This window comes from Pinus tabuliformis, chromosome 9 (genome assembly GCF_031772625.1).
Source record: "Pinus tabuliformis cultivar Carrire ecotype Pingquan chromosome 9, CPIR1, whole genome shotgun sequence".
In the NCBI taxonomy this organism is placed as follows: domain Eukaryota; kingdom Viridiplantae; phylum Streptophyta; class Pinopsida; order Pinales; family Pinaceae; genus Pinus; species Pinus tabuliformis.
In genome coordinates this window covers 1,022,654,251-1,022,798,429 of record NC_142307.1, presented here as the reverse complement: position 1 = coordinate 1,022,798,429, position 144,179 = coordinate 1,022,654,251, and the positions used below count along the sequence as shown (strand labels likewise).

The following is a 144,179-nucleotide window of genomic DNA, read 5'->3' as shown; positions in this document are numbered from 1 at the left end:
TGTTCAAGATGATCTGGTGAGCCTAGCACTTCTAGGCCTTCCCAAGAGCTCGCACAACTACCAAGACTCAATTAATGGGAGGGAGAAGCTACCATAGTGGGAGTGATTGTGGTTTGACTTGGTACAATAACATATTTGACGGAACATTAGAGATGGATCCTAATCCAAGAATGATGATGAGGATAATTGTGCCTTACCTGGAAAAGAAAAGAAAGGGAAGGGGAAGTCATCCCATTCCAAATCAAATTCCAGTTAGGGTGGAAAGAAGAAGGACATGTCAAACATTAAATGTTTCACTGTCATGAGCTCGGACATTATGCTACAAAGTGTCCGCACAAGAAGGCCTGTAAGAAGCCCTCAGGAGGAGAGACAGGTGAAGCTCTTGCTTCACAATTAAAACTAGATTTCATCCTCATCGCTTGCATGGTGACATCGGTGATGGGTAGTGTGTGGTACTTAGAGAGTGGAGGCTCATTCCATATGACCGACAACAAAGAGTTCAATGACTTGGAGGAGAAGGAACTCTAGATGCACATCGATATGGGAGATGATGGGAGGTATAGCGTGACTGACATGGATACTTGTTATGAAACCAGCTCACAAAAAGATAGAAAAGAGAGATCCACGCCTTAGAATTCAGCCTCTTCGAGGGGACAACCTCCTTTACATTACATAAATGAACAATTCTTGGATGATTCAAATGACAAAACCTCCTTTCTATATATAGGAGTCTATGGAGTCACAATATAATCCAGCCGACCTAACAATAATAATATAAAGCCACAAAAATAACAATAGAGGGATTTTATGGGCACATTAATAACAATATGGGGGTAATGGGGGCACAACAATATAAATAAGGGGTATAACTACAATAGTAATGGGGTAATCACTAGTATTATAGGGACCCAACATGCCCCTCTCCTTCAAAAAAGTGTTTTCCTCAACGCTTGAGTAGTTCAGGATACTTCTGCATCAAATTCTCATCCTCCCATGTGGAATCTTCAGCGGATAAGTTCTTCCACTTGATAAGGTACTCTGAAATTGATCGAATTCGTAGCCGTCGAGTTCTTGTTTCTATAACTGCTTCCGGTTCCAATATAATTTTTCCTTCCTCGTCAAGTTCTGGCAATATTGTTTGAACTCGGAGCTTGTCGCCTATAACCTTCTTTAAGCATGAACCATGGAAAAATGGGTGCAATCGAGAAGCTGCAGGAAGCTCCAATTTGTATGCCATAGTACCAATCTTTTGCAACACCTTGTACGGACCATAATACTTTGGTGATAATTTATTATCCTTCTTAGCTTGCTTGAGGGACATTTGCTTATATGGTTGTAGCCGTAGGAATACCCAATCACCTACATCAAAACTTCTTTCACTGCGATGTTGATCTGCCTGTTGTTTCATTCTATTATGTGCCAACACGAGGTTATCCTTTAAGAGTTGGAGGACTTGTTGTTGATGTTCGATGTGATGTTCCACCGCCTGAACCTTAGAATTTTCTCTTAAATATGATGTGATGGATGGTGGTTGATACCCATAAAGTGCCATAAATGGGGTCATTTTTGTCGTTGTATGAAAGGAAGTGTTATACCACCATTCAGCCAAAGGCAACCATTTGACCCATTGTGTCTATTTATCAGATACAAAGCAACGAAGATATCCTTCCAAACATTTGTTTACTATCTCAGTTTGCCCATCAGATTGAGGATGATAAGATGGGCTATGAGCTAACTGAGTACCAAGACAAGAAAATAATTGTGTCCAAAAATTTCCAATGAAAATGGGATCTCTGTCACTTACAATAATCTTTGGGTTTCCATGTAGCTTTTGAATTGTTTCCATAAATGCAGTAGAAACTGTACTGGCTTTAAATGGATGTGATAATGCAAAAAAGTGTGCATACTTGGTAAGTCTGTCAACTACCACCATGATGACACTCTTTCCCTCAGACTTGGGTAAACCTGTGATAAAATCCATTGATACCTCCTCCCAACGTTGGCTTGGAATGGATAAAGGTTGTAATAGACTCGGTATCTTAATTGTTTCAACTTTATTTTGTTGGCAAACCAAACGTTCTGCCACAAACTTTTGAATATCTGATTTAAGGCCATCCCAAAAAAATTCCTTCTTAACCCTGTGGTAAGTTTTTAAAAATCCTGAGTGCCCTCCTAAGGGAGAAGTGTGCAATTCCATAAGAATCTTTTTTTTTAGCTGGGAATTCTTACAGAGGTATAAGCGATCTTTGTACCACAACGAATCATTTTTCCAGCTAAATGTATCAGATGTACTGGAATCTTGTTGTAGCTTTCGAATAAGTGCCCACACTTCTTCGTCATTCTTCCATTCCTCCCTTGCTTCATTTATCCAATCTGGTTGGATGATAGAAATAGCGCACAACAATGCTTCCACATCCTCATCCTTCCTTGAGAGTGCATCTGCCACCACATTTTGCTTCCCTTTTTTGTAGATGATTTCAAAGTCATAACCCAACATCTTTTTGACCCACTTTTGTTGCTCTTCAGAGGATAATCTTTGTTCTAAAAAGTATTTAAGGCTATCATGATCTGTTTTTACCTTGAAGTGTCTTCCCATTAGGTAGGGTCGCCATTTCTTAAGTGCATGGAGTATTGCCAACATTTCCTTCTCATAAATAGCTTTTCTTAGAAACTTTCCCTTGATTGGACGACTTTCAAAAGCAATGGGTCTTTCATCTTGCATTAGAACAACACCAATTCCATTTCCTGAAGCATCACATTCCACAATAAAGGTTTTTGTGAAGTTCGGTGTAGCTAAGACCGGTGCTTGGCACATTGACTCTTTAAGATGTTCAAAGGGCTTTGTTGCTTCCGGAGTCCATGAAAATGTATCTTTCTTCAATAATGTCGTTAGAGGTGCTGCTATTCTCCCATAATTCTTAACAAACTTGCGATAATACCCTGTCAACCCAAGAAATTCACGCAAATGCTTTATGGATGTGGGGATTTTCCATTCCTTAATGGCTTTAATTTTGGTAGGGTCTACCTTAACTCCTTCATGAGATTACAATATGACCCAAATATTCCACCTCCTGGACTCCAAAGAAACATTTGGATCTTTTGGCATATAATTGTTTCTCTTCCATTAGTTGTAGCACCTTGTCAACATGTTCAACATGATCCTTCCAAGACTTGATGTAGATAAGTATATCATCAAAAAATACTAACACAAATTTTCTAAGGAATGGTTTGAAAATTGAATTCATCAAACCTTGAAATGTTGAAGGTGCATTGGTAAGGCCAAAAGGAATGACCAAAAATTCATAATGACCCTCATGAGTTCTAAATGCCGTTTTCGGAATGTCTTCAATCTTCATTCTAATTTGATGATATCCTGAACGAAGATCCAACTTGGTGAAGTAAATTGATCCATGCAATTCATCCAGTAATTCATCAATGGCAGGAATGGGGAACTTATCTTTAATAGTGAGCTTGTTGAGCTCCCTATAATCCGGACACATGCACCATGATCCATCCTTCTTGTGCACCAATACTACAATTTTTGGACATAGGGATATCTGTACGGCCTGATGTTTGGAGGAACACTTCCTGGAATCAAATGAATAGCATGATCATGATCACGCATAGGTGGGAGACTTTTGGGAGTCTCAAATACCTTGGAATGATTGTCCAAGACTTTTTGGAGATCTGGAGAAATAGATGATTCTAATGTGGAAACATCTAGCGAACATAATTGTGCAATTACACCCCTTTGCTCCTTTTTTAGAAGCTTTGTCATACCATTAGAGCTGATTATCTTTCCTGGTTTCCCTGCAATACCCCTTAATTCAACTTCCTTTCCTTCCACAGAAAATTTGATGAAAAGTTCTTGAAAATTAAAAGCTATTGTACCCAAGGATTGTAGCCATTGGACTCCTAGTACAACATCAACACCTCCCATTGGAATGGAAAGCATTAGGCTAGTCAATACATATTCTCCCATGGATAGCTTGATATTATGGCACTTTCCAGAGCAATTTATTGTTCCTCCATTTGCAATCATCACTTGACACTCTAGTGCTGGATATAGGAAGCAATTCAATTCTTTTGCTACCCTACAATGAATAAAATTGTGGGTGCTTCCTGAATCAATCAACACTATCACCTTTTTCTTCTTGATTTGTCCTTCTATCTTGATGGTTTGAGGAGTGGTAATTCCCACCAATGCATTACAAGATATGGTTGGATTTATTTGTTATTTATCTAGGCTTTGTTCCTGGAGTATATCTTCTTCTTTTGACCTTTCTTGCTCCTTTTCTTCTTCCTCTTCACAATCTATGTAGAATAATTTCTTCTCAGCACACTTATGACCTTTAGTGTATTTGCTATCACAACTATAACAAAGCCCTTTTGCTCTTTTTTCTTCCAATTGTTGTGGTGTCAACCTTATAGGTTGTGGAAGACTAGGGGCAACTGCACTTCCGTCTTTATAGTTGTGAGTGGTATGCTTCCTGGTTGCCATAATTTTGCTTTCCATTTTTCTTGCTAACCTGAATGCCTTCTCTAATGAATCAGGTTCCCAAAGTCGAACATCATGTTGGATATTATCCTTTAAAGACCCTATGAACACATCAATCCTATGCTGTTCTGGAATATCTTTTACCCTTATGTTCAATTTTTGGAACTCCTCAATGTGCTCCATTATTGAACCCTTTTGTTTGAGACTTATCAATTGGCTAAAAAAAGTGTTGCTTTTTGTATCCTCATAATGTGCTATCAATTCTTCCGTAAAAATTGCGCAAGTGATAAATTATTTACGAGAGCAAAGCCATTGATACCATACAAATTGATTTGGTTCCAAATATAAAGTTTCCATACGTACCTTTTGTGTGTTTTCACATTATTGAGATCGAAGAACTGCTCCATCTGTAATATCCATGTGGCGGGATCCTTGCCATCAAACTTCCTCATATCGATTTTTGGAATATGGTGGGTCTTCGATCCAACATTAGAATCTATGGAATCACGATTAACATTACTTTTGTTCACATCATGAGTTTCCTTTACAACCTTTTCACCATTAGTAAGTATCTCTTGTAGAAAATTTGTCAAATCTGTCTTCAAATCTGCCATGTCTGTCTTCAAATCTGTCTTCAAATTTTCCATGTCTTTCTTCAAATCTGTCTTCGAATCTATCTTCAAATCGTCCATCTTAGCTTCCATGCCCTTTATCTTAGATTCCACGCCATTTATCTTAGCATCTGTTAATTTTTGTGAGCGTGACATTTGTTGCACTTGTTCTTGTAATTTTGATATATCATGTAGCATTTCTTCCTCTTCTTCATGAGTCATGATAGAGCTTTCAGGTTCCTTACTAGGTGTTTGCATTTTCTTTCCTCGGGGCATCAGTTACCGATAATAATGCTTTACTAGGCCCTTTGAATTCCTTCAAACCAAGCTTATGCAAAAATAAAAAATAAAAACTACACACCTTTTTTTTACTTTGTAGAAGCCTGATATTGAATATGATGTATCTCTGTAATTTCGAATCATCCAGTTCTGAAATTGTGACCTGTAGTATCCTTCTATGTCCTCTTTCCAATGCCACTAGTCTGAACCAAATTGGATTCTCCAAGAAAGAGTTATGCACAATCTCCCGCAGTGACCGGATTATAGACTAGTTCAGTAGAGCGAACTTGTATGAAGTGCCACGTGTCACTGTTTCAACCTTTGACTCTGAAAAATATATAAAAGAAAACTACACTCCGTCCTCTTTCTGTACCTTCTTACGAAATTTCAATCCGATGCTCAGAAAGAAAGTTATGACGATTTTCCCCAGGTCACCTGTTTTGAGTGTAATTCAGGAGTCTGCAAAAATACCAACTTCCTGAGATCATATCTCCGCAAATATTGCGCGAAAAGCTCTGAAATTCGGACCCAAGGTTCAGCGCGATTTATTCTCAAATGGGTTTTTTTTGTGACTTTTGAAACGTCACAGAAAAAAAGTTATAGCGAAAATGCCACGATGACCTGTTTGGAGTAGCGAAACCCTAGAATCCAAAGCTCTGATACCAAATGTTATGAAACCATCTCACAAAAAGATAGAAAAGAGAGATCCACGCCTTAGAATTCAGCCTCTTCGAGGGGGCAACCTCCTTTACATTACATAAATGAACAATTCTTGGATGATTCAAATGACAAAACCTCCTTTCTATATATGGGAGTCTATGGAGTCATAATATAATCCAGCCGACCTAACAATAATAATATAAAGCCACAAAAATAACAATAGAGGGATTCTATGGGCACATTAATAACAATATGGGGGTAATGGGGGCACAACAATATAAATAAGGGGTATAACTGCAATAGTAATGGGGTAATCACTAGTATTATAGGGACCCAACAATACTATTACCTTTCAAAGGGAGTTTGGTTCTCCTTTCACATTAAAAGATGTCATGTATGTTCTGGGTTTGAAGAAGAATTCCATTTCAGTTTCCATGTTGGAGGACGGTGGCTACGATGTGATATTTAGCAAGGGAAATGCTTTCCTTCGTCACATAGCCTCAGTACAAGTGAAGCCGATCGAGGTTCGAGTGAAGAACCTCTACAAATTGGATGTAGAATACTGCGTTTCTTTGAGCACAAAAGCAAAGAAGGTGCAGAGCTAAAACATCAGTGCGTTGTGGAATAGAATATTGGGTCACTTGCACCACGAAGCTTTGAAGATCATGCAACAAAATTCTAGAGGACTTCACAAGGATACATTAGAGCAGAGAGACACATGCAAAGGGTGTACATTGGTGAAGTACACCAAAGATTCCTTTCATGATAAAGACAGTCAAGCGATCCTTGATAGAGTTCACTCAGATGTGTGTGGGTTGTTCTCGAAAGCATTCACAGCCAAGCAAAGGTATTATGTAATATTTGTTGATGGTTTTTCTCGTAAGTGTTGGATTTTCTTCATGCAAAACAAAGATTAGACGTTTGCTAATTTTTTTAAATATAAAACACTTGTTGAGAAAGATACTAGTAGGAAAGTTAAAGCTCTCAGAAGTGATAATGATGGAGAATATGTGTTGAATGAATTCAATAACTTTTGCACAACAGAAGAAATTCAACAGGAGTTAATAGCACCTCATAACCCACATCAAAATGGGGTGGATGAAAGGAAGAACACAAGTATTGTGGAAGCTTCACGGGCAATGTTACATGATCAAGACCTACTGTTGCACTTGTGGGATGAAGCATGCAACACAATTGTTTATTTGCAGAACATAAGCCCTCATCGAATTCTTGGGATGAGTACAACAAAATAAGTTTTTTCAGGTAAGAAACCAGATGTGGAACACTTCAGGATCTTTAGTTCATCAGTCAACTGTCATGTTACCAAGGATGCACAGAAAAAGCTGGAGCCAACAACTGAGTTGGGCATATTTGTGGGATACATTGATACACCTCACAACTATTGGGTGTGCTTGCCATCCAACAGGATGACAATGGTTCGTAGAGATGTGAAGTTCGATGAACAAAAGGCCATGAGATGTTCCCTTGAGAGGGAGCTTAAGTTACATGTAGATGAGGAACTTTTAGCTCCAAAGGAGAAACCTCAGGATGATGTGGAGCAACCACAAGTAGAGGAGAAAAAATTGGAAGCACCCACTCATGCAGATATTTCTGGAGATGCAAGGAAGCGCACCAAAGAGGCTGACAGATTGATACATGATGCTAGAGAGAGTGTGGGAGCACCCACATCACAACGTAGGCAGAGGAGGTCACCATATCGGTACACTGGCTACATGGCTCTGATGAGCGAGAGTGTAGAGATTGAGCCATCCTCATTTGAGGAAGTAGTGCAACAACCAGTATGGGTTGATGCCATGGTTGAGGAGTATGACTCCATTATTAGAAACAATGTTTTGGAAGTGGTCCCAAGACCAACAGACAAGTCAGTGGTGAGTTCCAGATGGCTTTATAAGGTAAAGCAAGCAGCAGATGGGAGTGTGGAGAAACACAAGGCCATATTTGTGGCCAGAGGGTTCTCTCAGGTGGAGGGAATTGATTACGATGAGACCTTTGCTCCAGTAGCAAGGTACTCTTCAATCATATCTATTCTAGAATTTTCAGCACAAATGGGATGGAAGATACATTAGATGGATGTGAAGACATGGTATGATTGAGGAGGAGGTGTATATTGAGCATCCAGAAGGATTTGAGACCTTCAACAAAGAGTCACATGTGTGCAGAATCAAGCGAGCGTTGTATGGACTAAAACAAGCACTCGTGCTTGGTACACCCAAATTGGCAGCTATTTCACTGAGTTGGGCTTCACCAAAAGCGAAACAGATGCGAACCTTTACCATATTGTGGCTGAAGGTAAATTGTTGATTATAGTATTATATGTCGATGATTTGATTCTAACAGGTGATGAGAAGCTGATAAAATCTTGCAAAGAGGATCTTGCAAGAGAATTCGAGATGAAGGACCTAGGGCTCATGCATTACTTTCTTGTTAGAGAAGTATCGCAAGGAGACGAGGAACTGTTTGTCTCTGAGGGCAAGTATGCCAATGAGATACTGAAGAAGTTCCACATGGAGAGCAACAAACCCATGACGACTCCTCTAGTAAGTAATTGGAGGAAGGAAGATGCTACTTCAAGTGAAGTAGTGGAGGCTACTATTTATAAACAACTTGTGGGTTCACTTATGTATTTGGTGAACACACGACCAAACATGTGTTTTGCAGTTAACCAACTTAGTCAAGTCATGGTTAAGCCAACCAAACTCTATTAGAAGGTAGCTAAACATGTGTTAAGATACCTTAGAGACTCCACTCAATTTAGCCTTTGGTACAAACAAACAGAGGGAGTGAAGCTTCAAGGCTTCACAAGTACAGATTGGGCAGGGAATCCATCCGACATAAAGAGCACATTAACGGGAATCTTTAGTATTGGGTCAGCAACAATTTATTGGTACAACAAAAAGTAGAGATCAGTTGCACTTAGTTCAACAGAAGCATAGTACATGGCTACTAATCAAGGAACTTGTGAGGCTATCTAGATGAGGAAGTTCCTTGTTGGGTTATTTGGTTAGCAGATGGATCCTACAGTGATTTACTGTGACAATCAGATTTGTATCAAACTATTTGAGAATCCATTTTTTCATGATCGGCCCAAGCATATTGACATCCAGTATCATCATCTACAAGATTGTGTGCAAAGGAGAATCATGTTGTCGGAATAAATTCCTACACTGGATCGGGATGCAGATATTTTGACAAAGGCATTATCAAGATGCAAATTCGAGTTTCACAGAGGTAAGATCGGGGTAGTAGATAATCCCTTTCTTGTTGAGAGGGAGTGTTGAAAATGCAACAAGAAAATCCTAATTTAATTTTGTCCTTGAATTAAATTAGGAATTAAAATATAATTCCACATCTTATGACAAATTGTAATAGTTAACTAAGTTAATTTGACTTAGTTGGCTTAGTTAATTCAAGTTGGGGGTCTAACTAGAGTCATGTACAGTGTCTCCTACCTTTTAGGAGTCATGGTTGAGTTTATTTTGAGTTGTAATTGTTTAATTCAGTCTAGCTGAGTTAAAGTCAGTTAAACTAGTTCCAACTGATGGAGGAATTAGCGGGAGATCTAGTAGTGGGGTGTAACCAACAGCGATCAACCAGTAAATTGAAGATTCACTCATAATTAACTCATGCATGTCAGATCAGAGAAAGACCCAGTTGAGATTGGAGTTCAGGGATAGTGTACTATCAGTTGTATAATCATCTGAATTGTACGAGTTGTGCATGCAATTAGGGAAGGCCTATGAGGATTGCACAATTCATATTTGTGGAATTTCCTAATTAATTATGGGCTAATTCCCAAGGACAATGTGCAAGAAAATATGAGCTTGGTAGACAACAAAATTTGCTTAGTATTGGCTTGAGCTTGTCTGGGAAGCAATGAGATAGATAGAGATAGTGCAGAGGTTGCTCAGGCTTGAGAAAATTATTGTAATATTCTCATATTTTCTGATTAATGCAATATAAAGATAGCAGGGGTTTTTAGCTATGGATTTCCCAAAAAAATTTGTGTTATGTGTGATTGAATTCTTTCTCTTTTATGCTTTGTGATCTCAGCGATCGTTTATTGTCTCCGTTGATGAGTAGAGTATATTCAAGTCAATTGTTTTAGTATATTACAATCTGTAGTTTGAATCTACAAGAAGCTCCCTTCGAGCCAACTGCCATTGGTAATTAGTTAGGGTTTCACATATTGTTGGAGAGCGGCCAAGCGATCAAAAAATCCAAAAACTCTACTTTTATTATTATGTGTAACTACTCTTTGAATAAATGGTATTAAAAAAAGTTAGATTAAACATTTGAATTTCAAAAATTAAAAATTATTATATATATATATATATATATATATATATATATATATATATATATATATATATATATATATATATATATTCGTTAATTTGGTTTGAATTTGAGTAAAATAATGTTGAAATTGTAGTTTTAAGATTTGAATCTATAATATGATTCCCTCATTTCTTTTAGAGTATTGAATCCATTTTTACATTAGAAATTATAATTAAAATGACAAAATAATATTTTCTCACCAGGAATCATATCATGTAATTTGAATAAAAAGGCAAAACAATTGAATGTTTAGATCACCACCTAAATTATAAAATCTCTTATAATGATGGAATTTTCAAATCACCCTATCATTTATTTGAATATTTCAATGAAGTCTAACTGTTCTATGGTTTTTCCTTTTCCATTTCAATTCGATAACGCTATTCTTAGTGATACTAATGCTTTTGAGTACTTTGAAATATATAAATGAATTTAAAACCATTAAAAACGCTTGAAATATTTAACCTATACAAATTTGTTATTCCAACAACATTAAACCCGTTGTCAAAATCCTTCAGAAATAAATTGTGTAGATGTTTACCTCGTTTGATGTTTCGGGTGGACACTCCATCCATCATAAAAAACTAGAAAGCAAACAAATGATAGGGATGAATGCTAATTAGACATTAAATAGAGAGATTAGCCAACAGAGTAGAGTAGCATTCAAAAAATATAACTATTAAAATAAAATGAACGGTCAAAAACCAAAATAATATTAAGTATTAAATGAATTAATAAGCGCTCAAAATGATTATTAAATTATTAATTGAATTAAAATTGTCAAAAAAAGAAGAAGAAGAAGAAGAAGAAAGAAAGAAAGAAAAAAGAGGGAAGAAAATTAATAAGAAAAGGGGTGGTGGTTAGATAAATAAAGAAATTTGATTAATTGTTATATCATATATATATATTATATTATTAATTGATATATGCATATGTATGGTATGTTATATTATATATGAATTATTATATAATTTATAATATATTATATTATATATTAAATGAATTAATGATAAATGATTTATAATTGTTTTTAATATTGCAATATATTATATTATATATTAAATAAAATAATATATGAAAATATTATTGTAGAGTGCATTAAAATGAGGAAGAAAGAAAACTATAAGAGAAAACTCACGATTGAAAATAAGAAAAATGGAACCAGGAGGGTGGAAGGATACATAAGGTTAAGGGATGATAAAAGGTAAAGAAAATGAATAAAAACAAGGGGGCTAGTAGAAGAACAAAATTATAGAGTAAGTTGATGGATTATTGGTTTCTATGAGTGGTTAAGTTTATAGCCATCTTCCCTGCTGAAGTTATTGGGGTGTTTTTTGATCTCTAAAGCTTACTCGATGATTCGAGTATTATGAAAAGGGATACAAGCTAGGATTCAGGTTTGATAAAAATAGATAAGGTTCTTGGTATTATCTATGAGCAGACTGAAGCGACAAGCATGGGTTCTTCCCTATCTCTGATTGTGGCTAATATCCTCATGGAATTTTTTTAAACTAAAGCCCTTAAATCGCGACATCACAAGACTGATTGTTGGTATAGATTTGTTGATGACACTTTTGTTGTCTAGTAGCATGGCTTGTTAGCGCTCATTGCCTTTCTCGCCCATCTCAATAACATTTTGCCTCATATTCAATTCACTATGATATTCAAATCTAATCATTCCCTCCCTTTCCTTGACGTCCTTATCACCCGACTTCCTAATGACTCTCTTTCCCACCAAGTTTAGAGAAAAAACACCCACATTGACTGTTATCTTCACACCAATTCCCACCACCAACCTTCACAAAAATATGATGTCCTAAAAACTATTATCTCCCATGCCCTTAAGATCTTTTCTCCCTAGTTCTTTTCCTCGGAAAAAACCCACTTGATCCAAGATTTCAAAGCCAATGGCTACTCTGCCTCTCAAATTCATAAAGCATTCTAGGCAGTCTCTCAACCCAAACCCAACCTCTCTAATCCTTCCCCTCCCATAGGCTAGATATCTCTTCCTTATATAAAAGGAACCATTGATATCATTGCCAGTATTTTGACAAAAAATAACATAGAACATCAAGACCATATTGGAACCCCATGAAACTCTCAGACAAGTATTCCTGTCAACCAAAGATATGTCTGATCCGAAGCAAGGATCAAGTGTCTCCCAAATTCCTCGTTCACGCAGAAAGTCTTACATTGGCCAGGTTGGCTGGTCGCAACCCGCCTTAAGGAGCACATTGCAGTTAATAACCATCACCAGGTGACTAAGTGATCGGAATCTCGATTTAGGGCAAAAATTTGCTCAAAAATAAAAGTGCTTAGAATCGCTCAAAAACTGAACGACCACGTCCATCTCGACGATACGATCCCAACTCAACTCGTTTCACTCAAAACAGAGTTCATATGCAAAAGATAGAGACTTATGTCCGCTTTGTCAAACATGCAAAATTTTGGGTATAGGGTTGACTGGGATGCTGACTAGGCATCTGTACAGCCCAATCAGAAAAAAGAGTATTCCAAGGAATATTCCTTGGAATATTCTCAAAATATTTCGACAGGTGGCTTAATCAGATTGTGACAAGTGTTGGCATGTTATTGGTCAAGGGCATTTTAGGTGGACACATGGTTAGACCAGAGGCCACCATATGCCCTCTCAAAGGTCATGTAAAATATTATTTGGTAGACTGATGGAGTTGAACCTATGACCTCGCCCACATAAGCCCGACACTTTACCACTATACCGCCACCATTTGACTTTATCATAAACATTTTCGTCAATAAACTAAATGTTAATGTTGACGAGTTTGGAAGTAAGGGGCGAGCCCAAGGGGACCAACCTCGGTTCCATGGGTGCCATACAACCTTGTGCTGAATGCGGAGGGTGCTAAACGAAAGTTGGCGGCAGTTTTAGTAGGTCCAACAAATCTGGCGCTACTCTAATTTTGGCAAGGCTAACTGGAGTTTCTCTAGATTTGGTGGAGTTTTCCTAGGAAAAACTGAAGAGACCATAACTTTTGCTAAATTTGACCAATTTTGGCTCAGAAAGAATCATTCCTAGATGATTTGGATGCTCTAAACACAATGGAATAGGTTGCAGAGGAACAAAGTCATTTCTGTATGTGATTTTTCTACGTTGAAGTTTAAGGAAGCCTAGGGCCACTAGGAGAGGAGGTCAAGCCTAGATCAGCTGAAGTCCAAATTGCAGAGATTGGATAATCATTTTTTGGGTTTTTGGGTCTTCTAAAGCCAACGGAGTAGGTTGCAAAGCCATTGGAGCATTGCAAGTGCATGCAATCAAAGAACTGACCCTTAATCCAAAGAGGGCCTAGCCATTGAAGCAGGTCCAAGGAGATGTAGCCCAAGAGGGGTGAACTCCTTTATCAGCTTTGTGTTATGAGTTGTTGTGTTTTACTTCTCTGCAATTTACTCGTTGTATATGTGTTTTGAACAGCTAATTAACCTTATAAATTGCTAATAAAAGACACTCAACACTTGACACATAATTCCTCACATTTTGGTTAATTTGAGACGATCCTAGACACATTTTTTTTATACTGATGAGGGTGCTTACATAGAATTAACAAGTTTGCCCATCATTTAGATCAAGTTGGTATCAAAGCAGGTTAGCTCATTTTAACCCTGAGATGGTTTGTCAAGGTTAGCTAGAAAATTAGTTATTGGTTTTGTATTTGTGCAAGGAGAATTTAACTGTGTTCAAGTTTATGTGTGTAAGCCGAGGAAGGGAGATGGTCTGAGATGCTTCTTTGTTGAGAAACTTTTTGAAGCTTTGTGAAGATTTTTGATGCATTACAAGTGTGATGGAAACTTCAATAACTGATGTTTCTAATCCACCTTCCTTAACAAGACTCTTTGATGAAGAGATGTTGCAAGAGCTTATCATCATGAGAGATATGGTGCAAGAGATGAATGAAGATAGGAAGGAAAACACTATACTTACTTCAAGAGGAGTTGATGGCCATGAAGGAGGAGAAGCAAGAGCTTCTTAAAAAGATGCATGAGATGGAGATTCAACTCCATGATGCCAAGGAAACCTAAGCCAGGTATGTGCATGAAAATGAGGTATGCAATTCAAATTTATCTTCAATTTCCTCTCAAAATGAATGTTTTGGTGCTTTTGAAAGACACACTACAGGAATAGGGTCCAAATTATTGATGAAGATCGGTTGTGAAGGTAAAGGATTAGGCAAACATGCACATGGCATAGTTGAGCTAATTTTTGTTGAGGAAAGGCCTAGGTATTTGGGTCTTGGTTATGGACAACATGATGGAGAATGCTCCAAAGCTAAGGAGGCACATGAAGGTGTTCCAAGAATGACTTTCATTACATGTTCATTACCTCAAGCTTGTGAAATTTGTGTTCATCAGGAATGCATAAGTTTTATACCCACTTTGCAAAGATGCTCATAAGCATGCAACTAGTGGAAATGGCAAACAAGAGGATGTTGAAAGCTCTAAGGTGATTGAAACCATTGTTGCTATTCCAAAGAGAGCCACTACCTCATCAAATTCACCTCTTCAAGAAGGAGACAAAGGTGAACGTGCAAGGTATAAATCTTCCTTTAATCAAGTTTTTTTTTAATTATGATAAACATAGTAAATCTTCACATAAGATTTGGATAAAATTTACATGTTCCTTTTGTGGTTTGAATAACCATACTGTTTCGAGGTGTTGGAAGAGGATAGCCATACATGGGAAACTTTCAAAACAAAAGAGACAAAAAGCCAAAGGTTCATTGGATAATGGAAACCATGTTGAAAAGAAGATGCAATTATTTTTCACTCATTTCCATAAGCAGGGTCATGTTGTAGAAAAGTGTTGGACTTTGCATCCAACAAATCATCCACGACATTGAAGAAGGTGGAGAGAGATTTTGGCAAGAAAGGAAAAGATGATTCCATAATTGATGTGGGTTAGGATGATACACATGATGAAGTGCAGCTGAAAGAAGCACCATTGAAATGGTTTGGAAAGAGATGGTTAGATTTCTTAACTAATTAAGGCCTTGCATTTCTTTTGATAATTGATGCAAATCTTGCCTTATTAATGCATTTCCTTGTTATTTGGATGCATTTCTTTTCTCCTGAAAGTATGCTGCATATTACATGAGGCAAGATGTTGGAAAAGTAGAGTCATTTTGACTCTCTTAGATGCAACAAAGATAGCAATTTGCAACTACAAATTTGCATGCATGTTGCATTCTTGAACTTGTATGTTTACGCCAAGAAGGTGTTCGAAAGGGGAGTATGTTGACTCACTTTATTGTAGAAAATTTGGTCATTTCAGCTCTTTAAGTACTTGTACATACCAATGGGATTCTTGTACTTGTGAGAGAGTTGAGAATTGTTATACATGCATGAGAGTTTGTGTTTGTGAATAGTGGAATTTTTAATAGTTTCATTGTTCTTGAACATGCATGAGTGATTGGCTTGTGTTGGTTGATTGCTTTGTTAACATGTATGTTGTTGATGCAGGAGCATCTAATCCCCCTTAATCAAAATGCAAATTTTAAAGCGGAGAAGGAGGAGACGTGGACCATTGGAGACGTGGACCATCAGAGACGTGGACCATTGTTGAGTGATTTGTGAGAGGAAATCAAGGAGAGGATTGATCGGATCCTTTCAATGATCCGATCCAATATTTCTGTAACGATGAACCTACATGTTCTATATATATATATATATATATATATATATATATATATATATATATCGTGAGACAGACAGGGAGAGGAATACAGAGTGACAGATAGAAATTTGTGAGAACAGAGTGATCAAAATGTAATCGAAGGAGAACTGTTCCTAAGGCTAAAACGCCTTAGATTGTAATAGAAGTCTGTAGATGTATAATATAAAAATGTGTTTCAGTGTTGATATTGTACGCCTGTGTGTGTATTTCATAAATGAGTTAAATCTCGTGTTGCGAGATCGGTAATAAACCATTGATCACTGTAGGATCGATGGCGATCTAAAGATATAGAATTAACTGTTATGTTGCATGCTTAAATGAATGTGGCAGATTTGTGTTTTAACAAAGAGATCCATCAAAGGCGAACGAGACCAAGCCAAAGAGGAATGGATGGGTCAATACACATGATCCGTCGGATCGATATGATCAATGGACATGATCATATCGCTAAGGACAGAGTCGCATCAATATCGCATCGACAAATATGGTTTACAAAGGGACGAGCCTCAGGCTTCAAGAAATGCTGATGAGCAATCGTCGATATATCGCATCGAAGAAAACCCATTGGAACGATATCGGAAGCGGCTGAAGAGATGATGTGATAGCGGTTTTGCGATTGAACGAGGATCGTCAGGTCGGAGATAGGATCGACGGTCCTGATTTGATCGGTGATCGGATTTCAGGGAATACGATGTGTTGATGGCCGATAAGCGATATCGCCGATATAGCGTCGATCAGAGATTGAAGATAACAAACGATCGAAATTGCAGAAAAGTTTTGGACCTGGATAGATCCGATGGAGTTCTGAACGCGGGTGTATAATTGTGAAGTCCGGCCTTAAGTGTTTCGTGTCGGGTTTTTCGTGTATTTCTTGTGCATCCATGTATTCTGATATGTTGTATGGTCCCGAGTTTTGAGGCTGAGTGCAATGTTTAACGCTTCCGATAAAGAGTGGGCTCATAACCCACAAGCCTTAGGATCAAAATTTGTAAATGAAAGGGGATTTTGCCTTACCCCAAAATCTCCTTTCATCAAGGAGAAAACCACCTTTCATCAAGTGGTATCAGAGCAGGGAAAGGGAAGAAGATTTCCTGCGAGAAGGAGGAAGAGTTTGCAAGCAGAAGGAGAAGAGGTATAGTTGTTGAAGTATGGTGAGTTTATGATCTTTACTATCGTGCAGATAGAGACAATAGAAGGTGAGAAGACTTGCAACAACCTAGAGTAAGGAGTGCTCAATTGGTTCCAGAGGAGAGAACTAGAAGGATGCCAAAAGACTAAAGCTCAGAGGAGAAAGCTTGGTGAGGTATCGTGTAGCAGAGAAGACTGTTACTACAGAGGTTGGTTGCAGCTCACAGAAGATCATGAAGGCAGTTCCACTGAGAAGTGGGTAGAATTGCTAAGGGATAAGGAGAAGCATATGACTAGGAGGTCATAAATTTTTGTGCCTCGGGAGTCTGATGCAGGAGCATCTGACCCCCCTTAATAAAAATGCAAATTTTAAAGCGGAGAAGGAGGAGACGTGGACCATTGGAGTAAACCGGGGAAAATTTATTTAAAATAGAGCTAATTTGATGGAATTAATAGAGTCTCTAGAAGACTTTTCATCTGTAATTATCTGCCATGTATGCATTGTTGAGTGATTTGTGAGAGGAAATCAAGGATAGGATTGATCGGATCCTTTTAGTGATCTGATCTAATATTTTTGTAACGATGAACCTGTGTGTTCTATATATATATATCGTGAGACAGACAGGGAGAGGAATACAGAGTGACAACTAGAAATTTGTGAGAACATAGTGATCAAAATGTAATCGAAGGAGAACTGTTCTTAAGGCTGAAATGCCTTAGGCTGAAATAAAAGCCTGTAGATGTATTATATAAAAGTGTGTTTCAGTGTTGATATTGTACGCCTATGTGTTTATTTCACAAATGAGTTAAATCCTGTGTTGTGAGATTGTTGGTCGACCATCGATCACTGTAGGATCGATTGTGAATCTAAAGATATAGAATTAACTGTTGTGTCGCATGCTTAAATGAATGTGGCAGATCCATGTTTTAACGCAGAGATCCATCAAAGGCAAACGATACCAAGCCAAAGAGGAATGGATGGGTCAATACACAAGATCCGTTGGATCGATATGGTCAACGGACGGGATCATATCGCTGAGGACAGAGTCGGATCAATATTGCATCGCAAATATGGTTTACAAAGGGACGGGCCTCACGCTTCAAGAAATGCTGATGAGCGATCGTCGATATATCGCATCGGAGAAAACCCATTGGAACGATATCAGAACCGACCGAAGAGATGATGTGATAGCGGTTTTGTGATTAAACGAGGACCGTTGGATCGGAGACAGGATCGACGATCCTAATTTGATCAGTGATCGGATTTCGGGGAATGTGATGTGTCGATGGCCGATAAGCGATAGGCCGATATAGCGCCAATTGGAGATTAGAGATAATGAACGATTGGAGCAGTAGAAAAGCTTTGGACTTTGACGGATCCGATGGAGTTTTGAATGTGGGTGTATAATTTTGAAGTCCGACCTTAAGTGTTTCGGGTCGGGTTTTCCATGTATTTCCTGTGCATCCATGTATTCTGATATGTTGTATGGTCCCGGGTTTTGAGGCTAAGAGCAATGTTTAATGCTTCCGATAAAGAGTGGGCTCATAACCCACAGGCCTCAGGATCGAAATTTGTAAATGAAAGGGGATTTTGCCTTGCCCCAAAATCTCCTTTCATCAAGGGGAAAACCACCTTTCATCAGTTGTCAACTTGAGAATGTTGATCATTTGCACATACATGAGTGTCAGCTTGTGTGGTCAATTGATTATTACATGTATGTTATATTGACTTGGAAGAGTTGATTTTGTCTCCAAAGATGAAAGGGAGATGTGACGAATTGTTTCATGAGAATGTGGAATTCTTGTTGTAAATCGTCAAGTTGTTGTACATGCTTTTTCTTGACTTGAAAGTTAGTTGTTTGAAGAAGCATGTTTTGTCGACTTGTGTTTAGTCGATGGTTTATACACCAAGATGTAAGAGTACATGGCGATGTTCACATGATGTGACATTTGTTGCTTTGAAGAAGCAAAAGGAAGAGGTCGTCAAGTTATATTCTTGCATGAGTGTTTTTCAAGGTTAATGGTGTTTCTTGTGACAAGATGTCGCGGGATTTTGGAAAGTCCGTGCTTGAGCAAAAGGCTCATGATTAGCCTTCATTCTCAAATCATGGCATGAGCATCATGTTAATACTGGAGAATGATGGAATCAAGAAGAGAAAGTAGACAAAAATGCCAAAAAAAATTGCAACCATTGTAGACCATTTGATGTGTTGACTCCAAGAAGCGAAAGAGATGGCAAATGCATTCTTTCAGATGTGGAATTTGGAACCATGGAGGTAAAAGAATGGTCATTTATTTTCTTGTTATTACTGATATTGGAACTCATTGCTGTAGTTCACTCAGAGGGACATAAGTTGGAAAAGTGCTTTCTAAGGACAAGCTTGCATCAAATGCATGTGTTTCAAATGAGGAACATGATTCTCAGTGGGAAGGCCATCAATTAACTTTCCAAGCACCGAGGGATCGCTTTGGTACAACAGGGTGTTTAATCGGTAAGCAGCCAACAAGTGTTGGATTGGGTGAGTAATAAAAGGAGAACATTGGTTGAAGTACGAAGCCATTTGCAAGGCAAGGCATGTCAGTGAACCCAAGTGGTTGTCATGGAGATTTTTCCAAGTAGAAACAATTGATAAACTTAGGAAGGAGAAGAGTATTCATCTCTCATCAGATAACCAACTTTTGTGGGTCCAAAAACCTATTAGTGGGAAGGAGTGATCGGAATCTAGATTAGGGGCAAAAATTTGCTCAAAAATCAAAGTGCTCAGAATCACTCAAAACTTGAATGACTGCGTCCTTCTCGGCGATATGATCCCAATGCAACTTGTTTCACTCAAAACGGAGCTCGTATGAGAAAGATAGAGACTTTTGTCCGCTTTGTCAAACAAGCAAAATTTTGGGTACATGGCTGACTGGGATGCTGACTAGGCATTCGTACAGCCCAGTCAGCAAAAATAATATTCCAAGGAATATTCCTTGGAATATTTCGACAGGTGGCTCAATCAGATTGTGACAAGTGTCGACATGTTATTGGTCAAGGGCATTTTAGGTGGACCAATGAGAGGCTGACACGTGGCAAGCCCAGGGGCCGCCACGTGCCCTCTCAAAGGTCATGTAAAATGTTATTTGGCAGGATGGCAGAGTTGAACCCCACAACCTCACCCACACAAGCCCCATGCTTTACCACTATGCCGCCACCATTTGACTTAACCATAAACATTTTCGTTAATATTTAAATGTTAATGTTGATGAGTTTGGAGGTAAGGGGCCAGCCCAAGGGGACCAGCCCCGGTTCCATGGGTGCCATACGACCCAGTGTTGAACACGGAGGGTGCTAGCTGGCAGCTGGCGATGATTTTATCAGGTCTGACAAATCCGGCGTTGCTCCAATTTTGGCGGGGCTAATTGGAGTTTCTTTAGATTTGGTGGAGTTTTCCCAGGGAAAACTGAAGAGACCATAACTTTTTCTAAATTCAACCAATTTTGTCTCAAAAAGAGTCATTCCTAAATGATTTGGATGCTCTGAACACAATGGAATAGGTTGCAGAGGCATAAAAGCATTTATGTACGTGGTTTTTCTACTTTGAAGTTTAAGGAAGCCTAGGACCACCAGGAGAGAAGGTCAAGCCTAGATCAATTGAAGTCCAAATTACAGAGCTTGGATAGTCATTTTTGGGGGTTTTGGGTCTTCTGAATCCAATGGAGCAGGCTGAAAAGCTATTGGAGCACTGCAGGTGCATGTAATCAAAGAATTGACCATTAATCCAAAGAGGGCCTAGCCATTGAAGCAGGTCTAAGGAGATGTAGCCGAGGAGGGGTGAACTCCTTTATCAACTTTGTGTTATGAGTTGTTGTGTTTTATTTCTCTGCAATTTACTTGTTGTATATGTGTTTTAAACAACTAATTAACCTCATAAATGCTCATAAAAGACACTCAACACTTAACACATAATTCCTCACATTTTGGTTAATTTGAGATGATCCTAAACACATTTTTTGTTATACCAATGAGGGAGCTTGCATAGCATTAACAAGTTTTCCCAACATTCAGATCACTAAGTCTGCCATTGCTGAGCACTCCTTCAACACCAGGCACCTTGTTTGTTTTGACCAAGCACGGATCCTTGATTGCATCTCTTTTCATAATACTTGAATCACCGGGGAAGCTTTAGAGATCGAAAAACACCCTAATAACTTCAACAGGGAAGATGACTATAAACTCAAACACTCGTGGAAACCAATAATCCATCAACTTACTCTATAATCTTGTTCTTCTACTAACCCCTCATATTATTCATTTTCTTTATCTTTTATCCTCCCTTTATCTTATGTATCCTTCTCCATCCTTCTCCTTCTTCTTGTCATTCTTCTCTAAATGTTTTCTTTCTTCCCCTTTTAATACACTCTATAATAATATTTACATATATTATTTTATTTAATATATAATATAATATTTTTTTTATAAAACATATATAATTAATTCATTTAATATATAATATAAATATTATAAATTATAAATCATACAATAATTCATGTATAATATAACATATACATATATATAACAATTAATCAAATTTCTCTATTTATCTAACAATCCCTCCTTCTCTTATTAATTTTCTTCTCCTTTTAAAGTTTATTTATTTTTATTGTTTTAATTCAATAGATAGTTTTTTATGACTTTTAAATTAATTTAATACTTAATAATATTCTGATTTTTGACCATTTATTTTATTTTAATAGTTATATTCTATTTGAATGGAGGTTTTTATGAGTAGAGTTATTTAAAGGGATTTGTCTCCCTAATCCATAACATACATATTTTAAATTACAGATTCAATTCGAATAATGTGGTTCATCTTCAAGACTATTAGATAAAAAAAATTAATCCAAAATAAAAAAAAAAAAAATCTACAAGATCAAAAATCACATTAAAAATGACAATTACTCTAATCCAATCTCTTTATTTAAAATATGATGAATACTCACTATAATACACTATTATCATGTATTTATTTTCTAATCGCTCAAAATAAATGAATAAAGTGTCCACTAGATAAAATAAACAATGTATTTCAAAAAGATTTTAACAATATGAATCTCCACTCACAAATTTAAAATCAAATTCATAAAAAAAATATTAAATAAAATACAAACATACAGAAATTTTGACTACGTTCACTATTTCAGCAGAATGTGTGCACATTACTCCAATAGTGTGGCCCGTAGTTTGCGTTGGTTGATCCGTTATGAGACACTATAATGAGAATGTAGAAAAAAATAAAGAAGAAAGAAATCATTTTAATGTCCACAAGGCTAAAGATAGCCGATGGGACATATTGCTTCTTCATCTGCTTGATGTATTCGACCCTTTTTCTGTGAAGCTTCACAATAAATGCTCCAAGCTTCTCGACAAACCCCTCGCTAAATAGATTATCCCAAGAGTTAGCTGCTAGTATATATGCATAACTTTGCTTGTTGTCTTTGAAGGCCTCACATTCTAAAATGAAATGTTTTTTCTGTTTCCACTTTTCCGAAAGAACAAAATATGCATACCCTTTCCTCCCACACTTCTTTTGGCCTTTTCCAGCGCTCTGTTTCACAACGGAGTTGATGAGAATTAGTCCTTAACTGAGCAATAAGAATTTTGGCCCTCCAAGAGATATTGACCTCTATGTGTGCTTTTGGTTGATGATTATGAGTGGGATTAAACACTTCAATATAATAATTTTTCTTTTCTCCTGGCTCCTTATCCCAAGTATGTTTGTGGAACTTTTCCATAACAAAAGCTTTTATCTCTTTGTTGTTTATGGGACACGCGTTCAAGCAAATACCCCATTTACTAAACCATGTGTTATTTTGCTACGTCCAAGTTTTTTTGCTCTTGCACAATCTATCATTAAAGATAACCTTAGGCCATTTACCCTCTTCCATTTGCTCAATTTTTTTTAAATACCTTGTGACTCGCACCATAGCAATTGCTTCAATAGGAGCAGTCCCTGTTTCACTTAACAAGATATCATAAGGAACTGCACTTTTAATCTTAAATTTGTTTGTAGTCAAACGCTTCTGAATTTTCTCAAATTGTCTCCACTGCATGTCGGAGGTACTGCTAGCCCACAGTTCACAACCATAGAGAATCACCGGAATCGCTAGAGCCCAAAAAGAGTTTGAGTGGTCTTCTAGTCCCATAACTCTGCCTCTGTTAGGGTCCCACCCTAACCCCCTTATTCATGTAGTAGGATCGAGTCATAGTTATAGTTAAGTAAGGAATTAATAAAGCCCATATTAATAATTGTAAGTGGTTAACCCGCAATTAATGACGGGACCACAGTTAGTTGCAAATGGGCCATGGTATTAGATAGATGGTATTAATAAGAACCATGGTATTGATCCATGGTATTGCATGTATGAGTCATATATAAAGGATAGAGACTCCCTGCGAGGAACATCGTGTCTTATTTTGTAATCGAGCTCTGCTTTATTGGAGGTTGCCCCCTCGAAGAGGCAAGTGAACGTTGCTTTCTGAATAATAAAATACCTGCTGTTGTTTCTCACTATTCTAAGTTCTGGGTATATTTCTTCGCATATTCTGTATTCCGATATCGTCTTGAAAGTTAAGAGCATAACAAGTGGTATCAGAGCTCTTTCCAGGGCCGGTGGGATCTCTATTTCTTAGCAAACTTTTTTTTGGCTAGAGACGTGTTCCGGCATCTTTAAACCACGGGATCTGTCGTTGAGCGCATAAACCTACGGATTTGGGGAGGCATGCACGCAGGAAATATAAGAGGTGGTCACGCTTGTTGGACTCCCTTGTAACCCCTGTGGGTACCCCTTCGAGTAGTAGCGCATTAGATAGAATCGTGCACAGACTGTCTTCCAAGTACCCTCTGAGTATATCGAAAGCCCCCTAGCTCCTTTGAAACCTCACCATAGATAAACCGTCGGTCGTCTTGCTGCTACAGTACACCGAGAACAGCACTCGGAGAGATTACTTGCCCGTACGATAGGGTAGTCGAGTTGTACGGCTAAGGGTACGGTTGATCCTCCTTAGTTAGAGCCCTGAAACATTGGGCCGAGTACTACTGTCAGACCCTTATGTATATTGCGATCTGTAGCACCTGACACTCCTCGAGACCATAGTTCCCTTTTCTATCTCGGGATCACGCATAATCTCTGCCAGATCAGATCTCACAAGTGGGGTTGCAGCAGCAGCAGACATCAGTCCCGCAGTTCCGAGTTAGCAGACCAGCCTTTCCAATCCATCAGATCCACAACAGCAGTCGGTGCCGCCGCTCAGAGCTATCCGATCAACCATTCAGATCTCTTAGATCCACCAGATCTGAGTAGTTGTGTGGGGTTCCTATACCGGGGCGTGATTTTCGCAGGACTTTTGGCAGCATTGACATTTTGGGGATTCGGCTACTGCAGTATTCCTAAGAAAGGAGTAAAACTTCATCAGGACCGGGGCGCTTATTGATGATCTAGCCCATAAGAATCAGGACGATGAGCTAAGCAAGGTGGTACCATTCAATTGTCAGTGAAAAAAAATCGGGCGGTCCCAAATTTCAAGTACATAAGATCGGTGCATGGTAGAAACTAGAGCTCAAACTATGGCCAATGAGAAGATTGAAAAACTTGAACAATCCTTGCAAGCCATCCAATCTCAGCTTGACAGATTAACTGACGCACTAAATTTGTTTGTAATCAAACGCTTCTGAATTTTCTCAATTTGTCTCCACTGCATGTCGGAGGTACTGCTAACCCACAGTTCACAACCATAGAGAGTCACCGGAATCACTAGAAGCCCAAAAAGAGTTTGAGTGGTCTTCTAGTCCCATAACTCTGCCTCTCTACACCTATTTTGAAAAGCATAAAATGCTTTCCAACCCCCCAAAGTTTTTTTCTTTCTACAACCATTCCAGCTTAGATTTTTGTTGAAGTCAATTCCGAGGTATTTGTAATCTGCAACTTCTTCCAGAATGTTGCCTTCAAAGTAGAACTTATGTTGGTTATGTTTTCTTTTCTTAGAGAAGACCACTACATTCGTTTTGCTGATATTGACTTGCATCCCCACACTTCTACAAAAATGCTCAAGGGATAGTAAGTGCTCTTGCAAACCAAGAGTCGTTTTAGCAATCAGAATAAGGTCATCTGCATATAAAATAAGCCTTATAACAAACTTGCACAAATAGATACCATCACCCCCTTGCGAATTTAACCACTCCTCAATATTGTCGATATATAAACCAAAAAGCGTAGGAGACAGTGGGCAACCTTGCTTGACCCCGATATCGCTTCTAAAACTTTCAAAAATGCCTGCTAAAATTCTAATTTTGACTTTCACCTCTTCATACAGCCTATGCATAGCTGCTCTCAAATGTTTAGGAACCCCAAGTTCCTCCATTCTCTGCCAAAGTTTATCCCTAGGAACCGAGTCAAACGTTTTCTGAAATCAACAAAGCAACAAAATACTTCTTCCTTTTTCTCCCAAACTTTTTCAATGATGTGCCTTTAAGTTATGCAATGATTAGCTGTGGAATGCTTAGGTCTAAAACCTGCTTGCCCTTTAGCACGCTTATCTCTTTCTTCTACCCACATGCTAATTTTGTTTTCTAGCATGATTCCAAATAGCTTTGAAAACAAAGGGTTTATCATGATGGTCCTATAATTGGAGGGATTATTGACGTCACCGCTCTTGAAAAGAGGTATTGCCAGACTAGTTGTCCAATCTGTGGGGAGCCCTTGTTGTATGATGTTGTTGAAGATTTTTGTAATGTGAGGTGGAAGAATCTTTGAGCCCCACTTTAGATATTTTGCTTGGAGTTCAACTAAGTCTTTTGCTTTTCCAACACCCAACTTCTCGATACCCATCTACCTCTTGTACCGTGAAGAGTTCAATATCAGTGTTGACCAAGGGGGGAGGGTCAACCTTGGGAACCTGCTCATAGAGTTGTCTTGCATAGTCAAACCATTTAGAAGCTGTAATATTATTTCCAATTTGTATCTTTTTTGGTTGGAGCTCCTTCCAAAATAATCTGGGATTATTTTTCCCAAGGAAGATTAGTTCTTCCCTGCTTGAAACCATGAAATCAACCTTTTTCTTGCTTAATAACTGCTTGTAAGATTTGAGCTCTATGTTATCCTTGTTTGACTCTTTCACATTCTCCTTGCCTTTTTGCTTTCCTCGTCAAACCAAACATTAACCGGAAAGCATTCTGTTTCAGACTTCTTAATTTTGGTTCTTTTGCGCTTTGCAAGTGCGCATTGAATTAAATGTGTTAATTCATGACTATGAATTGTATTTTTCTCCTTCTCAAAGAGCCTCTCTAGCGTCATTTTGAAGGTATTACAATTTTATGGGGTCAAAAGAATTCTGCCCTGTGGGAGATTTTGTTGGACACACTGAATTTTTGACTCTAATTGTTTCTTTCCAATCCAAGAGAAACATAAATAAATTGGCTTGTGATCTGATTTCAAATCCCACAGCAGATCTCCAACCAAAACTTCTGAATACAGAGTGACAGATAGAAATTTGTGAGAACAGAGTGATCAAAATGTAATCGAAGGAGAACTGTTCCTAAGGCTAAAACGCCTTAGATTGTAATAGAAGTCTGTAGATGTATAATATAAAAATGTGTTTCAGTGTTGATATTGTACGCCTGTGTGTGTATTTCATAAATGAGTTAAATCTCGTGTTGCGAGATCGGTAATAAACCATTGATCACTGTAGGATCGATGGCGATCTAAAGATATAGAATTAACTGTTATGTTGCATGCTTAAATGAATGTGGCAGATTTGTGTTTTAACAAAGAGATCCATCAAAGGCGAACGAGACCAAGCCAAAGAGGAATGGATGGGTCAATACACATGATCCGTCGGATCGATATGATCAATGGACATGATCATATCGCTAAGGACAGAGTCGCATCAATATCGCATCGACAAATATGGTTTACAAAGGGACGAGCCTCAGGCTTCAAGAAATGCTGATGAGCAATCGTCGATATATCGCATCGAAGAAAACCCATTGGAACGATATCGGAAGCGGCTGAAGAGATGATGTGATAGCGGTTTTGCGATTGAACGAGGATCGTCAGGTCGGAGATAGGATCGACGGTCCTGATTTGATCGGTGATCGGATTTCAGGGAATACGATGTGTTGATGGCCGATAAGCGATATCGCCGATATAGCGTCGATCAGAGATTGAAGATAACAAACGATCGAAATTGCAGAAAAGTTTTGGACCTGGATAGATCCGATGGAGTTCTGAACGCGGGTGTATAATTGTGAAGTCCGGCCTTAAGTGTTTCGTGTCGGGTTTTTCGTGTATTTCTTATGCATCCATGTATTCTGATATGTTGTATGGTCCCGAGTTTTGAGGCTGAGTGCAATGTTTAACGCTTCCGATAAAGAGTGGGCTCATAACCCACAAGCCTTAGGATCAAAATTTGTAAATGAAAGGGGATTTTGCCTTACCCCAAAATCTCCTTTCATCAAGGAGAAAACCACCTTTCATCAAGTGGTATCAGAGCAGGGAAAGGGAAGAAGATTTCCTGCGAGAAGGAGGAAGAGTTTGCAAGCAGAAGGAGAAGAGGTATAGTTGTTGAAGTATGGTGAGTTTATGGTCTTTACTATCGTGCAGATAGCGACAATAGAAGGTGAGAAGACTTGCAACAACCTAGAGTAAGGAGTGCTCAATTGGTTCCAGAGGAGAGAACTAGAAGGATGCCAAAAGACTAAAGCTCAGAGGAGAAAGCTTGGTGAGGTATCGTGTAGCAGAGAAGACTGTTACTACAGAGGTTGGTTGCAGCTCACAGAAGATCATGAAGGCAGTTCCACTGAGAAGTGGGTAGAATTGCTAAGGGATAAGGAGAAGCATATGACTAGGAGGTCATAAATTTTTGTGCCTCGGGAGTCTGATGCAGGAGCATCTGACCCCTCTTAATAAAAATGCAAATTTTAAAGCGGAGAAGGAGGAGACGTGGACCATTGGAGTAAACCGGGAAAAATTTATTTAAAATAGAGCTAATTTGATGGAATTAATAGAGTCTCTAGAAGACTTTTCATCTGTAATTATCTGCCATGTATGCATTGTTGAGTGATTTGTGAGAGGAAATCAAGGATAGGATTGATCGGATCCTTTTAGTGATCTGATCTAATATTTTTGTAACGATGAACCTGTGTGTTCTATATATATATATCGTGAGACAGACAGGGAGAGGAATACAGAGTGACAACTAGAAATTTGTGAGAACATAGTGATCAAAATGTAATCGAAGGAGAACTGTTCTTAAGGCTGAAATGCCTTAGGCTGAAATAAAAGCCTGTAGATGTATTATATAAAAGTGTGTTTCAGTGTTGATATTGTACGCCTATGTGTTTATTTCACAAATGAGTTAAATCCTGTGTTGTGAGATTGTTGGTCGACCATCGATCACTGTAGGATCGATTGTGAATCTAAAGATATAGAATTAACTGTTGTGTCGCATGCTTAAATGAATGTGGCAGATCCATGTTTTAACGCAGAGATCCATCAAAGGCAAACGATACCAAGCCAAAGAGGAATGGATGGGTCAATACACAAGATCCGTTGGATCGATATGGTCAACGGACGGGATCATATCGCTGAGGACAGAGTCGGATCAATATTGCATCGCAAATATGGTTTACAAAGGGACGGGCCTCACGCTTCAAGAAATGCTGATGAGCGATCGTCGATATATCGCATCGGAGAAAACCCATTGGAACGATATCAGAACCGACCGAAGAGATGATGTGATAGCGGTTTTGTGATTAAACGAGGACCGTTGGATCGGAGACAGGATCGACGATCCTAATTTGATCAGTGATCGGATTTCGGGGAATGTGATGTGTCGATGGCCGATAAGCGATAGGCCGATATAGCGCCAATTGGAGATTAGAGATAATGAACGATTGGAGCAGTAGAAAAGCTTTGGACTTTGACGGATCCGATGGAGTTTTGAATGTGGGTGTATAATTTTGAAGTCCGACCTTAAGTGTTTCGGGTCGGGTTTTCCATGTATTTCCTGTGCATCCATGTATTCTGATATGTTGTATGGTCCCGGGTTTTGAGGCTAAGAGCAATGTTTAATGCTTCCGATAAAGAGTGGGCTCATAACCCACAGGCCTCAGGATCGAAATTTGTAAATGAAAGGGGATTTTGCCTTGCCCCAAAATCTCCTTTCATCAAGGGGAAAACCACCTTTCATCAGTTGTCAACTTGAGAATGTTGATCATTTGCACATACATGAGTGTCAGCTTGTGTGGTCAATTGATTATTACATGTATGTTATATTGACTTGGAAGAGTTGATTTTGTCTCCAAAGATGAAAGGGAGATGTGACGAATTGTTTCATGAGAATGTGGAATTCTTGTTGTAAATCGTCAAGTTGTTGTACATGCTTTTTCTTGACTTGAAAGTTAGTTGTTTGAAGAAGCATGTTTTGTCGACTTGTGTTTAGTCGATGGTTTATACACCAAGATGTAAGAGTACATGGCGATGTTCACATGATGTGACATTTGTTGCTTTGAAGAAGCAAAAGGAAGAGGTCGTCAAGTTATATTCTTGCATGAGTGTTTTTCAAGGTTAATGGTGTTTCTTGTGACAAGATGTCGCGGGATTTTGGAAAGTCCGTGCTTGAGCAAAAGGCTCATGATTAGCCTTCATTCTCAAATCATGGCATGAGCATCATGTTAATACTGGAGAATGATGGAATCAAGAAGAGAAAGTAGACAAAAATGCCAAAAAAAATTGCAACCATTGTAGACCATTTGATGTGTTGACTCCAAGAAGCGAAAGAGATGGCAAATGCATTCTTTCAGATGTGGAATTTGGAACCATGGAGGTAAAAGAATGGTCATTTATTTTCTTGTTATTACTGATATTGGAACTCATTGCTGTAGTTCACTCAGAGGGACATAAGTTGGAAAAGTGCTTTCTAAGGACAAGCTTGCATCAAATGCATGTGTTTCAAATGAGGAACATGATTCTCAGTGGGAAGGCCATCAATTAACTTTCCAAGCACCGAGGGATCGCTTTGGTACAACAGGGTGTTTAATCGGTAAGCAGCCAACAAGTGTTGGATTGGGTGAGTAATAAAAGGAGAACATTGGTTGAAGTACGAAGCCATTTGCAAGGCAAGGCATGTCAGTGAACCCAAGTGGTTGTCATGGAGATTTTTCCAAGTAGAAACAATTGATAAACTTAGGAAGGAGAAGAGTATTCATCTCTCATCAGATAACCAACTTTTGTGGGTCCAAAAACCTATTAGTGGGAAGGAGTGATCGGAATCTAGATTAGGGGCAAAAAGTTTGCTCAAAAATCAAAGAGATCAGAATCACTAAAAAATTGAACGACTGCGTCCTTCTCGGCGATATGATCCCAATGCAACTTGTTTCACTCAAAACGGAGCTCGTATGAGAAAGATAGAGACTTTTGTCCGCTTTGTCAAACAAGCAAAATTTTGGGTACATCACTGACTGGGATGCTGACTAAGCATTCGTACAGCCCAGTCAGTAAAAATAATATTACAAGGGATATTCCTTGGAATATTTCGACAGGTGGCTCAATCAGATTGTGACAAGTGTCGACATGTTATTGGTCAAGGGCATTTTAGGTGGACCAATGAGAGGCTGACACGTGGTAAGCCCAGGGGCCGCCACGTGCCCTCTCAAAAGTCATGTAAAATGTTATTTGGCAGGATGGCAGAGTTGAACCCCACAACCTCACCCACATAAGCCCCATGCTTTACCACTATGCCGCCACCATTTGACTTAACCATAAACATTTTCGTTAATATTTAAATGTTAATGTTGATGAGTTTGGAGGTAAGGGGCCAGCCCAAGGGGACCAGCCCCGGTTCCATGGGTGCCATACGACCCAGTGTTGAACACGGAGGGTGCTAGCTGGCAGCTGGCGATGATTTTATCAGGTCTGACAAATCCGGCGTTGCTCCAATTTTGGCGGGGCTAATTGGAGTTTCTTTAGATTTGGTGGAGTTTTCCCAGGGAAAACTGAAGAGACCATAACTTTTTCTAAATTCAACCAATTTTGTCTCAAAAAGAGTCATTCCTAAATGATTTGGATGCTCTGAACACAATGGAATAGGTTGCAGAGGCATAAAGGCACTTATGTACGTGATTTTTCTACTTTGAAGTTTAAGGAAGCCTAGGGCCACCAGGAGAGAAGGTCAAGCCTAGATCAATTGAAGTCCAATTACAGAGCTTGGATAGTCATTTTTGGGGTTTTGGGTCTTCTGAATCCAATGGAGCAGGTTGAAAAGCCATTGGAGCACTGCAGGTGCATGTAATCAAAGAATTGACCATTAATCCAAAGAGGGCCTAGCCATTGAAGCAGGTCTAAGGAGATGTAGCCCAGGAGGGGTGAACTCCTTTATCAACTTTGTGTTATGAGTTGTTGTGTTTTATTTCTCTGCAATTTACTTGTTGTATATGTGTTTTAAACAACTAATTAACCTCATAAATTGCTCATAAAAGACACTCAACACTTAACACATAATTCCTCACATTTTGGTTAATTTGAGATGATCCTAAACACATTTTTTTTTATACCAATGAGGGAGCTTGCATAGCATTAACAAGTTTTCCCAACATTCAGATCACTAAGTCTGCCATTGCTGAGCACTCCTTCAACACCAGGCACCTTGTTTGTTTTGACCAAGCACGGATCCTTGATTGCATCTCTTTTCATAATACTTGAATCACCGGGGAAGCTTTAGAGATCGAAAAACACCCTAATAACTTCAACAGGGAAGATGACTATAAACTCAAACACTCGTGGAAACCAATAATCCATCAACTTACTCTATAATCTTGTTCTTCTACTAACCCCTCATATTATTCATTTTCTTTATCTTTTATCCTCCCTTTATCTTATGTATCCTTCTCCATCCTTCTCCTTCTTCTTGTCATTCTTCTCTAAATGTTTTCTTTCTTCCCCTTTTAATACACTCTATAATAATATTTACATATATTATTTTATTTAATATATAATATAATATTTTTTTTATAAAACATATATAATTAATTCATTTAATATATAATATAAATATTATAAATTATAAATCATACAATAATTCATGTATAATATAACATATACATATATATAACAATTAATCAAATTTCTCTATTTATCTAACAATCCCTCCTTCTCTTATTAATTTTCTTCTCCTTTTAAAGTTTATTTATTTTTATTGTTTTAATTCAATAGATAGTTTTTTATGACTTTTAAATTAATTTAATACTTAATAATATTCTGATTTTTGACCATTTATTTTATTTTAATAGTTATATTCTATTTGAATGGAGGTTTTTATGAGTAGAGTTATTTAAAGGGATTTGTCTCCCTAATCCATAACATACATATTTTAAATTACAGATTCAATTCGAATAATGTGGTTCATCTTCAAGACTATTAGATAAAAAAAATTAATCCAAAATAAAAAAAAAAAAAATCTACAAGATCAAAAATCACATTAAAAATGACAATTACTCTAATCCAATCTCTTTATTTAAAATATGATGAATACTCACTATAATACACTATTATCATGTATTTATTTTCTAATCGCTCAAAATAAATGAATAAAGTGTCCACTAGATAAAATAAACAATGTATTTCAAAAAGATTTTAACAATATGAATCTCCACTCACAAATTTAAAATCAAATTCATAAAAAAAATATTAAATAAAATACAAACATACAGAAATTTTGACTACGTTCACTATTTCAGCAGAATGTGTGCACATTACTCCAATAGTGTGGCCCGTAGTTTGCGTTGGTTGATCCGTTATGAGACACTATAATGAGAATGTAGAAAAAAATAAAGAAGAAAGAAATCATTTTAATGTCCACAAGGCTAAAGATAGCCGATGGGACATATTGCTTCTTCATCTGCTTGATGTATTCGACCCTTTTTCTGTGAAGCTTCACAATAAATGCTCCAAGCTTCTCGACAAACCCCTCGCTAAATAGATTATCCCAAGAGTTAGCTGCTAGTATATATGCATAACTTTGCTTGTTGTCTTTGAAGGCCTCACATTCTAAAATGAAATGTTTTTTCTGTTTCCACTTTTCCGAAAGAACAAAATATGCATACCCTTTCCTCCCACACTTCTTTTGGCCTTTTCCAGCGCTCTGTTTCACAACGGAGTTGATGAGAATTAGTCCTTAACTGAGCAATAAGAATTTTGGCCCTCCAAGAGATATTGACCTCTATGTGTGCTTTTGGTTGATGATTATGAGTGGGATTAAACACTTCAATATAATAATTTTTCTTTTCTCCTGGCTCCTTATCCCAAGTATGTTTGTGGAACTTTTCCATAACAAAAGCTTTTATCTCTTTGTTGTTTATGGGACACGCGTTCAAGCAAATACCCCATTTACTAAACCATGTGTTATTTTGCTACGTCCAAGTTTTTTTGCTCTTGCACAATCTATCATTAAAGATAACCTTAGGCCATTTACCCTCTTCCATTTGCTCAATTTTTTTTAAATACCTTGTGACTCGCACCATAGCAATTGCTTCAATAGGAGCAGTCCCTGTTTCACTTAACAAGATATCATAAGGAACTGCACTTTTAATCTTAAATTTGTTTGTAGTCAAACGCTTCTGAATTTTCTCAAATTGTCTCCACTGCATGTCGGAGGTACTGCTAGCCCACAGTTCACAACCATAGAGAATCACCGGAATCGCTAGAGCCCAAAAAGAGTTTGAGTGGTCTTCTAGTCCCATAACTCTGCCTCTGTTAGGGTCCCACCCTAACCCCCTTATTCATGTAGTAGGATCGAGTCATAGTTATAGTTAAGTAAGGAATTAATAAAGCCCATATTAATAATTGTAAGTGGTTAACCCGCAATTAATGACGGGACCACAGTTAGTTGCAAATGGGCCATGGTATTAGATAGATGGTATTAATAAGAACCATGGTATTGATCCATGGTATTGCATGTATGAGTCATATATAAAGGATAGAGACTCCCTGCGAGGAACATCGTGTCTTATTTTGTAATCGAGCTCTGCTTTATTGGAGGTTGCCCCCTCGAAGAGGCAAGTGAACGTTGCTTTCTGAATAATAAAATACCTGCTGTTGTTTCTCACTATTCTAAGTTCTGGGTATATTTCTTCGCATATTCTGTATTCCGATATCGTCTTGAAAGTTAAGAGCATAACAAGTGGTATCAGAGCTCTTTCCAGGGCCGGTGGGATCTCCATTTCTTAGCAAACTTTTTTTTGGCTAGAGACGTGTTCCGGCATCTTTAAACCACGGGATCTGTCGTTGAGCGCATAAACCTACGGATTTGGGGAGGCATGCACGCAGGAAATATAAGAGGTGGTCACGCTTGTTGGACTCCCTTGTAACCCCTGTGGGTACCCCTTCGAGTAGTAGCGCATTAGATAGAATCGTGCACAGACTGTCTTCCAAGTACCCTCTGGGTATATCGAAAGCCCCCTAGCTCCTTTGAAACCTCACCATAGATAAACCGTCGGTCGTCTTGCTGCTACAGTACACCGAGAACAGCACTCGGAGAGATTACTTGCCCGTACGATAGGGTAGTCGAGTTGTACGGCTAAGGGTACGGTTGATCCTCCTTAGTTAGAGCCCTGAAACATTGGGCCGAGTACTACTGTCAGACCCTTATGTATATTGCGATCTGTAGCACCTGACACTCCTCGAGACCATAGTTCCCTTTTCTATCTCGGGATCACGCATAATCTCTGCCAGATCAGATCTCACAAGTGGGGTTGCAGCAGCAGCAGACATCAGTCCCGCAGTTCCGAGTTAGCAGACCAGCCTTTCCAATCCATCAGATCCACAACAGCAGTCGGTGCCGCCGCTCAGAGCTATCCGATCAACCATTCAGATCTCTCAGATCCACCAGATCTGAGTAGTTGTGTGGGGTTCCTATACCGGGGCGTGATTTTCGCAGGACTTTTGGCAGCATTGACATTTTGGGGATTCGGCTACTGCAGTATTCCTAAGAAAGGAGTAAAACTTCCCGGGGCGCTTATTGGTGATCTAGCCCATAAGAATCAGGACGATGAGCTAAGCAAGGTGGTACCATTCAATTGTCAGTGAAAAAAAATCGGGCGGTCCCAAATTTCAAGTACATAAGATCGGTGCATGGTAGAAACTAGAGCTCAAACTATGGCCAATGAGAAGATTGAAAAACTTGAACAATCCTTGCAAGCCATCCAATCTCAGCTTGACAGATTAACTGACGCACTAAATTTGTTTGTAATCAAACGCTTCTGAATTTTCTCAATTTGTCTCCACTGCATGTCGGAGGTACTGCTAACCCACAGTTCACAACCATAGAGAGTCACCGGAATCACTAGAAGCCCAAAAAGAGTTTGAGTGGTCTTCTAGTCCCATAACTCTGCCTCTCTACACCTATTTTGAAAAGCATAAAATGCTTTCCAACCCCCCAAAGTTTTTTTCTTTCTACAACCATTCCAGCTTAGATTTTTGTTGAAGTCAATTCCGAGGTATTTGTAATCTGCAACTTCTTCCAGAATGTTGCCTTCAAAGTAGAACTTATGTTGGTTATGTTTTCTTTTCTTAGAGAAGACCACTACATTCGTTTTGCTGATATTGACTTGCATCCCCACACTTCTACAAAAATGCTCAAGGGATAGTAAGTGCTCTTGCAAACCAAGAGCCGTTTTAGCAATCAGAATAAGGTCATCTGCATATAAAATAAGCCTTATAACAAACTTGCACAAATAGATACCATCACCCCCTTGCGAATTTAACCACTCCTCAATATTGTCGATATATAAACCAAAAAGCGTAGGAGACAGTGGGCAACCTTGCTTGACCCCGATATCGCTTCTAAAACTTTCAAAAATGCCTGCTAAAATTCTAATTTTGACTTTCACCTCTTCATACAGCCTATGCATAGCTGCTCTCAAATGTTTAGGAACCCCAAGTTCCTCCATTCTCTGCCAAAGTTTATCCCTAGGAACCGAGTCAAACGTTTTCTGAAATCAACAAAGCAACAAAATACTTCTTCCTTTTTCTCCCAAACTTTTTCAATGATGTGCCTTTAAGTTATGCAATGATTAGCTGTGGAATGCTTAGGTCTAAAACCTGCTTGCCCTTTAGCACGCTTATCTCTTTCTTCTACCCACATGCTAATTTTGTTTTCTAGCATGATTCCAAATAGCTTTGAAAACAAAGGGTTTATCATGATGGTCCTATAATTGGAGGGATTATTGACGTCACCGCTCTTGAAAAGAGGTATTGCCAGACTAGTTGTCCAATCTGTGGGGAGCCCTTGTTGTATGATGTTGTTGAAGATTTTTGTAATGTGAGGTGGAAGAATCTTTGAGCCCCACTTTAGATATTTTGCTTGGAGTTCAACTAAGTCTTTTGCTTTTCCAACACCCAACTTCTCGATACCCATCTACCTCTTGTACCGTGAAGAGTTCAATATCAGTGTTGACCAAGGGGGGAGGGTCAACCTTGGGAACCTGCTCATAGAGTTGTCTTGCATAGTCAAACCATTTAGAAGCTGTAATATTATTTCCAATTTGTATCTTTTTTGGTTGGAGCTCCTTCCAAAATAATCTGGGATTATTTTTCCCAAGGAAGATTAGTTCTTCCCTGCTTGAAACCATGAAATCAACCTTTTTCTTGCTTAATAACTGCTTGTAAGATTTGAGCTCTATGTTATCCTTGTTTGACTCTTTCACATTCTCCTTGCCTTTTTGCTTTCCTCGTCAAACCAAACATTAACCGGAAAGCATTCTGTTTCAGACTTCTTAATTTTGGTTCTTTTGCGCTTTGCAAGTGCGCATTGAATTAAATGTGTTAATTCATGACTATGAATTGTATTTTTCTCCTTCTCAAAGAGCCTCTCTAGCGTCATTTTGAAGGTATTACAATTTTATGGGGTCAAAAGAATTCTGCCCTGTGGGAGATTTTGTTGGACACACTGAATTTTTGACTCTAATTGTTTCTTTCCAATCCAAGAGAAACATAAATAAATTGGCTTGTGATCTGATTTCAAATCCCACAGCAGATCTCCAACCAAAACTTCTTCCATTTTCTCACACAAACCATGCGAGCATATTACATAATCTACCACACTTGCTCCATTGTAAGTATTGCTAGTGAAATAACCGGACTTTGCCCATCTAGTCAAGCCATTACAAATGACTAAGTCAAAGGCCCCACATAGAGTAAGCAATTGTTCACCAAAGAGATTGTAGCCCTTGTCCTCTAAAATCCTTTCCCACTGATGATTACTTTCTTTTGTAAGCCAAATAAGGTCACAATCATCTTTACAACAAAGAATGCTAGCTTACTCACTCACAGTCCTAGCATTGAAATCACCCACTATAATGACTTCACCTAGCTGCGAATATGTTGCAATATCCCCTTTTAAAACTGCAAATGGATCTTTGTGGTCAAACCCTCTACCTTTGTAGATTTTTGAAACCTGTGGCGCAAAAAAGCATGCTGCAATTCTGATGTGGTTTCCATTTTCTGATATTTTAAACCAAATGAATTGCTTATTCGAGTCTTCTTTTTCTAACTGAATGAGACGACCTTCTTTCTCCCTTACTAAAACCATGATACCCCCGTGCCCTTTGCCATTCCCTACTGCCTTGTTCCACACTGCCATCTTCCAGTATCCTTCAAACAAAGGTGTCTTGCACCCTTCATGTTCATGTGTTTCTACGAGGCAAATTATGTCTCTATTTTCCGCAATAGGCCCCAACCCAGGTCCTCGTCTCCATGGGTAACCTCTACAGTTCCAACAAACTAATCTTAAGGAAACCTGGGTATGACTTGATTGCTCTTTATTTTGACATGCAAGACTCACATTTGAGTCTTTGTCCTTGTTTTTCCATATCGACCTTGCTTTCTGATTTCCTGTTGAAGAGTTTGTTGCCTCTTCTTTATTACCATCTTGATGCTCTATTCTGGAAGGAGGTCCAAATTGCGCTATCACAACTTTGCCTTTATAAATCCATGCTCTCTTTCCTTCATCTCCTGCTACCCTAACCTTTAAAATTTCCTCCCTTCTTTCCTCCCGTTGTTTTACAGTTAAATCTTCTTATAAGAAAAAACGAGAACCCCTCAGGAGATGTTTCTTGCTTAGAATAATATATTTATCACGCAAGCTAGGCATAATGACTTTTATGGGCTTAGCTCTCTCCCCGTTAAACTTACCTGCCCTCCATGCTTGGAATATTTGTCATTGCCATAACAACTTGTCTTTCAAGAAGTCTCTTGCAAGGTCAAGAGTACATTCATTTTTCCCATAGTCTTTCACCCCTTTAATAATTATGTTTGCTGCCCTATTTTGTCTTTCCTTGCCTTCACTATCTTGCATGTTGTCAACCTGAATATTTGTTCCTCCTTCCTTATTAGCAGAATTGCTAATAACTTGAGCCCAAGTTTTGGAAACTTCGGTGGAATCGTCTTTCGTTTCTTCTCTTGCATTCTCTTCATGGTTGTTTATTTGAGCAATCATTTTCCCTTTATCTTGGGATGATTTCACATTCACCACCTCTGTACTTTCCACTACAGATTTCTTTATGTTTTGCACATCTGCCTTCATGCGTTGCCATTTTGTCTTCCCTATCAGGAGAGCTTCTCGTAGCAATGCCACTTGTTCTTTTAAAATTTCATTACTTTCTGCTAACGCCTTGTTCTCAGCCGTTATTATACGAATTTTATGATTCGTGATTTTGTGAACTTTTTTAAGTCCGTTACTAGATTTCTATTCCAAAAAAAACTGGAGGTAAGCTTTTGTTATATTAATGTAAAATGGAGAGAGATGATTCAGAATTTTTTTTAGAGGGCAAACATTTTCTATTTTTCATTTTTTTTTTAAACTCTAAAAGTACCCATTGCACTATCCATATAAATACCTTTAAATTAATTGAAAAAAAATATACATTTACATAACCTAAAGAAAAATATACATTTACATAACCTAATAAACTATTGGAAGAAAGTACAAATTAATTCAACAAAAATATACATTTACATAACCTATTAAAGTATTGGAAGAAGAGCAGAAATGAGGAGAATATTTTTTATTGACTGAAAATTCATAATAAAACGAAAATCGATTTAGTTAGAGTTCTCTCATTTACGTAATTAATAAACAATTCAAATAGTTGATCGTTGCTTCCATATTCTGTGAAGTTGTGAACTTTTTAGTGGCAATTAACTTAGGCACTTGTTCACTAGAGCGATAGGCACATTAATCCAAGCAATCGAGGTGGCACATGAGAAAAGAATTATATAATTATTCCAAAGACCTTCGGTCTTAACCTAAGCAAATAACACAGCTTTCCTTAACAGGAGAAGCCATAGATATGTTTTTGAGGTTCTGGGTTTTGTGTAAAGCATAACATTGCGATAATCGAGAAGAGAGAGAGCAATGTCTGTACAAAGAGCGTTATCAAACGTAGCTGCGCTAGCCATCAGCGTTGGAACGGGGGTCGGCCTCCTAAACGCGTCGCTGTATACCGTGGATGGGGGGCACAAAGCGGTCCTTTTCGACAGATTCAGAGGCGTCCTGGACACCACCGTGGGGGAAGGCACCCACTTCCTCATTCCATGGCTTCAGAAGCCCTACATATTCGAGATCAGAACGAAACCCCGCTCCATCAGCACCATCACGGGCACCAAGGACCTCCAGATGGTGAACATCTCCCTGAGGATACTTGCCAGGCCCAAAGAGGACTCGTTACCCGACATATTCCAGAGGCTCGGCCTCGATTACGACGAGAGAGTGTTGCCCTCCATTGGGAATGAGGTCTTGAAGGCCGTCGTGGCGCAGTTCAACGCTGACCAGCTCTTGACCGAGAGGCCAACGGTTTCTGCTCTGGTCAGGGAGGCTCTGCTGCATCGCGCCAAAGATTTTAACATTTTGTTGGACGACGTGGCCATCACCCATCTGTCCTATGGCCCCGAGTTCTCAAAAGCAGTGGAGCAGAAGCAGGTGGCGCAGCAAGAAGCCGAGAGGTCGAAGTTTGTGGTTGCCAAAGCTGAGCAGGAGAGGAGAGCTGCCGTGGTGAGAGCAGAGGGGGAGAGTGAGGCTGCTAAGCTTATTTCCCTGGCCACGTCTGCTGCGGGACTAGGGCTAATTGAGCTCAGGCGTATCGAGGCTGCCAAGGAGATTGCTTCCACCCTTTCTCGGAGCCCTAATGTGGTCTACTTGCCCTCTGGCAACAACATGCTCTTGGGCTTGAACCCTTCGCATTGAACACGAGGTACTATACGATACACGAAACATAAATATAAACATTGTTTATTATCGTTTTGTTGATTCTGTTAATGTGGTTAAAAATGAACCTTCCATTGAATCCACGGGCATGATAATTTCTTTCCCACAAAGAATGCCCCAAGCCTTCTTCCAGGGGCAGCTGCGTTCGTCTCTCAGCCTTTCAACAGTCTCCTCTCCACTCTGCCTGGCCACCGTAATGCATATCTTACCATGTAGATGGACCCTAATATCCTCTGGCGCAGGGGCTGCAAGGGTGAGAGTGTGAGGCAGGTACTTTCCCTCTTGTTGCCTTCTTTTCAAAAACATGGAACTCTCGATTAAGATTTCATTAATAAATTTAACTACGGTGAAAATAAGATTACTCCTGGAGGGATGGAATTTTGGCCGTAAGGTCTCTTACTGTTACATTTATAACTTTATTTATTTGTTTTACGTTTTTTCACCTTTATGCTCCATTTTGGTTCCAGTGTCTGAAATGAAACAACAGATTCATTATTACCGCCAGCATATTGTTTTGAGTTCAAAGTTCATGCCTGTGAATCTGCATTATATGTTTTATGTTGCATTGTTTAATTATGTAACCCTAATTACTTTCAATAAGCTTTTTAGTCTAAGCCATCCACTTAAAAAAGCAGTTGTCTCTGCATCGTGTTCAAGTTTCATACTTTGAGTCACTGCATATTTTTATTTTGACAGGTATTGTGGTTTATGACTCATGGAATTTTCCCTCGTTCCAAACAAAACCATTAATGTTGATGGAATTGTCAATAGTCATGGATAATAAAATTGCAGTGTCAGTCTTCAATGTATGTTACTTCTAGGTAAAAGTTTGTTGTGGAGTATTCAATGTATGTTAGTTTTAGATAAAAGTTTGTTGTGTTTCACGACTGATGGAATTTCTATGTTGCACTACCTTTGGAGATGGGAGGATGGCAGGGATGGGGGGATGAGTTTTCAGTACGGCTAGAGCATCCCCCCAAATTTTCCAAGGGACGACAAGTTGGGCACGGAAATAATATCTATCTATCTCTCTATATATATATATTGTAAAATATTATTATTATTATTATTTTAAATTCACCATGTGCATAAACATAAATCATAAATTATAAATACATCATTGCAATAAAATTATAAACATTGAACTAGCTAAGAAATCTGAAATTCATGTTAATAATTACAAAACCAAATACATAATCTCAAATCGCTAATTCAAGTTGAAGTTTTTAATTGAAGGATGATGAGTCAAAAGCGGTTTTGAGCAAGTGAACTATTCTCCTAGTGTGACACATGGTAGTTAGTTGGAGGGTACCCATCTATATGACGGTCCAAATGGCCTTGTGCTATAACACTAACTCTTGCTTGTTTGACCTTTCAAAAACCTAATTTGTCTTGCCATAAGTGTCAAATAAAAACCCTGGGTTGAATTACTATAGCTAGTTGTCTTGCTTGCTATTTTTGGTCAAGTCCAAAAGCAGATTCAATTTTACTATTCTTGGTTGACATTCTTGCATGTAAACTAATTCGCCTTATTATCCCAGTTGGCAAGCATGCTAATTTTGTCAAAATCAAACCTTGGCTCAAATTCCTAATATTGCCAATCTCAACACCTAAATTAACTTCTTTGTTGTTATTTTTGTCAAATAAAGCCAAGTTTGACTGGTCAATCACACTTGATATTTTCCTAATCCTGCGGAAGTAAAATGGGTCTTTCTTACAATCATCGCAACTAATATGGCCAAGTTAAAGAAATTCAACTTCCTTGGCATAGTTAACAAAGTTGCAAAGTGTGTTAGAGCCTTAAACATAGTGTGGCTTCTTTACACTTGTCTGAGATGTAAATCAATCTTGAAGCCTGGTTTATTATTCTTGGACAAAGTAAGTGTAAAGAATAGTTTTGGAAACATCAGTCTTAAGAGGAAATGCACTAGAATGAGTCATTGCTGGAAACCTTTACTTCACACAAGAGGTTGCATTAAAAAATAAATATCCATACAACCTTCACTATTTGAGGGGTAAAATATGTGGCTGCTAGGACATCACATGTGACACGACAAAGCAACAACCCAATAATTCCTTGCAAACAGTGCTAAACATAGTTCAACAACTTTCTTGTAGGATAGGAGTGGCTTTAGAAACTTGTCAAATGTGCCACATAGGAACAGTCTCAAAGATAGTCTACTACTTCACCTCTAGTACAACACTATAAGGTTTTCAACCACAATAAATGTGTCCCTGATTCATGCCACAGGAAGTAAATGTTGGCAGACTTCTTAATTATTTCTAAAGGGATGCCGCATTTAAGCAATAATAATTATAGGATGAAGTCCAACACTAAGAGTTATTGCTTTAGACAGTTAAGTGACCGGGAGAGGAAAAAATAAATGCCAACATTGAATAGGAGTATTTTTAGCAGTTATCTTTGGAAGTTAGCATAAACACAACTTTTTCACACTAAAAGCTCATCCAAAACAACAAGAAAAGCCATCCAAACAACAAAGTAAACCCAATCAAAATCGGGTCAGAGATACCGTTTTCCCCTTGGGGATAGTAGAATGGTACCCCAAAAGTCCCTAAAATCTGATTGGGACGGATTGGGAACAACTTGGAATTCCCCAAGTCCCCAAAAAATTGGGGATGTTCATGACCCCTATAAAAGTCCCTGGTATGCTAGAACGTAGGGGATTTTGTGGGATGGGTCCGCGTGTGCTGAAAATTGTGGCATGGAAGGTCTTCTCTAGCTTGTGCCTTAGCCAAAAAGACCATGAGTTGCCCTTCTTTGACCATGGAGCGAGTTCATGGAGATGGTGCGCTTATTTTCAGCTGCGAGAATAACTTCACGAGTTCATGCGTAGTGTTGGAGGATCAGTTACGTGGATCCCCCTTTAGTTTGACTACAAGGTCGAGTGGTAGTAACGATTTCTGTTCAGGACGAGTTGGGACTTCAGTCATTGATTGAAGAAAGAATGAGTTATAACTCTAGTGATGATTGGAGAGAGAACCAGTTCGACTCAATTAACTTGTCAATCACAACTCAAGTTCTAAATTTGTTCTTGCCTATTTTAGCATGGATCGAATCTATAAAAGAAGGATGAAGGCACATGTATTATTCATTGTTGAGTGCACAAGTCTGTGTGAAATCTCTTTGCTTGTGGTGTGCATATCTTTGAGGATCTAGTGCACACATTTTTAGGAGTTTCCTTGTGCTAAATAACAGGGCAGAATTGTGCTAGGAAATGTTGAGAAATCAATGGCAACTAGATTAGGGTGATTCCTCTTTTCTTTGATAACTGCTTGTGATGTTCTTTTACTTCAACTTATAGATCTTATTATTATTAGTTCTTCTTCTCTTGATTATTATGATGTTCTTATCATCAAACAACTACCAAAACATGATGATCAATAGAACAAAGAGGACATAAGATATAGGTTGGTAGCTGAGGCCAAAACCTTTCCTAGAGAGGAAAACCCACAAGAATTCTTCTCTTCTTATAGAATCTTCAAATGACGAATTCCAAGAATTTAGACCCAAAACAAAGACCCCTCTAAAACCAAGCCAACCTTTCTTCTTTCCTTACTCAGCTGCCAACAACTAACTTCAACCTTCTAGCAACTTCGACCCCCAACAACAATTTCTGCCTTCACTGCAGGTTTGCAATTTTCGACCTTCTTGCAATAGTTGCAGCTTCGCACGTGGGAGAAAGAGGCTATTTTAGGCCTCCTTTCTTCTTCTCTTGACTTGCTTCTTTTCCCTAATAAAAAAGATGATAGTTGGAAAATAAAAAAGGCAGTTTTTATTATTATTATTATTAGTGTTATTTTTTTTTTATATGTTGATAATTACTTGTGATATTCTTACGTTCTTATTAACTTTCTTGTGTTCTTCTTTTATTTTAGTTCATCAAGCAAGTACAAAAACCATAACACGAAGATCAAAGACACCAGATGTAGGTGGACTGCGAGGGAAAGACCCTTATCTAGGGGAAAACCAAGTCAACAACTCTTCCTTTATTAGTTTCACGAGATGATCCAAGACTCCTTGACCAAGGCACATACTTCCTCCAATCACCAAGTCAACCCTTCCTTTCTTCTGTAAATGATAACCTTCCAGCAACAACTTTGACCTAGTCACTTCGATTTAGTAGTATTAAACTTTAAACCAACAGAAACTTCGACCTAGTAGCAGCAACAGAAATTTCGACCTCTCCAGTAGAACTTCGACCCAACAACTGAATTTCTACCCAGCAGCAGAACTTCGACTTGCAGTGGAACTTCGACCCAACAACACTTCGACCTTCAATAGCCTAGTAAATCCACACGAGTGAGAGACACCCATAAACTTCGATTTTCTTCCCTTGCAAATCTCCTTCAGTTTCTTCTGCAATTTCATAATCTTCTGCCTCTATCTTGGATATCGAACTTGTGTGAGTGATTCTCCAAATGAATCGAACTGCATGTATATATACCCTTTTCTGGAGTACGAATTACCCTTAGGTAGGCCAACTTGATCAGGTAAGGGTTGTCTTGGTGTGGAGGTGACAAATGATTTATTTTACTCAATAATAATTCTTTTTACATGATTCAAAAGCCCAAGAAGGGTCTCATTAAATGGACAATGACTCTAATGATTCAAGACAAAACCTAGAAGTCCTCAATGGGGACTTTGACCTAAAACATGATGACCCAAGCATGAAACCTATGCTTTAATAAGTCATAATAATAAAAATAATTTTTTTCTTTCTTTCTTTTGATAAATACATTTGACTCAAATACAATTAAGAAGATCGAACCTAGTTACATTTTTCAACACTCCCTCTTAACTAGTGAGGTATTCATGCATATACAAGTACATGGAAGATCTCAAAACACATGAACCATGAAGAGTTTAGGCACTTACGGTGCCACAAACTAGATTCCTTACTAGGGCAATCTATCTGGGTGGGACTAAGATGGACTAAAAGCTTTCAACCTCTCTAGGTGCCATTAGGCTTACTTGCTAACCATCAACCCAGGGAACTAGGTGCATAATGCAAGGTCAAAGCTTTATGACCAATGCCACCCTCCCTACTTTGGGAACTATACATCAACACACAGGTCGACGATTTGTCCTCCCAAGCATACACCATGCTTCAACACATCAAATCTCTCCCGATCAAACAGATCGGTAACATCAAGCATGCTTCCAAAACTTCGAGAGATTTACGTAAAAAATCACAACCCTAATCAGTAATAACCTTTCAAATACTCATAGGTAAACACAAACCTTCAGGGTTTTCAATCATCTTGATGTTGTTTCCCAATTTAGTAGGACTTAGTGGCTTCCAAAATCTTGACAGAAGTTTCCACAATCATACAACTCTCTACTTCACATGCAGCAACGTATTCTTCAACCAGATCCTGCTTTCTTTCTTTCCGCAACACCTCAACATTCATTCTCCATTTTCTTCAAGATATCCATCATGACTATAATATGCCCTCCCTCTCAACTTGGGAGATATATCCTTTCTTTTTATCTATGCTCCCTCTTAACTTAGGGAGATCAACTTCTTTTCCATAGCATCAAAGAATCTTTCATGGCTTTTGTTAATGTCAGTCAATTTAGCTTGTCACCAGTGATCAAATATGCTCTTACAAGGTGTTGTTGTTAGGGTGTCAAGTCAAATTTTTGTCACTTCAGTGACCCTTCAAATAAAATTTTGGTCTCTGTGTGTTGTGTCTAGGTCACTGCCGCTCCCTTCACTTACTCATGGTCTTCATCACTCATCATGGTCATTGTCTTCTTCGAGGTATCATATCTTCATTTAAATGTCTTGGGTCATGAAATGGTTAAATTCTTCATTTTAGGTCATGGTCTAGGGTTTCACTCCATGTGTCATCATGATACCATATGTCAAAACAAAAACATGTCCATCATGTGATTCAGTGGGTAAAGGGAGTTAGTAGCTTAGGGAAAGAAAAATAAAGGTAAAGGTAATGTTTTATTTCAAATAAGACAATGCTGCAGTACACTACCTTGTCTCATCATTTCTCAAAGGGACATTTTTGCTTAAAAATATGTTTTTGACCAAATGGAGAAGCATTTTATAAAAGTGAGAGAGATTTTTGTTAATGATAGGCCAAGGAACAAAAACCTCCTTCAGTTTATGCACATGTGTTATGATTTGAGAGAAATGCCCAAACTACACTTGCTACGGGAGAGTTGTTACACTTATGGACAGCTTGACTTCAAGACAGTTTTTCATGGATTTGGAGCAGGTATTGGCAGTGCTTAAGGACTCTATTGTGTAGAAGACATCATAAGCTTTCCAACAATACCACTTTCAGCCCAAAACTCCTCCAAGAAGGCAGTCAAATGTGCTCTACGAGTTGGTGCTGTGCTTTTTTTAGAGACACCTTGCATTTTTGGAGTGACCTTGGGAAAATCAATTTTTCTCCCTGCTGGAGTGTCCAAATTACATGCTTGAGGTGTCCATCTTGTAGCAGACTTCAAGAGCTTTCCAACGAGCTATCAAGTTTGCAATTTGGAGCATTTTAAGGCCTCCAAAAGCGGGTTGCAAGTTGGCGCTGCGCTTTTGTGAACTACGCTGTGTTTATGGAAGAGGCGATGTGCTTCTGTGAACTGTGCTGTGCTGTGCTTTGGCGTTGTGCTTCTGTCAACTGCACTGTGCTTTGGCGCTACGATTCTGTCAACTGCATTGCGCATAGGACAGTGTCCCGAAATTCACCAAAAATCACCCAAATTCAAATTTTAAGCTTGCATTCCTATTTTCTATTGCTCTAAGCCATCTTGCAAGTAAGTACATTCATTTAACTCCCTCTTGTAATTTGTCAAAACAAATGAATGATGGTTAGTGTAGTCATCTAGGGTTTGTATGAATTTCATGTTTTAAAGCTTGCTAATGGTGAGTTTAGTCAGCTGGAAATATTCAAACCCTAGAAATTGATATCCCATACCTTTGTTTGCTTACAAATTAGCATTCCATTCACCAAACAAATCATTTCCTTTCAATTTACATCATCTTCCTACAAACCCTAGCTCTTACCTATCAAACTGAGCAGTTTCCCTAGCTAGGATTGTTATTAAATTTTCTTGCTCATCTCCCTCATTCATTTCCCTTCATTTAACTTCCTAAGGATTCCTAAAACCCCTGTCCATCTCCAAAAATTTCCCTACTCCCATCTCCCTTATCTCCCTTTTCTAACTCCCTCATTTCACCACTTCAATCACTTTCCACTGCTTTTTCCCCGTTCCTATCATCTAGGGTTTCAAAAATGAAATGAGACTACTTCACCAAGCCATCACCAAGACACATCAACACAGCCTATGGTGGTAGGGTTATCAAACAAATCAGAGGATGTTCCCAAGGCACCTAGACATGAGGTGACCAAAACATACGAGAGAGGAAAAAGACTTGTGTTTGCTCCTCAAGTTGAGGAAAAGGCCAAGCTTTCTACATCAACAAAACAGGGATCACATGTACAGGATGAAGACCTAATTGAACATGATTTTGAATTAGTTGACTTGGAAGCAACAAATGAACCTTCAAACTTGCAACAAATTATTAAAGAGAAGGATTCTCAAATCAAAGAGCTCATGGACAATATGGCAAGAGCAAGGTTTGTCATTTCCTTCCTTAAGCAAGAAAACAGTGAGCTTAAGGCTAAACAACTCATCATGGAGAAAGAGCAATCCAAGGTGTTGCAGCAAGGAGGCAAAGGTAAAGTAGTGTTGGAGCCTGGTGAACATGATGAACATGAAAAACAAGTTGGAAAAAAGAAGCCAAGGACCAAGGGACTCAAAAGGGCATTGAAGGAAGAGAAAGAACATAACCTGCTAGATGAAGACTTAGACATGGAAGACAAAATTGCCTTGGAGATAAATGAAGATAGAGAGTATTGGCTAAGTAAGGTCAATGGCCACTTAGAACAACTTCTTGACAAAGCCAACAAGGATAATCAACTATTGAGGCACATGGCCCATCATTATCAGACCAGAAACATGATTTGCAATATCAAGCTCAAGCAATTGAAAAACAAGCTAAAGGAAACCCTAAATTACAAAAATGAGAGGAATAACTTGGAGATGCTTGCTGAAGCATCCATAAGGGCATGCCATATCTCATTTTGCACTACATGACCAATTTTGGAGGTTTTTTTGAGAATTTTGGTGCCAAATTCAGAAATTGGGCTAGTCACAGAAGTTCACTTTTGGCGCTGCGCTTTTCCCTGAGAGCTTCAAATGACAAGTGGCTTACATTTTTGGAAAGCTAATGACCTCCTCTCAAAACTCATTTCATTAGATTTCTCAGACAGGGCTCAGATTTTGAGAAAAAGGAGAAAAAGGGGTCTAAAATTATCATTCTGCCACTCTTTTTGGCAGGCGCTATGTTTTTGGAGACACCTTGGAGAATCAACTTTTGAAGGGCTTCTTATGGGTCATTTTCAAAAATTCAAGGTGTTCTGGAAACTAGACAGGCAAGGCTAGTTGACCGTTCTCCCCGATCTCAAATTTGACCTCAGGAAGGCACCTAAAAGTGGCCTCAAAGTTGGCGCTGCGCTTCTGCAAATTTCTGAGTTTTTATTTAAAAATTTCACTGTGTAATTTCCTAGATTTTTAGTTTGTCAAACTCATGATGTAACTTCAATAGTTTGAGGTTTATACGATGTAATCATGAATAAATAAGCATGATAGATTGTTTTTATGGTTTATTAGGCGTCATAAATGAAACAAAACTCAAATCAAAGTCTAAGAGAAGAGTTTGGTTTTGACCTTCTCACTCTCACTTGTTGGTTGAGAGAATCTTGGAAACAATTCCACCACTTAGGAATTCGACTCCTGAAGGTGGGGAAGTTGTTTGATTGAGTCTATATGTATCATTTCTCATTCAGAGAGAAGGGTTGGACTTCTGTGGAGAGACTTGTACCTTATGTTTTCATATAGTTAATCAAGGAGCAGTTGCAACGATTTTTCAGGAATACTTGTTCAGTGAGTCTGTGGTGTTGCTTTCCTTTCATATCAATTTCTTATTGATGAATTCATCTCTCTTAACATGCTTTGCTTTCTTCATATGGTTTTCCTTATAGTCATATCAGCAAAATTCTTAGATTCAAAGCTATGTTTATGTGGAAAATCATGTTTATGTATTTCTTCTTCTAGATTAATGAATTCATGCTAATACGTGATCATTGACTAAATCTTAAGTTCACCACAACAAATTGTTATCTAGCTCTTCTTTATGTCTACCACTGCAAACTTGATACCTTGACCTAATTACTTGTTCTCATCCCTAGTCCAACAACCTAAAAAACCCTAAATTTTCAAATACTCAAACAAGACTTATACATCTAGCCTAAAATCCATTTCTTTTCCAGTTTTTCATTAAGAAATCCTTAGAGAGATCCCTCTCTGGTTCAATAGGGCTAGCTACTGAACTCTAAGTGGTTTGATGTTACCTCTTTCGATCTCCTCCTTAGCTTGGGACATTGTAGAGCCTAACAACTTCACCCCTTCTTATTAAAGTCATCTTGATCATCATCATTCATATAACTTCATCATGCTTATCAATCAAATCAACTTTACTTGCGAATATCTTCAACCTCTTGAAGATTATGTACCCACACAACTTAAACTGTAAGTACAACCAAATACATATATAGAATCATGAAGTTAACAATATCAAAATCATACAATAACGGAAGCATTAGACTTTAGACATCAAATAGCTAAACTTAGTTAGGGTCATAGTCAGCAAGAGTGTTAAAATTGGCAACTAGGAACAAACTCCATGTGGGTCATCTTATTTATGGCAGTTGATATTTTTCTTGGATCCCTCTCATCGAGAGGTGTAGGATTGATCTAAATATCATCCAATTCCAATAAGTATTCATGGAGTTATGAATTTATTTGTGTTATGAGACAACTCGTCAAGGTCGGCCTGCAACCAAATAAACCCCACATGTGCTCAACATTTGAGTATAAAAGGAGATGACTTGAGAGTCATTTCTTACACACACTTCTGTCTTGATTTCTCCCCATTTGTCTTGGGTTTTATTTGAAGAGAAATCTAGGAGTGGAAGCCCTAGACGTTGGAAAGAAGACTAAGGGAGCTGCCCTAGAGGAGATGCCCAAGCCCTAGACGCTGTCAAAGAAGAAGTCTAAACACTGTCCAAAAGGCAGCCCTAAACGCAGTCTAAGGGCAACCCTAAACGTAGTCTAAGGGCAGCCCTAAACGCAGTCTAAAGTGAGACCTAACGCTAACCTATGGTGCCCTAGATGCAGGCCTAATACAACTGAAAAGGTGGGTTGTAGGTGACCCTCAAAACAGGGGCAGCATGAGAGTTTGAGGACTCAAACATGCCCAGGACAACTGCATAATAAATGGGACAACAAGATATGCTAAGACACATGGGACAACAGCAAGGGATGACAAGGCAAAGGGGATAGCAGCAAGGGGACAACAACAAGGTATAGTATGACTGTTAGGGACAACAGCTACAACATTTATCTAGGCAGTAATGGCAAGAGACAACTGCATAATAAATGGGACAGCTAGGCATGATGCTTGGTGCAGCAAACAGTGGGACAACAAGCACTCATAGGAGCAGCAATGGATGGCTAGCATGGTACAACAAGGCTGCAAATGGGACAGCAACCAAGTATGGTGCTGCAAATTCATTAGACAACAACAAGGTACAATGTGCTAGTAAATGGGACAACAAAGGGATGCTAAAGCAAAGTGGGACAACAACTGTGACATGACAGCAACAAGCATGGACAACAGCAAGCATGGCAAGCGCGGACAACATGGATAGCAGTGGCAAGCATGGTGCTGCAAGCACATGAGACATGCTGTATGACAACATGGTTCAACAATGGCACATGGGACAACAATGCAGCATAAGGTGCAGCAGTCATGAGGTCCAACAGTGTGATGATGGGTGCATCACGGTGCAACATGATGACGAGATGCAACACAATGATAGGTGAAGGAGTCACCTTGGAGAATCAGTTGAATCAACATGTCTTCAACTGATCTCATGTATCATCGTCTTAGAGATGATCTATGCTCTTATATAGATAAGTCAAAGTGTTGACTTATGTTGTAAATGTACTATCTCTCTCTCTCTCTGTGCTGAACTATTGAAGAACATATAAGAAAATTTGATCAAGGGTTTCCCCACATTGGAGTTTGTCCCTGGCTAGCGCCACATCTTGTGTCCTCTTGTCTTGGCTTGTCTTCTGCGATTTATGTTTATGTTCTATCTGCAGTTTACTTTAACGCTGATGTGATTGCTAATCTGGAAAAGATATTGAGCTAATTGTGAAAATTGAAATAAATTGCTCTAAGCATAGAACATACCTAAAATTAACAAAGAGACACATACATTTCAACTTTCTGCTTAGGTTAGGTTATAACCCCTAGATCACATCAATAACTCAATCAAGATATCAGTCTCATTATATCTAGGGCCTCAATACTTCTTCCAGGGATATGACATACTCTACTATAATATATTGCAAACCCTAGAAGCAATAAGTATGCATCTAACAACTTTAGAATTCATATGTTAGACTTCTACTAGATTCCATCTACGAGACACTAAGCCTTAGATGTCAACAATCGAAACCAATCACAACACAATCTAAGGTTTCAACTAAATGACCAACTTCTACAAGGGTTTGTTGTAAACCCTAGATTTTATCATCATAATGGAAATAATATCGCCATATTAAAATATCAAACTTCTGCTAGTGTTTAGTTACAAACCTTAGAACTTATCAACAAATAGGTTAGCACATATACATATCTAGGATAATCATGCACAAACATATTATAACATATATTGGACAAATCCAAGGCACACATATCAATACATTTAAAGTCAGACATATAAAAATCTTGATTAGGCTAGGGTTTTGATCAGATAGACAGACATACACCTAGGGTTTCATTCCTAGAAGCTTACTCTAAATATTATAAGGGTTTTGCTCATAAACCTTAATTTACCAAAACCTCAATGTCTAGGAATACACAATCCTAAAGGACTAGGGTTTCCATAACAATACTAAAACTCCAAACATGACATTATCATCAACACCCTAAACATCAAAAGAATATTATTTTCTAGATTTCATTAGTAACCCTAAGTAGACTAGGGTTTTTCACATTAGCATTCCCTTAGGTTAGGGTTTTATAGAGAACCTTTTAGAGTTCCAAAAACATGGTGTTTTTAATGAGGGTAGATTCAATCTAATGATTAATCTCCCAAACAAGAATCTCTATGATTCAAAGATCCTAGACATAACACTTGTTAGTAATGTCAAGCAGATTTAAATGAATATACCTTTATCACGAAGAGAACACAACTTATGATCTAAAACATACCTTTGAGTTGTTTTCTAGACAAACCTTATAGGACATCAATTCCAATGCTTTGTCTTGTGAGATCTTCTCCATAGCCTTTGAGCATATTAGCAATCTTTTTTCCTAAACAAGGAAAATATAAAAAGAAATGTTATTAGCCTCTAGTATAAACACATCTAGATAAGAAAAGGAAAACCAAATATGAAAGATAATACGAGTAAGATACTTATCTTTGGAAAAATGTTGAGGGCTCCCTCTTAATCCAATCTCGAGGGATACCTATAACTTTAACAAAACAATTCAACAATGTTTTTTCAAAGCATGTTAAACCTATAAATACTTAGAAATCAAAATACAAAACAATTTAAAAGCTTAGAGTAGAGGGACAATACAAAACAATTTAAAATCTTAGAGTAGAGGGACAATACAAAACAATTTAAAAGCTTAGAGTAGAGGGACTTAGTAGTATAAGTCCTTTATGTTTGATTCTTCAGTCTTGTTCTTCTTTGGAGATCCTTCTTCGACAACATTTGCTTGATCCCTATTTCTCTTTCTATTCCTCAGATTCTCAGGACAATCACTTCTATAGTGACCCATCTTGTGACAATTGTAGCATTCAATTTTGGATAGGTCTACCTTCCTTCTAGGCCCTTTAGACTTCTTGAAGGTTCCTTTGTTCTTGTGATGAGCGGAATAGGCATTTGAAACTTTCTCCTCTTCATTCTCTTTGTTGCTTACTAATGAAATTCTGACTTCTTCTTGACTACATGCATTCCATAATTGTTCAAATGTAGGAGTTTCCTTCCAACTGTTGAGATTTGATGAAAAGACACTCTAAGATGTTGGTAATCCTAGAAGTGTAATTATTACAAGCTCCTTTTCAGATACTATCTCATCTATTGCCTGTAGTTCATCTCTGATTATAGCTATCCTTGCAAAGAAGGATGCCACAATGTCTTCCTTTGTCATCTTTATAGTTCTTAGTTCATTCCTATGACTTGCAATCTGACCAAGATTCTAGATTGTGAATAATTTGGATAAGGCCTCATACATCTCTTGAGTGGAATCTATGTTGGATATATATGGGATGAGGTTATCCTTTATTCCATCCACCATTAGGGTCATGGCCAATATCTCTGCTTCTCTGAACTTTGCCTTTTCTACATCACTTGATTCATTTGTAGGTTTCTTTACTTTTCCTTTGACTAAATCCAAGACTTTATTCTTCTCGACGATGAGATCTATCCTCTTTTTCCATGCCTTGTAATTGGATGATCCTTCTAATTTGTTTTCTCCCTTCATTGAGTTAGACATTGTTCTTGAAGATAGTAGGCTTGAATTCTTATATGATCCTTTTCCTTGATGACCCTTATTCAAACTTCTTAAAGCTCCTTATTCTTCTTTCAATAGATCTTTAGGCTGCCTTTTTCCTTCTTCTTCACCTTAGCTTTGATACCATGTTGGAAAATCAGAAAGGCAGAAATATTTTCTTTATGTTGATAATTACTTGTGATATTCTTATGTTCTTATTAACTTTCTTGTGTTCTTCTTTTAACTTAGTTCATCAAGCAATTACCAAAACCATAACACGAAGATCAAAGACACCAGATGTAGGTGGACAACCAGGGCAAAACCCCTATTTAGGGGAAAACCTAGTCAACAACTCTTCCTTTATTAGTTTCACGAGATGATCCAAGACTCCTTGACCTAGACACAAACTTCCTCCATTCACCAAGTCGGCCCTTCCTTTCTTCTGCAGATGATAACCTTCCAGCAATAACTTTGACCTAGTCACTTTGATCTAGCAGCGATAGATTTTAAACCAACAGAAACTTCGATCTAGTAGCGACAACAAAAACTTCGACCTCTCCAGCAGAACTTCGACCCAACAACAACACTTCGACATGCGGTGGAACTTCGACCCAACAACACTTCGACCTTCCATTAAATGGCCCAGTAAATCCACACGAGTGAGAGAGAGAGAGAACCCAAAAACTTCGATTTTCTTTCCCAACAAATCTCCTTTAGTTTCTTCTGCAATTTCGTATTCTTTTTGCCTCTTTCTCTTGGATATCGAACTTGTGTGAGTGATTCTCCAAATGAATCGAACTGCATGTATATATACCCTTTTTTGGAGTACGAATTACCCTCATGTAGGCCGACTTAATCAGGTAAGAGCCGACTTGGTGTGAAGGTGACAAATGACTTATTTTACTCAATAATAATTTTTTTACATGATTCAAAAGCCCAAGAAGGGTCTCATTAAATGGACAATGACTCTAATGACTCAAGACAAAACCTAGAAGTCCTCCATGGGGACTTTGACCTAAAACATGATGACCCAATCATGAAATCCATGCTTTAATAAGACATAATAATAATAATAAAATTTTTCTTTTTCTTTCTTTTGATAAATACATTTCATTATGACTCAAATACAATAATGAAGATCGAATCTAGTTACATTCTTCAACAATGTCTTGCTCTCTTGATCAAAATTTTCGACCTTCTTTGTGGATCTGAAAATTCGTCATTGATGCAGCAAAAACCCTAACTTCCCTTCGCATGTGTGAGAGAAATGTGTGCAAAACTTCAAATTTCGGCTTCCCTTGTTGGTTCATTGTTTTTCCTTGACCTTCGCTCCTTTTCTTGCTTTGTCTTCTTAAGATCGAACTTGATTGATGAATCTCTCCATGTGAGGTCGAATGTTTCTTATATATAAGCTTCTTGTGAGGCTCAAATAACCCTAGTGAGGCCGACTTGCCTTCTTGCAGGCCAACTTGGTCTTGGAGGGAGACTTTTGACTCATAATAAATTCTTCTTACATGATACAAAATCCCCAATAGGGTCTTTTACATATGACAATGACTCTTTGACGTCTTTGACTCTATGACAAATCCTGGAAGCACACAATGGGTGCGTGACCTAAAAACAATTTGACCTAGAGCATGAAACCCATGCTATAAAAATAATAATAATAAATTTTATTTCTCCTTTACATCAAATACAAAAATCAAGATTACTTAAGACATTATGAAGACTGAACCTAGTTACATATTTCAACACTCCCTCTTAACTAGGGAGGTATTCATAATACATAGGAGCTACATGGACATTCTCATACTGAAGAATTCTTATAAGAAGAGTCGGATTGGTAAGCCATCTCATAAGCTATCTATTCAACTTATATCAGTGCATCTTATTATATCAACCAAAATTATCATAAAGTAAGGCCTTGACTAACAACTCTATCTCTCCACTGTTGAGAAATCAATGTTTATAAGAATTAGGGTTGATTCCTATTTCTTGATAATTACTTATAAATTGTGTTGGCTTCTTTTACTTTTTATCAGTTTATCTTTCATTAGGTAATTACCAAATTATATGTATATGAAGACCACAAGAGACACAAGATGTAGGCACTCAGCCAGTGCAAACACCAAGTCAACACTTCGTTCCAATAGATGATCCTTGTCAAAGTCTCCAAGTGACAACTTCCTAGTAGCAACTACAATCTAGAATTTCAGTCTCCAACAATAGATTTTCGGCCCCTAACTTCAGAATTTCGGACCTGCAGTAACTTCAGAATTTCGGCCTCAACAAATGCCTAGAAAATTTGCATGTGTGAGAGATAGATGGCCCAAGAACTCGGTTTAGGTCTTCCCAACTTCTTTTGTCCTTCTCCAGCTACTTTGCTCTCTTTTTTGCTTCTTTTCCTTGTAGATCGAACTTGTTGAGTGAGTGAGACAAATAGGTCGAACTGCCTCTCTATATATAGCCTTTCCGCTGGGTCGAATTGCCCTAATGTAGGTTGACTTCATGGGGACAAGGCCGACTTGGTGTGAAGGTGACAAATAACCTTTTTGACTAAAAAGTAATTCTTTTTACATGATACAAAAGCCCAATAATGGTCTAATAAAAATGAGAATGACTCTATTGACTCAATATAATTCCTAGAAGCCTTCAATGGAGGTTTTGACCTAGAAAATATTGACCCAAGCATGAAACCCAACTTTAATAAGTCATTTTCTTTAATAATAAAATTTCTTTTTACATGTACAATTATGAAGACCGACACTAGTTACATTCTTCAACACTCCCTCTTAATTAGGGAGATATTCATAATTACATACATATAAAAGTGCATGGAAGATCTCAAAACAATATGAACTACGAAGAGTTCTAGATTAGATACTTGACTAGGGTATTCTAATCTAGTGGGACTAAGGTGAACTCAAGCTTTAGCCACTGTAGGTACCATTAGGATTTTAAGCTTTATCACCAACCCAAGGATCTAGGTGCGTATCCAAGGCTAGAGCTCCATGATCAACGCCACCCTCCTTCCTTCGAGATCTAGACATCAACACATAGGCCGACCAGATGTCCTCCCAAGCATCTTGCCATAAGATGCTTCATCTTTCCCTATCAACTAAATCTGTAAGATCAACCAATCCAAGCATGCTTCTAAAATATTCAAACTAATTATTCAAAAGAGCTTTTGTCAACACATCAATTACCTGTTCATCTATCAAAATTTATTGTAGCTTCACGACCCCATCTTGTACCAAACTCCTAATGTAGTGGTAATTGTTGATATGCTTCGTCGTAGCATGGAATACAGGGTCTTCAAACATCTTGATGTTGCTTTGGTTATTACAATTTATCACCGTAGGATCCAGAGGCTTTCCAAACAAATCTGACAAGAGTTTTCTTAACCAAACAATTTCTTTTCCTACTTTGTATGCAACAACATATTCCGCTTCAACACTACTTAACACAACATGATCATGTTTTCCACTCATCCATGAAATCATTGTATATCCCAAACTGAAATAGCCACTGGTAGTGCTCCTTCCATCAGTCTCACTGCCACCTCAATCAGAATCTGTAAAACCTATTAACCTAACTTCTTTTCGATCATACTTTAGGCAGTGATGTATAGTGCCATGTGGGTATTTCAAGATATGCTTGGTAGCTATCCAATGGTCATGACGAGTCTCCAACCGAAATTGATTAAGAACATTTACGACAAAACATATATCAGGTCTCGTATTTACCAAGTACATCAGAGAGCCCACCAACTTACATAACTAGTAGGATCGACGACACTGGAGTTGGAGCTTCTCAACTTCTTGAGATTAGTGATCATGGGAGTGGTCATAAGATTGGAATCCATCATCCCAAACTTTTGTAATATCTTGATTATGTACTTCCCTTGACCAGGATATAGCTCACTAGGTTTCTGCCAGACTTCCAGGCACAAGTAATAATGCATGAGTCCCAAATCTTTCATTTCAAATTCTGCTACCAACATTTTCTTGCATTCTAGTATTCTGTGCTCCACACTTATAATAAACAAATCATCCACATATAGTAGTATAATGACAGGTTCATTCTTCACTATCTTAATGTAGAGGTTTGCATCGACAAAACTTTTGATGAACCCAATCCTTAAGAGATATGCATCCATTCTTGCATACCAAGCCCTAGGAGCTTGCTTTAAGCCATATAGAGCTTTCTTGAGTCTGCAAACATGTGTATCCCTGCTATTTATTTCAAAGCCTTTCGGTTGTTCAATGTATACTTCTTCATCAATGGTTCCATTTAGAAATGTTGTTTTGACATCCATTTGATGGATATTCCATCCCATAGTAGCAACTAGCGAAACCAAAGATCTTATAGTAGTATACCTGGCAAGTAGGAGCAAAGGTTTCTTCATAGTCTATTCCTTCCTTTTGTGAGAAACCCCTTGTGACGAATCTAGCTTTGTATTTGTCTATGCTTCCATCAACGACATGTTTGATTTTGTAAATCCATTTGGAGGTGACAACCGATTTGTCACTTGGTCTAGGAATGATTTCCCAAACCCCATTCTTCATGATGGATTGATATTCTTCCTGCATCGCCTTCTTCCATTCTTCTTGATGAGCGACTTCTTCAAAGGTAGTTGGTTCTACTTCTATTAATTTCGTCATGTATGCTGCATATCCTGAATATCTCTTCGGTCTTTTGCTTTCTCTAAAAGATCCTTTAGTTGCTCCATGTCCTTCGGCATCTTCAAGTGTATATTTTAACCAATTTGGCCTCTTCTTTGTTTCAGGAATGATTATAGGTTGAATAGGCTCACTTTGTCCTTCTTCTTCTTGGTTTGTAGGTGCCTTGTCATGATGCTCTTCTTCTTCAAATAATGGTACATATTCTTCATTGAATTCGATTGGTATATCCTTGGATCTTTTGTAGGCATGGTTTTCATCAAATATAACATCCCTGCTAACTTCGATTTGTCTTCCTTCCTTGATGTAGATTCTATAAGCCTTTGATGAAAGGCTATAGCCAACGAAGATTCCTTTTATGCTTGTAGAGTCCAACTTCTTTCGCTTGTCTTTTGGAACATGGATGTATGCGGGAGACCCAAAGATTCAAAGATGGTCTACACATGGCTTCTTCCCTGTGAATGCTTCTTTTGGTGTCATGTTATCAAGGATTTTATGAGGACTTAAATTTTGTATATACACTGCTATCATTGCTGCTTCTCACCATAGAAATTTTGGTAGATCTTGATCAAATATCATAGTCCTTATGCATTCTTCAATGGTTCTATTCTTCCTTTTTGCAACTCCATTCTGCTCGGGGTTGTAGGGAACAATGAGCTCCCTCTTAATACCTGCTTCTTTACAATATGCAATCAACTCTTTTGAAGTGTATTCTCCTCCATTGTTGGATCTCAAAGTCTTTATCTTTCTTTCAGTTAATGTCTCAACTTCAGATCTAAATTCCTTAAACTTTTCAAATACTTCGTCCTTTGTCTTGAGAAGATAGAGCCATGTCTTTCTAAAGTGATCATCAATGAAGGTCACATAGTAAAGATGGCCTCCAAGAGATTTATTAGACATTGGCCTACACACATCGAAATGAACGAGGTCTAATATCTCCTTAGACCTTGTAAAAGGTTACCTAGTATTCTTTCCCAAAGCACATCCCTTGCACACTCCTTTATGAGCTCCCTTGATGTTGGGGATGCCCTTTACCATTTGACTAAGAGTGTATTATCTTGTAATGAATATGCCCATATCTTCTATGCCATAGTTCGATAGGGTTGATCTCCATGTGAACTAGGGCTTGAGGAGATGGTGTTATAACCCTCTATAGTCTTCCTTCACAAACTCCAATAACTTTTTCCTTTTCAATACTTGAATCCTTTCCCCAAAACAAAACATTACCATCTACAAAACAACCCTATTTCCTTTATCTAATGGAAAGTAAATTCTTTTTCAAACTTGGGACATAGAGTATGTTGTTGAGGTGTAGCTTTGCTCCGCTTTCCAACTTCAATGATGTAGATCCAAGGCTCTTGACTACATAACTGTTGTTGTCTCCTAGCAACACTGCATGTGATGATGGTTCCCTTGATAGAGTATGTCCCCTTTCTCCCGTCATATGTCTTGAGGCTCCACTATCAATGATCCATGCATTGTCATCATCAAGAGTACCTATAAGTGCAGCCAGGAATCCTTCACTCTCGACTCCCCTAGATAGATTGTAGATGATCCTCCCAATCCAAATTCCTGCAACTATTATGATATTGAGACCCATCTTTAAGTAACTTCCCATAGAGGGAGTAACCTTTTCTTCCAAGACTACTTTTCCCTTCTTCAAGTGATTGCCAACAAAGTGATCTTCAACCTTCTTCCACCTTAGCTCTGAAACCATGTTGATAAATCAATGCTTATAAGAATTAGAGTTTGATTCCTTTTTTATTGATAATTACTTGTGAATTATGTTGGCTTATTTAACTTCTTTATTACTTTAACTTTCATCAAACAATTACCAAATTATATATATATGAAGACCACAAGAACAAGAGACACAAGATGTAGGCACTCAGCTAGGGCAAAACTCAGTCCAACTCTTGCACTAGTAGATTCAAATCAAGATGAGACAATCCAAGATCTTTTAGACCTAGACAAAGACCTCCTCCAAACACCAAGTTAGCGCTTCCTTCCAATAGATGATTCTTGTCAAAGTCTCCAAGTGACAACTTCCTAGTAGCAACTACAATCCAGAATTTCGGCCTCAACAAATGCCTAGAAAATATGCACTTGTGAGAGATAAATAGCCCAAGAACTCGTTTTAGGTCTTCCCAACTTCTTGTGTCCTTATCTAGCTACTTTGCTCTCTTTTCTGCTTTTCTTCCATATAGATCAAAGTTGTTGAGTGAGTGAGACAAATAGGTCGAACTGCCTCTCTATATATAGCCTTTTTGTTGGGTCGAATTGCCCTAACGTAGGCTGACTTCATGGGGACAAGGCCGACTTGGTGTGAAGGTGACAAATAACCTTTTTGACTAAAAAATAATTCTTTTCACATGATACAAAAGCCCAAGAATGGTCTAATAAAAATGACAATGACTTTATTGACTCAATATAAATCCTAGAAGCCTTCAATGGAGGCTTTGACCTAGAAAACATTGACCCAAGCATGAAACCCAACTTTAATAAGTCATTTTCTTTAATAAGAAAATTCTTATTACAAGTACAATTATGAAGACCAACACTAGTTACATTCTTGAACATCCACTAGATTAGAGCACAATGCCGGGGAGACAATGATTTATAAACACCTTCATCATTATCTCTCAAGGCACATACCCCATTCAGATGTTCACAAGGTATATCCTTTTAGGACCATTCCTATCTTGGATTTACACATCCTCATGGAATTTTCTCTTTGACTACTCTTGCGTATTGGATGCCCTACCTCATCTTCAAAGAGTATCGGTATCAGTCTCAAATGCTTACCCAATCCTCCATTCTTTCTTCATAATGTGAAGACAAGAATGATATGTTTATCTCTCCCTCTTAACTAGGGAGGATCTACTCATTCCTATAAAAGGAATATACTCAAGCTCCCTCTTAACTAGGGACTTGTTTCCAACAACAACTATTTTCTCTTCAATAGAGATCATGGTACTATTAGCTGCTTGTAGGGCTCTTCTTTCTACATCATCAAGTCATGAACAAACATCAACTTCTATATTGTGGAGCCATCTTCCATAACTTCCTCATAGGGCTTTGACCATCTTCTACATCACTTTCCTTCAATGAAACATAGTGTTGAACCATTTAATGATAGTCATATCATTCTTCTTTTCGTTGGAAAGTGACCTTCTTTGTCATCATCAGGCTGTCCTTCATATTGCTACCTCTTCCAAGTCATGTTCCTCTTAGGATCATCCATCCACATTTATGTACTAGTTGTAGGTGAATTTCTACAACCTTCTGCCGGTAGCCCTGTTCCAATCCAACCAGATGCTTTCAAAAATCACAAATGAACATTAAAAAAAATAGAATTACCTTTTCATGATGGCCTTTCGTCATGACATCTATTTCTGCAACATCAACATCTTTTCTTTACGAATCCATCTCCAAGGTTTCCATTACTTCATTGTGGTCTTCATAACATTTTCACACGCTCCTTTCTTTAGCATCTTTATACATAATTCCTTCTTATTAGAAACCTTTTGGCCCACCTCCATATATTCTAGTGGAGGTCTTCATAACTTCTTCACGGAGATGTCATAGCTAATCCTTCTTAATTGTCATCAGATGCTGATTGCTTATTTCATCTGAAGTGGCTATAGCTACATCTTTACGAACTCTTCTTCCAGCTTCTTCAGATTCTGCTTCCTGGGGATCTCAATACATAGTTCCTTATTATAGGAACAATGGTTGCCAACCACCTTGTATGCCCCATGAGGTCATGTAATGTTGATTCCATCATGTCAACATATAGAAGAGTTCAAGGCATATTGTATTTATGCCTTCATGTATTCTTTATATGGAAGAGTTCTTTCTTCTTCAATCATGCTCACGAGATAGAGCATTCTAACCATTCTATATTCAATTAAGTGATGACATGACTTTATCCATCTATCAAAGTTAACAAATATATGCATACTTCTTCCTTCATGTGATAATCTAAACTTCCTTCTAGAAACTTTCTTTTCTTACTTGAAGATGAAAATGCTTCAACTAACTTGTCATGATGCACTTCTCTTGTACCATACCTTCATCCTTCTAAAGTGTGGATCCCACACTAAGTGGAATGCGACATTTGCTTCTTTTCAGTAGAGGTGAACCTTTTAACAAAGATTCCAATGGAGGATCGTGATGATCCTCATTCTGCAAATGCTTCTTCCTAATGATGATGAGGTGTGACAAACTCTTATCTTCCTATTCTTGCTAGATGATTTGCTTCAACCATACAAACTGCTACTTCAACTATCCTTTCATGTTTCTAATATGATGTCATCTAAATGCTTTGTACCATGACTTGCTAACTTTTATATAATGAAAATAAACTAACTGTGTGAGAGACCTTCAAGAGTAGATGTCTTTCACTTCTTCCTTCTTTGACTTCATTTCTTCTGGTTCTTCTACTTCTTCGGTCACATGGGCTTCACTTCTTTCTTTGCTTTTCTTGTTTCCCTTCTTGAATTTAGAACAATTCCTTTTGAAGTGCCCATATTCATTACATTCATAGCATTGAATTTTAGACATTTCAGTTTTCTTTTGAAATTTCTTCCGAGGCTCAAAGTATCCAACTTCCTTTTCCTCCTTGTCATAGGTTCACATGCTTGTGTTTGTTCATTTGATCCAACATCATTCTTTTCCTTTAATTTGGTTTGTCAATCTTACATAATGACCATAGGTCACTGAATGGAGTGGCTTCCTTCTTTCCATAGATTCATGATACAAAGTTGCCCCATTCATCTGGTAATTCATTGAGTATAAGAGTGGTCATCTCTGGACCTGACATTGTTTCTTCTAGCTCTTGTAATTGATCTCTTATTTGAGATACCTTCATGAGATATGAGGCTACCCCTTCTTCTCTTGATACTTTCATCTTGTATAATTCGGTTCTTGATATACTTTCATCTTGTATATTATTTCCCTAGCTATACTTACAGAGAACAACTTTACCAATTTGTCATAGATTTCTTTCGATGTCTTTGACTTTGTTGCATAGGAAATGAGAGAATGCTTGATCGACTCAATGAGGATTTTTTGAGCCCGTATTTCTCCTTTCATATACTTTAATAATTCTTGAGATTGCTCTTGTGGAGGTTTGGAGATTGAGCCCTTGTCATATTCAATAACTTCATTTTCTATGAGAATTAAATCTATTCTCTTCTTCCATGCAGGGTAGTATGATGTCCCAACAAGTTTATTGTTCTCCTTGTAGAAAGAAGTCATTTTGTTTGTAGATTGAGACATAAAATATAAAGTACTTGTCAAATGAAGATGCCTCGTTGATGATGATTGTTACTCGCCATTTTGTGGGTAATATCCCTAAGAGAATTTTTTTCTCCAAGATGGTCCTTAGTCGGCAGCCAACATCCCCTTGCAGCCACCAACTAGCTCGTTGTGCCATTTCTTCGCCACCTGAGCCAACCATGTGGTCCCTCACCCATTTGTCATGAGCAAATGTTTGAACGCGGGCCTCCCAAACTTAAAGGTATGCCTTGTCATTTGGTAATTGAGTATTGTGGTTTACTTATCGTGGAAACTCTTGGGCATGGATTAATGGGGGGGATTTGGCAGAAAGAGTGGGCTAGGTCTGTGCTCTGGTCCCCTAGACTTCTTTTGGATGTTAACCTTGGACCCTAGTCCCGTGGGATCTTTTTTACTGACCTTTGGGCTTTAGGGATGGTGCTACATGGGAAACCCTGATTTTGGTTGTATGGTCCTACTCCCTTATCCATATATATCACTCCCCTTTCGCTCATAACCCCATTCATCATTCCTCCCACTTGGGTCTACATTCCTCCACTGGGTCCACAAAGGGTTAGCCTTCCCCTTTCCTTTGCGCACACCTTGGGTCGGGCCTAGAATGATGCCTAGAGGTTGACACAGCTAAAAAGAAAAGAAAAAGCATAATTGGCCATATTCAACAAGAAATTGTACCACAAAAAGCAAAATATGGCCGAGACAAACACATTTAGCACGTGGGAAAAAGCCAATACATGAGCTCTACCCCCTTCCATGGTCATCACCCTAGTTCCCATAGGCCTTAAATGAGCCTCCTCTATCATTCAGGAACCCATGATTGTCCCATCCCTTGGTCGGCGATGAACTGCCCCACCTCAAAGGGGGTATACATTGCTATACTTTACACATCATGCTGTCATTCCCTTGAGCCCCGAGTAGTTAACCCAAGAAAAATCATAAAAGACAAAAGGCATATGAAGAAGGGTGGAAAAATCAACGTTGGGGTAACTCATGTACCGCGATTGCTTCCTCCTACACATTATTTACCCAAGTGTGGGCTTCCCTTTTATTAGCTGCCCTTGTACCATGGCATGTGACCTAGGGTTTCCCCTTCATCCCCTACTTCGTTCCATCACTTTATCACGTGCCACCACCATTTGAAGGATGTACCATGGACATACCACCCCTTTTAGAAGTAGAAACCACTTAATAGGGTACTTGGTTAACCCCCCTTGGAGCTTGGAGACATTAGCACATGCCAAAGCCCACTATGGAAGGGCATGCCATTATGAAGTGCCCACGTGTTGTCCATGGTTTATAAACTCTTTAACTTGATTTCTTTAATGACTTGGTGTATTGGAAGGCAAGGGGATGCATTGGATCTTATGCATGATTGCATATGGTCTCCATTTTGGGTTTGGTCTCCCTATATAGGGTCCTAACCCTCCAAAGGGCTACATTGGCACATGTAGGGTGTGTGTAGAGAGCCATGGGCCTCCACAAGTAGCAGACAAACATTACATGGATCCCTAGAGACATTTAGAGATTGCTCGAGATTCACCTATTGGATGAGGAAGATGCACTTGGTGCACCATGCCCAACCAGCCTCGCAGTTATACCATGCACTTGGCAGATGACCCAGGAGCTGTATGATGATGTGGTGTCACTTACACCATCATGCGAGCCCTTGCAGATGGTCTACATGCATCTTCAATATGTTTGGAGACCCATGAGGACACTTGTGTGCCCCCACACCCATTTGGAGCACCACAGGTTTATTGTTTGGAGAACAAGGGGCCAACCCCTTGTTCACTACTTTTGGGAGTCCTATTTCACAATATGGCACCTATGGACTTCATTAGGCCTCCTCTAAGGCCCATCGACACATTATTGATCATTCGACCTCTTGAGAGGCTTATTCTTTTGATTATGAGCTAGTTTGGTGGGCTTGTCACCAAAAGTTAGTTATCTTGTACATTATTTTATTCTAGGGGCTAAATTATGCCTAATTAGCTAAATCAAACTCATTAGGAAGTGTATAAATACAAGTGATGTGATTTCATTTTAGCATCATCACTTGGTTTGACTTGTATCTCTTTAGAGAACTTCACTATCCTTCTTGGAGGACAAAATTTTGGAGCATGGAATGAATTTTGATGTTTGGATCATTTTCTCTTGTCTTGGAGCTTCTTGATTGGCAAATTTATGATGGTTGGATATACTCTTATACATGTAAGTGCAATTTAATGCTATTCTTTCTTCCTATTTTTGTCACATACATTGTTGCTTGGACTTCGCTATACTAGGGCTAATTTGTTGCATCCATTTATGCGAAGTTGTGGAAATTTTGTTTCTAGATAGTGCTGCTTCATGTATGGGCCATGTATAATGAATGAATGTTCCTAGGGATGTTTCATCATTGAAATTCATCTTGATAAGCCATCTATTTTCACAAAACGAAGTATAAAGTCTTTGAAGTTGCTTTCGTTGCTACCCTAATGCTAGGTGAAGTTGTCTTTGAGGCCTCCTTGACATAGAAAATCCAAAGTCCATAGTCATAATTCATCTTGACTCCAATCTCCCCAAAGGATTAGGCACTGGTCTACCATAAGGTGATAACCTTAAACCTAATTGTCGTCTCCCATCTCTTCTTTTCTAGGACTAGCCCATTAGGTCTCCTATGGCATCATTTATCTCGCAAACTACCCACTCAAAAACTCCGATCTCTTGGAATCTTTTGCGTTAGGGTTTCTCCCAGGTGCCCTCCAATTTTGAAGAAATTCTGATGGTGGGATTTTGAGATACCTTAAGCCCTCGCCTCGAGATCGAGTTTTTCATCTGCTTTCCTTAGGCTAGAAACCTCATCAGGATCCTCACATTGCCTTGCATTAAAAATTCATTCTTTGGTCCCTTTCTCCTTCCAGATTAGGTCAGGTATATCATTGGTTGCTAAACCCTACCCCCTTGACCTAACCATGGGTCCACTTGGTCCCGTGTGGTCCCATACACTATTAAGGACAATTCTTCAAAGATCACTTGGAATCCAAGCCTTCATAACACTTTCAGGGTTTAGGGACTTCCATTATAAGATACATACCTTAATCCTAAACCTTGAAATTCTCCTTGAGCCCTTCCTTGAGAGCTTTCAACCTTGGCTTCCAAAGCAAGCAAGCCCTATATTTGAGCCTCTCTTGTGAATAGGCTTCTAGGATCACCTCTCACCCCATCATTGATCCATTCATTTCGTGATCCTTATTATATTGGGTCTCCTGCCATCGATGCAAGTCCGTAAAGAGTAGGGAGCCATAGTTGAGGTGACAGTGGGCTATTGCTCCATTGTTGCCCTTGACTTGGTAGTAGCCCTTCAAGGATCTCCTTTAGGACCCCGACTAGTTTGAGCGATAACAATGATGTCTTCCACTAGATGCTTCCTTGATGATGATGTCTTCTTTCTTCAAGAATTGCAATGCTTCTTCTTCAATATAAGGTGAGATGTCTTTCTTCAAAGATGCTTGAGGTGTGATCCTTTCTTCAATGTGAGGGAGATTACTTTGTTTTCTTTGATGATTATGAATTGCTCTTCTTGCTTCCTTTGGTTGATAAGGTAGAATGTGGAGGCTTCCAAGAATACTTCAAGTGTGTAGAGTCCTTCTTGATGTCTTCTTCTTCTTCTTCCAAGAGTTCTTCCTTTAAAATGATAAAGTCTTTGTGATGTGTTGACTAGTCCTCCTTGATGCTCTTCTTCTTGTATTTGGCCATTATGTATCCTTCTTCAACTGAGTGATCTCCAAGCTGCCTCTTCTTGTAAATTTAGTTTATACCATGTTGAGAAATCAATGGTAGCTAGATTAGGGTGATTTCTCTTTTCTTTGATAACTGCTTGTGATGTTCTTTTACTTCAACTTGTAGATCTTATTATTATTAGCTTCTTCTTCTCTTGATTATTATGTTGTGCTTATCATCCAACAACTACCAAAACATGAAGATCAATAGAATAAAGAGGACACAAGATATAGGTTGCCAGCCAAGGCCAAAGCCTCTCTTAGAGAGGAAAACCCACAATAATTCTTCTCTTCTTATAGAATCTTCAAATGACAAATTCCAAGACCTTAGAGCCAAAACAAAAACCCCTCCAAGACCAAGTCAACCTTTCTTTCCTTACTCAACTTCCAACAACTAACTTCGACCTTCTAGCAACTTCTCCATCAACTTCAACCTCCAACAACAATTTCGGCCTTCACTGCAGGTCTGCAATTTTCGACCCTTCCTGCAATAGTTGCAACTTCACACGTGTGGGAGAAAAAGGCTATTTTAGGCCTTCTTTGCTTGATTTGCTTCTTTTCCCTAGTCAAAAAGATGACGTGTCTTTCTCTCTTGATCAAAATTTTCAGCGTTCTTTGTGGATTTGAAAATCCGTCCTTAATGCAGCAGAAACCCTAACTTACCTTCGCATGTGTGAGAGAAATGAGTGCAAATCTTCAGATTTCGGTTTCCCTTGTTGGTTCCTTGTTTCTCCTTAACCTTCGCTCCTTTTCTTGCTTTCTCTTCTTGAGATTGAACTTGATTAATGGATCTCTCCAAGTGAGGTTGAATGCTTCTTATATATAGGCTTCTTGTGAGGTTCGAATAGCCCTAGTGAGGCCATATTCATCTTTGTAGGCCGACTTGTCTTCTTGCAAGCCGACTTGGTCTTGGAGGGAGACTTTTGACTCTTTTAACTCAATAAATTCTTCTTACATGATAGAAAATTCCCAATAGGGTCTTTTACATATGACAATGACTCTTTGATTCTATGACAAATCCTAGAAGCACACAATGGGTGCTTGACCTAAAAATAATTTGACCTAGAGCATGAAACCCATGCTATAAAAAGAATAATAATAATTTTCTTTATCTTTTACGTCTGTTTGACAATTTAATTGACCTTAAATTGTTTACATAAATTACCGACTAGGGCTAATAAGCTGATGAAGTGTAAGTGCATTGTATGTGCTAGAAGCCTTTTATTCTAAATTAAATTGAGTTATTGAATTGCACATGTCTTCTATGAGTAAATTAGTTATTCCTAGAAAATAAGATTAACTTTACAATGATTGTTGGCTAATGGGGTCCTGACCTAGGTTTGGAGTTATTTAGCCAAATAAATCCCTACAATATTGGCCCTTTTGGCATCAGCCCACGGAGCGCGGACTGAAGTCTCATCCGAAGTAGTATGGGGGGGATGCTAGAACCAAGTTTCCGCACCCTTGAGATGTCTGAGATGTCGATTTAGTCCAACTAGATCTATTTTCGTGCAAGTCATTTCGCGCACTGTTCCAGCCTTCAATACCTTCATGATATGTTATAATCGTCTTTCACACAACCCTAACCAGGGGCTGAGATGCTTTTGCGCTGCTAGGGCAGCGAACTGCACTATTTCCTGCGTATCTTACTTATCTTCTTAACAAATCTTAGTTAACTTCGCGTAAACAGATATTCTATCTTGCATTCACTTAATCAATACAATTAGACACATTCTCGCATCATATAAGTATTAGAAGTGAATTTCATACCCAAGATAACAGATGCATAAAACAAGACTTCACGTAAACAGATATTCTATCTTGCATTAACTTAATCAATACAATTATACAAATTCGCGCATCATATAAGTATTAGAAGTGAATTTCATACCTAAGATAACAGATGCATAAAACAGGAAATAACTAGACAAAAATGATAGAAAATTTCTCTTTATTAATACTTCCAACTGTTACAGACTCGACTTGCCCTGCGCACTCAGCTGTAGGGGTCCGCGCACTCAGCTGTAGACTACTAGGCCTTTGCGCACTCAGCTACAGAGCCTTCTCCTACTCTACGACCCAAAACTAGACTTTTCCCCACAGATCTATCTCGCGGACATCATATGTTCATTTTTTTTTTTTATCCATTTATCTCTTAGCTACTTAGAGCCTCGCACGTAGATCTCTACGGCCGACATGACAATAACAAAACTAAGGGTGGACAACCCTATGACTCTTTTACAAACTACGCCCTCCGCGCCCACAAAATGCGGAATCTTTACATCGGAATTACAATCTTTGACCAAAATCTGGGCTCTAAGCCCCAAAGCTTCCCTTGGGGGATCTCGCGCCCAAGGGGCCCCCAACACAAACATCGTGACTCGCCCTTGAGTCACTCTATTGGTGCAGAGATCTTTGCGCAAAGACCTCCCAACTCTGACTGGATCACTGCAAGCTCGGCAACACACTGATCGACTGCCTGCTATACTTCCTCGACGTGTTGTTTAGTCACCGCTGTGGCTGAACTGCTGCCTTGGATCTTTTCCTGCGTTGCTTGCAGCGGCGTGAGCTTTGCTTCAATGGAGGCTGTAATGGTGTACACCTCATCAATCCACGACTGTAAGTGCGCCTTAAAAACTGCTTCCCTATGTTGAGCAACATCCACGTGCTCCTTGAGCGCTTTAGCTTGCTGCATCCTGGCGAGCCTTTGTGTAAGGGCAACCATCTGTGCGATCCCTTTTACTTCATCGTATCTCTGCTGCAGCTCGCGCGCCTCTGTCTCTAGGTGCTGTATGTTCAGGTCCTCCTGCAGGGTGGTGAGGACCTTGAACGACTGCTCAAACAACTTTGTGCAGTCTGTCACTGCAGTGTTGACCGCCGCCATTGCTGTAGTTATCGCGGTGGCGCGCTGTTCCTTAACCTCTGGCGGAGTTGAAGGCTGCGCCTTTAATTGCAGTTCTTCTATCTGAAGGTTTAGCTCCAGCTGAACCCTAGCCATTTCCTCTTTTGCCTTGTGCACCCCTACTGCTAATTTTCGGACACGCGCCTCCACTGGTTCTTCTGCTTGGATGGCCAACTCCGGGACCATCTGGCAGGCTTCCTCTACCACCTGCACTATTTGTCTGTTCTGCGCCACTACCTTGTCGCGCTGCAGGCTCAACTGTTCCATGTTGATGCGCTGCTCGCTCATTACCTGGAGCGCGCAACCCTCCTTGGCTTGTAGTTCTGCAGTGACTCCATCCTGCATAATATAGACTCTAGAGTGTCTCCCGAGGGAGTGTAGCCACGTTTAATCTGATTCCCTTCAACCCGTTGGCCATAGGCCTGTCGGCCTCATTTTCTGTAATGAGTGCGCCATTTGGTAGCACTATTGTGTTAGTCATTCGGGCGTGCAACATTTTCTCGGCCGTGGACATGCCTACTGCGAGGCTGGTGGACACAGTGCCAGCCTGTGGAGTGCGCACCTGCAACTCCTGTATCTGTGTCCAGAGAGCCCCCAACACCATCTGGTGTTGCTCCTCAAACTGCTGGAGGGCCTCCACGGTGACATCCCTCACTGTCTCGCTAATATCATGGAGATCCCCCTCAGTGAGGGTGATCGGGTCGAATGAAGTCTTTGAAGCCTTCGACTTCTTTCGCGGCCCTACCTGTTCTCTCGGGTGCAGACGTTTTAGCTGGGTGGACGCTGTCTGCGGGTCTGCGCCACCTTGCTTTGTATCGATCTCCGGCTCAGGCTCATGCGACTTCTGTCCTTCGCGCTCTTCTTCTGCTCTTCTGCCAACTTCGCAGCGTTGCGCGCCGCTTGGGCCTTAGCCGCTGCTTCTTCCTTCCTATGTTTCTCTGCCAACTGTGCCATTCGTAGTTTCGCCTCTTCCTTCTTCCGCTACGCGGTGGACTTCTTTGCTTCCACTACGGAGCAAGCTAGAGCGCACCACTTCGGCAGCCATGACTCCCAGGACCGTGAAGATGACATCATCTGTTGCCAGATAGGGTAACTCGTGCCACGTTTTCGCGGGGTCCTTCTGCGCCCTGATGTAGACATGGTGAAAATCTGCCTTGAACTCCGCGAAGCTCTGCAAACTGTTGTGGACCGTGGGCGATAACCGCGACTTGCGATTAATCCCCATTCCAATGTTCATCTCCATAAGCACCCAAAATATTTTGTTGTCCCTTATCCTTTGTGCATCCTTGGCTGCCCACAGCGAAGCGTACTTCGCTCCCTCCGGAATGTCAACTGGCTATATTCGGGCAATTCCCAGGCCACCAGTACTATTGACAACAGAAGCCACGCATAGTGAAAAGTTTTTCCCTGCTCCTGTGCCTTGCGGTAGTTCTCAAGGAACTCTCCGCATAAATAGTTTGTCCAGTTGAACTTGACCCCTTCTGCGCATGGCGCGGGCACCTCATCCACGCGACACTTCAGCATAACCTTCCCTGCCAATATCTGCGCCGCGAATTTAACCCCAGGGTTGTTGATGCTGGAAATGGCATACCCTCTCTTCTTCTTCTCCAACTTAAACTTCTTCATGGCCTCTGCGATGTTCAAATCATCGCTCTTTCCCTCTGAGATGTTTGTTGGGTCCTTCCCTTTGCAAGGGAGCTGGGTAATTCTGTGAATCAAATGGCCTGTGATGGGGATGGGCTCCTCCAGCCATAAGCACACATCATGTACCAGGCAGAGCAGTTGCTTGATGACAAAAATGGTCACTGGGGAGCGATGGTAATGCGACACACAAAGCAGATTTAGTAACCCTGCTTTCTCAACTCCTCTCAGCCATTTACGCGGCTCCAATTCTATGATTCTAGCCGACACGTCTTTCTTTTGGCGCATGAGCTGCACGGTCGCAAGATGTGGGAACTTCTCGTGGTCCGTGAGATCCCAATCCTCAAACTTCCGCACAAGCACTCGTCCCAAGTGCGCTCCTTCAAAAATAATGTCATCAGGGAGTAGCAGAGTTTGCAGAGAGTTCTTGCTCTCATCTATATCTTTGGGCACCTTTGCTTTACCCTTCCGCGGAGGAACATATGCGGCCAACTTGGTAAAAGGGTCCGCACCTTGGGTTTCAACCTCCATTTCTACATCCTCCTCCTCTACCAGGATTTCTTCGAATTCTTCCTCCTCATCGGCCTCCAAATTGATAGCCTTCCCCTTTTCTTCCATGGTGAGCCTAGTCCTCAACGAATTTCTAGGTGATATGCACACTGGTACCATGGCCTGCTTGTCTTTCTTGGGTCTTGGCGTGCGCGGCGATTTAGGGATTTATGCAACTATCTCGACACTTTCTAGGGCTTCCACTTCCGTAATGGCCTGCGCAGCTTCCTCGGCAGTCATTACTCCGGTATCCATGGCTTCTTCAGGTGCTGCCATAGTGCAATTCCACAATTCTCTCAACGTCTCGGGTAATTGCTCAAGCAACGAATTCGCCTTCAGAAGATCGAACAAGTCTGGGTTCATGAATGTCTGTGTGCGCAACAACTCAGTTCTCAAATTGCCAAGTGTTGTTTGCTGGACAACCCTTTGTAATTTATAGTGCCTTTTGAATTTGAATTCGACCGTTCCCCCCACATTCGGTCCATTAATGCTCGATTGGCGGCAAATTTTCAAGAATCTAGCCCATAAAGTTCGCCTTAAATGCCTACCGCCTGCTCCATTTGGTCTCAAACCAAGCATCACATCATGAATAGTGACTGTAACGGTCACTTTCCAGTCGACTCGCGCGGTAGCGCAACTACCCTCACGCTGTTGCAGACCCTGGGACACATCGCTACTGTGCGCAGTCCCCGGGCAGAGTAGTTTATAGTCCCGCGCCTCCTTTCAGCTACGGGGAGCGCTAAGACTATGCTTCTGTCGGCTAGTCAAATGGTCGAGCCCCCTGTATATGTCTTCAAACCACTGCCATTGACTTTTCCTAGGAAGAGTTCTCCATTTAACTTTACCAACTGCATCGCACCACCATCTGTGATCTCCCAAGAACCAGAAGAGATGAAGGAGATGCAAGACAAAGGAAGTTGGAAGACCGTAGAGAAAATAAAGAAAGCTACAACACCAATCTCGCCAAGAAAGACGAGGAGCCAGACAAGTAAAAATTAAGAAAACTGTAGGTCCGATAGACCAATTTGGTCTCAGTGGACGTTAACCATCATCATCATCATCATCAATAACATACGGTCCCAGCGAATGCATTCTGAGCTTCCCTGGGAATTTATCGAACTTACTATCATACAACAACACCAAATCATTCACCTTGAAGGTGCGCAACTTAATATTTCGATCGTGCCAAGCCTTTTTGCGCTGCTTTTGGACCTGTTGGTGAAATCCAACCAAAAATCATTCTTCCTCGAGCTCCTCCAACTGCGCGAGCCTCTCCTCAAGGGCTTTCCGATCCATCATACCTGTGAGTGTTGCTATCCGCAGACTAGGCACGATGTATTCCATGGGCATTACGGCTTCCACTCCATAGACAAGCCTAAAAGGTGTCTGTCCCGTCAGTTTCTTGCATGTCGTCCTATAAGCCCATAATACTGCAGGTACGCGCAGGTCCCAATCACTTTGCTGTGCATTGCATACCTTGTTCAGCGCGTTGCACACCTTGTTGAGCGCCTCTGCGCGTAGAATCTTTTGTGCAATAGCTCCTCCTACATAATGTCTTCCCAACATTAAGAGCCATTTGCACCTTTGTCCCTCCAACACACGCTTATTGACCAGGTCTTTTAGCGCGGAGTACATGTGCATCCGCGCAGGTTGGGGCTCTTTTCCATAGGCCTGCATCCTCCTGGCCAGATGCGCGCACGGACCATCCTGCCCATTGTACTTATTTGTCAGTCGCAATCAAGGCTTCCCAAATCGTGTGCGCATCATTCTCCTACATTTGCGCCAGTCGTCAAAGCTCCCTTTGTGCGCACCCCACCATCTCGCGGGCGTAGCACGCAGTTCTTAGTCCAAGGCTTGGAATCGTTGCTTTTTCGATACTTCTCTTTCAAATTTATCCAAGAAGGTATCTACCTCACTTAAACCATCATAAGTAGGCAGGTCTCTTACTTCTGTCGATACGCAGCGCAGTGACCTTGTCATCATATTACAATTCAATGTAGTTACCTCATGTAACCGATTCTGCCATCGCTTCGTTTCCTCATTCGAATCCGAAGTACAAGAGCTTTCGCGCTCCCATGCAATCTGCCCATCGCCCATCTGCAGTGGGATTCACCCAGTCCTGGTCTCATGCTGTTATTTTATAGATGCAGTCCAAATCATCATCACTTTCATAGTCGTGCACTGGCTCCGTATAACACGATCCTTTAGCAAGGTCCAGGGGTACAACTACGCACAGTGACTTTTTTTCAAAAATCATTTTGCGCTTCTTCAGATTGATTACCCCGTTCATGTCAGTGGCCCAGTCAATTCCTAAGAGCGCGGGGTAGGGATTGCTATCATCAACAATCTCTATCACTTCAAAATCCGCAGTGTGCTCGCTCACTCAATATTCACAGTTATTCTCTGCAATCGCCCCATGGGTATTATTTTCTGCTAGTTCACAATCCTTAGCTGAATTGGAGACCACTGCAGCGAGGCCGCCCCATTCGCTCCCATTTTTGCTTCGGCAGAACATTTGCATCTGATCCCAAATCTAGAATTACTTGGTCCATCTCATATTCTCCGATCTGCGCGGTTAGTCTCATCTCTCTTCTCGTTCTTGTCTTATGCTTTCTGGTCTTCCAGACTACGCGCGGTTCTCCTGGTGCAGTCCCAACACATCTGTTGATGAATTCCTGTAACTCTTTCACTGCCTTACTGTTGCGCAATAGCTTCATACATGTTTCCAGGAATGTTGTGAGCATAGATGGGTCCATCTCCGGCTCCGGTTTATCTTTGCTTCTTGAAGTGGAGGCATCAACGAAGCTCTTCTTAGCTTCCATGAAGGTTTCCCGAGTGCGCTCCAAATCAAACTTCGCTTCTTTCGCCGGAGCTTTGCGAACCCAAGTACTATCTTCTGGTTGTTTGCCTTTGTCATCTCCCATCGCGATTCCACTTCGGAGCACAATGTTCACATTCAGATCTTCCTTGCGCGGCTCAGACCTCATCATCTGCAGGTTCTGAGTCAGGGGAGGCGGTAGCGCTCCTTTGTCGCATATCCTAGCTATCAGCGTAGGACAATCTTCTGTCTCATGATCAAACAAGGTGCAATACAAACACGACGGGCGTGTTGGATTCATGCAATCGCAGGCATAATGTCCTGGCCCTCTGCAATTGTAGCATATCAACTGTTCGCGACCTCTTCCAGGTCCTCCTCCACCTCGACCTCGTTCGCGCCCCTGAAATCCTGTTCGTGCCATTCCTGCATTTTGGTCAAGGGGACTCGTTTCGGCGTGAATTCTGTAGGTGCGAATTCTATTCATCATCAACTCATAGCTTCTACAAGTGCACTCATCATGTCCCACTGATGTACAAAAGTTGTAGAATAACTGTTGTGAATTTTGCGTAGACTTCTATAACAAGTGACAATTGTTTGTGGCATGTTTTCCTGCTATTTGACAAATCGCGCACCACAAAGCAAGCGCCGCGCTAGGTCCTGCTTGTGCTTCCGACCTTAAGGGCATTAGTCCTCCTCTTGCGAGGTAATTTGTGAAAACCGGTTAGTGGTCCTTGTCATGACCCCGACCCTTGCATTTTACGCACCATACCTCTTTGCGCACTTCTGGTGGAGCTGTCCTGTCTTGTTTTAGACTCTGCATCTCAAGGCATAAATTCTTCATTTGCGCGTGGATCTGCTGAACTCCTAAGTTAGGATCTTGCATCGGCGTCTCATGTAGCCTCATAGCAATCTCTAAGGCCTTCGCTTGAGTCGTTATCTTCTGCTGTGATAATGCACTCCTTAAATGTGGCATTAGCGAAGCTACAAACCACTCGTGATGCTGTCCATCCATCAAATTCATATTAGCTTCACGAATCGTATATTTCAGCCTCTGATCCAGTTCCCAAGGAGTCTCGCCTGGTAACATCGTGATCTTTTTGAGTCCAATGATCGACTATGCTTCAGACTTCGCCCTGCTAAATTCTCTATTTAGCGCTGCTTGGATATTCGCGATTTCCGCGTTTGGATTATCATTGGAGTGCTTAATATACCAGGTCAACGCGCGGTCCTGCAGGGTGTTAACTAGTGTCACTTTCTTTATATTGTCAGCTATAACTCCTTGCGCTTCCTGTACAGCCCTTACCACCAACCAAAATTGGTTTGGATCCTCATTTCCCAAACCTTTGAACACAGTCAACTTCAGTGTGCTTGCCATATTGAATTGCGGTGGTGGTGGAGGTGGTACGGGTGAAGATGGAGGTGGTGGTGGTGAAGCTGGTGGCGGTGTGGGTGGAGGTGGTATTCGCGGAATTCTTTGCCTTATCAGGTGGATCGCACTTTGCCGTGAGACCTTCGCGAGCTTTTTCTCGTCCCCTCGTGGAGGTGAAGTCAAGGGGCTATTTTCCGGTCCCTTATTTCATTCGTTCCAGTAAGCTTATCCACTTCGCGTAGCCCCAACCATCAAGGTAACTACATAACCCTCTTTTCGCACAATAACATTTTAATACAAGTATTCAAAGACTTTACGTACTTACCTCGCGGTTCTTTGAGAGAGCGTCGCTTTGCCTCGTTGTAGCTAATTGAGCTATCAATCGCGAATTTAGTAATGAATCTTCATCCAACTAATGATCAACGCGTGCGCGATCTTATTCTCCGATGCTTCCAACCTTCACACTAACTCTGGGGTCCACACAATAGGACTGTCAAGTTTCCACCTTCCTTGGCTATCTGCTATCTTCGCGATCCACTCGTATAGCTCAGTAAGGAAGGACACAAAGAAGATTTCGTGGATCTCCGTATATAGGTAGCAGTTTAACCACTCTTCTTTTGACAGTCGTGGGTTTCGTTCTCCTGCGCCGTGAACTTGTGAATTTTTTTGTCCAACCAACATTCAATTTCTTTCTTAGTTGGATTCTAATGATACGACACCAAACATCTCTATGTAGATTTCGGTCCCGGCAACGAAACCATTTGTTGGCTTATGGGGGCTTGACCTAGGTTCGGAGTTATTTAGCCAAACAAATCCCTACACTACTGGCCCTTTCGGCATCAGCTCGCAGAGCGTGGACTGAAGTCTCACTTGAAGCAATATGGGGGGACGCTGGAACCAAGTTTTCGCACCCTTGAGATGTCTAAGATGTCGATTTAGTCCAACTAGATCTGTCTTCGCACAGGTCGCTTCACGCACTATTCCAACCTTCAATACTTTCGTGATCTATTATAATCGTCTTTCGCGCAGCCCTAACCAGGGGCTGAGATGCTTTCTCAGCGAATTGCACTATTTCCTGCGTATCTTACTTATCTTCTTAACATATCTTAGTTAACTTCGCGTAAACAGATATTCTATCTTGCATTCACTTAATCAATACAATTATGCACATTCACGCATCATATAAGTATCAGAAGTGAATTTCATACCCAAGATAACAGATGCATAAAATAGGAAATAACTACACAGAAATGATAGGAAACTTCTCTTTATTAATACTTCCAATTGTTACAGACTCAACTCGCCCTGCACACTTAGCTGCAGGGGTCCGCGCACTCAGCTGCGGACTACTAGGCCTCTATGCACTCAGCTGCAGAGCCTTCTCCTACTCTACGACCCAAAACTAGACTTTTCTCCACAGATCTATCTCGCATACATCATATGTTCATCTTTTTTTAATCCATTTATCTCTTAACTACTTAGAGCCTCGCTCTATTTATACAATCCCATGGTCCGTGGACCATGGGTAGATCTCTACAACCGACATTACAATAACAAAACTAAGGGTGGACAACCTTATGACTCTTTTACAAACTACGCGCTCCGCGCCGACAAAATGCGGAGTCTTTACATCGGAATTACAATCTTTGACCAAAATCTGGGCTCTAAGCCCCAAAACTTCCCTTGGGGGATCCCGCACCCAACAATGATGATCACTCTCTCTTACTTAAAACTAATTTTGCTTATAGAAATCTCACACTCTGCTTTGAAATAAAGAAAATATCACACTTCTGTAAATCAATCTCACACTTGATGTAAATGAAAATTAATTTCACACTTTCCATAAATAAGAATTATATACGCATAGTCAATTGCAGAAGCAAAAACTACTATTGAATCTCATCACACATCTATATAAACAACAATCATACTTATATGAAAACAAAATGAAACAAACTCCTGCTTAAAATACATTCCACTTGCTTGAATTATAGATCACACATGCTTGAAATTTAACATCCAATTCTGCAAATAAATCCTCTGACTATAAGAAAGATAAAATTTTGTCTAATTGATTAAAGTATAACACTATGTCATTTCTGCTAAACTCTATCCATGTGCATTCAGAATCTATGAACAAACGAAATGATTAGTAGAACAAACTTAATTCAAATCTGGAAGAAATTAGAATGCAATTACTTAAACAAACAGAAAGCTATGAGAATATAAAGACAATTTCTATCTACTGAAAACGAAATAGAAATCCTTACTGCTCGAGGGGGCCCTCCATGAGAAGCAGGCAATCACGCTATTGATCAAACACTTAACCACGCATGAGAAGACGAAATGATTCTTTTATAAACAGAGCATTAAAAACAGAGTTTAAATCTCATTGTCGCGTCCTTAACAACCTTTTCATTTCTGTCGAGAGGCATATTTATAGAGCTCATAGCAATAAATTGTTCAGAGCTATATGCCTAATCCCTATCAACAGAAACTATAATTAACTTGAAAAGATATCATAACATAATTCGCTCATGATTTGCTATTATCAAAGCAAATCATGAGGCATAAATCTTGTTCTCGCTCGCCTGTTGCCGACTATAGAGGTTGACTTCATCTTTGACCGCATCACCAGGACATGCTTTTATCGATCTGGTCACGAGAGTAGGATGAAATCATTGAGTGCATCAATTGCCACCTACTCATATATTTCACTTCCTAGCTGGCACCTTGGAACTTGTCAAACCACAGACTTGGCTGTAGAGAATCATTACAATTCGGTGGCTGAAGTAAACATTAAACTAAATAATAAAGAACATTATCAATTTATGAAATACAAGACAATTGTATACTTGCCATGTCATAATTCCTGTGATTTGATGCCCATTGTGTGATTATGAAGGTCAAAAATAAATAGATAGAGTGAAAAGGGGTGTCAAAAAGAAGCAATTGTGAGGCTCAACAATGTCAAATACAAAAATGAAGATTACATAAGACATTATTGACGACGAAAGCTAGTTACATAAGATATTATGAAGACCGAATAGGTTGATTTAAGATGCCCAAGAGCATGTTGAAGCTCCTAGCTCTATGTTCAGGTAGATCAAGCAACCACAGAGGTACATATGGCACTGATGATAGAGTTGTTGGACACAAAGCCTTCTTGTTATGAGGAGGCAACCTCTCAGCATGTTGGCAGGATGTCATGGTGGAGGAATATTCCTCCATCATGAAGAACGATGTTTGGGAGATTGTGCCATGTTTAGAGGGCAAATGAGTAGCAGGCTCGTGCTGGGTGTAGAAGGTGAAGCATGAGGAGGCAACCTCTCAGCATGTTGGAGGCAACCTCTCAGCATGTTGGCAGGATGTCATGGTGGAGGAATATTCCTCCATCATGAAGAACGATGTTTGGGAGATTGTGCCATGTCTAGAGGGCAAATGAGTAGCAGACTCGTGCTGGGTGTAGAAGGTGAAGCATGAAGCAAATGGGATTGTGGAGAAGTACAATTTCAGGTTTGTGGCCAAGGGCTTCTCACAAGTTGAGGACATAAACTATGATGAAACGTTTGCCCCAGTAGCACGATATTCATCCATCAGAATGATTCTGGCACTTGCAACATAGATGGGGTGGAAGATCCACCAGATGGATGTGGAGGCAACATTCCTCAACGTAGTGGTTGAGAAGGAGATCTATATGGAGCGACCAAAGGGGTTTGAGTAGTTCAGTAGAGACACACAAGTGTGCAGACTGAAGAGAGCTCTTTATGTGCTCAAGCAGGCTTCGAGAGCGTGGTTCACTTGTATTGACAATTACTTTCGAGGATTGGGCTTCACAAAGAGTGAGGCGGATCCCAACTTGTACTGCATCATGGTTGGAGGGATTCTACTCATTCTAGTGCTCTATGTTGACGATCTTATACTGACTAGAGCAAATAGTTTGATTCAGGATTGCAAGGCAATTTGAGATGAAGGATATAAAGCTTATGCACTATTTCCTTGGATTGGAGGTTTGGCAGGGTGATGGTGAGATCTTCTTGAGATAGGGCAAGTACACACAAGATATTATTAGGAGGTTTCATATGCAGGATTGTAGGTCCAGGTTCTAGGTTTTGTGTAAAGCATAACATTGAAATACTTAAGAAAAGAAAGAGCAATGTTTGTTCAAAGAGAGCTATCAAATTTAGCAGCGCTAGCCATCAGTGCTGGAACGAGAGTCGACCTTCTAAAAGCGTTGTATATCGTGGATGGGGGGCAAAAGCAGCCTTTTTCGACAGGTTTAGAGGCATCTTGGACACCACTATGGGGGAAGGCACCCACTTCCTCATTCCATGGCTTCAAAAGTGTTGAAGAATCAAGGGCAATTTAGGTGTAGTGTGATTCTTCTTGACGTGATAACAATTTGTGAAGTCTTTTTACGTTTTCTTGTTAGGTTTATCTTCTTCTTATTATTAGTGTTATTCTTTTACTTAATCAAACTGCTACCAAAAACACAAGAACATGAACACAAGATGTTGGCTCTCTGCCAGGGCCAAAACCTCTCTTCTCTTGAGAGGAAAACCTTTTGGTAAGTTTCTCTTATTGAAGCTTCTATTGATAAATGCCAAACCCTAGACCCTTGACAATAATATCGTCCAATCACAAGTAAAGTCTTTGACCTTCTTTTTCTGACACTTCGTTCTTTTTCCTCAGGCACTTCGTCCTTCTTCCGACAGCTGATAGTAGTCCTTGTTATGCTTCTTCTATAAGAGATATTCCTCTTTGTTCCTTGGTAGATTCCTTCACATATGAAGAGTACGTTATCCCTTCTCCAATCGAGCTCTTTCTTGAAATATACTTGCAGGTCTGATATGACAACAGTGTATCACTGTTTCTTCGCACGTGTGAGGGATTTCCTTCAAGATCCTTATGTGGAAGTCCTCTTTTCTTCTTTGCTTGAGTGAGCTTCTTTTTCACTTGAGTGAGAGGCCTTATATGCCTTCTTTTCTAGACCAAACAATGAGATATGTATGATTGTGGTGGAGGGCTGCTATAACAGTAGAGATACCCTCTTTGTCTTTGCACGTGTGACTCTAATAGACCTTAGAACAATCCTCTAAAGTTCGGTGTTCTTCCTTCCTTCTTCGCTGCACTAGAGGCTCCCTTTCTCGTCTCTTTTTCACCCTTTTCTTGTCCCTTCACTTCGTTGATTTCAAAGGTAGATTGCGTTGTCTTGGAGGAGTGGACAACCTCTTATATATAGAGGTCTGCCCTTTTTTTTAGGCCGACATGAGGCTGACTTGTCATATATAATTCGAATTGCTTCTTTGGTGATGTCGTTGCATGGAGGAGACTTGTTGACTTTGCTTGGAGGTATTCTTTTGACTCTATTACATAAATATACATGGTGTAACATGCCCTTAAGTGTCTTCAACATTTATTTTGACTCTTTGAATTTCCTATAGCACTTTGACATGTGCTATTACTATCCAATGAGCAAGAAACTCATTGATATAAATAACAAAAATAATATTTCTTTTCTTTTATAAATACAAAGATCAAAGTTACATTTATGAAGACCGAACCTAGTTACACTTTCTTCAACACTCCCTTTTAACTAGGGAGGTATTCATACAACATTACAAGGTGTTTAGCTATTTTTCAATCTTGAAGAATTCACATAAGAGAAACCGGATTGGCAATCCATCTATTATAGCATCATAGTAACCAACATTGTTTCCACAACAAGGCCTTGATTGACAACTCTATCTCTCAATAGATCAGAGCACAATGTTGGCAAGACTAATGACTTATAGACACCTTAGTCATTGTCTCTCAAGGTACATAACCACCCGGGTGTTCACTGAGTATGACCTTCTAGGACTATTCTTATCTTGGGTTCCCAGCCCTTAAAGAATATCAGTGCTCTTGCCTACTCTTGTCTTGGATTCCCTACACATCCTCAAAGAGTATCAGATGTCAGATAATTACCCAATCTCCCATTCTTTCTTCCCAAGTGAAGACAAGAATGTTGTGTCTATCTCTTCCTCTCAATTGTGGAAGACATAACCACCCGGGTGTTCACTGAGTATGACCTTCTAGGACTATTCTTATCTTGGGTTCCTAGCCCTTAAAGAATATCAGTCCTCTTGCCTACTCTTGTCTTGGATTCCCTACACATCCTCAAAGAGTATCAGATGTCAGATAATTACCCAATCCTCCCATTCTTTCTTCCCAAGTGAAGACAAGAATGTTGTGTATATCTCTTCCTCTCAATTGTGGAAGACATGCCCAAGTATCATCTAACAAGGTACTTGTCCAAGTTCCTTTGTAATTGGGAACTTGTTATAACTCCCTCTTAGCTACGGACTTGTCCATTCATCACCAACTTCTTCTTCGTGGGTCCTCCAGCTGCTCGATCTCCTTCCTTCCTTCGATGTCATGAAGTCTTTGTTCGAATCTTCTTCTTGGCAGGGCACCATCCATTGATCACTTTCCTCCCTAGTTTGTCATGTCATTGCGTCCCTAGTGGAAAGTGGTATTCTTGACATATATCAGATTCTCTTGTTATCTTGGCTACTCCTTTGTCATCTGTCCATGCTTCAGAATACTCTTCTCATGGATGCTTCGTTGTACTTGCTTGTTCCCATGCTTTGAACTAGTAGCCCTTCATGACTTCATCCTGATATTGCTTCAACATTAAATGTTACTTTTGCTGGATGGTTTCTTCACCATGACATCTTTGTAGAGTAGAATTAGTTATCTGCACCTTTCATATTTCCAAGGCCTTCATGGGTGTCAAGGGTCCTTTGATCTTTTCCTTCCTTCGTCAGAGTTGTCCTATCTTCTTTCGGGAGATGTCTTCAAGGGATCTTTGTCATGTAGTGATTCTTTGTGACCATGGTGTTCTTCTCATGGATGATCTCTTTCTTCATTTGCTTCTTCCTTGATAGATTGATCAACCACCTTCTACTCCTTGTGGGAGCACTTCTTCATTGCCTACTTCTTGGACTAGTCAAAATTTCTTCTTGCTTCTTAGTCAGCGATCTTATACTCCTTATGTAAGTATTTTTTTGTTGTTGACTTTCATTGCATTGTAGTGCATGCCTTCGAGCATGTCATCGGTGAAAGAGATTCTTTCATACTTGATCATGTCATCGAACTATTCCCATGACTCAATCATATACACATGATGATATGACTTAACTTTGATGCATACATAGCTCATCTTGATTCTCTTTTGTTAAAATTGGCAACTAGGGCCAAACTCCACATGGGTCATCTGTTTTATGACCGCTGATATTTTTCTTGGATTCCTCTCTCCGAGAGGTGTAGGATTGATTTAAAGATCATTTCATTCTGACATGTACAAATGAAGTTATACATTTATTTTTATTATGGTCAAAATATCAAGGTCGACCTCTTCTATATTTCGGCTCACCTAATCCATTAGTCACCTCTCTTGACCCCCACCGATTAGTATATATAGAGGTGCCTTTCTCCCTCATTAAAGACGCATCCAAAGAGCAATACAAGGCAACGTAGAAGGAGAAGGAAGCTTGTTCAAGGAAGAGAAGGGTCTCTGTTTTAGGGCCGCAGGTTAGGGCAACTTCAGCAAGGAAGGGAAAGGAAGCTTGTTCAAGGAAGAGAAGGGTCTCTGTTTTAGGGCCGCAGGTTAGGGCAACTTCAGCAAGGAAGGGAAAGGAAGCTTGTTCAAGGAAGAGAAGGGTCTCTGTTTTAGGGCCGCAGGTTAGGGCAACTTCAGCAAGGAAGGGAAGGACGTTAGGGTCATTCTCATGACTGTTTTGAAGTACAAATAAACCAGCATTGAGGCCACATTACAGGAGACTATTTCTGGGCTGTTTGTGAGGGTATTTGTGGCAAGGTTCAACTCTGTTTTGGGCAGCAGATTGCACAGGAGACATTGCAGGTAGGCTGAGCCTGTTGGGTGAGTATAGGGGCTGGTTTCAGCCCTATATTCCAGCGTTTGACAGCAGCAAGGAAGGGAGACTATGCCGCAACTATAGGAGGCTTGTTGAGGGCATAAAGCTATAGTAAGTTGCTGAGCTAGGCCACAGGCCATAGCCAGCAACTTGAGGCTGTTCTAGGTGCTGCATTGAGGGTTATTTAGCCAACAAAGAGCAGCGTGATGGTGGAAGGGTCTCACGTTGGAGAGCCACAACCCTAGAAGCTTGAAGTGCTGAAGTTTGTGAAGGTTTTGGGGCTGACATATTTCTGTGTTTGTGCCCTAACCAGTATACAGAATTGCAGTATAGAAATCTTCAGCTCTTGGTGCCAGAATTGCAATTTCATTGAGTCAACCTCATGGTTAAGAACTTTGATGTCGGATCTCCTATTTGGCAAGTCAGTATTGACTTTAAATCATTGTACTCTCTCTCTCTCTCTCTGCTGAACTATTGAAGAATATATAAGAAGAATTGATCAAGGGTTTCCCCACATTGGGGTTTGTCCCTGGTTGGTGCCACATCTTGTGTCCTCTTGTCTTGGCTTGTCTTCTACTGTTTATGTTTATGTTTTATCTGCATTTTACTATCATGTTGATATGATTTCTAATATGGGTATGGATATTGGGCTAATAGAGAAACTGAAGTAAAATTGCTCTAAAGCATAGAACATGTCATTGTTTCACAAATTAACATGGTATTAGAGCGCAGGTGAGGACAAGCCCAGGGAAGAATGCAATCACTAAGAACTAAGAAGTTTGTAGGGTAAAGTATTGTTATCCAGACTTTGGAGGATGTAGATCAGAGGAGCAGGATATTCTTCAGATCTTTCTGTTGCTACAGTCTTAGGATGCAAATATATGGTTCAGATCTCGACCACTGTCAGACATTTGGGGTTGCCAGACCAACATTTAATGTTGTTATTGAGTGTTATGGAGATATATGATATTAGAAGTTACTCGTTCTTGTGATGCCAATACAATCTTATATGAATATGTGATGCTGATACAATCTTAATGACAGTGATATCCTTATTTCATATGACAGAGATTTGTTTTACATACTCTGCAGTGTGGATGGACCCTGTATTCAAATATTGTTCAGACCTTGTGTGAAGTTGAATGTTGAATACCATTAGATCAAGTTGGTTTGGAGACTTCGTTTAAAACCAATTTCGCATTAGTTATGAGATTTTCGAATTAGCCTAAGGCTTCTCTGCAAGCAAGAAAGGAATCTCTCTCGAGTGCATACTTAAGGCACTACAACAATCTTACTGGTCACAAGTCTCGCATTAGAGCACAGGAATCTCGCTTGGGCTGAATCTATCATTATGACATGTCTTCGCATTAGAGAAATCTCTCATCTGTCTATCATTCTGTTTCAGGTCTATGCTTGCTACAGGACATCATTGATGACCATGCTGTGCTTCAGGATTATGCTCTCAGAACTGTTCTCCTCTTGCTTTAAGACTTTCACTCTTGATAAAATTGGTATCTTTGCCTCAGGTATATTATGTCATGTCCCATGACCTTGGATTTTTCTATAATGGCATCTGCTCTTGATGGTCCCTCAGTATGGGCATCAATTCTTTCACCTGGATCATGCACGATTCTTCTACAACACAACACATAAAGTATTCCTATGATTTGATCGGGGTGAATCAAGTTTAAAGTAAGTATGATTATCATCTATACTCAACGATAAAAGGAATCGATTCACATAGTTCTCTGCAATTGTACGTATGGCAATGTCACAGAGATATATGGCATCGATACTTATTCATCTAATTGTTTCTCCGAGATCATCTTACTATTGACATACAGTTCATCGATGAATAATAGTGGTATGGTAAATCAATATCGGAGTGGGCATTTTGATATGGCACTGTAGAAGAGTATGTCTGTGTGTGAGTTCCAAGATTTGAACATTCTTCAATTTGAATGTCAGTTGAGCCATGCTGTGGTAGAAGCACGGAATCAATCCCCATTCAGCTTTAAGAATCTTCTATTAGGAAGCTTTAAGTAGCAGAGCTGAGATTCTGCTAAAGTCATGATCCTCTTGGAAATCTGAAGCTATCATAAACCTCACAGGTTATTTGTGACATCAGGTCTGCTATGTGAGCTCAATATTTTTTTTTTCAGCATTGTGTAAACCCTGTAACAGTTTTGTTCACAATCGAATTTGTTCACAAGACTGATGTAAACAAGGATATCTGATCTTTTGAAGCAGCTACATTGGATGTTGGCGTCAGTAAGCCAGAGTTCATAATGATTTGTTGTGAAGAGCTTAACTCTTGTAGACACATCAAGTTGTCACCTTAAACAGTAATCTCAATATACAGCCTTGATTTGCAAGAGGAGGTTTCAGTAGTAACAGTTACATCATGATTTGACAACAATTCAAAGTTTGGATGGCATCTACAGTAGGTATCTATGCTGCAGTTGTCAGTAAGGGAGGTTTTACAGTTTCACCTTCAGAAAAACTTCTTGTGACATTGCCTTCTTGCAACATGATGAAGTCTCATCTCAAATATAAAGTGCATATTGTCAAAAAATTGATGATTACCTAAAATAAGAATTCAGAAGGAGCTATATGAATGACTTTGGCATTTGGATCAAAGGGACAATGTTAGGGAAAATAGCAGGTTGCAGATAGCTCGATGATTATGATTTTGACAAGTCACTTTCCCTATATTTAGAGGGAGTTATGTCTAGCCTTGTTTATTGGATTGTAAGGAAGCAACTATTGTTGATATCTGATTAATGGCCCTCTCATTTATCAACGTAAGAGGGAGTTGACTTTTTGATGGAAGTCCTAGCATTGATACACTATTCCCTGCACTTAAAGGTCCGATGGAAAAGCTGATGGTCTGCATTTGTATATCTTATAGGATCCCTGGTGTTCTTGATCAACTCCCTATCACTCATATGTCTCACTATATTTATGGATGAGCCTCTCATATTGGATAACCGCCTATTGAGATATCTTTATAATTTGAAGTACATTGCTAGAATCTAAGATTCCATATTCTGATGCTGATTGGGCTGGCAGTATGGTGGATTGCAAGAGCACTTCTGGGCTGGCAGTATGGTGGATCGCAAGAGCACTTCTGGATGCTGTTTTTCTTTGGGTTTTGCTTCAATATCCTGGATGAGCAGGAAGTAGAAATCAATTGCCTTAAGCACCACTGAGGCCAAATACATAGCTGCTAGTATGGCCTCCTATGAAGCTGTCTGGTTGAGGAAGCTCTTCAGTGAATTGTTTAGACATGTGTTGGACACCATCGTGATCCTTTGCGACAACCAGTGTGGGATCTGATTATCAAAGAATCCTGTGTTTCATGATGGCTCCAAACATATAGATATCAGGTACCACTTTATTTGGGATATGGTACATCGAGGAGCAATAAGGCTCCATCACATTGGGACTAATGAGCAGATCGTCGATATTCTGACAAAGCCCCTAGGGAAGGTCAAAGTTCTTGGCCTTCCGAGAACGATTGGGAGTCGTGGAGACACCCTCTTATAAGGGTCCTGTACGATATGGACATTGAGCTCTAGGAGCTTTGGGGGGGGCTTGGGGTACTTGGAGCAATGAGCAACCATAGGGTGAGTGGTTCAACCTTCCCCTAGTGGTTTGCTATATACAGGGTGAGTGGTTCAGCCTTCCCCTGTGATACCCCTTGGCAACATGTAGGCAGGGTGAGTGGTTCATCCTTCTTCTGCTGAGACATCCTACCCATGCACTCTGGGACTCATGGGAAGTACTTCTCATCTGGCCAATGAGTAGGGAAATGAGGATAGGGACCATAGTACTACCGATGGACGCATCATGTACTACCGTACTCCCTATGCTAGGATGACCGATATTGATCTGGGATCAATTGGAACTGACTTTGAGTCAGTGAGAGTGGTATGAGACACTCTCTTTTGATTGGAACTGACTCCGGTCCGGGTCAGTAAGAGTGGTATGAGACACTCTCTTTTGATTGGAACTGACTTCGGGTCAGTAAGAGTGGTATGAGACACTCTCTTTTATCTGGGATTGACTCCAGGTCAGTAGAAAATGGTATGATACTGTTGTAGCGGCTACAACCACCCTCCAAAATTTTGCTTTAGCCTGTTTTGGAGCCTCCCTACCAACCTTACACAATAGCTTGCCTTGCTTCGTCAAGTCCTCAAGCTTCAGTGTCTTTCTTACTCAAAGGCAACGTGTCGATCACTGTTTGATCTTTTCCCTTCACAGGCTGCTCATCCGGACTTGGTCCAGCTGCAGGCTGAGCAACTTCCTAGTGAAATTTGTGCATTTATAGAGGGAAACCAACCTTTCCCTCCAAGAATTGCGCCAACTCCCTCTGACAACCTGTTGGGCTTCAGTATTCCGTAATCTTGCCAGCCAACCCTCCTAGCAGGAATTGCGCAATTTTTCCAATCAACAGGTAGTTCAGCCCAGGATTTGTGCAATTCTGGGCAGCAGCCAGTTGTTGGGCCTAGAAATTGCGTAATCCCTTGGGCAGTCAACCCAACTTACAGTGAGGAATGCACATTTTTCCCAAGTAGTTGAGCATTGGCATGCATGGACAGTTCGGTTGACCAGTTCCACCCGAGATTGAGGAAACTTGACTTGCATGCATGCATGACTTGATCTTCCTGGAATAGCAAGAGGCAAGATGCAGAAGGCATCCCATGATTCAAGGAGCTATTTTTAGCAGCTGGGGGTTACATGCAAAGTTGTTTTAGAAGTTTCCCTTCAAGTGTCGCTTTTTCCTCGATTTGTGGCATGCACGTCTTGAGACCAAACTTAGTTATTTGACGCATCAGAGCTCATTCATTCACATCGATCTTGGAGCTCTGACATCCCACAACACATCTAGGACTCTTCGACACATCCGGCTCAGCTATTCACGGGTAAGTGGCCTCAACTTGTCTTTTTCAACATTTTTGTCGCTTTTTGTGTATTCGCTTGTGTGAGTGTTGTTTTCTTGATTTCTTTGAACGCCTGCTGTCGTTTACATATATTCTAGCTTGTCCTAGCTTTATTTCAATTTTCGTTGCTATCTCACTGCTGTCGCATGCATGAAACTGTTTTGCACATGTCGCCCAACCGATAAACGACCTCACCCACATGCATGTTGATTTGTTTGCTCAATCCTCCATTCATGTTTTGCATGCGTTGTTTATCACTTTTGCTATCGCTTAGTGTCGCCATGCATTTCATCGACTTGCTTTCAGTTGCCCGTCAGCGAGTCAACCTCGGCCCGACCTCTACCCTTAACCAAGGCTGCATTGCACAATCTGGAGAAGGAAGGCTCACCTTCTTATCTAGATTTGCGCATTTCGGCCCAGCACTGGCCTCCTGGACTGAATTGCGCATTTCTGGAGGTCAGTGGCTGCTTGGCCCAAAAATTTGCGCAAATATATCCCTAGGCCAACAGTCTTTCCCAGCTGGCATCGTGCATTGCACAATCCCAGCAGCCAACTGCCCAACTAGATTGCGCATTTTGCAGTTCTAGCAGTCAATCAGTCTCCTATCAGCCTGGACTGTGCCCTGTGTAGTTTTGGCAGTTGGTCTCCGAACCTCTCGGCCGAAATTGCAACCCTCATGATCATTCACCCAGGTATGTTGCAAGTCAGTTCTCATGTTCATTTTGGTTTTCCACTGACAGATTGCTTGCTATGAGTGTTGCCATGTCTCCAGGTATCACAGGTGTTCATTTGCCTCTCAGCAGTACAGGTACAATGGTTTCCAAGAGAGCATAGATGAAGACACCGTTCAGAGCATGCTTGGGGATGCAATCGATCAAGTGTCCATGGGCTTACCTACTCACGAAGACATCAAGTTGTTCGTGGACGAGGACATCAAGCAGCAACATCACAACGAGCAACATCATGAACAACAACTGAAAGAAGTATATCGAATGCAGCGAACGCAGCCAATGAAGCAAACACAACAAATGCAAGAGAAAGGTTGTTGACAACATAGAGGCGGAGCAAAGTTGCAAGATCAAGCAGATCCACTGATAATGAAAGCAAATTTGGAGACTCAGGCTATGAAGTGACGACGCGACATGAAGATCACGCGAAGGCAGAAGATGGAACAAAGGAGTTGCATTTGCTGAAGCAGCAACTCAGGAAAAACATGAAGCTTCACAAATAGTCCAATGAGTTGCAGCAGGAACAGGAACAACAATGTTGTTGATCGCATGCAAAGGATCTAGCAACATGCATGTCGTTGAGTGCACGCATGCAATCCAACCCATTCAACACACTCACCAAAGTGAAGACAAGAAGCAAGTTCAATAGGGGCTGAACATGCACTTCGGCAAGTTGATGCGCATGACCACCAACACACACTTGAAGATCAACACGGACACTATGCATTAGTGTGTTGCCGGTTCAACCGTACCAAAGAAGACCATGCGCATGTTAGCAGATGAGTTGGATGAAGGGGCCGAACCAATGCACCGGTTGCAACAGAGGCAAGAGTTTGCTTTGGCAAGATGTCACCATGAGGTGCACGCACATCATCACAGACGACCAAGCTTGGCATCATCTCACCACCTTCACCGTCACAAGCATGTCAAAGAGTTGGTCTCATCACAGTGGACCGAGTGTCAGTGATATCTTGCAAGGTTTGCTCAAGCCATGTTGTCTCACATGAGTACATGTGCATTGTAATGTTGAGTCATGTCAAGTGTAAGTCGAGTGTCAACAGTTGGATGTAACAATCATAGAGTAGGTGAAGAGTCATGAGGGTAGTTGAACTGTCACAAAGGAGAATGTCAAGGGTCACCCCACCCTTTGCTATAAATAGTCCCTCATAACTCATTGTATAGGCTTTTGGTTAGCCAAGCTTCTACTAAGACTATCTTGAAAAAGGCTTGGACAGTATTTTAATGCGCCTTGGCTTCTCCACTGCACGAAGCTAGTACATCTCTTTGGAGGAGCAAGTGGATGTGGCTGTAACGTTCTACTGATAGGGCTAGCAGGTTTACATGGTGTATTGTATGATTGTGACTTACACTTCTTTATATAATAAAAGCCAACACATTTTCATGCATATGTTGTTATTGTAGTTGGATTGCTCTGGTTGCCTTAATGATATATGTTGTTTAACTTACGTACTTGTGTATGAACTGATTCACATGCAATTATATGAATCTTGTTGTTAATGTGTTGCATATGTTGTTAATGCTGTCACCGTCTGTGTCGACTGCTTTGCCGGACACCAGACAGACCTTTCTCTGAACCTTGTTATATCAACTGTCACACTCGTCTCGGACTGATCCGTGAGTGCTGTTCGTGTTATCTTACCTTCTATGTTGTGATTGCCGCATCCGTGTCCACTGCTCTGCCGGAAGCTGTGCATGTCCTTTGTGTTGTGTGTTCCTAGCCGAGTTGGGACTGATCCCTTTCAACCTGGAAATCACCTTACCTTACTCTCCCTTTGGAGTGTTGGAACCTCTCATACTCATTCCTTGACTCATTGCATCAGTCACACCCTTGCTACTGACAGAGTTATCTTACTTGTCTCTGTGTGACATCGCGGTCAAAGCATTACCTTATGTGCTTTACCTTATGACCCACTGCTGGGACTCCTATACCAAACAGTCTGAGGTCTAATTGGGAATTCTTACTGCGGAGATCCCCTTGACATGTTGGTGGGTCCAACACCGTCAATAGATACATTTTCAATCGCTTCTTCATAATTCAACAGAGCAATGCAAAGTAGTGCATTCATGGCAGAGATAGTACATATTAGCAGATGGAGTTCTCCCTAGTTGAGAGGGAGTGTTAAAATTGGTAACTAGGGCCAAACTCCACATGGGTCATCTTATTTATGACAACTGATATTTTTCTTGGATTCCTCTCTCCGTGAGGTGTAGGATTGATCTAAAGATCATCTGATTCCGACATGTACAAATGAAGTTATGAATTTTTTTTGATTATGGTCAAATTATCAAGGTCGGCCTCTTCTATATGTCGGCTCACCTAATCCAATAGTCACGTCTTTTGACCCCTACCGATTAGTATATATAGAGGTGCCTTTCTCCCTCACTAAAGACACATCCAAAGAGCAATACAAGGCAACGTAGAAGGAGAAGGAAGCTTGTTCAAGGGAGAGAAGGGTCTCTGTTTTAGGGCCGCAGTTTAGGGCAACTTCAGGGAGGAAGGGAAGGATTTTAGGGTCATTCTCATGACTATTTTGAAGTACAAATAAACCATCATTGAGGCCACAATACAGGAGATTATTTCTGGACTGTTTGTGAGGTTGTTTGTGGCAAGGTTCAACTTTGTTTTGGGTAGCGGATTGCACAGGAGACATTGCAGGTAGGTTGAGCCTCAAATAGTGGGCTGTTGGGTGAGTATAGGGGCTGGTTTAGCCCTATATTCCAGCGTTTGACAACAACAAGGAAGGGAGACTATGCCGCAACTATAGGAGGCTTGTTGAGGGCATTTGTGTGGGTCTGTTGTGGAGACAAACACTATAGCAAGTTGCTGAGCTAGGCTGCAGGCCATAGCCAACAACTTGAGGCTGTTTTAGGTGTTGTGTTGAGGGTTATTTAGCCAGCAAGGAGCAACGTGATGGTGGAAGGGTCTCACCTTGGAGAGCCACAACCCTAGAAGCTTGAAGTGCTGAAGTTTGTGAAGGTTTTAGGGCTGACATATTTCTGTGTTTGTGCCCTAACTGGTATACAAAATTGTAGTATAGAAATCTTCAGCCCTTGGTGCAAGAATTGCAATTTCATTGAGTCAACCTAATGGTTAAGAACTTTGATGTCAGATCTTTTATTTGGCAAGTCCGTATTGACGTTAAATCATTGTACTGTATCTCTCTCTCTTTGCTGAACTATTGAAGAATATATAAGAAGAATTGATCAAGGGTTTCCCCACATTGGGGTTTGTCCTTGGCTGTTGCCACATCTTGTGTCCTCTTGTCTTGGCTTGTCTTCTACTGTTTATGTTTATGTTCTATTTGCATTTTACTATCATGTTTATATGATTTCTAATCTGGATATGGATATTGGGCTAGTAGAGAAACTGAAGTAAAATTGCTCTAAAGCATAGAACATGTCATTATTTCACAAATTAACATCGTTTGATCATCTTATCTTCTTTTGGTTGTCCTTGGAGTGACCCTTCTTGCTTCATCTTAGCTTGCCTGCATATCATCCTTTTCTTGAATCCCATGAATGGGACTCCCAATCAGACATCTGCTTTTGAATCTTCTTTTGAAGATTCCATTAGAGGGCCTTGAAGATGCTTACCCTGCAAATGTTTCTTTCTTTTTGATGATGAAGGTCTTCTAAGATTCTTAATCATCAATTTTCTTCCATTGTGGATGAGGTTCTATACTAGGTATGCTCCTTCTGCATGAATGTATTGAGCTATATCTATCATGCTCCTATATTCTAGAAGATATTTCTAACCATGCATTTTGTTTTATTTATAAATGCTCCTTCTACATGAGTATTTTGAACTCTATGTACATACTTTAGATTCTAGAAGATGTTTCTAGCCATGCATTTTTATTCTATTCCTACATGCTCCTATATTACTCAAAACTTTGAAAGAAGACTTTAAGTAAAGAAGTAAACTTAGTCATAGTAGAGATCCGGAGGATCTTCCTTCTTTTGCTTCTTTTCTTCTTCTTTCACCTCTTGAGTCATGTGAGCTTCTTCCCTTTTTCTTTTGTTGTTGTTGTCCTTCTTAAGTTTTGGACAATTCCTTTTGTAGTGTCCATATTCTTGGCATCCAAAGCATTGGATTTCGGACATATCTCTATTGTTTGTTCTTCGTGGACCAAATTTGCCAAATTTTCCCTTTCTCCTGGCCATGGTAGCAAATGCTTGCTCCTTTGATCCCACATGTTCCTTTGCTTTGAGTCTTGTTTCCTCTATCTTGCATAGAGACCACATTTCACTTAGTGGGGTGGCTTCCTTCTTTGCATATATGCTTGATGTGAAGTTGCCCCAATCCTCAGGTAGAGCATTTAGTATTACAAGGGAGGCTAGGAGGGAAGATCGGGGCACAAAGAGGCAAGAAGAGATCCAATAGATGCAACACTGGAGGAGAAAATCCCTTGAAGGCTTGAAGAGGCAAACAACTAAGGTTTGAGGGCTTAAAAGCCCACTACCTGCCCTAGGGTAGCCGTATATGGTTCCCAAAGGGAGGCCAAGGCCTTTTTCTAGGCCACGGCTAGGCCAAATTTAGCTCCAAACCCTTTGTGTAGGGGCTAGGAGGGGAGGCCGAGGCCTCTAGGGCTCACGACTTGCGTTAAGAGGGCCGAAAAAGGACCCAGGGGGAAAAAGGCTGACGCAAAAGCCTTAGAGACCTAGAAAGGTGACACAAGGGCTGAATAAGGCCGACACATGCCAAGGAAGGGAGACGCTGGCCCTAGGAGGGCTGGATTTAGACCCGAGAGGCTTGAAAAAGTGAAACCCTTGTCTCAAAAAATTATTTCTTTTCCGGAACTAAATTTTGATGCAAAATCTTCAGTGGTTAGCCCTGCAAAGTTTTCTAGAGACTAGATTTTACCCACAAGGGCCTACATCTAGCTCTACTTCAACTTGATCTCTTGATCCAACCTGCAAAAAATGAAAATAAAACACCCAAACCCCAAATATATACAAAATACTTAAAACCCCAAAACCCAAGTTAGAAAAATAATTTACAAATTAGATTTACAAAATTATTTACAAGATCTACAAATATACAAGGGTTTTGAAAATTTTAAATTTTGAGAAAAATATTTTTATGGCTTTTCTTTGATGAATGGCTAAAAATACTTTAGAAACCCCAATGTATACTATAGCCTTAGCGAAGATTTAATCCACCATACAAATATTTGAGATCCAAACAACAATCATTTTTTTGCCCGTTTGTGAACTTGGAGGCCAATGAATAAAGTACCTGCAAACACTGTGTTTATCTAAAAAATAATCTGTTAATCACATCGGGAATCAAACCACCTTAAGATTAGCCCAAAACTATCAATAATATGATTTTATCTCTATCTAATTGAAAAACAGATCTTACCAATATATAGCACAACATAAAGATGCCTGTAGTCAGTACATACCACAAATCAATAAGCATGAACACCTTGAATTGCACCCCAAGTATTTATTATGATAGCAGAAATAGTTCCCAGCTGGACAATAGTGTTACAAAGATGCTTCAACAACAATTTTCAAGCCAAAGATCATCATGCTAGAGACTCAAATGACTCTAATTTATAGATGAATCCTTCTAGTGGAAAAATAACATCTAATTTCTTTGATCCTTGTCAAAATAATCTTGGCCGTTGAAAAATATTTGATCATCTTTTAATCTTGGCCCTTGATTTTTTCTTTTTGAGGAATTTTCGAATTTATCATTTAATTCCATTTTTATTAGCTCAAAATTAATTATTTTGAGCTAATTTCTTCAAAAATTTAACTTTGACTTAACCACCAAGGTCCAAGGGTTCAAATTTTCTTGAAATATACAATATTCCCTTGGTGGAGGACCTTTAAATTTTTTTGGCTTAGGATTTATTATTATTTTGCTAGAAAAATTAGTTAATTTAGATATGAAGGGATTTGATATTTTTTCCACCTTCTAATACATAAGATTTTTACATTTACAGCCCTCAAAGGGGTAATACACATTTGGCTTAGACCCTCAAGACACATACCCCATCTGTGACACAATATGTGTTAGTAAACCAAGTGATTTGTAATAAAATAATTTATTCAAATAGCTTAAATTATTCCCAAATCACTTTTACATTAGACTTGACTAGAACACTAGGACTTAAGATTTTGACGAAAAATATCACCCTAGCTTTGGTGTGAGGTTGGAGGGAAAAACTCTGAGGGAAAAACTCTGCCGACCATATGTGCTTAGAAACACACGAATCAGTGAGACAGAAAACCTCCTAGGTTTAAACTTTCGCCAAAACAATAGGTTTACTCAGGTTGTTATATACATTCAAGGTCTTACTAGCATCATTTACATTACATAACATGCATAATGGGTTTACAATGACATGTAGATCACTGATAGATGATCTGATCTTGTTGAAAAATTTGGCACTTCCGCTTCCTCGGAACTTTGACAAATTGAGTGCAACATTTGGCTCCATATGGGGACACATTGCTTCCATGAAGGAACATGAGAATCCTAGAATCCTGCATCTAAGAAAAAGAAGTCCATCAAATAGATATCCATTCAACATCAAAATCATCATGCATATGTAGAAAATATCGTTGGAATAGAAAAATGTACTCTAACAAACTGAAATATAAAAGACATAATAAAATGCGTGAAATAACACTATCTAATGATATGAAATAAAAAGAAGTAGGGTTAGGATACTATACAAAACGATGCCCTATGGCATCAATTGTCATCGATGAGGGACCCTCTCGGGCATCTGTTTGCTGACTGGTAGATCAATGGGTTGCTTCGCAGATGTCTCGTGCTGAAATTTGACCCTCTTAGCTTAGTGCGACTACTCATCACTGTGCTGCATATTTTTGTCTATCTGAAATCTTCCTCTTTTTCTACTTGGTGGAGGGGATGGGTGGTGGAAAAAGTGACATACTGGTTGGGCGAACTCTGATTCAAAATGAGGCGGATGTTCTTGTAGCACAACTTGTTCACAGTTTTCCAACTTCTTTGGAACTTCCACGTGGTACATTCTTTCCACCTCTCTGTATAATTTGACCATTCCGCCTGCTGCTGTTGGAATAGTGGCATAAGATAAATCCATTTGAATGTACACACATAAATCAATTGCAAACTTCCTGGAGAGAAGCATTTCCCATAGATCTGGTGCATCAATGACTGCTATATCCATGGTAATGATTCTGTATGGATAATCAACTAAGGCAACTTGTAAATCTTTAACCACACCAAGGACTTCAACCTTTCTAGAGTCCATTGAACAAATGTTATGGTATGGTCTAGAAATCCTTAAGTTTAACTACTCCATGACCTTCTTGGTCATAACATTTGTGGATGCACCAAAATCTAGCATGAAATTGTGAAGTAATCTATCATTTATGTCCAAAGTAAGAAAGAACGACTGATGATCTTCATTAGTCATATAACAGTTAATATCCTTTAACTTAATTTCTTCATCCTTATGATTATTTCCGTCATCACTTTGCTGAAGCATACCCAAAGCCCTGAAGAAAGATGCCCTTTGAGAAGGAATTTTTAACAATTCAAACACTGGAACAGACATCTTGATGTTATTTATCCATGCTGCCCAATCCACCTTTAAAGCAGATTTATACCTTTCAGAAGGAACTTGCTTATCTTGACTTTGACCTTTACCTTTTCTCTGATAAGTGTAACCTTTACTTTTGGCAAGTTCTAGAATTTGTTCTTGCGATGGTTTTTCACCATATGCCTGAGTAATGGGGTCCTTTTCTTCATTGAAGGTATTAATGGCGAAGGCTGAAGAAATCATGTCCGCACATCGACTTTCCTTAGAGTTATCTTGATTTTCTTTGTTATCCTGCTGATTCCTACTTTCTTCCAAGATCCTTCTAGCAAATGCACATGTACTCTCTTCATGGAAACTCTCACAAGGTCTGCAGAAAGGAACAGGTTCATCAATCATGTTGGCAGACTCAAGTGGTGTAGGGGGCCTCTGATCATTTGGGGGATTCCTTCTTGGCCATGGATTATTATTATTACCCTTGTTATTATTGTTATTCTTGGGTAGCATATTTTGCATTCACATTCTTTCTATCTGTATTAATTGATTTTGCATTTCACCTATTTGTTTGGCATGTTCAATCTTCATTTCTTTTACCAATCGGGTTAACTCCTTAACAGTCTCAGATTCCTCTTCTTTAACTTCTTTTCCCTTAGACTTAATTTGGATTCTTTCAAAACCAGAGATTTCTGATATCCGTGAGGCTTCTTATCCTTCTCTAATCCCTCAACCATGCTTTGGGCAATTGTTAGTGTTGGGATGACCATGTCTGATTTCATACTGGGTGTCTACAGTGTAAGCCTCAAGATATTGTTCTATAATAGTCTTGTCAGGAGACTTGTAGTCTCGAGTCATATGTCGTAGAAGTTTGTTGAATCTTTGGTTAAATTCTTCCACCGTTTCATTCTCCCTTTTCTTAATTGCGTTGAATTCTTTAACCAAATATTTTCCTTCTCTTTTGTCCCATATTTATCTTTGAAAGCATCAAGGAGAGTCCTTAAAGAATCAAAGGCATTATCAGCCTTATCTTGAAACCAATCAAAAGCATCATCTTCTAAGGAAAGGATAAAAAGCTTCATTCTGACATCTTCATGATTGTAAGCTGCAGTATGAGCAAATCTCTGGATGAAGCAGTTGAATTTCTTAATATGTGCTTCAGCGTTGATGGCATTATTCCCTTGGAAGAGTGGTAGCTTGCTCATGGTAGATTCATTTGGCAAGTCATGTGGATACCCTTGAATGTTGGTGAAGTTGCAAGGCTTGTAAAAGTCACCCATGATATCTGGATTTATAGGATAGTTGATGAAAAGCAAATGGATATCAAGGAGAGCTTCCTGTTCAAGAAAATCTAAACGATCTCTAGAGTTTAACTTGTTTAACTGGGCTCTTAGGACCTTTTCAGGATTGGGAGCAGGGTTAACCACGCTACCGGGATTCCTTCTAGAGCACGTTCTTGTGAATGGATGAGTAAGTGGAGTCACCACCCAAACAGGAAACCAACCTAAATGTCCAGGTACTAAATGTGAGAATGAACAATATGAGAAGATTAGTGAGAGGAAAAATGATAAGGTGATGAGAATATGAAGAATGATGTAAGAAGGGTCCCAAAAATGTTGTGGCGTTGATGGGACAATGAATGAAGAATGAAGGATCACAAGATGATATGATAAAAGAGGATGTCGTGAGGACCAAGGATAGAAAATTCTATCCCCGACAACGACGCCAGAAAATGTTGTCGTCCAAATTGTACATGCACCGCGACAAGTACAACCACTCAGGACAGGGGCTGTCACTCTCATCCCCGCCCACTCCATTCTAGCTGTCTCCCAACAACAGGCTATGGGGGGAAAACCTTGTGGAATGAGGTGAAGGAAAATGAGTTGCGAACAAACTCTATTGGGAGACATGGATGAGTGGCCTAGCTACTTGTTAAAATTTTAGCAAGATTAATGATTAGATTGGATTTTCAAGTATGAGACCAGTACCTTATGGAGTCACAATTGTTGCTTAATGTAAATTGATGCCAAGTAATTGGATGGACACTTGCTTCTTGAATGATCGACTAACCTATATGATGTGCAAATCCTAGGATCTATGTGTGATGCAATTATCTTGGTTATTTTTAATTATATGCCTAATCTAAATATAACCTCTCCCTTAACTGTTTTGAGAAACAATCTTCAGAGTAGGTTGTGAAATGGAAGCCAACAGGGAGTAGGCAACGACCTGATTAACGATACCTCCCCCTGTTTTCCACCCACCCAGTGCCTCTTGCGCCGCAAAGACTGCGGCTATGACGATTGCAAGGTCACAGTGTTAACCACTAAGAAGAGTTGGATCCCTCAAGCTAATTGGAAAAGGGGTGCCCTAAAATTCTATCAACTTAGCTTATGCTAGGAGGTAAGTTCTTAAATGCAGGCTAGATCCTAGAATGCTTGTGCAAGATAGATTGAGTGAACTTATCTTGAGTTAAGATTGGTTTATGTTATTTAAGTACTTATTGTGAATTATCTTATAGCAAAAGTAATTAACAATGGTGAAATAACAATATTAAAGAAGATAAATGCGTAGAGACACAAGTGCAAGCTTCAACAATATGCCACAAGATGCTTAATCAATTAGATCGACTTATCCACTTATCAATTAAGATGCCAATCACAATTACCAAAAATGTACAACAATATTACGTGTGATCTTGTTACTCAATGCTAAAGAGATATTCAACTAGATTCACAAGATACCAATATACCCAAGAGACTTATCACCAAGATGATTTACGATTCAAGTGCTTTTAGTGAGTGCACTTATTAGATGTGAAATATGAATTCTTATGGCACATAGACTCAAGAAAACCACAATGTTAGCCACTTCCACAATGTAAATGCTAGGAACAAGTAACAACAAAATATAGAACTATGAAGACCCTTATGCACTTTATGTTCCAATGATCTTTTTATGAGTAGCAAGTGACTATTATTATAGCAGTAAAAGACTTATGACAAAAACAAGTATAAAATTTAAAGTGTATATGTTTGCCCAATGTCATAGGAAGTAACCCAACCATCCATTTGGACAATGTATTTGATGAAGTGGTACTTGGTGTCTATATGTTTGGACCTATCATGAAACATTGGATTCTCCTAGAGTTTAATGCAACTCTGATTATGATAGTGAATCATGGTGGGCCCCATCTCAAGACCAAATAGCCCTGTGAGCAAAAGCCATATGGCGTCACAACTCACCAAACTCATAGCCATGTACTCGACCCATGTAGAGCTAAGTGCTATGAATTTTTGCTTCCTGCTGAACCATGAGATCATAGCTGACCCAAATTGAAACAAATTGAAGTACACTTCTTTTCCATTGCACTCTCAGCCCAATCTGAATCTGTGTAGTCTGCAATTGCACTCCACCAATCCTGACATACTTGAGTACATACTCCAATGTGACATACTTGAGTACATACTCCAATGTACCTCTCAAGTACCTAAGCACGTTTTTTGCTATCACCTTAATGTATCCTCCTAGGCTCGACCATAAATTGGCTAAGGGTGTTCACAACATAACAAATATATATCTTGGTGTTGACTAGATACACCAAGGACCCTATCAATTGCCTGTACAATGTGGGATCCACCAATTTAGACACATAAGCATTAAGCTTCCTTAAGTTGGTAATGGTCGGTGCTGACATAGTCTTGTAATCCTCCCATCCCAAATCTCTTCAAGATATCAACCACATACTTTACTTGCCTTGGGAATATCTCTCCTAGTTGCTGCCACACTTCCAATGCCAAGAAGTAGTGCCTAATCCAGATATCCTTCATCTTGAACTCTGCAACAAGTCCTCCTTACACATCTTTATGAGCCTCTTGGATCCTATCAGAAAGAGATCATCTAGTTAGGGCATCAAGATAAGTGGATCATTGCCAACAAATCGTTTAGGATAATGGTAGGGTTTCGTAACAATTGGCTTGTTGTCCACAAAATCAATAAGATGCGCAAAACCACAATGTGGACGTAGGCCATTTGGTAGATATGAAAACACCACACTATGCTTGTCCGACAAGCCTTACATGTCCACATGATACCCACACTGTCCTGTATCAGTAGACCTTCTGCAAATGAAACACTACACTGCCCACTCGACCTCTGAATGTCGAAAAACTCTCTCCATCCTCTTAGCTATAATGACTCTATGAGCATCTGGAGTTAAGCCTCGCAATACCACCCTCCTACCATCTACTGTGAAACTCAATTGCATAGTCCTAAAGTTCATAACAAATGGACTTATTGAATGCAACCACTGAACACCCAACACAACATTGGTATCCTTGATGTCAACCACACAAAAGTCATCAGTAAGGGTGTAATTACTCAAATTTATACTCAATTGTGGAACACGATGAACACAACACAACATTGGGCCACTTGCTATTTGCACCCGAAAACCATCATGCTCCTCAACATGCAAATCTCGCTTCTTCACATAGGAGGAGTCAATGAAATTGTGGGTAGCCTCACTATCAATCAACACAACTCGTTGTCCCTGTATAACATCCTTTACTTTGAAGGCGTTATAATGAGGAATGCTAGTGAGGGTTGCAAATGCATCCCCTATCTGTTCCAGATCATTCGGGTGCTCATTTGTACCTCTCTCTCCATCCATTTACTCATGCTATTCATCAAGAACTTGTGTCTCTCTGACTCATCATCACTAGGCTCGTCAAAGACCTTAATCCAATGGGCCTTGCCTTTGCTTCTACACTTACGTCTTAGGTGCCCAAGGCTCACAATAGTCAAAGCAAAGCTTTATTGATGTCAACTCATCCGTTGAATCACGAGGTGCACCACCAATTGACCTAGACATCTCACCCGTAGGTCTATTATATTTTGGTCTCTTGTCCCTTCTCTGCGGCCTATTTGGTGACACCGGTCTATGCAGAAACTTGCTAGGGAACCTAGATTGTGGTGTGGATAGCTCCAATTCTTTGTACGTTCAATAACATTCCGCAAGGTCGGTGGATTAAAAGCATTGACCCAACACCTGAGAGGTTTTGACAAGCCCTCTATGGACCAAGAAATCAATCTCTTCTTAGTCACATTAGTAACCATGGCTGACAACTGTCGAAACTTTGAAATATATGCATCAAGTGTCCCAACCCATCTCAACTAATCGAACTATCCAGAGTGTACCCCTGAATCCTTACTGCCAAACCACCCTATCAACGTAGTGCGAAACTGATCATAAGAGACTATTGTACCATGTTCGTGTGTCACTAAATCATTATACCACCATTCATGTGCAACTCCCTCAAGGTGAATGGTAGCAAACTTGATGTCCTCAATCTCCTTCATCCGATTTGGGGCAAGATAAGTATCAAATTTTTGAATCCAAGCCCTAGCTGTCCACTTCAATGATCCATCAAAACTTGGTAAGGATAGATGGGCCAACCTCTTCTATAGCCCATAGTTCTGCTTCCCTTGGTTCCATGTATTTTGCCTTGGCTTTATGACATCCATGCAGACCCTAAAGGAGATGGCTGATTGAATATCTGCCCCTAAAGCTTGATACTTAGCTAATATTTCAATGTCCAAATTGTCCTCTATAGGTTCCCCTTGCGTAGGCTCATCGTTTTGTATAAAAGTAGGCATGAAAGTCTAGATTGTGTTATCCATCCATGAAAATTCTAGGCATGAATTCTCCATGCAAGACTCTTGCTTTAATTTCCATGCATTTCAGTCAACTGATGGTGAACATGGCCATGTGCATGACTAAGGGAGTACACTTGAGTTCAACTGAAATAGAAGTGGAGAGAAGAAGCATGCACTTAGTCTAGTGAAGATGCTCTTATGTCAAACTGTTCTGTACATAGTCTAGTTGAGATTCTCTTATGTCAAATTGTGGTGCGCTTAGTCTAGTGGAGAGACTCTTATGTCAAACTGTTACGCACTTAGTATAGTGGAGATACTCTTATGTCAAGCTGTTGTGAAGTGGGAGAGAAAAAGGCATGCACCTAATTAACAGGACCACACATTTAGTTATCTCCCTATGCATGCACACACTATAGTTAACTAGAAGAAAAGTGCCAACTCATCCCTAAATCAGTGCATTCATTCCAGTGGTCTTTAGTTCACTCTTTCATGCGCTCCAAATAACTCCCAATCATGTTCAATCTTATCCATGTGCATTAATCTACATGCATGCGTCCAAACCTAGCGTGGCTCTACGTCCTCCTCTTGGGTAAGCCAAGGAAAGGACAACCGCTTTGTTGTTAGTTTTCCTAGTTTGGGTTGGGGACATTACAATCTCGACCTCCTCTTCATTGTATGACTATCCTTGGAATTCTCAGCCTCCTTAGAAAACTTAGCTTCCAAGTCTTGGTTTAGTTGGAACCCAACCTCCCCCCTCCCAATTTTGGCCTGGTCGGATTTTTGGCCCTATTCTTCAAATCTCTATCCTTTCCTTTAGACCTCCTCAAATTTCGTCTTCCGAAAATTCCGCTACACACTTTTCCCTTTCTCTTCAGTGACTTGAGCCTCTCACTCCTTGTGAAAATCTCTCTATTAATCACAATGCTGTGTTTTCATCCTCTCCCTTTGATTCCCTTTATAATTTTTCATTGAGCCAAATTCCTAATCTTAAAAGTGACAAGGGGATAGGATCAAATCCTAACCCACTTAGATCAATGGTGGAGATTATATCTTAGTCACTTAAATAATTAAATTATATATCCTTATAAACTTTAGCTTAATAGCCAACATTAATCAATAAACTAATTAATGTACTTTTCCTAAGTTAAAACTTATGAAGGAATTCATAATACTTGCACCTCTCGAGCAAGCACCTAAAGATGATTCTCTCCTACATGCTAGACACTTAGCTTATGTAGAAGACCTTACAATGCTTACGATGCTACAAACATCAACAACCCATTCAATTTGTATTTTATTATATAATATTATACTCATGGATAATATATCTAGTGTCGGTATTCATTGTATGTTACTTTAAGGTAAAAATTTCTCCTAACCAATAATTTTTACACATTTCAGAGTTTTCTTTTCAAGAGTTTTGCATCCAACTATGGGATGAATGTCTTTATTGAATGTTTTTCAAGAATAATATCGGCATCAGATGTAGACATTGGCTTTAACCTCATCCCTTACATAAACTTTTCAACTCATATAGCTGCCTGTGAAAACTTATTCTCATAAAATCCTAGAGTTATTGTTGGAGTTCAAATAGGCTTCATCTTTAGCCAAATTTAAATATCGTTCATTCTTCCATTGGAGTTGTGCATTTTCTACTTGTGCTTTGTGTGCTGTTCAAATGGACAAGCCCCTTATTTGTGGATGCCATGTGGCATGATGCCGACAGACCATGTAGATCTTGTTCCTACCTCTCTGAAAGAATTATTTTGCTGCCACGTGGCTGTCATATAGAATGGTAAAATTGGACATTAATAAAACTGTTTTATTTTATGATTGCAGATAACTTTATTTTTTCTATATTAAAGATACAAATATAAAATATATAAAATATATCAAATACATTTCTTTTTTATTGGCTTTCATATAATTGTAGTGGAAGATTTGGTAATAGTTTGCTTGACAATTTCAAGTCCTTCAAGTCAGAGGATTCAACTTGATAAGTTTTTGAATCTTCCTTCTTACTTATTAGCCTTCGATCTTTTATTATTCTCCATATTTCTGTCTATTTAAGGGCCTAAGAAAGGGCATTTGACTTTTGCGTTCTCTCCAAATTTTAGGCAATTTGTATTGGTTTGTTTTTCATAAAGGCCCTTTCAACCTCCAAAACTTTAATTTGGTGTCTATTTCATACTCTTTCACTATCCCATTTCAATGGCAATTAGTTCATTGTGACATTTTGGTAGGACAATGATAAGTGTATTGTACCACCATTTAGCAAGGGTTAGCCATTGAACCCATTCATGCTGTCAATTTGATGTAAGGCAATAAGATCCTGTAAAAAGGACCTTGGTCACAAAGAAGACTAGTATGCAAATTGTGAAGAAACAATGAACAAAGAGACCCCTTTCAAGAAAATATCTCTTAGTAATTTGAACACTTTGATCAACATCTTGAAGACTCTGAAATCCATATAATTACAAAGTTGATGAAGTCACTCATGAGTTTATGAACACTCCTAATTGTGTTTTTGAAGGGTTAGCCTTTGAATTAAAAAAGATAATCTTATGTCTCTTTGCAACGAGTTCCCTTGTTGTTTCACAACTTTAGACTTATCAATCTTTATTTATTTTTGATGATTATAGTGTTGTTTCACAATTTTAGACTTACCATTCTTTATTTTTTTTTGATGATCTTGGTGACTTTTTCAACACTTTCTTTTGACGTACCAACTATCTAATGAAGTCACTATATAGTTTGACTCCTCTTCTCGTAATATTTCTAATAATTCCTCTTCTTGGGCAACTTTTGTCTATTGCTTGACAAATAATATATATTGTTAGAGATGGTTTATAAGAACTTACTAGTTGTCTTGATGGAACTCTTAATTTTTGTTGGTTCACCTTTGTTTCACTTGCCTTGTAGACACAAGCATTTACTTTTTTGGAGTCTACTCCCACTTTTGTTGATAAAAACATTGGTTAACCAAAAAAGGAAATTACATCCACTAGCAAACTTTAGGCTGCAATGAAGAACTAATGCTTTTGTTGATAGGAGGAATTGATGGGGAATATTAGCATCTTGTGATTAAAATGTTGTCATCTTAACATCAGTTTTATGGTTAATCATAATGTGTTTGGTCCCAAGTGTTTAGCGATAAAATTATATATTAAATTAAAAAGCCCATATCCAAAGTTTAAGATATGCTAATCATAATTTTCAGTGTTCCACGGGGATGCATCCCCTAGGCTGGGGGGGGGGCATGTTTCCTCGCTCCCCCTTAAAAAGCCCATATCCAAAGTTTAAGATATGCTAATCATAATTTTCAGTGTTCCACGGGGATGCATCCCCTAGGCTGGGGGGGGGGCATGTTTCCTCGCTCCCCCATTCTCCCAGGATTGGGAAACTCTTGGGGAAATGTTTCCCCACGTCCCCTTTTTTTGGGAAACTTTGGGGGCACATTTTTTTGGTGATGAAACACGTCTCCCTTGTGGGGGAGACGCAAGAGGGATGCATGGGAGACACCTAGGCATCCCCCCAATTTTTTTCGCTAATAACAATAAAAAACATAAAAAATTAAAACAATTACAAATTAAAAAAACGGATAAATTAGAACTTTAAAACATTTCTCATTAACCCTATGATTTGACTTTGCCGCTTGACATTTTCCTTCTTCTGCCGCTCGACATTTTAACTTGCCGCCCAAGATTTTCTTGTTGTCCCCCCTGGATGTTTTCCATTTGCAAGTCGTTGCGATTCAGATTTACCATCAACCTAGGGTCTGAGACATTTGGAGTTGCACAAATCATTTATCATTTGGCACTGTGATTTTCATTATGTGACTTGGAGCCGCCGGATTGGAGCTGCGATTTTCATTTTGTGACTTGGAGCCACTAGATTGGAGTTGCGATTTTGGAGTGCAATTTATCATTTGGAGGATGGAGTTGCGATTTATCATTTGACATTTTGTGAGTTGGACCGCTGTCCCAAGCCATTGTCCAAACTTTTAGAGCCACCCAACCACCACGATTTCTGTGTTAGTATTTTTTTAACTCGTTTCTGTGTTTGTATTTAATTTTTTTTTTTTTATATCTGTGGTATACTGTGGTCGTATTATAATTTGTGTTAGTATTTTTATTTTATTTTTAAATTTCATGCCACTGTGTAGTCACTAGTGTTAAACAATGGCACTTAAATTCACTGATTGCATAATGTCAAATGATGGATTCAATTTAGTAATTTACTTTTAGATTTACATTGATGATTGCAAAAATGTCAAATGATAATTCTGATTCATAATAGTCTAACACAAAATGATGATGATATTTAGATGTACATTTTATAATTATTAAGATTTACTATTTACTAGTTTAGTTATTGACATATTGTTGGGATTTTATTTTTTATTTTTATATATTAATTTTTTAATAATTTAATAATTTTTATGATTCTGACGCCCCCATGTTTCTTATCCCTGCTCAGGTTGCTTATACATGTCCCCCTTGTGCGTATCCCCGCTCTTGTGTTTCCCCATCCTAGAAACTTTGTGGAACATTGATAAGTTCATGTCTTGTTATTAATCATAATATTCTTATCAGGTAGACCCTCATCTCGCTTTGCATTAGATAGGGGTAGTTTGAGAAATTATTATTATAATCACGACTTTTTCTTAACATAGGCATTGTTCCCTCACATTTTAACAGGTTGAGGTAGCATGTCTTGAATTTTATTGACCAATCTCCGTTTACCTGACAACCTCAACCTCATATATGTATAAATACATGAGATTTGCAAGTTAAAATGCAATACAACCTATTGACAATGTTTCTTTACATCGACAAGCCCCTTACATCCCACTAGAACATGCATGATTATTACTACTTGATGTTCATTTCCATTCTTCCTACCACATAAACACATGGTCTTTAAGTTGACTACTTTGTGGCATAACCTACCTAATGTGTTCATTGTAACTTTTTTATTAAAATGAGTTAAAAGTGAAAAGAAATGGGGAATGCATTTTGTACACGTGTTGATCCCATTGGGAAATATCTTGGGTGTTGCATGCTAGTTAATTATGATTCAAGCATCGATCTGATTAGGAAATATCTAGGGTGATGCTTCTTTATATAGACATTCCAATCGTTGATCCCATTGGAAATACCATATAATACTTGTTAAATTTGCACACGTGTCTGTCACCATTTGATGTATCCCTAACCTCAAGGACACCCTTGTTGTGCCATTCGACATGTCCCACATCTCGAGTGTGGTAAGGTGCCCTTAACAAAACTTGAGGGATGTCCTCTTGAAACAATCTTGTGATTTGTATGGTCTAATTTGATTCCTAGTATCCTCATTTTTTAGGTTTTTATTTACATCCTCCATGCCCAACTATATGATTGGTCTAGTTTGCATAGGCTAGGGGTTTTGTTACGTGAATGGTGGCCCCTTTCTTTGTCATAGGGAGAGGTCATTCCTGTGGGTGAATTCAATGCTTGCATTTGATCCCTCTAAACATCAGTCCATGATCTGGTGGAGGATGTTATTTGCCTCCTGTGGTAGACCAATTGTTATTGGGGTTTAAATATTCTTGATTGGTGCTTTTAGTCTCACCGCAACCTATGGTAGACACCTTCACCAGCTTGGAAAATCCCATGATCTTATCATTTTCAATGGGCTCCCATGTTACCTGGAGTTTGACAAGTACAAATGTCTTCCCACAATGGTGGGGCTAATAATGTAAACTATCTTGGAAAACCAAGCTTTGCTACCTCAAATCTGTGATCTCTTTGTCTCCTCATCACCACCCATCACTAACCACACCTTTTGTGTTTTCACCCTATATAAGATCCCCCTTCTTCCCTCGCCTCCCTGCCCCTTTGCTAACCAAATAACATGCACTTTGATACTTTTTTATGTTGAGTATCAAATGCTTACACAATCCACTTTTCCTAGCATTTCCCTCTCTTCATACCCTTTTCTTCTCTTAGCCTGTTAAAGGCCAAATTGTTCGAAAATCAGAAAGGCAAAAATAATTTTTTATACTTGATAATTACTTGTGATATTCTTGACTTCTTAATAAGTTTTCTTTATATCTTCTTTCTTTAGTTCATCAAGCAATTACCAAAGCGAAAGCACATAAAACAATGGACACTAGATATAGGCACTATGCTAGGGAAAAACCCTCGTCGAAAGCAAAACCCAGTCAAAATTTTCTTCCTTTCAATAATATTCTTTGAGACTCTTCACCCTAGACAAAGACCAAACCTTCCCTCCACACCAAGTCAGCCTCCCAGATCTTCGACCTCTTTTCCAGCAACTTCGACTATGTAGCAGCTTCTGGCATCAACGAAACTTGGAAGACTTCGATCTCCCAAACTAGGGCATGAAACAAAGAGAGAGAGGCACCAAAATTTCGTTTTTCTTCTTCTCCCAAGACTCCAACTTGCACTTCCTTTGGCTTCCTTAGACCCACTTCGCACTTCTCCGACTTCCTCAGAGATATCGAACTTGCTTGAGATGAGATGCACCAAATGAATTCAACTTGCTTCTATTTATAGGCTTCAAGGGAGGTTGAATTGATCTCCCTAGGCTGACTGGATCTCTTCTAGGCCGACTTGATGTGGAGGATACATAAATTATATTTGACTCAATACTAAACTTTTTTACATGATTCAAAAGCCCAAGAAGGGTCTCTTTAAAAGTATAATGACTCTATTGACTCAAAATAAATCCTAGAAGTCCTCAGTGGGGATTTTGACCTAAAACATGGTGACCCAAGAATGAAACCCATGCTTTAATAAGTTACAATAATAATAATAAAAATTCTTTTCTTTATTCTTTTGACAAGTACATTACAAGATGACTTCAAATACATTTAATGAAGACCGAACCTAGTTACATTTTCCAACACAAATGCTATTCACTTTTGAATGCATGTGGAAAGTGAATTTATACTCCTATCCCAATATCATTCATCATATGAAACCTGTCTATTGTTAAGAGCATACCACATGTCCGTTTGGTTTTAAGACAAATGTAAGGCTATGCACAATATCTCTAGATTGTCCTTATTCATGACCCTTCTTGTAGCCCATATGTAGGTGGGTATGCTTTTCTCCTTAGATGCAAGAACCATGGTTTTCTCGTCTCAAGAAGAGGCGAACTTTTGTTGGTGCTTTGCACCTCTGCAAAAAAGTTTGTAGAATACAATCCTTTTTAGAAAAGCCCCACTTCTCCTAAATTTTTTTGGCATACTATCCTCTATAAGAAAACCTCGCTTTCATTCAACATTAACAACCACTATAGGGTTTGTCATGTCACTTTCCTCTACAACTTACCAACTTAGCCCCCTACCATCCATTGCCCCTTCTAGTTTCCCCCCACCGCTTGCTACACGTTTTCTTAGGAGACCTTGAGAAGAGTATCTAGGTTTTGAATTTGAATGGAGCAATTGATAGTGATGACTTTTAGGCGTGATAGCTCAAACATGGTATAGTCTTTCTCACATCTATTGTTGATCTCTTTGACGTAATTGTTTTATTAGGGCTTGCCCCAATCATGTTCTCAACACATCATCAACCTTAGTTTAAATTCAGCAAGAATTTTGATTTGAGCAACTATAGGACTGTCATGCTTGGGTAGGCTCTTACCAAACTATATGCTACGATTCCCAACATGTGGGTGCTAGAGTATTTCAAGAGGAACAAACTCAGGGCTATAAAGCAAGGTGGTCTCTAGAAAAACAACCATACACATTGTCATACTCAATGCTGTTATTGAGGTTATGCAATGGTCTTTCAAATTATTTTGTTGTTTTGCAAGATTTTTGATATCCTTTGACTCGATTTTGAGGGCATCCTTGTTCTAGAGGTTGTGGGACATTGGTCTCCTCCCAAGGCACTATGAGTTGGTGGAAGCGTGATTCTGCACTCAACAATGCTTTATGACTTTATCAAGGGAAGTTTTTGTAATGTACTTGCCCACTAAAACCAAATACTATCGTATGATACTTTTTAAATTACATGCAGGAAACAAGATGAAAATGCTCACACAACTAGCATTAATTTCAAAATTTGTGAATGCATATATAGCAAAATAGGCAACATCAAATAAAATATTTACAAAGTAAAATTAACATAAGAGAAATAATAAACGTCTATCTTTTTATAGAAGAACCAACTAGTTGCATACAAGGGATGTTCGTCCCAACCATAGGCTTCTTGTTCTATTTCTCTCAACTACAAACCACCCTTGAGCTAGTGTACGAGTCGACAAGGAGGATTGTTTCTATTTGCAATCCACTGTCTACACATAGCAACCCAATATTGAGATTTTAACTCCCATCAGGGGCATTGGACTCTTTTGTGATCTAAGTAGATGGTGGTCAACCTTAGCAAAACTTGGGTCACGATTTTCAACATCTCTAAAATATTGTTGGAAAATTTTCATTTCTTTTCATTGGGGGTGAAGTGGAGGTTACCAAAATCTACACATAATGGGGGTCTAGTTCACGGGTTCTGGGTTCTCCATGAGGTGTGCTTTCTAACTCCAACTCAACAAGGGCTATGCTTCCTTGGCATTGCTTGAGTACAATTTTTTTTTCACTTGCACTTCCAAGTCATCCTTACGAAGATGCTCCTTTTTGACACCATTGTCAAACCCACAATATTTACGGGGTTGAGACTTGGGGATCATTTATATCTTTGATTAATTGGGTGTGTGTATACAACAAAATCTAGCACCTAATGCAAAATCTCACTAGGTGACTTAGACATTGTGCAATACATGTGAGTGTTGCCATTATCACCTCAGTGACTACTCCCCTCTCTTTTGTGAAGGACATAATCCAACATAAGGGAGGCTTCCCTAGTAGGGCTTAAGGATCAAGTAGCCAACGGATCTTAAACTAAATGTCGTCTAAGGATCCTACAGAAGAAATCCATTGTATAATGGTACGACAAACTAGTGTTTGTAGTGGATTAAGTTCAAGAATCAGGAGCAAAAGGGTTATGAGTCAATCTAAAAGCAAGGTTTAATGTTAGGAGTCTCAAATAGGTCCTCTGAACACATCAAATCAAGGAAAACTCAAGGCTGCTATAAACTAAGGTTTTCAACCAGCAAATGAAACAATAATTTATAATAGCAAGAAATTTATAAACTAAAAAATGTAAAAATTATATGGAATGAAGGCTTAATTTAACAGTAAACTGAGGACAACGTCAGAATAAATTTTGATGGTTGATAAAACATATAACAACAAATAAAGTATGACGTCAACCCTAGAAAATGGTTAAAAATACCTAAACTTTGAATGACCTTTTGTAATGCACTTTAAAACAAACCCTAACTCTAGGGCATACATCATCGAGTCATTAAATGCTAAAAACATGAGATTTTGTTGTAATGTAACCCTAACTTACCCCAAAATAAAAAGAAAAACGAGCTTTGGATTTCAAAGTAGTGCCACAAATGAGAAAAACTAGTGCCTTCTCAATCTAGGGCAAATGAAGTTTAGGATACAAACAATTATACAATTTATTTTGGAGTGATTCTAAATCCAAACAAAACTAGGGCAAATAAACTAACTTGCCCTAGGGTTCTCCATGAGGTGTGCTTTCCAACTCCAACTCAACAAGGGCTATGATTCCTTGGCATTGCTTGAGTGCAAATATTTCCACTTGCACTTCCAAGTCATCCTTACAAAGATGCTCCTTTTTGACACCAATGTCAAACCCACAATATTTTATGGGGTTGAGGCTTGGGGATCATTTATATATTTGATTAATTGGGTGTGTGTATACAACAAGCGTTAAAAATACATAAACTTTGAATGGGCTTCTGTAATGCTCTTTAAAACAAACCCTAACTCTAGGGCATATATCATCGAGTCATTAGATGCTAAAAACATGAGATTTTGTTGTAATGTAACCCTAACTTACCCCAAAATAAAAAGAAAAACGAGCTTTGGATTTCAAAGTAGTGCCACAAATGAGAAAAGCTAATGCCTTCTCAATCTAGGGCAAATGAAGTTTAGGATACAAACTTTTGTAGGGTTTTTTTGGAGTGATTCTACATCCAAACAAAACTAGGGAAAATAAACTAACTTGCCCTAGGATTTTCAATTTGCGTTCTCTATTCCTGACATACTTGGAGAAAGGGCTTCACTCAAAAAGGGAAAATGAAGAAAATACCAAATAAACTAACTTAGCACAAGAACATACATCCCATGGAACGTAAACCAAGATAAAACAAGTAAAATAACTTACTTCACCATGCCACATCCAAGATCCAACATAAGCATCCATGAAAAGAGATCACATCACATCAACACCATCCACCCAAGAAAGTCACTCAACTAGGCCTCCATTGCACACTAGAGAGAAAGATCACTAATGAAGAATTGTAATAGTCCAAGTGTTACGATTGATGCAAGAAGAAATCGACTCTTATTTATATGAGGTTAGCCATGCGAATTCTCCTCAAATTAGATAAAAAAGCCCTAAAAATAATTAATTCTATGATACAAGGTCAATTCTATGATACTCCCAAATATGGCCAAAAGAATGAAAGAACATTAAAATAATCCTTAATAGCCCACATGCGTGAGTCTAGATCCCTCCAAGAGTGACATTGTCCTCTAAAAGGCACGTCTCTCCATGAAAAGGTGCAATAAATGGCTCAAGGGGTGTCTCTCATCCCACAAGTCATGTATCCCCATGAAAATAGTGCCTCATCATCAAAGGAAAACTCTCTCAAGCTCAACATCATCCTCAAGAACACCCACATCATTATCAATTGCATCATATGTGTGATATCATTGTGCTAGGGCATGATGTCACCATGGTAGAAAGTGTACATTCCCCTCCAAAGTGGTCCCAAGTTATCGTCATCATCAATCCTCATAAGAGAAAAGCAACATCCATCGAGAAGTTAAAGTGCCAGCCTATGAGAATATTGTCATCTCCTAGATACACCAGACTTTTGAGAAATGCCCATGCCTATATTATTAATGTCCAAGGTCTTGACACTGAGGAAGTGTCTCATCATATGTGCTAAGTCCTCATCAAGGGCAATGTTCCCCATAGGAGGTCCAATGTCCATCATCAAGTGTCCTATGTTGTCATGGAATATGGTTGGACATCCTCTACAAAGTTCTTGGAGAAACATCATCTAATCCCACAAGGGATTCTTGCTGCATTTGTAAGAATTACCTAACACATACTCAAGGAATCAAGTGAAATCAACATCATGGATACAAGAACCATAAAAACACCAAGATCGACCATATTCAATGTTGAAGCCATCAGAGTCCTTCTTATAAGTATAATCTTCAAATGTCCTACTAACTTGTGATTGTGCACAAGCTACCACAGTTAGGTATGGGAGGGTTATCACATGACCTTATTAGGTGCTTCCAACCCTAAGGGGATGAATAGTTCCTAGGTCAACACTTTCAAATGATAGCTAAAAGTGGTAGGTGCTTTTATGGCTTTGGGTTTACTCCATGAAAGGTGTCATAGTCTTCTACTAAGCTATGCAAACCATTGTCCATGAACACCTTTGTAGAGGGATCACTTAACTGTTTGTTACCTTCCCTCACCTTTATTTTTCCAAGCCCCCACATTCACCTTTTTCTATTTTGCTTTGATACATTTTGTTTAACAAGATTTATCGATTTATCATGTAATAATGATGATATAATCCCCCTTTAATGACGGGCAATTTATCGCTTCATCGAGGTGAGGATGTTCACTAAGAGTTCCTATTACTTTGACAGTCATGATATGCATGGATACTCTTGAAGAATGAGTTGCTATATAAGAGGGGGTAAAGCTCAAGCTACAATTGGCTTTTGATTACTTTACACCTCTTGCATTCTTTTGCAATTTGACTTCTGGCTCATTCTTTTTCTTTTCTTACAACCATATCAACCTTGGGTATATTCAACCCCTTCTTCTCATAAGACATGGCCAACAGGGACTAGTATAAGCGATTGGCGACAACCAACCAAAGATGAGATAACAAACATAGAGAATGATGACAAGTTTTAAGTATGAATAACATGGAGCGTTACTATCATCAAATCCTCCTATTTGTGCCTCTCATAGACATTGAAAGAAAGACCCTAGAAAGGTCATACTGGAATAGGAAAACATGATAACCATTGCGGTGAAGTAAGTGAACAAGTACACAATCAATAGCTGTCAATAATCTAATTTCAAGTTGTGATCCATACTAGAATGCCTTGAACCTTAAATGGAAGCACTTGAATGCAAAAGTGGTTAAAATACTTCACAATACATGACACACCTTCATCGAATGAGTAGGCTAGATTAATGAGTGCACTGATTGGAAATTGAATAAGAGACATTTGAGGCTGGTCATCTATGGATCATGGTAGGGTTGTTGTTGTTGGTAGCAAGCTACAACATAGGAGAAAACATTTCTTCTAGTGTTACCCTTGTATTTGGAAGGGTAACAAGGTGCACTCTTTCACACTCTAGTAGATGATTTGTTGCAAATGGATAGCCCTTGGGCCATTATGCAAGTTGAGTTTGGGACATGTATTTCACGCTTGGAGAACTCTTTCAGAGTTCTTTTCCACTTTCATAGAGTTTGTATTTGGGGGTCTCAATGTTTGCATGTGGTAGATAATCTTGCTCTATACTTTGTCAAGGAGATTGACCTTTTTGGTTGTAGACAATGATGGGTTTTTGAGGTGGCTTCACTTCTCATGGCATTGACATTTCTATGGAGCGTCTCCCTCATTTCAGTGACTCTTTGGATGGACCTGGTCATCTCCTCCCCACCAAAGGAGAGATCAATCATGCATACATCTAAAGCACTTGGGTCACCCCGTAGACCTAAGTTGTAAAGATGGCTTTTATTATGAGTACTTCATGTAGTTGTAGGGTAACTTCATTATTTGTCTTGTTTATATTCGATGACATTGGGTTCAAGGCCTTTAGATCCTCCTTGAGCAGTTACAAGTTTGCTCCCACCATCTACAAATTGAGATAGATCACTAGATTCGATGCTCTGAGAGGATTTTCTAGCTACGCCATTTGCATGAGATTGAGTTTGAAGAGCAGATTGTTTGTATGTCCTGTTGCACACATTTTGTCAGTGTTCCAAGGAAGCAATTGTACCATATTTTTCAAAGTCAGAATCATCAACCATCAACTCTTTGAGTCATTGAAGACCCATTCTGCAAAATTTGTAATGTAAATGATGCTAGTAGGACCGTGTATGTATGTAACAACCTAGGTAAACCTATTATTTTGGCAACAAATTTCATCCTGGGAGGTTTTTTTGTCTCACTAATTTATCTTTGTTTCTAAACACGGATGATTGGTAGAGTTTTTCCCTCCAACCTCACCCTAAAGCTAGGGTGGAATTTATCGTCAAAGTCTTATGGGAGTCTTTAGTGTTTTAGTAGTCTTTTGTAAAAATGATTTGGAAATAATTTAAGCTAATTGGCTAAATTATTTTATTACAAGTCACTTGATTGATTAAATCATGTTGTGTCGCAGAATTGGGTATATGTATTTTGAGGGTCTATAATGAACGGGTAGGGTATTTCCCCTCTGAGGGTTGAATTTTGTAAAAGCTTATGTAAAAAATATTTTAGTGCATGGTCCTTCATACTCAGACACCGTGGCTAAAATATTTGAGGGTGGAAAAATTATTAATCCCCTCTAGTGTCAATTAATTATTTTTTCTAGCAAAAATAAAATTAATCCTAAGCCAAAAAATTAATTAATTAGAGTCAAAAAATAAAATGTTAGAGAAATTCAATTCTCCAAGTGGAAAAATTCGTGGGTCTTAAAGAAATTAATTTTTGGTGGTTCCCCACTAAGGGAATATTGAAAATTTCAAGAAAAAATGGACCCCTAGACCTTGGTGATTAAATCATAGTCAAATTTTTGAGGAAATTAACTCAAAATAATTATTTTTGAGCTAATAAAAAATGGGTTTAGTGAGAAATTCGAAAATTCCTCAAAATTAAGTAAAATTAAGTATTTTCGACAGCGGAGATTAGAAGTTCATTAAGGATCTATTGACGACCGAGATTATTTTGACAGGGATCAAAGCAACTAGCCGTTATTTTCCACTTGGAGGATTTATCTATAAATTAGAGGTCATTTGTGTTTCAAGCCAGCGTCTCTTTTGGCTAATGTAACTATGTAAAGATGATGTAAAGCTATTCACCCGCTGGGAATGTTTTGATAATCGTAATAAAAGACTTTGGGGTGTAGTTCATGGTGTCTCTGTTCCACTGATTTGTGGTATGTGCTGGGTACGAGCATTCCTATATTGTGTTTTAAAATTTTATTAAATCATTATTTCATTGTAGATGATAGGAACATTCTATTGGTAAGTTTTGGGCTTATCTTAGGTGATTTGATTCATTGTTGTTCGAACAGTTTATTCTTGAGAAGATATATAGTGTTTGCGGGTTCCCCAGCCCTTGGCCTCCAAGTTCACAAACTGTGGGCACAGGCTGACTATGTTTGGATCTTGAATATTTTATATGTTTCTATTTTTCGAAATACATTTTTAGCGATTGTCAAAATCTATAAAAATTTTCATTCTCAAAATTCTTCCAAGCATTGTACATTTGTATATTTTGTAAATATGTTCTTGTATAATAAATTTGTAAATTATTTTATTTTCTAACCCTTGTTTGCAACTCGGGTTTTTCTCTAGGGTTTTGGGATTTTGAATTTTTGTATATATTGGGGTTTAGGGCTATTATAAAATTTATTTGTGCAGGTGAGATCAAAGGAGATCAAAGGAGAATTGTTGGATTAGAGCTAGATCTAGGCCCTTGAGGGTAAGATTTAACCTCTACAATTTTTTTGCGGGGCCAACAACTAAAGAATTTTGAAGTAAATATGAAGATTTGAAAGAAAATGATTTTCTGGCAAAGGTTTCAATTTTTTTTTAGGGCCTTGAGGCTCAGTGTCCTCCTCCAAGCTAGCCGTCGAGCCTCTAAGGTCCCAGCGTCAGCCTTTTTCGGCCTTCTCAGGCCTGGCAGTGGCCTCTAGGCCACTCAACTTGACCTATTTACCCTTGTCGTTGGTGTTAGCCATAAGTCTCTCGGCCTCCCCTCTTGGCCTTTGCCATGGCCCTCTTGCCATTCGTCTAGCCCTTTCTCCCCTCTAGGCTCTCAACCTCCTCTTCTTCCCTTCTCTCCTCTTCCCTTGTGGCTCCCTCTTTTCTCCTAGCCGCAACCCTCTTTAGGGCTTGCGGTTGGCCTTTAAGGCCTTGGAACCCTAGGCCATAGGCCTTAGGGCTTCTTTTGTCTCCTTGACCCCTTCTCCTAGGCCATGGCCCTTGTGGGTCCACGACAACCCTTTAGGGCTCCTTCCCTTGTGCCACAAGCCTCTAGGCCTTTATCCTCTTAGCCGCAGGCCTATTAGGCCTCTTCCCTTCCTTTCCAACCTTTTTCTTGACCCTCATTCGGCTTCATCTCATCTCTGTGGGTGCACTTGGATTTCTGGACTGAATAATTGTGGGCTTTGTAGGAGAAATTGGCTCAAGTTTTGTGTTTTCAGGTGCCAAGTCATTTGGAAAAAAATTGGCAACTTGGGCAAGCAATCTTTAAGGCCTTGGAGCCGAGGGTTTTATCTCTAAACCCTCATCATTTCCTCACTGTTTGCTACAGCTCTCTAAATACATTCATAACAGCGATTAAATTTAGCATTGGATGCTCTAAAATTAACATACAAGTTGCTTAAATGCACTAAGAAACTCATGGTATAAATTTACTAGTCAACTTGTGGATTGGGCATTATTTATTTGGTATGGATCTAACTGATTTCATGATGGATGTCTCTGCATAAAACTCTGATCAGATCTTATATATCCTGAAGCTACATCATAAAAAATGCTTGTTAACTCATAATTGCATATCGGCAAACATGTTTTGGCATCTAGAAATTGTTTGACATTTTTGGGCACAAGTTATTGCACTAGTAGCTCACTGTTTTCATGAGATATCTACTGCTGTCATACATAATCTCACTGCTGTCCTAAAGTGTTAATAATTTCTCATTTAATTGGAATGCAAGTTACGCAAGAGCTCTCATTGTTTTGAATGCTATCTTGAAGAAGGATTGCTAAACATTGGAATCTAACATTTGCTTGACTTGTGTAAGCTCTAAGAAATATTTAAATTTGCACATAAGCTCACTCAGTAAAAGCACCTTAAAATATCAATTGGTGTCTTGTTGAAAAGATTAAGTGTCTGTTATTTAATTGGCGTTCGAGTAACTTGTTTTAATTGTCATTGGGCAATTTGTGATCTAGTGCAGTTGAGAATCTTTTTGACATCTAAGTAATTGAACAACTCTTGTTAATTGGAGATTGGTATTTATCTTGTTGAAAATATCTTTAGAGATCTCTAATCGTTTCAAGGAGTAATCATTGTGGCATTGTCTTGAAGTGGAAGCATTGATAATCTTGAAATTAATATCTTGATTAAGTATTGATTAAGTTATTACGAGATTTCAGCACGTCTCGTAGTTGTTGGGATTTTGTATCTTGTGGGTATTTTTGTATCTCATTGGCACTTGAGAATTTGTCACATTCTTGGTGATAAGATTGTCTCTCCATTCATTTATCAAGTACTCTCGTCATAAAGGCTAATCATAACTAAAGTACTTAAAACATTAAGCAATCTTAACCTAAGAATCACTCATACCCCTTGCACAAGCATCCTAAGTTTAGTTGCATTAATAACTTACCTCTAAGCATAAACTTGGTTGATAGACATCTAGGGCCACCCTCTCTCAACTTAACTTGAGGGATTCAACACCTTTCTAGTGGTTAACACGATGACATTGCAGTCGTCAGAGCCACTGTCTTAACAGCGCCGAAGGCATCAGGTGGTTGGAACATAGGGGGATGCATCGTTAACCAAGCCTTTGCTTACTTCCCGTTGGCTTCCATCCCACAACCTACTCTAAAGACTGGTTCCAAAGTAGTTGAGAGGAAGGTCTTACTTAGAATAGGCGTATAACTAAAAGTAGCCAAGATTCTTGCATCACATCGAGGTCATAGGATTTGCATAGCATATAGGTTAGTAAGCATTCAAGCAGTGATTGGTCTCACATTTGAATTTAATCTAATCCTTAAATCTTGTTTAAAAATTAACCAAGTAGCTAGGCCACTCAATCTTGTCTCCCAGAGTTTTTGGTTGCCAACTTGTCCTTTATCTTCACATTTCCATCGGGATGGTTGCCAACTTGTCCTTTATCTTCACATTTCCATCGGGACCATCCCCCATAGTCTGCTTTTGGGAGATATCCAGAATAGAGAGGCCGGAGATCAGAGTGATAGCCCTTGGTCCGAGTTGTTGTCGTAGTGTCTGTACAATCTTACAATCTGAGCGACAACATGTCCCATTTACTCTGAGATTTGGGGGCGGTTCCCTTCCAATTTTCTTTCGCTACCTCAACTGAAGATGCTGGTGCTATACCTTTGTAAAGTGATAGTCCACATCCTATAGACTGTGACCACTCTAGACGTGGTACTACCAAGATTGTCACTTCTCTCTTCCAAAATATCTTGACCACTTATGATAGTAAGCACTAGATGGACTCTCTGCTTCTTGACTCTCTTTGTCGTGGATTAGTGAGGGAACAGACTACTTCCCACCTCTTAGATAAGTACTTCCTTCCCCAGGACGCTAGATCCACACCATGTAGAGTAATGCTCACTGAGTACCTATTTTTTCTCTTCTGACTCTACTTTTGCTTTTGTTTCCAGTGATGTTGCTGTTGCTGTGCTACGGCCTCTCAGGCCTCTTAGGATTTTGGTCCTTTGCTTTACCTAGATCTTGCTACTTCTCTTTTTTCCCATTGCCAAATTGTGTCTTTCCATTTTGTCTAGCTTTTTAGTATCTAGGGTGTTATGGACACTTCCGTTGTCTATTGACCATTGGTCCTCTCTAGTTCCATTGACCTATTTATTGAACAATAAATAAAATAATCTAATCTTATTTACTAAGTTATCTTAAAAATTTGAGCATATTTCATGCCCACCTCCGTGATGTAGAGGTTTAATCTAGTATTTTTTGTCCATTAGCTGTAGTATGTACAAAGGTCGATTTGTATTTTCTGTTGCCTGGCAACCTATTACAGAGATCCAACTTGTGTGTCCTGTGCCAAAATAAAGATTGTACTTTCTACGACTGTGTAACCTCCCTTGGATATTTTTCAGAGCCATACAAATTGCAGGATACTAATTGCAGAATGCTGATGTTTAATGATGTATATATTTTGATTTTAAATTCAGATTGCAGGGTTTTATGTTATAACTTATAAGCTTTACTGTTTTACATAAATTCTAGTTCTGTTTTTAAGCTATTTTAATTTTCCTATGTTTTATGCATGCATATGTGTGGTTGTGTGATGCACCTCCGGCCTACCCTGATTTTAAAATTAGCATCCCCACACTGGCACCCCCGAACCCTTCTATAGAATGTTCCACCATGTTTCTGGGATGGGGGAGTGTGAGTGGGCAGAGATGCACATGTCCCATGGGGGGACATGTGGAAGCACCCCCAAATTTCGGGGGAATTCAAAACGGGGACGTTGGGGTCTCTGGCATAGGAGTCCGCATCTCTAAAAGTATAGAAATAAATATAATAATTGTAAAATCCAACAATAAGAATTCATCCCATGCAATTTCATCATTGTGCACCGTAAATACTAAATAGTAAAAAGTAAAATATTACTAAATTCGAACTCATAAATGATATAAACATGATTTAGATTCAAATTCAATAAGGAAATACATTTATTCATATAGTGTAATATCAATACATTGATTTAAATTCATCATTCTGGAATCTAATTAGTACTAAGAAAAAAATTACTAAATTAATTTAGTAGACATTGAATCTGAAATAGTAAATTGAAATTACTCAAACTCAAAAATAGTTGTAAAGAATGACAATCAAAGACTCGGTCTAGGTCATCAGGATCTAGAATCGAGACTCAAAAGGTCAAAAGTGAAATTTAACAATGGACAATGAACATTGAAAATAAAATGACATCAAGGAGTGGGAGTGAATAAAAGGTAAATAAAAGTGAAAGTGAGTGAATAAAAGGTATTAATAAAAGTGAAAGTGAGGTAGGGGTTTTAATACATTATTTTTGTTTTGTCATTTTTTAAACCCTTCTCGCAGAAATTTGCGAGATGCACAGAAGTCCCTTTTTATTCCCCTTTCGTGGGGGAATGCCCAGAAGAATCCCGTTCCTTGGGGCTGGCCCAAAAGTGCCCTTTTTAAACCCTTGTAGGCAAAAATTTGGGAGATGCCCAGAAGTCCCTTTTTATTCCCCTTTCGTGGGGGAATGCCAGAAGAATCCCATTCCTTGGGGTGGCCCAAAGTGCCCTTTTTTTATGTGTGGGGGCGAGGTGGGGCGCGTTTAGAAGTGCCCCTTTTTTTTTTTAGGGGTTTCGGTCCAGAAGTGCCCATTTTTGCACTGTGTGCCTGCTACATCAAATGCAGGCTGACCTTGGAATGATTTTGTTTTTTGTTTTGTTTTTGTTTTTGTTTTTCAAATTAATATTTAATATTTTCTGCAATAAAGCTGTCCTCAACATACTGACGCTGCATTTTGCTGTTATATTGTTTAGGTTAATTTTATGTAGGGATGTGACAGGAAGCGTTGCTTCACCATGCCTATTATTATTTAATCTTCTTTTGACCTAATATAATCAAGATTCGGTTATGCTACTGTTATACTTCCATCCTTTTTTGTTTGGCTTCTTTGTTGTGTGTGACAGGTCTTTTCAGATTCTGACATGGTTTCGTCGTTATTCGATGTGTTTTGAAGAACAGGCTACTGATCCATCTTTAGATGGTAAGAAGTTGATGATGAGCCCAAGTCACGGATGCGATCAGCTTGTCCAGTATTTCTTGATAAATATACAAGAAATTATTTCTGTATATTTTTTATGCGGTGGAGGTTTTTTGGGCAAAGAATATTCATATTACCGATTTAGAACTCGACAATATTTCAAATATCAAGATGCAGAGAAATAACAAGCTTAAGCCTTCTAGGAAAAAAATAAGCTTTTCGAAAAACGGCTTTGCTCGGATATATATGTTATATGTTATTAATTTATCAAGGTTGGGATGTATATGTTATCTGTTATTCATTTATCAAGGTTGGAGCGTTCCATGTATGTTTGAAGACAAAGTTGATGTGACCCGTTTTAAAGTAGTGAGTTTAATTTCATACACCTGGTTGTATTTTCATCTTTTGAGCATGGCAATATTGAGAACTACTCCTATCAATAAGCGAATAAGCGAACTAGTGAGCTAAAGTTTCCTCCTGCTTTTTAAATTTGGTTGTAAATTGCTTTGCTGTTAAGACGTCCGTAACATCTTATCATGATGTCTCGCTTGCGGACAAAAATTGTGTTCTATATGCTTCACACAAACTTTTGTACTTTGAGAAGTTATATTAGGTGTTCTATATGCTTCACATAAATTTTTGCACTTTGAGAAGTTATATTAGGTAATGCCAGTTGAGGAGAGACTAAGTTTACTAGATAGGAGAATACTCTATGCAAAGTAATGGCATAAACTTTTGCACTTTGTGAGAAGTTATATTAGGTATGCCAGTTGAGGAGAGACTAAGTTTACTAGTCGGAGAATACTCAATGCAAAGAAATGGCAAAATTGTTGCAGCAAATTAAACTATTACTAGGTATAACGTTATTGTACATCGCATGGTGGATTATATGCCACAGATATCCTGTTCTCAATTCTGTTTAAAAAATAAAAAATCTTGGATGAAATCATAATAATTATATTTACATTCTAACTAAATACATCTAGTGGGCATCGAGAGGGATTAAAAAACTGAGGTGCAGTGGGCATTGATAGGGACTAGTCGGCATCGAGAGGGATTAAAAAACTGAGGTGCAAGCCTCATAGCCTCTTACCTAGTGGGCATTGATAGGGATTAAAAAACTTAGGTGCAAGCCTCTTGTCACTTAAAAGATCTAGGACCATCTTATGGATATTTTTTCACATCATGGTGGTTAATTAAAAGAAATAGAAAGTTGTTTTTTAAGAAGTAAATAAAACAAATTAAATGTTGAACTTCAACTTAGGTTATTGAATTGGTCTTTCTACATGTGATTTCTACAGAACATGTGATTTCTACAGATTTCTACATGTGATTTACGCATGTGATTTAGGCCGAAGTTCTTATTTCAAACTTAGGTTTTCATTTCATTTCTAATTCTATTGATTTTATCTTTACGCATGTGATTTACGTCGAAGTTCTTATTTCAACGTAGGTTTTCATTTCATTTCTAATTCTATTGATTTTATCCCTCACTGGGCTTCACAGCATCAGCATCTCATTACTATAGAATCTCTCCTTCACTGGACTTCACGGCATCTCATTACTCTCGGTTCGATTTGCTATAGAATGCGGCTTTTACTTGAGAAGTTGCCTTGCCATGTTCATATTCTTGTTTGGAGCATCTCATTACGCTCGGGTTCAATTTGCATATAGAATGCGGTCTTTTGTTGGGAAGTCGCATAGACATGTTCATATTCTTGCCAATAGCTTCGTATTGAATGGGGTCTTTTATAATGCGTATCTATTAAAATTGTATGATGTGAAGTAGAAAGTTTAATTGAATGATTTTTTTTTTTTTGGGGTTTGTGTGTTTACTTTTGGTTCTTTGTTCTCTTCTTCGATAGAGAAGATACAAGTTGAGTATAAATTGCATAAACTTATGAGGTTGAGTATAAATTACATGAACAAATTTATGAGGTGTAGATTAGTTGGTTTGTATAGATTTAGTTTTATTAAAGTTGGGATTCATGGAAAGGGTGTAGATTAGTTGGTTTGTATAGATTTTATTAAAGTTAGGATTGAACAAATTCATGAGGTGTAGATTAGTTGGTTTGTATAGATTTAGTTTTATTGAAGTTAGGATTCATGGAAAAGGTGTAGATTAGTTGGTTTGTATAGATTTTATTAAAGTTAGGATTCATGAAAAGGGTTGAGAGCAGGAGCAGTTGAGTGTGGGCCTTAATTGTAAGAAATAAAAAATGTTTGAGAAGGTATTTAAGCTTGACTGAGTTTTGTGATTGTGTAGATCACTCTTCCCATTGGATTTGACCCTAATTTAGATTTCACTTAACTTGAAAAATAAAAATAAAAATATTTAAACTTTTGCATTTCACGACACAGTATCACGGTATAAAAGCCATTGAACATAATAAGATTTAGTGTTTTGCGAATACAACATTTTGCATCAAATGCGTTTAAAATATAAAATATGAATGCGTTTAAAATATAAAATATGAAGAGGAGGGTGCTTATGATAAGTGGGACCCAGTTACTTATGACGATTGTGATCAAAATAATGCGTTTAAAATGTGAAATATATCTTCACATTGGAAGAAAATGTCAATAGGGGCTTGGCTTCATAACACATCAAATGCGTTTATGAAGATATGTCCATATGTGAAGCAGATGTTAGAGTTATTTCATAATTATGAAAGGTGAACTTAGTTGTTAGCTTTTATTGCCTCTTTTATATTGAAGGTGAAAATGATGCGGATGAAAATATGATTCTAAAGGGATTATGCTTTTTGTTCAAAATAAAGACCATGTTTTCAATGCCTTTTATATGTGCCTTTTGGTGTTTTAAACCCATAATTGTTTTCTAGTCTATGTCCGTCTTTCTTCGATATTTGTCTAATCATTAATTCTGGCTGTCTTTGATGTCTTAAGAGGGGAGTAATTCTTCAATATTTGTCTAATCATTAATTCTGGCTGTCTTTGATGTCTCAAGAGGGGAGTAATTCTGGCTGTACCAATTTGACTTGGGCGCTGTTTATAAATAACACACTTGGCAATGACCCGGTACTGTATAAATAACAGACTTGGCCACGAGGTCATGGTTTATAACACACTTTGCAATGACCAGGCACTGTTTATAAATAACAGACTTGGCCACGAGGTCATGGTTTATAACACACTTGGCAATGACAGGGCACTGTTTATAAATAACAGACTTGGCCACGAGGTCACCACTTAAGTTTAACTGATTTTTTCTTTAATCAACAAATTATTTATTTATAAGTTCATTATTTTTTTGGTAAAACATTTTCTTTTATTGAAAAGAAATTTCAAAAATTAAAAAACAATCCCAAAAGGAAATAGAGTTTAAACAAAAACAAGGAAAAAATTAAAGATATTGTTTAAAATGAGAAATTATTGTCCCTATTTTAGAAAGGAAGTTTAAACAAAAACAAGGAAAAAATTAAAGATATTGTTTAAAATGAGAAATTATTGTCCCTATTTTAGAAAGGAAGTTTAAACAAAAACAAGGAAAAAATTAAAGATATTGTTTAAAATGAGAAATTATTGTCCCTATTTTAGAAAGGAAGTTTAAACCAAAAAAGGAAAAATTTAAAGATATCATTTAAAATGAGAAATTATTGTCCCTATTTTAGGATTCCTAAAATCATTGGAAGAAATTATGGTTACTCTTCATTTAGTTGAAATAGATAATTATATCTATGCCAATGTATCAATAAATTACATATTCTAGGATTAAATATAATTGTAATTGCAAACCAAACTTGAGTAAAAAACTTTATTATATAAATAGCATTTGATTGTTGATTAATGATTATGCAAATTAGAAACAAGTATAATTGTAAACCAAACTTAGTTGAAAAATTTAATGATATCTCAGTTTCGTAAGTCTGGGTAATTTTGATATAGATTTGGATTATCTTGATATCTGTTTATTTATTGGTTGACTTAGTTGAAAAATTTAATGATATCTCAGTTTCGTAAGTCTGGGTAATTTTGATATAGATTTGGATTATTTTGATATCTGTTTATTTATTGGTTGTTATGCTTTAAAATGCAGATCAAATTTTGATATAATATTGGAATAATTTTAATATAATATTAGATTTACCATGGCTAAAGTCGTTGGGAAGAAAAATATGTCAATTTAATTAAAGAAATTGTTATACGATTTTAGTGCTAAACAACCCTAAACCTGAAATAATATTGGAATAATTTTAATATAATATTAGATTTACCATGGCTATATTGGAATAATTTTAATATAATATTAGATTTACCATGGCTAAAGTCGTTGGGAAGAAAAATATGTCAATTTAATTAAAGAAATTGCTATACGATTTTAGTGCTAAACAACCCCTAAACCTGAAATCAGGTCTTTCGTGACATGCCAAGGTTGCATCATTTAACACAAGGTTTTGAGTCAACATTTTCCTAAATCATAAGAAAATGAAAAAAAGCTTTTAAGGGAAATCTTTGATGAGGAAATTGAGTTATCCAACGAGAACAAGGATGACATGTTTTTCTATTAACCGGAATCATTTAGATGGGAAGAAACTATTGTAGTTATTACCACATTCGAAATAAATATATTAATTTTAATTTAGTGAACTGATTACCTAGTGTAGCTGGAAATTGAATTGCAGTTCAAAAGTGTAGTTGGAAATTGAATCGTAGCTGGAAATTGAATTGCAGTTCAAAAGTGTAGTGGGAAATTGAATTGCAGTTCAAAAGTTTGATAAGGGGAATGATTTTGATTGGTTTTTTAATATACTTCAAAATTTTCATTTCAAATCTTCTTATTATCTGATAATCCGAATATAATCTTGGTTCAAATCATTGTTTGAATAAAAAACATATATAATAAAAATGTTGGATGAAATTGACATGTTGAAACATAAGGATAATCTTTCAATGCATAGGTCACTTTATGTAATTGAAAGATGTTAATATGATTTTTTGTGCTTTTACAATTTGATCATATCATTTTATGTAGTTGAAATATATTAATATGATCTTTGTTCTTTAATTTTATGTAGTTGAAATATATTAATATGATCTTTCTTTTTTAATTTGATGTGTAAACCATGTTTTCCATGAATTTTTGATTATGATTCATTAAATTCACTTTGAATGAGAGATGTTATCATTTTCTTGGTATGATCCTTTTCTCTAACTCTCAACTTCTATTTGGAACATGTCTATTTGTATATCTCTTCATAAAAGATCCAAGATTATCATATGACTTTTTAGTATTGCATAGGCTAAAACATTTTTTACCAAGGGGTGACTTTTTTTCAAAGAGAGCATATATTTTAGCTCCATAAGACTCATATTTAATAAAATAAAAAGTTCTTTTTATGTTTTCCCAAAAAATTAAGTCTACCAAACTTCATCTTAATATTACTAGACTAGATTGATAATTTAGAACCATTAGTTCATCATCATCGTCTTAATAAAACATGTACCATTTTTTAAATGTATTATCATCTACTAGAGAACAATTAGTCATCTCTCTCTCTCTCTCTCTCTATATATATATATATATATAGTTGTATGTTGGTAGTTGTAGGAATTTACAGGGTAAGTTCTTAAGACAAAACACCAAATGACACCGCTCACAAACAGATCACAGAGCAATACACCAGCGTTCTTGATGTCGTTAAAACCCTCAAAGAGGGAAACAATCCACAACTTGAGCCAACATGACCACTTCAGGGAATTTATTAATAAAAGAATGAAAATTTACATAAGCTTCTCTCATGAATAGTTACCCTACAAATGACCTTCCATGCTCTTTAAAGGACCAATCGGGTGTTAGGCCACGGATCAAGTGTTGGTAATACTGAGGAGAGAATGAACCGTCAGATCACTTCATGTCTAGAACATTTGTGACTGTCAGATTGTAAGTTACAAAAGTACATAGTAAAGAAACACACTTTACCTAACTTTACACTAGACCAAGTTATGCTTAATTATTTCCTATGTGTCAGAATATCCTAACATCCCCCCTTAAGAACAACTTGGGATAGGATTGAAGGATGTACACATATGACACAATATGAGAAGGAAGGAGGCATTAGAGCCTATCCCCCCTTAGTGACAACTTTCTGAATTCCAACCATAAATCGAAGTCTTGTAAACTTCGCCTCTGTGAGAGCCTTTGTAAAGATCTCTGCAACTTGATCATTTGCTGAACAATATTGCACTTCAAGAACATGGTCATGAATGAGTTTTCTGATGAAGTGCATGTGCAATCCAATGTGTTTGCTGCGTTGATGTTGGATTGGATCTTTGCATAATCGAATGGCACTTTGATTATCAGACCAAAGTGTAGTTGGATGCTATCTGAAAGCCAAACTGTGACATGATCTGACGAAGCCACAGGGCTTCCTTACTAGCTTTTACGGCACCACGATAATTTGCTTCTGCTGAAGAAAGAGAAATGACACTTTGTTTCTTGCAAGCCCATGTAATAGGTCCCGAACCAAGAGTGAACACATATCCTGCAGTAGACTTCCGATCGTCAGGGTCACTAGCCCAATCGGAATTAGTGAAACCAACCAATAGAGGAGATGCTTTTGCATTGTAATGAATCCCAAACTGAACTGTACCTCGAACATAACAAAGTATTCTTTTAGTCAATTTCCAATGACTTTCATGTGGGTTTTGCATAAACCGAGCAATAAGGCCAACAACAAAGGAAAGGTCAGGACGAGTATGGGTCAGATACAAAAGTTTTCCTACAAGTTGACGGTATAAGGTAGCATCAACTTCAGGGGAAGTACAAGTGACTGAAAGTTTGGCTCCACATTGAAAGGGAGAAGGGGCTGGCTTAAAGTCTTCCATGTGAAAATGGCGTAGAAGATCACATGCATACTTGCACTGGGAAAGGGAAATACCTTCATTGGATTGCAAAACTTGAAAACCAAGAAACTAATGCAAGTGTCCTAAGTCTGTCATTTCAAACTTAAAAAGGATGGACTACACATGGTTTATAAGGTTGGGATCACTACCAGTAAGGATAAGATCATCAACATAAAGAACAAGAATGATAAGAGACTTGCCCACTTTCTTGGTGTAGACGGTATTGTTAGAATGACACCTAGAAAAGCTAGTTTCTAAAAGAAAGCTATCCATTTTGGCATACCAAGCCTGAGGGGCTTGCTTGAGACCATAAATGGATTTCTTAAGCCGACATACAAGACTGGAGTCTGTTTGTATAAAGCAAGTGGGTTGTTCCATATAGATTTCTTCATGCAAGTCCCCATGCACGAAGGCAGATTTAACATCCATCTGATGGACTTTCCATTTGAAAGAGGCAACAAGGGAAAGAACAAGGTGGATAGAGTTCATTTTGGTAACAGGGGAGAAGGTTTCAGTGTAGTCAATGCCTTCAACTTGTGAAAAACCCTTAGCAACAAGACGAGCTTTATTTTTATCAACTTTTCCATCTGGTCCATACTTGGTTCTGTAAACCCATTGGCATCTAACAAGTTTTCGTCCCTTTGGAAGAGGAACAAGATCCCATGTATCATTTGCCAATAATGAATGATATTCTTCATTCATAGTTGCGTCCCAATCTGGATGGCTTGAAGCTTCTGCAAAGGTGTCAGGATCATAATTCGTTAAAGTTTGAGCTAGTAAAGAAGAGGCTCTATCGCATTGAGAACGTGTACGTCGCTGATCTGTAGGATCACCGACAAGAGCACTTGTTGCATCCCGAGTAGCACGGACCCATTTTGGAAGCTGAGGAGCTGAAGGAGGATCTTAAGAAGGTGGGGGAGGATTGTCATCCTTGTTGCCATCATCTGAAGAAGAAATATTTTCAGAAGTAGAAGGGATAGAGAGAGGTGGCACATCCGCCGAACTAGGCTCGTAGGCCAATATATTTCTAGCAAACTTTACATCTCTTCTAATGATAACATTTTTGGATTTAAATGGAATAAGTCTATATCCTTTGACATCTTCAAAATATCCAACAAAAATTCATTTTTCACTCTTAGGTTCTAAAGATTTATGTTTCTCATCTGGAATATGGGCCCATGCTTCACTTCCAAAAACACGAAAGTGAATTACATCTCGTTTAATTAAGCTCCATGCTTCTTCTGGAGTGATATTTTTTAAAACCTTAGTAGGAGTGTGATTTACTATGTAATTTGCACAGTTAATTGCTTCTGCCCAAAAATTAAGACTAAGTCCTTTAGATTGAAGCATACAATTAGCCATTTCCTTTAAGGTGCGATTCTTCCTTTCAGCGACACCATTTTGTTGTGGAGTATATGGAACAATATGTTGCATTTGAATTCCATTCTTAGTGCAAAAGTTGATGAATTTGTTGTTAACATATTCTTCGCCATTATCAAATATTAACTTAAGAATTTGGTGTCCAGATTGTTTTTCAACAAAGGCCTTAAAGACCAAGAACATGTTAAATACTTCACTCTTGAGTTTTAAGAGTATACCCAAGTGCGTCTGGAGAAATCATCAATGAAAGTTAAGAAATACTTGTAGCCAGAGAATGAAACCACTGGAAGTGGACCACATAAATCACTATGCACAAGTTGTAAAGGGGCGGAGGCGTGCCAAGAGGCACGTTTTTCAAAACTATCTCGATGATGTTTTCCGAGTACACATCCGGAACAAACACCATCTCTGCAAGATACCATTGGAAGACCTGTCACCATATTTTCTTTACATAGATTTTGTAGGGAGAGATAGTTCAAGTGACCAAATCGCTCATGCTAAAGTTTGCTCACTTCATTATGAGCAACAAATACCAAGGGAAGATTTGATGACTCAAAGTTGTTGAACTTATACAACCTTGTAGAATCATCAACAATGCCAGTAGCTAAAATCTGTCTAGGTTCTCATAGGTCCTTAATTATAACATCGTGAGGTGAAAATTCAACGATTTTACCTTCACCTGAATGAGTTATCTGATATACAGATAGAAGGTTTTAGGATAAGGTTGGAACACATAATACATCATTAAATTGACCATTGTCTAGATGAACAACTCCAATCCCTACAACACTAAGAGATCTATCATCACCAACATATATATTTTTGGTGTTACAATCATTTAAAGAAGAAAACATGGCTTTGTTTTTGGCCATGTGATAAGAAGCTCCAGAATCAATGAGTCACTCATGAGAATTAGAAGAAGACGATATACTTAGTGCATAACCAGACCGAGATGCTTGACAACGACATGCAGTGTGCTATTCCTGAAGATGAAGTTGAAGTTGAAGAGTGCTCCAAATGGATGTTATGCTTCTTCATTGCTGCTTCCAAGGCTTCCATCTTCTTAAAGCATTTGGATTCTAAGTGGCCATCTCGATTACAAGAGTGGCAATGTCTATCAGTCTTCTTCCCTTTGTTTTTATTTGCCTTATCATTTTGAGACTGAAATTGCTTAGGGCCCTTGTTTGGTTTATGACCATTCTTTTTAGGATACTGCTTCTTAGGATTTTTTGAATTTGGTTGCTGTTGGACAGCTAAGGCTTTCTTAGAAGAGTTTCCAAGATTAAGAAGACCAAAATATAAGAGCTTTTCTTGTTCTCTTATTAAAGAATCACAAAAGGCATCAAAAGAAAGGGACTTGTAGTCTTGTCCTTGAGAAATAAAGGCTTCTCTAGTAGAATGGAAGGTGGAAACAAACACAGAGTAGGCTGGTCCCAACTTAGTAAGAATGGAATAGATAAGGCTACCATCTTTTTTCTTAACCTTAACACCTTCTAAGAGAATTCTAAGGGTCTTGAACTTGGACAAAAAATCTTCAATGGAAGAAAAATTATTGGAGTCCAATATAAGCAACTCTTTTTCGAGTTGATGGGCTCTAATTTCATTTTTAATTCCAAAAACTTTAATGAGTTGTTTCATTGCTTCACTAAGAGTATCAAGTTCTCTGATATGGAATCTAAGGTCTGGAGAAATAGACATCCTTATCAACCCACGTGCTTGACCTTGCCTATTTTCCCATTTCGCTGCCTTATCTTCATCTTGAGGTTTGGTTTCTTGGCCTGAGACTATTTTGTAAAGACCTTTACTTCTAAGTAAATCCACAATGTAGGATCACCATTGGAAGTAGTTGGTGCTATCAAGAATAAGTTGGCATGGACTTTCCATTTTAGAAGAAACTGAAGCTATAGATGCTGAAACTAAGTGTTCCAATGGAAAGATCTTGAAAAATTAGGGTGATTAAAAAAAACGGCTCTGAAAATGATTTCCGGATGAAAAAGTTGTTGAAGAAGCCGACAAAGTGCATGAATGTGCGGAAATGAATGATAATGTTATATTTAAAAAAAATCCCCCCGCCGCCCTCCCCCTTCCAAACTTAACTTAATTAGCTCACTTATTTCTTATTTTTTATTTTTTATTTTATGTGACTCACTTTTATAAATAAGTGAAAGTCACTTTTACAATGGTACTTTATGAGCTACCCACTAAATTGTAACTTAAATAAAAGATAAAGAGACTTTAGAATTATAAGTGACTCACTTTTTATAATGGGTGAGAACACTTTTACGTAAAATAACTTTAAAATATAAGTTACATATGGTTTTTGAAAAAGTAACTCAAAGAAAAGAAAGACTTGAACTCAAGACCTCTATTCTCATAAAGTAACTTTGGACCAAGTGAACTAGTTTAAAATGGTAGTAATTTTTGGAAAAGAAGAATGTTTGTTTGTTTGCTAAAATATCATTTTTGTCTATAAAACAAAAACCACAAAACCCAACACGGACATACAAAAAAAAACAAACCTTACGGCTTGAAGTTAGCTTTAGCCAGAAACTAATATTTTCCTCAATGTTTTTGATTTTCTGAAATCACACTAAGGCGCAGCGGAAACGATCATACACATGAGAAAAATCTTTCATTTCTGTTTCTGATTTGTCCAGATCGCACAGAGTCGCGGGGCAAAGAGCATATGCAGAAACGAAAGGTATAGATCCGATAATAAAAAACAGAGAACTAAATAAACCGAAATAAACAGAGGGATGAATAGCTAGAATTGCAAATAAAGGCTATATACCTCCAGATCTTAAAAATGATGTAGCTAGGGCAATCAGAAACCTTTTCGCGTGAAACGAAAGGGGTTCCTCACTGGAACAGATGCTCATAACACAATAGAGCAGTCCTCTCAGCCCGAAAAAAATCAGAAATAGTAGATCTAGGAAATGAAAATCGGAGGCAGTTGTATCTGCTTCAGATTTGGATCACCAACAGATGCAACCCTCAAATTACTCTGATACCATGTAGGAATTAACGAGGTAAGTTCCTCAGACAGAACACCAAAGGGCATTGCTCACAAATAGATCACAGATCCATAAACCAATATTCTTGACGTGGTTAAAACCCTCAAAGAGGGAAACAGTCCATGGCCTGAGCCAATGTGGCCACTTCAGGAAATTTATTAATAAAAGAATGAAAATTTACGTAAGCTTCTCTCATGAACTGTTACCCTACAAATGACTCTACATGCTCTTTAAATATAGATCATGGACCAATCGGGTGTTAAGCCATGGATCAAGTGTCAGCAATACCGAGGAGAGAATGAACCGTCGGATCACTTCATGTCTAGAACATATCATGACTGTCAGATTGTAAGTTACAAAATTACATAGTAAATAAACACACTTTACCTAACTTTACACTAGACCAAGTTATACTTAATTATTTCCTATGTGTTGGAATATTCTAACAATTTTAGCTCCATAAGACTCATATCTAATAAAGTAAAATGTTCTTTTTGTGTTTTCCCCAAAAATTAAGTCTACCAAACTTCATCTTAATATTACAAGAATAGATTGATCATTTAGAACCATTAGTTCATCATCATCGTCTTAATAAAACATGTACCATTTTTAAAATGTATTATCATCTACTGGAGAATAATTAGTCATATATATATATATATAGTTGCATGTTGGCAGTGTTAATTTGGTCATCCTTGATGAAGAAGACCAAGGGCTTATTTAGAAAGAGAATTTATTTTGGTGTTCAATTATCTATAAATGTGTTGAAAAGCTCTTGTTACAAAATTTGTTTTTAACTTTATTCCTTCCGTGATTAAGATAAATAACATGTTTTCCAAATTATTTATACCATTTGTTCATTGCATGATCAACTTCGGTTGTTCTTTAATTTGTGAGTGAAGCACTCCTCTTTCTAGAATTATGTTTACTAGTGTTAATCTTCGTACTTTAGAAAGTTGTCTACAATACTAGATTGCCCCACGTTTTTCTATCTGATCAAGAAGTCAATGCTAATGTTTCACCTTGTATTCATTGGACTTTGACATGAAGCTTAAATGTTTGACTCTATCAAATATAGATTTTTGAATAACATAACTGGTATGATCCTTTGCTTCTTGTTTCTTTGTTAGGTTATTGAAGAGAATTTTTGATTTATTGCTATTTACTTCCATGCTCACTGCTCTAAAGTATAGTTCTTAAATCTCCTTGTATGTTTTAACATCTCTTACTATAGCCAATTCAAAGAAAACTACATCATTAACAAATAATAAAGTGGAACATTGTTAGAGATCTACTAATTTTATTCCTTTAATTGGCCCTTCTCTCTCTCTCTCTCCTTTTTTTCTTTTTCTTTTATTACCCTACTTAAGCTTTCAACAACTTGAGAGAAAGAGAAAATGTGACATTTGACGACCTTGCCTTAATCCTATGGATGGATAGAAAAAATCAAAAACCAATTTATGTATTAGAACAACGAAGATTGAACACATACTTCTTGTAATTTGATTTTCCATTTGAAAATACATTGCAATGTCCACTGACATTATTATCAAGTACAAGTAGGCTACCCTGCCATAAGCTTTTGATAGGTCCACATTGAGGACCATCGCTGGGATCTTTTGGTTCTTTATGGAATGGAAGCTCTTTGGTGCCATTCTTACTACATGACTCTGTATGTTGAATAGTGACCCAAACTATTCTTGTGATATAGAGTCTAAAAAAACCTTTCAACATTGAAGCAATGACCTAAGCTATTATTTTGTATATTGTATTACAAAGAAAGGTTAGTTAGTCACCTCAAAACCCTTAAGATTATTGTTCTTTGGAGTTCATACTACAAAAGTTGATTTCATTAACCCTAACACTCTATTTGCATTTTTGATTCCTTCAATACCTTCAAAGATTTGTCTTCCACTAGTTTATAGAAACTTAGGTAGAATTCCATAGCCAATCTTATTGGATTAGGGCTTTTGGATTTCTAAAAGATTCTAGATCATCGTTAAGTTCTTTAACACTTTTTTAGTGATTTTCTCATTTTGTTCCTGGTCCAAGAATTGTGATTAAAAAAAAGGCCATTTTGATTATTTCTTCAATATTTGATATATATGGCTTTTTAGATATTTTTTTGAAACTGATGCAGAAGCATATGGACTTAGCTAGCAATGTGAAAGTCTGTTCACATGTTGTGGCTAAACAAGTTGAATTTCACTGACCTGAGTGGTCAAAAGTCAGGTTTTACTGAGAGTGTTGGATCTCTCAAGAAATGAGTTGTATTTCATTTATTGTAATAAGTAGAAATTGTCTTATTTTAGATTCAAAGATAAGTTGTTAGCATAGGTGTGTGATAGAGCTTGAAAATAGAGATTGACTATTAGAATGTTTGAAAATAGAGACTGAGTTGTTAGGCAGGAATTGATTGATAAAAAGAAGAAAAATGCAATGCAAAAGGATTAGCAAGGATGAGAGAGGATTGAGGAAGCGAGAATCAAGTAATAGAGTGAGGATTTCCATATTGAAACATCGGTCTTTTAAAATGATGTAATCGAGCCAAAGGGCCGAGACTCTATAACCATTCATATAATGAATAATTGATGCGTGTGTGTGAATATATATCAATTCTGTGTGAACATTTATTTTGGCCTCTGTGTATTCACATTTTGGACAAAATCGAGTATTTTCCCTGTTTCGCACTTTATATTGTTAATTGCTCTGTTTAATTTGCATTCAGGATCGAACCGAATATTTCTCTGTTTTATGATGTATGTTATAAACCTTGGAGTTCAATGGAATCACAACTTTAGTGTATTATCATTGTTGATTCCCACTTAAATCTAAACTGTTGGATCACCCCGCATCGCATCGCAAAAGATTTGTTTACAAGGGGCAGACCTCAAGCCTTGAAGAATTGCGATAGGCGATCACCGCAATATCGCATCGCAACCAGACCGTGGGGTGTGGTCGGACTGAGCTCTTAAGGAGTTGCAACATTGGATCGCCGAAATCTCGCATTGCAAAGGAGGCTTGTGTGTTATTGGAACTCGGGTGTGGAAACATTGCGGTATGCGATTGCGACATATCGCATCGAAATATTTCATTGAAAAGGGAGTGGGCTTGGAATATTGAAGAATTGCGATTGCGATAAAAGATCTGGACCGTTATATCTAAATGTATTACGATCTATGGTGTACCACCAAACGACTCTGTTAAATAAAGGAAAGAGATGTTGTCGGACTTTTACAACGGAGATCCGATCAGAGAGTAAAAGGTTGTACTGTAAAGGAGATTGAAACGCGGGGGTCAATTGTTGAGATTTCTCAAAACAATTGATTCCTGTGTCATTTGTGGTATCAGAGCACAAAGAGATTAAAGTTGATTACAATAAACATGTCGCCGAGGAGAGGAGCTGGCATTGGTCAAAGAAGGCCAGAAGCAAATGCAGTTCTGCTGGAAGAGATCTGAAGTCTGCGCACGAGGATGGAAACAATTGAGACTGCTCAGAGAAGAACCCCTGATGAAGGGGTTCTTATTCTAAAGAAGAATCTTCCGAGGAAGAAGAAGAGGAGGAAAATGAAACTATCAGAGTTGTTAAGATGCTGGCGAAACTAGGAGGAAAACCAAAGGTGGAAATTCCTACGTATGAAGGGAGTCTCAATGCAGAAGAACTAATGGACTGGATCATGTCATTAGAAAAATATTTTGACTATGAAAAGGAAGCTGACGACAAGAAGAAGGTGAAATTCGTAGTCACCAGATTGAAGGGTCATGCAGCTATTTGGTGGGGTGAGCTACAGACATCCAGAACGAGAAAAGGAAAGTCCAAGATCAAGCAATGGAACAAAATGGTAAGTAAAATGAAATCCAAATTTATGCCTAAAGATTATCAGTTGAATATTTTTAAACAGTTGAAAAATTTAAGGCAAAAAAGAATGACTGTTAAAGAGTACACAAAAGAATTTTATAGATTAAGTATTAGAGCAGGACATGCAGAGGATGACATGGAGAAGGTAGCCAGATATATCAATGGTTTAAGATATGACATACAAGATGAGATCAACTTGTTAAGTCTGAAGACTATTGAGGATGCCTATCAAGCGAGTTTGAAGGTAGAGGAGAAGATGTTGAGAAAATAGAATCAAAGGAATAGAGGAAGAAGCGCAGTAAGAGGTAGAGGAACTACCAAACCAAGGGGATAGCAACATCAACATGAAGCAGGCAATTCAAGTAGCAGACCACCACAGAGAGGGGATTTTAATAGAGGAAGATTTGCGCCTAGAGGAAGAGGCCGAGGAAGAGATGTTCGATGCTACACATGTGGAGAATGGGGACATGTGTCATGGGATTGTCCTCATAATAAACCAACAAGTCAGAGGAATGTGAATGTGGCTGAGGCAAAGCCAGAAACACCTTGACTTATGGAGAAGGAAGAACCCCCTGAAGTAGGAGAATCCTTGATGTTGAGAAGGACATTGCTTAAGACAGAGAAAGAGATTGAAGAACCAGTGCAGAGGAAGAATTTATTCAGAACTACCTGTAAATCCAAAGGTAAGTGTTGTAAAGTAATAATTGATAGTGGAAGGAATGATAACCTTGTCTCTATAGAGATGGTGGACAAGCTCGGATTAGAAAAGACAATGCACCATACTCCTTACAAAGTGTCATGGTTGCAGAAAGGACATCGGATTATTGTGATAGAACAATGAAAAGTTGAAATACAAATTGGTGCGTATAAGGATGTAATATTATGCGATGTAATGCCAATGGATGTGTGCCATGTATTGCTGAGAAGACTGTGGCAGTTTGATCAGAAAGCTATTCATGATGGGAGGAGAAACACTTATACTCTGGAGAAGGATGGAACTAAACATACATTGCTACCATTGAAGGATGACGCTGACAAAGGAGCGCTTGGAAGTAGTGTTATGCTGATGAGTGGAAAGGAGCTGTTGCAAGAGATTGGAAAAGGTGAAGAAATGCAGTTTGCTGTCATAGGGAGATCGAAGGTAATTTTAACTTCCACGAACTTGGATGATTTTACTGAAAAAGTTAAAATTATGTTAGATGATTTTGCTAACATTGTTGTGGATGAGTTGCTGAACGCGTTACCACCTGTTCAGAGTATCAGTCATCACATTGACTTAATACCGAGAGCGAGTTTGCCAAACAAAGCCGCTTACAGGTTGGCACCTTAAGAGAATGCAGAAGTTGGAAAGCAAGTACAGGAACTGATGGATAATGGACTAATCAGAGAAAGTCTTAGTCCATGTGCTGTACCAACAATACTCAGTCCAAAGAAAGGAGGTGAATGGCGCATGTGCACAGATTTCAGAGCCATAAACAAGATCACAATCAGGTATAGATTTCCTTTACCACACATGGATGATTTAATGGATTGTTTGAGTGGATCAAAGTATTTTACTAAAATAGATCTAAAGAGTGGATATCATCAAATAAGAATTCGAGAAGGAGATGAATGGAAGACTGCATTTAAAACAAACAGTGGGTTGTATGAGTGGTTAGTGATTCCTTTTGGACTCACTAATGCACCTAGTACATTCATGAGACTGATGAACGAAGTCTTGAAGGAATATGCAAGCAAGTTTGTGATTGTTTATCTTGATGATATTCTAGCTTTTAGTAAAAGTAAGGAAGAACATCTAGAACATCTTAAATTGGTTTTAAGAACTCTGCAGAAATAGAAACTACTGAAAAATTTGAAGAAATGTAGTTTCATGAAGGAAGAATTAATTTACTTGGGATTTGTAGTTTCTAAGGAAGGATTGAAAATGGATCCAGAGAAAGTCCAAGCAATTTGGAACTAGCCTATTCCCAGAAATATATTTGAAGTAAGAAGCTTTCACAGTCTTGCAAGTTTTTACAGAAATTTTATTAGAGGTTTTAGTTAGATGTGTGCACCAATTCTTGAAACAATTAAGGAGACTAATTAGCCATTCAAGTGGACAGAAGTAGCGGGCATGAATTTTAAATTGCTGAAGAGGAAAATCACAGAGGAACTGATTTTAGCTTTGTTGGATTTTTAAAAGGTATTTCAAGTTGAAACATATGCTAGAGGAGTTGCACTTGGCACAGTTCTGAGTTAGGAAAAAAGACCGATAGCGTACTTCAGTGAGAAATTGAATGAAGCAAAGAAGAAGTATTCTTCCTACGATAAAGATTTTTACGCTATTGTGCAAGCCTTGGAAAAATGGAGACGTTATTTGCTGCCAAAGGAATTCATATTGTATTCGAACAATCATGCATTGCAGTTCATAAATAACCAGCCGGAATTGAACCAGAAACATGCCAAGTGGGTAGAATTTTTGCAGAGCTTTACTTTTGTGATAAAGCACACAAGTGGTAAGCTGAATAAAGTCGCTGATGCGTTGAGCAGAGTAAGTTTTATTGTGCAAGAATTCAAAGTTGGTGTTGTAGGATTTGAAGAAATGATTGAAATGTACAAAGATGATGCAGATTTCAATGATATCTATACAACAGTTCAAAATCCAATAGTAGATTTCAATGATATCTATACAACAGTTCAAAATCCAATAGTGCATAACAAAAGTCAATGGTTAGATTATCTCATCCAAGGAGGCTTATTGTTTAAAGGCAACAAGTTGTGTATTCCTAAATGTTCTATGAGGGAAAACATAATAAAGGAGAAACATAGTGGAGGATTATCTGGTCACTTTGGACAAGATAAAACCTTTGATCAGGTGAATGCTTTTTATTATTGGCCAAAAATGAAAATTGATGCTAAGAGATTCGTTGAGAAGTGCAGGATATGTCAGCATGCTAAGGGGAGAAGTCAGAATATAGGATTGTATCAACGATTGCCAATACCAGACCAACCGTGGGATGCAGTTAACACGGATTTTGTTTTGGGATTACCTAAAACTCAAAGAGGGAATGATTCCATTTATGTTGTGGTAGATAGATTTTCCAAGATGGCACATTTCATTGCTTGTAAGAAGACTAGTGATGCAACACATATAGCTAATCTATTTTTTCCAGAACTTGTAAGATTGCATGGATTGCCTGTAAGTATTGTGTCTGATAGAGATACAAAGTTTGTAGGACATTTTTGGAGAACCCTTTGGAAGAAACTAAGAGCTAACCTCAGCTTCAGTTCAGCATACCACCCTCAAACAGATGGATAGACTGAAGTAGTAAACAAGAGCTTGGGGAACATATTGAGAAGTTTAGTGTATCAAAATCCTAAACAGTGGGATTTAGCACTAGCTCAGGCTGAATTTGCCTATAATGACACTCCAAACCGAAGTACTGGAATGAGTCCATTTCAGATTGTTTTTTGAATGAATCCAAGAGGTGTGTATGAGCTCATAAATTTGGGTAAATAGGAGACAAGAAGTGCAAAAGTTGAAGAGTTTGCAGAACAGATGCAAAGTCTTCAAGAAGATGCCAAAGGCAGATTGCAGGAAAGTAGTGGTAAATATAAACAGAGAGTGGATATGAAAATAAGAGAGAGTGGGGATTTAGTGATGGTATATTTAAGAAAAGAAAGATTCCTGCTAAGACTTACAATAAAATGAAAATGAAAAAGATAGGACCATGTAGAATTATAAGAAAGTTTTCAGCTAATGCATATGAAATTGAATTTCCAGAAGGGATTGGGATATCACCTATTTTCAATATTGCAGATTTATATCCATACAAAGGGACAAAGACAGAGCTACAGGAGGAAACTACAGAAGATGAAGTTCAAACCTTGAATTGGGAAGAACAAATGCCAAAGGCCGTTAAGAAAGAAGTTGAAGTTGTTTTAGAGAAAAGAGTATCCAAAAGAACCAGAGGACAGACTTATTTTCAATATCTAGTCAAATGGAAAGGAAAACCAGTGGAGGATGCTAGCTGGTTAACAACAACCAAGTTGCAGAAGTATGGAGTAAGCCCTGAAAGTCTGAAGGATGATTCTTTTATTCCCCGGAAGTCTGATGCAGGAGCGTCTAGACTTAGCCAACAATGTGAAAGTCTGTTCACATGTTGTGGCTAAACAAGTTGAATTTCATTGACCTGAGTGGTCAAAAGTCAGTTTTTACTGAGAGGGTTGGATCTCTCAAGAAATGAGCTGTATTTCATTTATTGTAATAAGTAGAAATTGTCTTATTTTAGATTCAAATATAAGTTGTTAGCATAGGTGTGTGATAGAGCTTGAAAATAGAGATTGACTGTTAGAATGTTTGAAAATAGAGATTGAGTTGTTAGGCAGGAATTGATTGATAAAAAGAAGAAAAATGTAATGCAAAAGGATTAGCAAGGATGAGAGAGGATTGAGGAAGCAAGAGTCAAGTAATAAAGCGAGGATTTCCATACTAAAACAAGGGTCTTTTAAAAGGATGTAATCAAGCCAAAGGGCCGAGACTCTGTAACCATTCATATAATGAATAATTGATGCGTGTGTGTGAATATATATCAATTCTGTGTGAACGTTTATTTTGGCCTATGTGTAATCACATTCTGGACAAAATCAGGTATTTTCCCTGCTCCACACTTATATTGTTAATCTCTCTGTTAATTTGCATTCGGGATCGAACCAAATATTTCTCTGTTTTATGATGTATGTTATAAACTTCAGAGTTCAATGGAATCACAAATTTAGTGTATTATCATTGTTGATGCCCACTTAAATCTCAATCGTTGGATCACCCCGCATCGCATCGCAAAAGATTTGTTTACAAGGGGCGAACCTCAAGCCTTGAAGAATTGCGATAGACGATCACCGTAATATCGCATCACAACCAGATCGTGGGGTGTGGTCGGACTGAGGTATTAAGGAGTTGCGACGTGCGATTGCCAAAATCTCGCATTGCAGGGGAGGCTTGTGTGTTATCGAAACCCAGGTGTGGAAACACTGCGGTATGCGATTGCGACATATCACATCACAACATTTCATTGAAAAGGGAGTGGGCCTGGAATATTGAAGAATTGCTATTGCGATAAAAGATCTGGACCGTTAGATCTAAATGTATTACGATCTACGAT

The 144,179-nt window shown here is 38.7% G+C and overlaps 1 pseudogene across 3 annotated transcripts; it reads left to right on the top strand.

The window, feature by feature from the left end:
- Positions 1 to 39,560: 39,560 nt before the first annotated feature.
- On the top strand, positions 39,561 to 124,322 carry LOC149152189 (prohibitin-3, mitochondrial pseudogene; annotated as a pseudogene). 3 transcript variants are annotated; one of them, XR_016262232.1, is made up of 2 exons: positions 39,561 to 40,521; positions 123,898 to 124,322. The product of XR_016262232.1 is annotated as a prohibitin-3, mitochondrial pseudogene, transcript variant X2 (transcript). The 3 variants fall into 3 exon arrangements; XR_016262233.1 differs by having other exon boundaries at positions 123,848 to 124,322; XR_016262231.1 differs by having other exon boundaries at positions 39,563 to 40,521; positions 123,903 to 124,322.
- Positions 124,323 to 144,179: the final 19,857 nt, after the last annotated feature.